Here is a 144179-nt window from a genome sequence, read left to right as displayed (position 1 = left end):
GTAATTTTATCGCTGAGAAAAATGATATAATTTAAAATTATCGGTATATTATGTTTAAGGACGATATTAAGAAAAAACTTCGTTTCTATGCCTTTTAAGTTTACCTTTATAAGTTAGTCTCTAAATAAAACCAACTTCATTTAAAATTATTTCGTCGAAGTAAGCCATGCGACCTGAAAACGGTATAGAAGTGGGAAAATGTGATTTCAAAGGAAAACGGAAACCGGAAACGTGGTAAGGGTTAGACCGGAGACGACGCCCGTTTCCGGCGGAAGTGCGGCGCCAGGAAGGTGGGTAACAGATAAATATACAGACGCCATATTGCCATTCGCGAATCGATAAATCTGATCAGTTTTGCATGTTTGTTACATACCTCTTCCGTCTCCTGTTTACTGGAGTTGAAAAAATAAAATTGGGCACAATATTTTTTTATGAAAACATTTAACTTAAAATCACGAAAGCATTGGAAACGATTCAAAAATAAAATAATTGTTTTAAATCGTCACGTATTTATTTTTAATCTTGTAACCGATTGTTTGATATACTTGGATACTCCTTTAATTATATATTACATAATGGTTTATTTAACTATATTACATACATAGATCTATTTAAAACGTCAAATGATTTAATACAGAAGAAATTTCTTTAAATTTAAATTGTGGTAATAATATACAAATAGCGATACTAAATTGGAGCGTAGAATTAGCACGACAAGGTGGAAGTGGGCTGGTCATGTCTCCAGGCGCATTGATGGCCGATGGAGCCGACACGTGTTAGAGTGGAGACCACGCTTAGGCAAACCTAATGTAGGACGCCCTGCGGCATGGTGGACCGACGATTTGAAAAAGGTGACAGGTACTGGATGCGGGTTGCCCAAGATTGAGATGTATGGCGGTCTATGGGGGAGGAAGGCTTTCGTTCAGCAGTGGACGGCACTATAAGCTAAAAGAAAAAATCTATATTTATAATATGGATTCATTTCAGGAACGAAAAATTATAAGTACGATAATTATATGTTAATGGTTATAAGTCCTGAATGTGTTATTTATAAAAACTTTAGTACAAAATAGTTATTAATTTCTGTGTCTGAATCAATCAGTACATAAACAAGAAAACACATTGAGATTTCTTACAAATTATAAATTATGTCTTATAAAATACAGCTTTAAATCGTTTTGTTACCGCAAAAAATATGTACTTAGTTTGAACAGGATTTGGAAAGGCGGAAAAGGAAACGAAGCCGTTGCAAAGTCTGTTAAATTTTGTTACTAAAAAAATTATATAATTTTAGGAATTTACATAAATTGAACACAATGTATAGATATATATTATAACCTATTTAAGATGTAGACATGAGAGCGTATAATCTGTACAGTACGAGGAAGGAAACGTGTTTATATTTGGTCATGTCCAGTGCGACCGGTTATACAAGTGTTATTCCGAAAACGAGATGGCTCTGGACTTTCCGGACATGTTATTTTTACTCATTCGTCGTCTCGCTTGTGCTCATTATTCGGAGGACGACAACAGCTTTTTATTGACGGACGTTGGTGAAGGTCACACGGAACATTGGTCTAGGCTTGTTTGACAAGTATGTAGGTATGTTTTTGGTATAACGAACACCTTGTCTAAAGAAAAAAGGCATAACGATCCTTTATATCAGTCGTAATTTTTATTTTAATTATAAAGGTATGCTGTTTCGATAATAAGCCTGTAATTTGTGTTAAAGTAGCTTATATATCCTTAACTTTTTAATTAATAGCCATTAGTCCAATAAAAAAAAAGTGGTTAATGGTATTTCGGTTGCTAGGAATAAAATCATACGTCTCGAATGAAGTTAAAAATGCAGGTCCATAAGAGTTTTAAGATAAACACTAATTCACCTTAATAGCTACGAAATAGGTTTTTGAATATTATCACTTTCGAAAGATTGAATAGTCACTAGTAGACAGATAGAGAAAATATTTTTAACCATATTTTTTGGCTACAAAAATAACCATTTTTAGTTAAAAAAATGCTAAATGTTTTTGCTACATTTATAGTAAGTTGATTTAAAAGAATCCACCCTAATCATAATTATAAGACATATTCAAGATAATTTACATTATATATATATCCTAATCTACTTCTCGTATATTTATTATACATAATATGCAGATGAGTTTCTGAATAAGTATGAAGGTTACAAGAAGTCTCAGTGACCGCTCCAGAGGTCAATGTCGCATGAATAAGAGATATTTCAAGTTATTTTAAGAAAGTGTTTCGAATATTAAAATGATTTAAGTATAAATAATAAAATTATTTAAAAATATATTAAGTTTTAAAAAAGAATAACGAAAAAGGTAGTTAGTGAATAATTTTATTTTTTATTTGTGCCGGAATTTTGCCAGTTTTTATTATGTTTTTTTTTTTTGCGGAAAAACAAATTAGTTTTGTAATAAAAATACAAAAAAATGCAATTTCCTTGTTTTGTATAATTGTAGTTTAAAATAACAACATAATAATTATGACGGCAAACATAATCAGAGATAAAGTAGATAAGATAATAGAAGTTATAGTAGTGGCAACAATACGGAAATGTCCTACGACAAACGCGTTCTCTCCTATTATGCAAAAGGATTCAGAAGTTAATCCATTGCTCTTTACTATCATATTTAAGTCAAAATACTTTTAGGACACGCAAGTTCATGACGTTTTTTTAACTACAGCAACGAAATAAAGTAATATAAGAAGTTACTGATATAACAGTTTACAAAGTTAACAAAATCTTGATCTTGACCGTAAAGCAATGTGATTCATTCCAATTCTCAAACATTTATCTTGTTGTTTCTTTTGCTCTTTTTGTCAAGTTAGGTATACAATCGATTCAGTAGTTACTATTATATAGAACCTCTTTCAAGCTTCCTCCTTTCAAATACGAGTTTACTTTCGAGGCGTAAAGTAAAATTAATTAGTAAGTTTGAGTTTAAAATATTTATAAGCAGTGTATAATATTTAGCAGTGTTTATACTTTGATTTTATTACAAATAGATTCAATAAACAAGACTTTAATATTTCTAATATTAACTTTCATAACATAACATCAGAAATACTTCTTGTAATCTCAGAAGTACTTTTTTTGTAAGAAATAAAGCAATTGTTATAAAATAAATTATATTAGACCTTGTAATATATGTATAATATAATATATGTATCACCTTAATTAATTCTTATACATCCTTAGGCTGCATTTTCACCGGTGTTGCATCATTTTTCATCTTTAAACTTATGTTCTGGACATTTGGTCTTCCCGTTTTCTACTTTTGTTTTACTATTTTTAATCGGTAAAGATAGTTGTTCTCACTCGGTCATTACGAAAATTTATCGTACAAAAGTGACTTTGTCGTTAGTTTAATGTTGCACGACATCATCTTTATATGATCTCAAATACTGTTTGTTCGTTCTCGTGTATAAAAGACTAATATGAAAAATTTATATCGCATTTTTCCAGTTTTATTTGTCGTTAGACGACTATCGGCTATATGCTCACTTTGTTTGGCAGTCTGTCGTCAAACAGCAAAAACTTCAGTGACGATAGTTGACTATGCCGTATTGTATGTTCATTTGAATAAACAAGCCACGACACTTTTAGTCAGAACGACAGTTGTCACGACACAATCGAAAATTATCTTTATAAATATTTTTTTCGCGTCTCTATGTCTTTTTACTTTAATGTGTGTGATATGTTATACAAAATAAATACTCTTTAAAGCTATGCATAATTTAATCTACGAACAGAGTGTTATTACCAGACGCTAAAGGTGAAATTTGAATAAGTTATAAGGGTAAATTGAGAATAGTAGCTGTATATGTAAGTGTTAGGAAAGCTTGGTCTCGGCATGCGCGCGCGGCGTGACTGGTCGATCCAATTGGTCGAGATTGCGCATTTCCGTCGACTCGCTTCCGGCCGATAACAGCAAGTCCGTGGATCGGACTTGGCTACGGTCAACGGACTCTCAGCTACTTAAAACGCTATTAAGAGTTAGCTCTCGACTAGATTCTTTCAACCTGACAAGTGACTTGGCTTCTATTAAGTTAGGCGTCTGATATCTCATTAGTATAGTTCATTTTATGATAAGATTTGTTTTACATATATTTTACATAATATCATAATTTTTTGCATTGATGTAATATATGACTTGTTAACTATTATTAAGTGCCTTGTAGTTTTATAATTATGAAGGTATTTATAACATACATATATACGAAATAGATGGTTACATTTTATTAGATTTCACTCCTATTTGTTTTTTAAACATGGCGTCTCCATTATGTTAAAGATTTATTCAAACGATTGTTGAAGATATATACGGATAAGCATGTATGATTAATAATTATATACAACTTAATTTAGTACTTATAACATCATCATTAAACTAAAATACATGTATAAATATTTAATTAATTTAGTTGAAACAGATTTGTATGGAATCTTTGAAATGTTATACATAAATTATAACGTATTTTCTATAGTTATGTTATATCTATAAAACTATATAAAGAGTTGATAATAATGACACTACATAACAACACACATAGGTATCAACATGAAGTAAAGCGAAGACATTGCAAAATGACTCCACTGCGCAACATTGAGACGGTCCGTTAATAAGCGTAGAGGGACCAAAATGTTTGATAATTACAGAAACGGAGTAGTCAACTGTATTTTTAGCTCATGATTCATTCATGAATTCACTTAAGACTAAAATTCCATTGCATATTTTAATATAATAAAGTTATTGTTTGTCTTTATTATTATTCGTTATATAATAATCTTCTGTACGTGTGTATATACTGAACTCCTAATAAACGGCTGGACCGTATTTAATAATTTTTTGTGTGTTTGATCGGGTGGTTCGTTTAGATTGAACCCGGTAGGTGGCGCTGTGATCGAATACAAGTATTTTTTTTTAACAAAAAACTATTTTATTTACCCGTACGTACTGGTTGCTACTGGAAAATGTTCAAATTATACAGGTAGGATTACGTAATAATATGTTTTATAATATATTAATATACTTTTAAAGGAGTTGCTATTATAAATATAACATATACGAAGCACGAGCTTTAAAGCTTAGAACAAAAAAACTCTTGATGATAAAAAAAGGCAACTTATTTTGCTATTAATGTTGTCCTTGTCCTTTTCAAGGAAGATCCGGGGCCAGGTGATTCAATACAAAAGGTCAGACAATTCCGACTTATCATTGGAACGTGACATTCTTTATAACCTTTTATCATATACTATTTAATATCATAAAAATATACTATATAGGAAGTGCGTTTGTTTGTTTTGTCTCGTTCGTCACATCTTCATGAATATTATAAATACTAAAACAGTGGCTATAAAAATTAAATAAGATATCATCCTACACTAATTGTTTATCGGTTTAGCAAATATATATATCATGTTGTGAAACATTAAAATGAGAAAAAACTTAATATATCTAAGCGAAAATGAAATACTTCGAAGAAAATAACAAACTACGAAATATTTTGTAGACAAACAGGAAAATGAGTAATTTCTCACTTAGGTGTTATTTCTGGTGAGCAACACTAATGATAACTTGATAGTTAAATAATGATTCTTTTGTCATGTACATAATATATAAGTAATATTACCTACCACTATTTAAAAACTGAAGATATTACTAGCATGTTATATATTGAATATATTCAATATCTTTGACTTCGAATATATGCACTGACACTTCTAACTTATTTTAAAGGAATAAGTATTTTTATATGACATAAGCTCTTTTTTGGTAAAATCATTACATTGTACACGAACAAAATTGCACTATCACTCACTATTGAGGTCAATTTAATTGTATATAGGAAATAAATCTAGGGATAGCACCTTTAATTTTTCAATGAAGTCTACTTACGTCTTCCAGTGCCTTGAACTTATTTAGGTAAAACTTTTCTGGAGTACACAGCTTTCACAAATTTGATTTATTATAAAATATTTTAAATAGTCATAAAAAAGATATTATGAAAGTGTGAGACTTGCATTATAAGTATAATTAATTGCCACAAACTGGTCACCCTACATAAAGGAAATAGCTGAGAGTGTCGAGGCGCGATCGCAAGCGGAGCGGAAGTGGCGGCCGTTCCCACGGACACTCATCCGTTACTTCACCTCGTCTCCTGCGAGCCTGGTACTTCTTGTTCGCTTTCTTAAACAATTCGCGGATACTCAAACGGACACACTATCGTTGGAGTTTCAATCGTTAATGTTTATGTAAGCAATATATTCAATTTCGATTTTAACTTGTTAAGATTCAATTTCTTTTTTTACTTTCCATAAATAAGAGGCAATTACTTTTTATGGAGTGACCTTGTAAATCAGATGCTTAAAGAAGAACTATAATTATAATAAATAAGCATAGTATTTTACAAAATTATAAACATAGGTTTATCATTCGCTACGAATAACAATAGACGTATTTATGTGCGCCGTAGTAACATCAACACAGTTACATTAAATACAGTGTCCTCGAATGTTAAATAACAAAACAGTGGCTAGTTGTTTACACGTAACACTATTTTAAATGTGTTCCAGAATCAATGTCGTTCAAAAACCCCATGGTTCGTGCCTACTGTAGGCTCAGCTGATCTCATTGTTTAGTCTACATCTCAACGTCGACCAAATAGTACATTGAAATTTGATTTGTATATGTAGTACCATTTAATTTTATAAAGTCGATCTTGGTAACGAATATTATAGAACAACACCTCGTATAATTGTTAATACGTATAAAAATATTCTTAAATATATTACTTTGAAGTGACTCCAGAAATTATCGGTTTAAATAAAAATCTTAGGTATGGTGAGGTCATAATACTCTCTCTTATTATTCTTATGTCTCTTTATAATTATTTTTCGTGTTGGCTCGCCGTATCTTATATTTTGCAAATGTTTTTAAAGATTATATTTATTGGTAGAATATGTTAGGTAATATATACATGCAAAACAAATCATGTAATGATAGCTTATATTGTAGTTTTAAGATAAACATAGATTATATAAACATGTGTAGCTATTTATGGCAACAACGTTTACGTCATAATATTTTTTAAATAATGAGACAAATATATATTATTATACAATCAGTGTTGAGCCAATCGTTCTCTCCGCATATTTTAAATTTATTGTAATATATCCGAAAGTATTAATATTTATTTACAAAAAGTGTTAAGTAAACTTAAAAGTACGTATTTAATTTATTAATGACGAGAAGAGAATTAATATTTTTTTAACAAATAAATGTTTTAAATTGAGTGAAGATTATCATTTGATGATTTTTTATCTAAAAAACATATATGCTGTCGCTTACCGTTCTGCATATAATTTAGGAATCTGTAATACTTTCATCCAATTTTTCGTGTATCCACTGTAGTTATGACAGCGTTTCCTTTGGAATTGCTAGGACTGACAATTTCTGTCCGGCATTAATCAAAGATATTACAAAAACTACGTAATATATTAATATACAACGCAGCATACGTCCATTTTAAAACTATCATACACTGAAACTTGATATCAACTACACTAACATGAATGGCTATAGTTAACTATGTTTACAATTTCAGAAAATAATTTAAACATATATTATTAACGAGAATAGTAATATTTATTACAATTCTGTAACATGGCTTAATATTCAGACTATACCACATTATTCATTTATTATTATTAGTATTTTCCAATAAAAATTCTATTTGCGCTAAACGTATAACATATATAATACGAGTACGTAGTGCGGCTTAAATCTATAACTTTATAAAAAATATATATTTAAATACCAATTAAAATTAAAATATATTGTGAATAACCGGGCTATATTCGCTTAATATATCGCTTGAGCAATCGGTCATCGTGCTGTGCTTGGGCTGCTTGAAGCGTGACGGTAACTCCCGAGGGAGCGGAAGTCTTGCGCGCTTCCGGACGCACGACCCGGAGATCCGTTGCCGCCCGCCGCCCGCGCTGCTGCTAACCAAGTCGGTGACTTCTAATATAAGATATACGTTAAGCAATTATTACAATGGACGTTTTTATTGTTACTAATATAATTTTATAACAAAAGTTTATCATTAGTTAACTTTAACAACTTTATTGCATTTATTAAGTGGTGTATTCATTTTTAACTCACTGGATCGGTGGAAAACTTGTATTTAAAATATTTTTTGATAACTGGCAACAATCTGAGAATTAATTTACCAGATATTTATTTAAATGTACCAGAATTTTGTGCCAGTTTAATATATTAGGTAGTACGTTACGAAAGAATCGAGAGTAGGTATTCTATTTATCTACGAACAATAATTAGAATCGTCTTTAAATGTAGTAAGATTTTCTCTTAATATGATCTGAACTTTCCTCTACAGAATATATGTTTACTTTATTGTAAATCTAAAATTTATATTTCGGACTTAAATAAATATACACAAATCAAAATTAAAAATAGCTCCTGTACAAATCATGACCGCGTGGAAAAGCGGCAAAAATGCTAGTAGCATTCCTCTTTGAATTGAAAATGAATGGAATTTATAACAATATATCTGAATAATGACAGCATACAATATCTAAAACTAAGACTATCATAGGTTTTATCTAAGCTGTCTATTACGTCAATGTCAAATTTTATGTTAAATTTTATTATTATTGAGTTATCTAGTTACTATAATTCATAAATTATGCTCAAGTTCGAAGTTGTGATATGTATATTATTAAAGTAAAGTAATGACAACATTACCATTTATAAAACGATGTCCTGTTAAAAATGCAATATCAATCAGAACCTACAGACAATGAAGTACAAAATACGTTGCCACCAATGATAACAAACAATGTCAGAGAAAAAATACTACCTGAACAGGTAACTTATACTATTAAGAAAATAGCACTATTTCATTGAATTTATCATTGGATTTTCCTAGATGATATAATTTTAAAAATATTATTAAGTACAAACATTTTCATTTGTATTTAACAAAGTAGATTCTGTTTCCTCTTAGTATAACAAGCTAAGTGAAAAATTATGTACCGATACACTCTCGACCATATTTTCCTTTAGGTTTCAATAGGATTCTTAAAATCACCTAAGGAAAAACACGAAAAAAAGAAGCTTGAATACACGCAGCCGCCAACAAGCCATTTACAATCGAATTATTCCTTAAATGTTGTTTGTTATCCAAAAGTATTAAACTATGAAGTAGGAGATATAACTACAGTTCATAGTTTAAGGTTAGATTTAATACCATAATAGTTATTATGTAAATTACTTATATCATAAATCATATACGGTGCTATTAACTTACTACTAATATAACAGAGCAGCCAACGTTTCATTATATGTGTATTACGGATATCTGACAATCGAACAGGTATTATTTTCCACAATTCCCAAAACGTAGTAAAAAGTCAACCTTTCTAGGAACATCTCAGAAGTAAGGCTCTGTTCGTGTTACCAGAATAATTAGGTATAATTAAACATCAAAAATTAATGTCAAGGCAGTTATCAATAGTCGAAACTCGTATAACTCGCGGTTTGAAAATCAATTCACAACAAAATAATAATAAAGCCTAAAATAATATAATAATAATAATAAACATTCCACTAACCCGCATTGGAGCAGCGAGGTGGAATAAGCTCCAAACCTTCTTTTAAAAATGAGGAGAAGAGGCCTTTAGCCCAGCAGTGGGACATTCACAGGCTGTTACGGTTACGGTAATATAATAAATTCTAATTCACACATATTTAATTACATATAATTAATCGTCATTGACATTAGTGTTGTCTTCTTTGATAATTCAAGTTCTTTGTTTTCTTTTAGAGTATGGAATGCTTCTATGCGGTCTCTCTACGTCACATGTAACGGTATTTTGAATAATTCCGAAGATAATGGCGCATTTTGGTTTTGGCATCCGCGTACCAGATCTCTTCTAGCCCCTGGGCTTGCGACTACATTTTTTATTAAAGCGACACCTAAAAATGTTGCACCTATAAGTTCTTTGCGTTTAGCACTTCAATTAGCAGGAGCCTATAAAAGAGATAATTTGGTAAAATATATTTCAGTACCAATAGTGATTACGTTTTTGAAATACGCTCCAACTTGCATACCTGAAGAGGGTGAAAGCATGTCTTTCGATCCATCATTATAAGTACATAGTGATTGTATACATAATTGTTATATTATAACGTACCGACGAGATACGATTTGAGGTCATGAATTGAAAACCTTTGCATTTAAGTCTACTTTTTTATTTCTTCTCACTATAAAATATGTAGTAAGTTGATTTGCATATATTTTTAATGTGTCTGAGAAAAAACAACGTCAACCAACCTGAATTGCTTTTATTATATAAGTTGTTTTATTTTCTGAATGTTTTTTGAAAATATGCTGATATGACATTGAGATGTTCAATTGTCTCTTGTAAAGAGTAGGTAAACTATTTGAGCTAATACGTTTCTTTTATTGTAAACACACAATATATTTTATACAAACTTTAATAGCTTGAGATCATCAAATGGAAAGTTTATTCAGTATTTTTTGTATCATTCTAAACTTTATACACTCTCGTATTCCATATATTATAAATAAGTTACGTCATGTTTCAAGAATAAATACACAAATATAAGGATAGTGGTATGGGCGCTCGGAATAGCAATCAAGATGGATCACAATTCTCTTTCGCTTTGTGTCCGCGTGTGTATAATATTAGGCTTAATAATCTCGTCGATGAGTCAGTCGAGGCCTGCCTTTGTCCTCGAGTCGGTAGAAAACCGTGCAATTGATGATACAGAACGAAAGGACTGCTCCCTTATTTCACGCGCCATGTACTTCGTTAAATTAACAAAAAATCTTTTCTATTGCGTAAAGAAATGACACAATCGATGATGTACGACTTGTAAAGTACAAAAATTGTTTTCTAAAATCACTTAGCTCGAATTTTATTGGAACCTACGTTCAGTTTTTGTCTTTATTTATTAAATATTAATATAATTGTACAACATCAAACATCATCCGAAGATCAAGTTATTTAATATATTGCACAGAGAATTCACTGAGTAAATTATGAGATTACTGCGTGTTAAATACAATGAGATTGAGAAAAGTGGTAATGAAGTCCTTTTCTTTCTTATTATTTCGAAGTATGTGATGACGAAATGTGTTGATGATTTTTATATAATAAAAAAAAAAATTAATAGTACGTGCCGCAATGGCGCGAGAAATAGATTTTACGAGTGCGTGCGGTGCGATATTTACGCTTGTTTACACTTCAGACGATTTTATAGGCACAACGACACCGTCTCTGCACCATATTAGCATATTGAGCTAGAATGTAAGGAACACTTACCATATTTTAATGATGGTTCTTAAAAAACATATTTCAGACTTTATCAGCTATCGATTTTAACGTGTGAGGTACTAAGGAAACATCACTATATAATATGTACAACTGTAATTGAATCGAACATAATTTAATATTTCATATTCATCAAGGTAACTAAAGATCCTATTATGTTATTAATAATATACATATTATTTTTTTATTGTTCTTAATCTTTTTCTTGCATAATTTAGTACTTATTTATTATAAGACATGTGAAAATCAATCCAAAATAGTAGCGGTAATAATTTAAACTAGAAAGAGAGGTAATGATTCTGTCCACCGATAAGGCTTCCTGCTGCAGATTCATGCCGGTTGATATCGATTTTTGTTAACAGTGATCTTGCTACTTCGAACACAATCTGTACTCTTGTATAGCTATAAATATTATAATAGAATTCAGTTTACTAGTATTTATATTTTTAAATAAAAATAGATTGCATTCAAGATATAAATATATTATCAACAGACTGTAATAACGTGAATGATATTATTTTTGTTTTGCAACGATACAATTTATTAGGGCACCTTCGTCTTCTTAACACGAAAAGGAATTTCTTTAACAATTTAACTTCAAAGTCGCCTGTGATGTTCTATACGGAACACAAATTATCGACTCGTTTTGATCCCACGGCCAAAATAAAATATCATATTTCCTGTCAGACGAGCGAGCTTCAGCGTTGAAGTGTCTTTTTTCTACATTTTTTCAGGACACCGTTTTTTAAAGGAACTGCGTCGCACATGTTTGTTCAACATAGGCGACGTCTTTCAATTATGTATTTTTTGTCGTCTCATGTTCAACTTGTTGAATGTTTTTGGACTTAAATTTTATGAAAGTAAATTGGGGATATATATTTTCAATATGTATGTCACATTATGAAAATTCCTAATTTTATTTGTTAAGATAAAGTATATTGTATTTTTTTCTTTTTATATATAAATTATGAACTTGAATAAAGTTAACTGTGCTTAGTGAACCAGAGTAATAAGAATTGTTTATTGCCGTTAGAATAAGCAAGCTTGGTGTTAGCGGGTCTCAGTGTTGCGAATGTTGCGCCGCTTCTCACGCGCTGCATGCGCTTGCGCCGGTTCCGCGCGCCTTGCATAACGGCCGTGCACGTAATACGCCGTAACATCAAACATTATGCATGTAGGGCGCGTGTCGACAACTACACGAGCCCCGCTATATGAAGGTAATCTATCCAACCACAAGCCTAATGGACGACAAGCATTTATATATCTATTAAATATATATTTTTACGGTTAACTTTTTTAGGGTTGAAATAGTTTAAGAAGAAATATGTTGTTATCTGAATTATATAGAATCAACATTAATAGAAGTTTTCGATGACACTTCGTTTATCTATTTATCGGGACACTTAACGCACGTTGCTTTTATTGTCTTGCTACCACAAAAGGCTGCCTCATATCAAATTTCAAACGGAGTTGATGAGCGCACGAGACATCGCAAATCTGATAAATGTATATCGCCTCCGACAACAAAAGATCGGATTGCAGAAGTGCAATCGAATCCGCATGCAGTCCTCGGAAGCTCCAGGCGCCAGCTGCCGATCCTGTATCAAATACCACACAGATAATAAAGGATTCTTTAATACGAAAAACGTTAAGCGATTCGGAGGCATGTTCGAAATGTTTTTACGCTAAATCAAATTCAAACAGAGAGATTCTGTTGTAAGTTATACCGACCTCGCTTTAAGTAATCACATTGAAATTCTCCTTAGCATTTCATACAGCCGAGTATTATGGGTGATGTAACGCAAGTATACCTACCGTTTTCGGTTTATTACGTAGGAAGTTGAGAACGTAACAGACTCAACCAGTAAGTATTGTTACATTCATAAATATGAATTAAATATTTTATACTGACATTTAAACAAATATTAATAATTTAGTACGCAATTATTTTTGAATAATACGTCCCTCCGTCCTATTCCACGACATGATAGACAAATTATTTTATCAACGGCCGTCAAACGGATCGAGCGTGATTGTATATTTATTTATAGGAAGATCATGACAAATTTTACTTAATCACTTAAATGTCACACTGCTGGGCAAAAATGTCTTATCCAGGAAAGATTAGATCTATTTTACCAAGATTTAGAACTTATTCCACTAAGGTACTCCAATTTGGGATGGTGGATACACATGTGGCATGTAGCACCTGGTCCGCGAAATATTTTGCCTTCATCACCGAGCACGAGATTAATCATAAATTTAACGGTGCTTGCCTGAGTGTGAACTCGCAATCATCGTTTGAGATTCAGTTGTTCTAAACAACTGGGTCATCTCGGCTTTATTCGACTCTTAATTAAATTATAAAAACCTTAAAAGCAATTAGTTAATGTGCTTATTGTTCCTATACATACCTAACTTCATCATCTAGGTAGGTAACATGATCTCGTACTTACTCTTTTATTTAACTTGCTCTAATATATATGTAACAAATTATTGAAGTTATTTTTATTATAATCTAATTGACTGACAATAGTAGGAGACGAGGTGATCAGCCATTTTAACCTTCCACCACAAACCGGAAACTTGCGTCTATAATTATAATATCATGAAACAAAGTACAACAAAATGTCTACCTACTACTAGTTGACATAGTCGATAAATTAATACTAGATACCTAGTTATATTTACGTGTACGGTAAAGGTAAAGGGTAATTAATTGGTTTATTGGCGCAAAGGTTGTATCGTCGCCGCTGTATTAATGTAATATTGTAGCCTACATTATGTAAAGAGAGTTAAGAAAACTTTGATTAATAAACTACTCGATAAAATATTATATAGAAGATAAAAAGGGTGGAATTAGTAGTCGTTAATTATTTAAGAAGGATAAAAACTAATAATTCAATTGTGCTTAATTACCTGCATTACTGGATTGTAGGATAAGAGTAACTGGTAAATTTCTTGCCGGTTGTTCTCGGTAGAATCTAAATTCCTTCAATTTAATTTAATCATGTACAATGATGACCCAAAAGTGCTCGCCAGAGCCTACTTAAATGAAGTATATTTTAATATTGGTGCGTAAACTAATAATAATCTAAATAGAAAATATTTTTCTATTAATTTTCAGGATACAATACAAGCCTATATCGTGGAAAGGTTACTGACCATTGTGTTTAATGTACTTAAACTTCATAAACCATTTTGGAAATGTACTCCTTTAGTTTTAACGAGACCGCGGGAGAGCTTGTGTTAATAATATTATTACTTTAGTATAGTTCGATCGAACTGAAGTGCTTCTTCTGGCAGACATTTGATGGTTTAAACAAAAGTATAAATATAGGTAGAAATAAAGCGTATATAAAAAGGTCATGAAAATTCATTTTATTTTTAATGGCGCGTTAATTACGTCTAGAAAAATGAGTTTTTGATGCTCCCTTATTTAAGTGTATAGCGATCATTCAACTTGTGTAATTGTAAACACGAATATTAACGTTTATTATAAGTAATAATTATTTCCTTTATCTGTTATACATTTTCATAAAGGTGAACGTTAAAGTTTAAGCCAAGATAAATAGTACCATGAGCATTAAATTTATCTATTAATGATATAATTTCAAAAAAATGTTATTAATTTGATAAAACACGCACACAAAGTTGGTAAGTTCGTGTGCCCGCGCAATCTGTTAGAACAAGTGCACTGACACAACGTTTTCGTTTATTTCTCGGAACTGAGTTTATTCTCAGCGTGACGTCAGCTTCTCCAAGCCACTTCCTTATCCTACTATGCTTATATCTGAACATTATTCGTTTTAGATATAAATTATTGTGTTAAAGCTCTTTATTACTATTACAAATCCGAAAGTTACTTGTTCTGTCTTTTACATCATCACGATTAAACCGCTCAACCGATAAGCACCTAGGTATACTTATAATTTACATAGATGGTGAGAAGTCACAGAGAACAATTAGTATTTAGCAATGGCATGAATAGTTTTATATTACATACATTAGGGATACAAAAAAAAATAGTCTATGTAGCTAAACACGACAGATGCAGGAACAATAGGGCGCTGCGGGATGTCCACGGTTATGACGCCTCATTGACTTCGCAATTGACGTACATTCACACTGCATTATTATTTCTACCCTTCGAGGGTCCGAAACAAATAAAAACCACTTCATTCAAGGTATTGCATGGTAATATTGAATGAAACTAATCAATGTTGGCCCTATCTATATTTTGTATCCAACTTAATCTATTTAGTACATACCAGCCTGCTCACGCCTCGTCATCGTGTCGTCCCGCCCACTGTCCGATCATACCATGAAATAGACACAAAAATAATAAACTAGTAAATATTGACTGAAAAAGTTAAAAGCCTCGTCGAGCCCTGATTGGAACCATATGACATCGATGAGCGATGAAATAAATTAAAAAACAATCACTAGATCATTTAAGTAAACACAAAAAAAGTTAAAGCCTTGATGCCACGAAACATTTGCTCCCGAAAGCGTCGCGTTGTCGATAAAAAAGTTAGAGTAACGTGTTCTAGCTAAACTTTTACTGTTTGTCGTTAAGGAAGCGAACATAAACGTTCACGTTTTTGTTTCAAGGGCTCAGATATTCTCAGCGTGGGAAAGCTCAGTGAGGTCAGGTGGTAGCACATGTGGTTCTCTTCTGTTTATGGAGTTTAAAAATAATATTTAATAAAATGTAGGTGCCGTACAGACATCTGAGTACGTCTTTGCGGGGGATAATACGTTTTACACCTATCGCACGCCCGGTGGTCCGTAAACAATAACAACGCATTATTTTATCTTCTGCATTCTAACCATTGTGTAAAATTGAATCACAAAATGATATTTGTGGATTTATCGTTGTAATGTTAAGTAATTATATTTCCTCGATAGAAATTCGTGTTATACTTATTAAATTTTTAGACAGACATGTATATGACAGGATCTGTCGAAAATTAAAAGGCGCTTTTAAAATGTATAAGCCGCAACTTTTTTTTTTGCTGCAACGATGCACTCGTGGAAGCCATATAACGTTGCTTACATAATTTTACGAAACTTTTATGGAAAAATCAATTCATGTGATGAGCTGAGAAAAAACTTGCTAAACAAAAACTAAGTCCCTGCTCTGAGGCACCGCCCAGTGCTAGCTCCTGTTCGATACACGAGCCCGTGGGATGAAATGATAATGGGCAAGAATTGGCAACGTGGGTGTCCGGCTTGCTTACGTATTATCCAGAACTTTTTTATACTTTCATGATGCGTGCGCTTCTTAAATTCATCGATGCATTATAATACTTGTTTTGTGAATGAAAGACAGGACAAGCACACCATAGCCGCGGGTATGTTATTGCTATTGATAAGTAGAGACGCGTGTTACAGATGTCAATGTAAATCCACGCTGTTTAAAGTAACAGTTGTGAAGTTTACTTAGAAAAGTTGTTTTATAACAAAATTGCGAAGAGCTTGAAGCATTATTAAGCCAAAAAAACCGTTGGTTCTTTAATTTGCTATTATAAGTAGTCGTAGCACAAGTAATGTGCCGTGAAATCTATCACAACAGCGACACGGAAGTTAATTATTCATGTATAGCTACATAGGTACTTGTGTTTACTACTGCAGTAGCTTACGTCATATAATAACATCAAGTATATACTATAAATATTTTATATAGTTATATATCAGAAATGTAGCCTACTTAGTGTGTGTATGTGTGTATATCGATTTATGTAGTTAATTACCTTTTGCTAGATTTTCAACCAATTAACCAAACATTTTCATACGATTTATTTTATTCAAGTTATACGTGTTGAGTAATGGATTTAGTTGTAATACGATTATTTCAAAAATCCCTTATAAATAAATTGGTTTTAAGTTAAGAAAATATGCGTTTTGTGTATACATATGTAATACATACATTTCATAAAGATACTGAAATTACATAAATAATTTCGTTTTATCAATGTAATTATGTAACAGTTATGTCGAGTGAGTCATTGCTTCAGTATCAGGGTCATGATAGGGAAATACTGGTCTTAGGAAATCCTATCTTGCAAGTTATGCTAGGAAATATAAATAATTATTCTACACGTACTGGTTATTTTTTTTTGTATTCATTTTATAATCAATTTAACAATCAACTCACAAATAAAGTAAACAGGTGTTAGATTATTATATAACAATAACTATAGGACTTACAGGATCTGTGTATCGCCATGCTGTTCCTTATTTGTTTTTACCCTATTTATTATATTATCTGTGATTTATTTTGTAAAAAAAAACTTATACATAAACCGAACACTGAAATCTTTGTACACAAATAACAACGTTACTTTAATACCAATAATTTAAAACTACAACGGGTACACGTTTATACTTGAAAAATAATTTATTTTCGTATTTTATCATGTGATATATTTTTCTTGAATAAATGCCGAATATTTTTTTAACATGAAATAAACTATAGGTAGTAATAATATTCGTATTTAATATACAAATGTTAATTTTTAAGGCAGTTTTAATAGCATGATTAATTTGAATTTTGAATTTCGGTTTATTTACAAGAGATGCGGAAGCACGCAGTTGACATCAAAGGGCCTATTTGAAGTTTAGGTCAAGAACAACAAGCGAACATCCTTCACACTATTACGGAAACCCTCGTAAAGGTTTCATAAAATACTAAAAGTAACGTATTGTACGAATTCATATTCAAATGCGCGATAGCTACAGTCCATTTTATAAAATCAAGTTTGTAAGGTTAACGTCTAATTGTAAAATGTATTAGCCCTTAAATATGTCATAAAAAATGAATTCTGCGAAATATACAAAATAACTCAATCATTGTAATAATTAGTACATAAGAAAAACTCCATTTAAAGGCTGAATATCCGACTTTTTTATTGATTACTTTATCAATAAAAAACTCGTATTCAGTAAGTTTTAGGTACATACTACGGTCTGTTTTCCTCCTTTGTGATTTTTTGTAATTAATTTGAAAAATAATGTTTTTTTATTGCAACTTTTATATCGTGCTAGAAAAAGCAAATAATATTTTATATTAACACATGAAGTATTTTTCTTCTGTAATATAATCTACTATGCAAGATTGGTATATATTTTTCTATATAATCAATACCGTTGTTATAAAGTGGCATTTTATAGATAAAACAAAACTAAATACTCGTATTTCAATTGACAAATAGTTATCTTAGTTACATCAGATCTATAATGGTTTTATAAGTAGCACGTAACATTGTATCGTGGAGAAAGCACGGCCTTGGCAGTGAAGCGTGCTCAGCCGGGCGCGTCGTGCCGTCGCGCAACGACCGCGCCCGCGCAGCAAGCTTAGTATTTGATACACTAAACTGTTTAACAGAACTGTAGAAATTGTTGTTTTAGTAACTTAGTGATTAATGTAAATAGCTATATAAGGTAAGCTTGGTGTTATTTAAACTAGCAACTCTGAATAACGTGTACATGTTAATATGATAACTACCTACTCTATACTCTACTCTAACTACTATAGTCAGTAGCTATGGCTAATATGGCTAGCATATTCCAAATTGTGATGTTCCGCATGCCATTTATTTATCTAGGTTATTAATACAAATTCTACTTTATTTTTTTATTCGTTACAAATAATGCTTGTCTTTTTCAAAGTACGCGTTAACCAAATCAAAATATGTAAGTCGAAGTCATCAATCAATTTATTTTCAGTGGATAGAAAAAAATTCATGGTTCAAATCTTTGTCATTTTTTTTTAAATTTCCACGTGCTTAATTTGCATAATTAATTCATTTCGTTCTCGGCGGTGAAGGAACAATCGGAAGTAAACTGCGTATTTTGGATAAAACTCTACCACATGTGCATCCAACACGTACTGGAGCGTGGTGGAATTTCGCCTTAGGAGGAGGGGTTTTTAACTGGCATGGACTTTTACAGACTTTTATTTTCATTAAGATCTAACATCACCAAACACAGCGTCGCAGTAAAAATATCTAAGAGTAATGATTTAATAGATCTCGCTGTGTAATTGTGTTCTTGTAACGCGCGAGTTTTCACGCATACAACACTTTCATTGTCATTGAACTTGGAAAGCGGGGATGCGCTCATTGTTATTAGATAGCTGAGAATGCACTCTCGCTGCGTAACCTGCTATGATCATAAGCTATTTACACGCAATATAAAATGAAACAGATGCCATTGTATGCGTTATAAATAGAAAATAAGCTACTGCTTCAATATGGTAATATATACCGTTATATTCTCGGTATTTTATCGAAGTTATCTAACACTTTCAGGGACAGCACACTTTGCTGGCCAAGAAAGTGATAAAGAATATGAAATTAAATGGTACGCTAACCCGATCTTTCTTTATTCTTATGTTTTACATTTTTCAATTTGTCAATAACGGACCTTTATATACGACAATAAAGTTTAATATGAAACCTTAATAAATATTGTGGATAATAATACACACTTTGATTTGCTTAATTAATGTAGGTACGTTGTAAGGCTTCGGGTGACAGAGTACGGGTCGCCCTCTCGGTGGGAACGTGTAGGCGTTTGGGCGCACTTGACGCTTCAGCGACCACGAAAACTGTTATCCTGAGGTTTAAAAATACCTCGAGACGCACATTTTTAATATAAAATCAAAGTACGATAACATGAAAATCGTGTCAATAATATATTTGCCAATAATTGCCGCACAATATCTATGAAAATTTAACATTTATATGAAATGCAATAATTGATGTTTAAGATGTAGATTCGTATTGAATAACTAATATGGTTTTTGTACTAATGATTTTGATAACTGTATTAAGATGTGTTATTAAAATAAAGCTATTTTTACTCTTTAAAAATTTTAATTAAGTATATAACTATTTCAATTTTATGCAGACGTATCTGAGTAAGTACTATTTAGTGAACGGACAAATAATTGTAACTGCCAAGAAGTAATTATATCATTGTAAAAATGTCATCTCGTAGTTGTAAATATTGTCAGTGTAACTAAGAGCCATAACAATATATGATTCTTGTTTGGCAACGTAAACGTTTCTTGATGGCTGAGTGAGATAAAATAAACGAATTCAATATAGTTATCTATAAATAATTATAATATACATAATTCTCTAAAGATATTCTTAACCTTAAATCAGTGCTTATTGAAGAAAGGCTCGGGAACCACGCTCCATTGGTCGCAGTTAGGTACGCCATCCTTTCCACGGAACCAGAACACCATCTGACGTTTATGAACAATATAGTTATTTATATTTTAGTTCTTTACCTAATTTTATATTTTAGTTCTTTACCTAATTTTATATTTTAAAAAAAATTACACTTTTACATTATTTACATACATTTTTTACAATTTTTTTAACATCGTTTTATTTCTTTTTTGTGAAAACACTGTTAAGTATTTTAAATACATGCCGAGTCACAAATATGTTTTATGATATGAAATATGTTTTTATTATGTAACAAATAATGTATTTACATATAAAAAAATCTTTATCTTTATGTTGTATTTTATAATAGGCACTTGTGTTCACCTTTGTTCAATTGATTCGTAAAAAGTTATAAAATACTAGTTATATTCGTTCATGCCGAAGTGATTTAAAATAAAAAATAGGTTACATAATATCACTTTCAATCAAATGAAATGAGTATTTTAAAAAAAAACTTATAAAAGTGGTTTCCGCACAGCTCAAGATTAACGCGGCGCTGAGGTAATTAATCATCAACCTTGACAATCTCTTATCGCTCAGGAAAATACTCAGGAAATTACTCAATAACTACGTACTTATACTAGAAATTTTGTACGAATAACAACAATCTGTAAAAACTTACATTTCCTTTGCGGTTTAATACACTCTTTACTATAAAAAATATTTATTGTATGTAAATCAGTAAACTTTTCAAGAGGGTTAAAAATAATTGCAGTTCTTAGATAATATCAATAAGCATACAGATGCTTACAAAGGTAAGCTAACATTGTACATGGTAAATTCCATTAAATTTTTCCGCAACAGTTAAATTTATTGCTTATATTTATTATCTATGAGACGGTAATCACAATCGTTGGCAGTAGGAGGCAAAGGAAGTGAGCGGACGAGGCCTTGACATTTCCCGCCAAGCAACGTAGACATAGCTGATACGAGGAAGTGGGAGGCAGCTCCTTTACTCCTAGCCTAGCCTTCCATCCTTTGTCACTAAAATGTAAGCAACTGACACCAAGCTTTTAAAACAAGATTTAATGAAATTAAAAGTAAAAGTAGTGAATGTAGCAGTGCACATATTATATTATAGTATTATGTGTGTTTAATGTTCCCTTATATAATTGTCAGGTAATTTGAAACAATATATTTATACAGAAACATATACATTGCATTTTTAATGTTACATAAGTTAGAATAAAAAACTACCAATATACCTAGAATACGAACCAGTATATAAGAGCAAGTGATTGCGGTATCGTAAGGAAGGGTAATTTCATACGTCCAATGACGTCTCAATAACAAAATAAAAAGTCAATACGGCATACATACAGATGAGTGCACTTATGCACACAATATGCCCGCAGACCACAACTACTTAAATCGGAACGGATATGTGATGAAGAGATGACAAAACCCCTTTTGAGACCTTTATTACTTGGCTTTGGCACACAAACACGGCAATAAAAAACTGACCGAGATCCGGCTTCCTAATGTTTAAATTACTTTAATTTAGGAAGAAGGTAAAATATAACCTTCAACTTTTTTGTTATTTTGTATATAACGCTTTATTTTGTTTATAAGTTTACAATTCAATTTAATCTTTTAATTTAATTACTACGTTATTGAAATGATAATGGAAAGTCTAACCATCACCGTTTTTTTTAAATATATTGGGTATGATGTCTTACCAGTAGCGCCATCTCGTGTCGAATAGGATATATTTATACAAGTTATTCACGTGTAGATGTCACTCGATATTGTCCACAAATCTGCTTGAGTAATGGTAATGAATAATAATATTAATGTATGCAAGCAGATATTTTGATAAAAAAATTAACCTTAGATTTCATAGGATAGTTAAGTAATATTTAGATTAGTTAAATTTATGTAGATCTAAGATATACTTCATATTTCAATTATTATATTACATTAAACAGTGTAAGTATAAGTAGATTAAGCTTTTATTCGTTAACTTTTTTCTTATATTAATTATAAGGGCGTGAAAAATATTTATTAATCTTCTATCCATCAGTATAAGGTCGATGAATAAACTCCGAAAACCTCAAACGGAGAGGAGACCTTATTTGATTAGTGGCACATTTAAAGACTGACCACTCGCTTTTACTTTATTATTAAAAAAAAATAAATGAATTACGATTCATTTCATATAAAATCATAAATAAATGTATCCTAAAATAATTAAATCTCAAAAAATAATTATCAATAAACATTCGTTATGATTTTCAATAAAAAAAATATTCGTCTGCCTTGAAGGTAGTATCAATAAAAAAAAACTTTGATGGTACCATAGTTTTTCCTTGAAACTATGTGACCGGAAGCAATTATGATAGCATTCCAAGTATAAATTCCCATAAACCGATTTTCTCATACTACATACGTGATACTTCGTGTAACGTCACCGTATACTTAGGTAATAAATTAACTTCAGTACTCCGGTTGCTTTGACCGCCAAATACAATAATTTGTATTCAATGTACATTGACGCGCAACAAGTCCGCATTGTAAGTTGCTACTTATATTTGCTTTTGAGTCTTAGATGTTTTATTTTTAACCAAATGTAATGTCCTGAAATGTATCGATGGAGCCACTTAAATTTTTCAGTATATGAAGTTTTTTTTCTGACCGATCTGATTGTCGGAAGTGACTAGCCAACTGAGCGGGACATATTATAATGCACAAGTGTGTGCACAAACACAAGTGCACACTCCATTATCTCTTATAATTAGTTAGGATGGACGGACACGACTGGAAATTATTTTTAACGGTACAACCCGGGGCTTGAACCCAGGAACTCTGGACTGTTGGCTTAAAGACTAACCACTAGACCATCAGGCAGTCGTCCACTAGAGATCAGTATATAGATTAAGAGGACAGCAGCATTCAAAATCAATAATCAGTATTAAAATAGGCTATTATTTACATAACACATAGGTTCATTAATTTTTAATATTAACTTTTAACTTTATTAAGTAAAATATATTATAGAATGATACTTCTGTACTCTTACTTATTATTTGTTTATAATTAAGGTGATTGTTTGCAATATTCATTATCAAATGATAAAATTTTGTAGAACTTTTAATAGCATTATATATTAGAAATTATGTTAAATATAAATAATATATTTAGTGCGGTTTGAACGCAATTAGGACAAAGGTTCTCGAACTTTTATGGCCTATTGTTTTACAATTAGAATATAACACTTAATAAGTACTGATTATTTTTTTTAATCATAGAACGCTTAAACAATGAGTTGATTTAAATAGAAAATTAGATTCGTAATACAAACTCATAAAAGGATTTAAAATAAGGTTACTGAACTTACGCTAATTTTATTGATAAAATAATTCTCAACACGTACGGCTCTTAACATTGACAACTAGCAGGTCTATTATGTATGTTAACCATACAATGGGATAATAAATAATACAACGAAATTACGTGTGAAATAATAAACTAGAGTAAGAGGTGACTAATCCAGACACTTAAAAAATAATTTGAGTAAATCGCAAATTGCTAAAGTAATAATAATACTTTAAAAGTTATATAGAAATTATTCCTTGTCACAAGTAAATATTTTGTATACTCAGTTCTTGATAAATCCGTAATCATCATTTACATTCCATAGACAAACAAGGATCTGAACGCACTTGATAGTGCCACGTGTGGTTCGTCCTGTACATAGTTATTATTCACATTTGGCACATCACACGGTGTCATCGCCCCTAAACCGTAGGGCTCACATAATGCTGGGGAAATCCAGCTAAACATGACTAGTATCGCGTCGATACAAATTATATTGTCTTTCACGGGAACCTACGAAATTTATTATAACTTATGGATCTTGTAATTAATATTTTTCCTATCATTTACCACCAGTAAATATATATTCATATAATGTATATATCTTTACTGGTGGTAGGGCTTTGTGCAAGCTCGCCTGGGTAGGTACCACCCACTCATCAGATATTTTACCGCAAAACAGCAATACTTGATATTGTTGTGTTCCGGTTTGAAGGGTGAGTGAGCCAGTGTAATTACAGGCGCAAGGGACATAAAATATTAGTTTCCAAGGTTGGTGGCGCTTTGGCTATGTAAGAGAAGGTTGACATTTCTTACAATGCCAATGTCTAAGGGCGTTTGGTGACCACTTACCATCAGGTGGCCTATATGCTCGTCCGCCTTCCTATTCTATACAAACTTCTTTTTTTAATGTAAAAAAAGAAGGAAGTATATAGGTTATAAAACAAAGCTGTGATGTGCTAAAAGAAGTACGTCCCAAAATTATGTGAGTGGGAAAAAGAAGAAAAGACTGTGAGTTCTACTTGCAAATCGTTTTGCTTACACCTCTTTCTTGAAGCCTACTTACATTTTAATTGAAGCTGTTTCAATTAGTTGTAGCTTTAGATTTAGATATTGTCGATAGCTAGCTAATTTGAAATACAAATATTATTTCCAAATGATTGTGTTCCAAGTGTGTGTGTGTGAATGATTTATAGTTATAAAGACAAAATCCTTTTTTTTTGTGAATTGTGAAATTGTGCTAAATAGTTATCTATTTTTTTTAATTTTAGAGCTAACTACGAGACGATTCATACATACATATTAAATAACTCACAGAAATTCTGCAATGGTTGCCACTGACTGAGGCGAGGACCTCTGACCTACGAAGATAGTAGTAATTGGACTGGTCATACGGTTTTTCCCGGTTTTATTCTGATTCGTGTCTGATAGCAGTTGGCAACATCTAGTCAAATTATACAATTAAATTACCATAACGGACGGGAACGCGGCCAGCAGGAAGCGTACTCCGATCATATTCAGATTCTGTAACTTTGTGGCTGTAATAGTTGCAAATGCAGACATATCTTTTCTCAGACTATTTGTCATAATTAATATCTTACAGCGTTTGCATAAATTACTTTTCCTCTTCATAATCTATTGTATCTCTATCAAAACGTTACAATTGTGAAAGATAAGTATTGTCACGCCTATTTCGTCAATAACTGGAAATTGTATTTTGTTATTTAAGCGGAATGCTAAGTTGCATAATAATATTACCAGTAAGACTATATTTTCTATCTTGTTTAAAATTTTTATTTACAGCTATGTAATTGATGAAATGCTTAAATACGCTAAACTCCAATTATTATTATTGAGAACCTAGTTAACCAAGTGGTTAGAACACGTGAATTTGAACCGAAATGAAACCGATTGGGTGTTCAAATCCGGGCTAGCAACATTGAATTTTCGTGTGTTTATTTGTGTTTATAATATATTTGGTGCTCGGTGAGGAAAACGTCGTGAGGAATCCTGCATGTGTATCTATCTGCTATAAGCTTTAAACCACTTCTACTGGTGGTAGAGCTTTGTGCAAGCTCGTCTGGGTAGGTACCACCCACTCATCAGATATTCTACCGCAAAACAGCAATACTTGATATTGTTGTGTTCCGGTTTGAAGGGTGAGTGAGCCAGTGTAATTACAGGCACAAGGGACATAAAATCTTAGTTCCCAAGGTTGGTGGCGCATTGGATATGTAAGCGATGGTTGACATTTCTTACAATGCCAATGTCTAAGAGCGTTGGTGACCACTTACCATCAGGTGGCCCATATGCTCGTCCGCCTTCCTATTCTATAAAAAAAAAAACCTTCTCAGGACAAAGCAGCCCAACTGTGGGACACTTACATGCTGCTGCTACTACTACTACTACTAATATTAATTTTTACTTTTCAAATTATTATTTAGTTTCATATCCCTTTGATTTCCTAGTGGTATATCGCAAGACTGACTTATGATGGACATAAATATAATATATATGTGTCTATATATAACTTCGTTTTGTTCTTAGATATGTTTTACTACATTTTTATTAAAATTTAAACAAATTGTGCATTCGCTTATGATACTTATTAAAGATACCAGAAAATTAACGATTTTAATGACAGAAAACACATTTACCAGTGAAATAATAACAAACAGGTTTTAAGAAGCATTTCTTATCTACTGAAAAATTATTGTCAATTTCTGTGTTTGCAACGTCACTAATAACTATTTTTTTTCGCATCCTCCGCATGCATTATTGTTTTTAAATTTATGATATACGTCGCTTAAGTTCCACTGTATGATATTAATAGATTTATTATTACCCTTTAATTATTATATTAGGTCCTTACATATGAAGTTAGCGTTTTGTCGTACTGACCACTTTGATCTGAAATATCTCATCTTTGGTTAAGAATTTCAAATTCAGATTTATAAATTCATTTAGCTGGAACATTTGAGTTTTGAAAAAAGTCATTCATTTGTTTTTTCCTCATTATTTTTTACTTTGGCGTCGCTTATTACCGCTCAATGGAAAATATGAAATATCGGTATATTTACGAGTACGAGTTCTACCGTGGCACCAGTGCTGCAAAAACAGCTCAAAGGATTAATGATGTATACGGCGCTGGTGTCGCAAAAGAAAGCACGGTAAGTTTTTGGTTTCAACGTTTTCGTTCTGGAAATTTCGACCCTAAGAACACTTTAAACTAAGAACAAAGTGGAAACACTTTAATCTCCGGCCGTCCACGGGGTTGGTTGACGAAGAATTAAAAGCTATTGTGGAATGCGGATTCATCACAAAGCACTTCAGAGATATCTGCAGGCTTTGGGGTAAGTGTTAAAACTGTATTAATCCATTTGAAGCAAATCGGGAAAGTAAACAAACTTGAACGATGGGTAGCTCATGAATTGAGTGAATCGAACGTGTTTTGTGCTGCTGTGTTACTTTGCTCAACCGACAGAATAATGAAGGGATTTTAAATCGACTCATTACTTGTGATGAAAAGTGGATACTGAACGATACTGACTGATTGATAGATACTGACTGATGGATACTGTACGATAATCGGAAGTCCTCGTCGCAATAGCTGAACCCTGGAGATCTAACCAAATCCTACCCTTATTGATTCTCGCCCCCATGGTTTTTTAGTAAAGTGATCAATGAACTACCTCTGAGATGACAAAAGTGCATAGATAACAACGGTGCATACTTTGATTAATTAAATATATTTTACAAAAAAAAGTGACTTTATATTCCTCCCGTACAAAACGCCAATTTCATATGTAAGGATCTAATATTTATATATCGATTAATTTGTTCGTTCATATGACAGACATGCTTTTGTATTAGTAACCGGGCATGTACTGCAATTAAATATTATTACTCACACCTTTTATAGCTTTGGCATTGTGCAGACCTTCTGGGTGGGATCATTGGAATAAAAAACACTCACATTCCTATAATAGCAAATTAAAAAATTAAATATTAACAGTACGTAGGATTCTCGAAATTTGTTAGCAATTTTTGTCGTCTTAAATTCAAAAGAATTAAACAAAAGTTTACTACCGACACGTGTTGACTAAAAAGTTGCCAAAGTTTGTTTTGTTTCGCACATTAAAGATTAAAATATTACTTATAAATTTATACTCACAAATGTTGTACTCAAAAAAGTAATAAGCTGCCGGTAGAGATGTTTAAGTCATTTTCATAACTTTATTGTAGATGCAATAAAATAATAATTATTGAATATTTTAAATCAAAAAGAGAAACGACTGTTCATAAAACAGCGAGGCTAAATATATCTTTTGTAACCAATAACTGAGTTCCGCAGTGGCTAAGGGAATAAAATCTCTACCAAATACTATTTACAGCATTAAGATTTACTAATTGCTAAAAATAGAGCTTGGTCTTAAAAAACAAATGAAATATTTTCACATTATTTTACAATTATCTACAAATTGTCTGTCAGAAATTCCTGGAGATATTTGTATTTCTTTAATAATGTAAAAAGTGTATTTTTATGATAAAACATGTTGGTTTTAGCGGCTTTAAGTTACTATGAATGTCTTCATAGTAACTTAGTAAATAAGTATTTTTAATATCGAACCCATTATAATAATTTAAAAACGTGCAGTATTTGTCAACATACCAATTGTAATAGGTAAGTATAAATAGAGTCGAGGTACCATGATGGCTCAATGGATGTAGGTTGATTAAAAAAGATACTGATTTTTTATTATTTGACGTGCTTATAAAGTAAATAAATTTATCACGCCCTGCAGAGCGCGAATATTATAAAATTATAAGGAAATGCATATGTTGTATAAAATAACCCAATATAAAAAACAATCAACAGCATTGATGACTAAGTTTCAAATGTTAGGTACTTCTGAAATATGAATGCCCAGCTCCTTTGCTCAGCAGTGAGAAGGCCTCTTACAACATTTAATTCCTATGAAGAGAACGGGTTTTATTTAACAACGAAATTTTTAATTATTGCGTAAGTATGCTTATTTGCATTTTATTATAATATATTCTATATAATAATAAACACGCAAGCCACACGTAACACCTATACATTGAGTGGCCGCATTCATAACCAGTGACAACAACAATTGATTAAAATGACAAATGTTAACAGGTACCTGAAGAGTGTCAACGTCAATAATTCTGTGCCATTCTCGCTAGTTGGGCGACCGCGACCTTACTAGAATACAAAGCCTGGCTGACAGCGGCTCCTGGGTCCTTATGCAAGTCAACACGCGCGGTCACCGACTCTAACCCCTCCTCCCGCTGACACGCGCACCTCTATACCGGTCACAGCATAATATTTACCGCGAAAATGACCATTTCCACGAAACCACCGGAAATCGTAGCGCCCATGGAAATACTATTAAACTGATATTCAACTTTTTTTTAAATTAATTAAGTATGTGCACATGAAGTTTGACGTTATGAATAATTTAATAAAGTCTAATATATATTCTTGAAAGCACTTTTTCTAGGATTCGCTTATCAGTATTTTATTCAAGGCATTATTAGTTTCACATAAAAATAGCCCAAACAGCGTTCTATACTAAGTTGTTGTTGGCATGCAGCTTTGTCTACGTTCAAAGGCAACATACCTGTTTTATAAAATAAAAAGATCCGACTAGCCATTACTTGAATGTCTGACTTAATTCAATTTGTATTTTCCAAAACATTTTTTAAGTAGGGTAACATTAGACAGTTTCGAATAAATGCTTAAAATAATGAGGTCACAAACTTTCTAATGACGGAAGCATAAGGCGCTTCCACGACTTCCTGAATCAGAGTACGGGAACTTAGGATTGCCACAAGCTTATCTCCATCCGTATTGGGTAACTGAAGGAGGCGTAAGCAACACTTGATGTAACCACAAGTGCCGCAACCTTTCCGCTGACGCAATCCCCAGCTGGTCCTACAGACGTCGTATTAAATAGTGTCAGCCGTACCGATGCGGAAATAATTAGACTATTGCGTCATCGCTCTGAACAAGTTTCGTAAAGCTCCATTGAGTTCATAATTCCAATATATTTTTAATTTAAAAAAAAAAGTGTCTTCATCTTAATGTTAATTTGCTTATATGACATGCAATGTTTACTTAGAGCTTGTTTTTAGGTACATATATAGGTACATTTTTATATAAGTGCCGCCCATATAGTTAATATAACATAAGCAGCGCCCACTCTGATACTTAACAAAAACTATCTACATAATATAACTACTTAATATGCAGAAAACACACCGATACCCTCTTAGATTCTCGATACACAGCATTTGTCATTATTTAAAAACAGAACACACCTTGTTGACATAATCGCACTTCCATATTGGGCAAAAATACATTGTTTAGTGTATGTTCCCGAACAATAGAGTTAACAGTAAGGCTGTTTCTTATTCCGCTCGGATACGGACACAGAGGGACCGGTTGAAGTCTGTAAATTCCGTACATTGTAATTCAGATTGGATGTCGAAACGCACGAGTCGGCATGCGGCTATGCGGATGCCTCGGTTGGGACTAAGGGTTTAACGCACTTTGAAGTATCATATAAAACTATAAACTTTCCGTAAAACCTTTTTAAAATAGTAGACTTTATAAATGTCCTCAGATATGCCATTTCAAATAATAATGAACTGCTAGTGGCATTCTAGGAAGCCGTATCGTTAGCCTCTTCCGCATCACCATCCACTTTAATAATCAGTAAATGTCTCGCGGCCAATAAAAGAGCGGCATTTATAGACCTGCCATATAATTCACATAAATCTCGAACTAAAGAATGGTCTGATCCCGTGAACCGAATCCAACATCATAGAAACTGATTTCAAAGCCACGTCGTTTTTCATTGGGTCTTTAAAGTCAGGTGTTTAAAGACGTTTGTCATTTTTAATACATATTTAAAAACTTTGGTTAAATTGGAACATTTTTATACGTTAGATATATTTCAATATGTGTATTTAAATAGTTTTACAAAGTATGTAATTAATGATTATTGAAGTTATGATGAAAATGATAATATAATTTATTAATTACCGGCTTCGCGGATTTCTGTTTAGCCTAAAGAAGCTTTGAAGTCCGCATTTTGCTCCAACTGCATTTTGTGGTGGTCAATAAAGTATTTAATTAAAATAAAAATAAAATCCTGCTGCTTTTAATAATTAAAAAATCAAAAGTAACTTTTTAAATACCTAAGAAATATATATATATATATATATATATATATATATATATATATATATATATATATATATATATCATTAGTTTAGTTTATTGTTTTAAAAACTTGTTAAGACTTATAAGATAGGAAATAACATATTACATAAATACCTATTTAGGTCTTTAGATCTATAAAAATAACTATGTTATTTTTTTCAATTTCTGAAACACAAAAAGAAGGTATAATATTGATGTCAATCAAAATAAAAAATGTGTAATTGGAACTCTAAAAAAATCGAAAAAACTACCAACTCACAGCCAATGCTTAAATTCAGAACACGCATTGTTTGTCAACATATCATATTAAAGCGTTGTACTCAAGTACTACACAATAAATCGACAATTTCATACAAGTGCCATTTCTTTAGTTTTCATATCAAACAATCAAAACAGAACCTTTTAGTTCCATTGCAAATGTCTGTCGAAGTTTTGACAAAGAGCCGCCGCGCTTGCCGCCAAAGATAAAAAAACGGGACGCGGCGATTGTTATAAGTTGACACAACATTTATTGAGAGAAACCGCCTTTTATTCTATTTTATATATATTTTATGTCACTTTTGTTATCCAATAAAATCTCACGTTCTTTTTAGTAAGAATATATCATAATATAAAATGACAATGTTTTTTATAAGTACTTAGGTATTTTTTGCTTTTATTACATTACTTATAATATTATATACCTAAATAAATCACATATCAAAAGAATGCTTAAACTTTTCAGAATTAAATAATTATGTACAATGTTAAACTACTACAACTCGCTTAATTGCAATGAAATAAGTACCGATACTTTTATTTAATTCAGTTACACTAAATAAGGTGTTGTTACAATTAATAAAAAAATACGAAAAATTGTCGTCACATCTTCGTCAGTTATAAAAATGTTCGTCCACAATTATATAGTCCTATATTTAAAGAACCATCACGTAAAAATATTGATGTGATATTATCAAAATAATACAAGTAAAACATTTAAGTAAAATTATTAAATCATTATTAATTCATTGGAAAATACAAAATTATGTAAGTTATTCATAATTGAAATCTCAGACCAAATACTAAGACAGACGGAAGAAGCCAAATTAACGTGCTTATTTGTGTTAGTGGCGTAAAGACATCTACCACTCCCGCTAAAACAAAAAATCAAAAAAAAGTTAAAAAAATCTTGAAAGTAATAAATAAACCTTATTTATATGTATATCTCGCATAACCCAACGTAATACTTTATTATTCACTTACAAGTACTACAGAACAAATCTCGATCGTCACTCCTTATTTCTTATATCTTATACCAACGTTATTTTTTATTTTTATATTCCGTAACAGCCTGTGAATGTCCCACTGCTGGGCTAAAGGCCTTCTCTCCTCTTTTTGAGGAGAAGGTTTAGAGCTTATTCCACCACGCTGCTCCAATGCGGGTTGGTAGAATTCACATGTGGCGGAATTTCAGTGAAATTAGACACATGCAGGTTTCCTCACGATGTTTTCCTTCACCGTAAAGCACGAGATGAATTATAATCACAAATTAAGCACATGAAAATTCAGTGGTGCTTGCCCGGGTTTGAACCCACGATCATCGGTTAAGATTCACGCGTTCTTACCACTAGGCCATCTCGGCTTTTTTATTTTTTTTGACCAAGTCATTTTTATATTCCTTTGTATATAATTCAAAATTATTTTTATACAAAGTGTTTATACGTACTCTAAATGTGCAAGCTGTGACTACCTGTAAGTGTAGAAATGTAAGATATTTGTAGGTTTCTTAAACAACAAAGGAAAATAAAATTTGAAACCGCAATCATATGACCAATTCATATTTTTGATTTTTTAATCTTTTTTTTTTTTATTAGTTATACTGTTAAGTGTTTGGTTTAAATTATACATGAAGGAAGAAAAAATAAAAAAAGGAAAAAATAAGGATTATACTAAGATACATTTTATAAACTTGATTCAGGAGGCCTGACATTTATGAACTGACGGATACTCCGGCAACAAATTTGTATTTCACTTTGATTATAATTTTAAACAGAATGGATTATGAGAGTGAGAGTCTCTCTGGAAGATGGCCATCGCGGCCGATATCGATCAGGTCATCATATATTGTTATGAAATATTTTATAACTATTAGAAAAAATTATGTCACCATGACTGTATCGCCTAGTGGTTAGAACGCGTGAATGTTAACCGACGATCGTGGACTCAAACCCGGGCAAGCACCACTGAATTTTCATGTGCTCAATCTGTGATTATAATTCATCTCGTGCTTGACGGAAGGAAAACATCGTGAGGAAACCTGAATGTGTCTAATTTCATTGACATGTTTATTCTACCAACCCGCATTGGAACAGCGTGGTGGAATAAGCTCCAAACCTTCTTCTTAAAAAGGGAGAGGAGGCCTTAGCCCAGCAGTGGGACATTAACAGGCTGTTACTGTACTGTTACTGTGACTGTATTTCAGCTACGTTGACTTGGCTAACTTCAAAGACTAGCCATCTAAAAATTATATTATTTTCAATTAGTGCTGAAATATGGGCTTAAATAGCGGTGCTCTTTCTATTCCCTATTTACTGTGATTGTCCGATGGAACGTATATAACGACAGGACCTAATGCTGTACATGTTTTCGAGAGTCCATCTTTTTGACTTGGAGAGATAACATTACTTGAAAGAAAAACCCAGTAACGTATGTAACCCAGCAACGCCCCGATTCGGGACTTGAACCCAGGACCTAGAGAACAGCACCTTCATACGCCAGCCACCAAACCAAGGGGGAAGTTAAAAACATGGAAATATAATGTAATTTGAATAATATATAAATTCATTGCCATGATTAAAAATAATAATATACTTATAATTTAAAACTAAATTGTCTATGTTGAAAATAATATACATGCAGGTAATATATTATAACCTGTAATAAGTCCGAACCTACTTTCACGCTTTATGTACTTTTTTTATACGTTCAGTAGTTTTATGTACATATTGATTTTGATCATCATTGTAATTCATGATATGTTATAGCAAAAAATACTCATACAAAATTGTATGAATTGGCTTTTTCCGTTCCCGATAAAACTGTTTTTCAATTTTATCAAAGTAAAAGAAACTATCAGACTTCCTTGTAATTGGTTTTACCTTTTTTTCAGTATTCGTTAATGACAAATTATTTTTAACAATTAATAACGTCACTTAACGAAATAAAATGTAAAAAAATAATGAAACAATTATATATGTATTAAATAATTTATTAAAAATGATTTATTAAAAAAACGACTTCTTTTTTCATTTCATCTTTATGTGAGCTCTACATGTTTACTTTTATTCTGTAATTTGACTAAATTACCTAGTGTTTTATGAAGTAAGTGTAGGCACATTATTATACATGTATGCAAATCCACCTAATTTAAATCGATGTACATTCGAAATTATATTAATAAAACTAAATTTGTATAATATTGCGTACACACATGAAATACACTAGCACTAAAATAGTGTCATGACTCAATCATCTAAAAATCAGTAAATATAAAACTATATTTTATTCATTTTACAATGGCTCTTACGAACACTCTTGAATCACATTTTCAAGATAAAATTGAATTTAAACGATCTACTACTGATTCGGAATGATTTAGAATTTTACAGAAGTAAATTTGCAAAATGTAATTATATAATGATTTAAACAATTTAATATCCTGTATGGAAATAAATAAATATTAACATTACGTATTTTTATTATGTCGTATTTAATCTTGTATTGAGATATAATATCGTGCCTTGTCTAAATTATCTAAAGACCAACTCCAAGTATATATTGTAGAATCTAGATATCTGAAAACGTAATGGTTAAATTATTCTCTTTATGTGCAACATAATGAGAATAATTTCGATTCAAATTTTAAACGTTGAACGAATAGGTTACTATTTAAGCCTCTTAACGCCATCTATTGTTAAAGATGAAAACTAATTTATCGATGATTTTTTTATTATTATCATAACATATTTATTTTATTTCATCATTTTAAATCTATTTTAAAAACTCAATATGTCACAAAGTTAGTAAAATAACTTAAGCCGAAGCAATTTGTTACGAAGGTACTAAAATGCGTATATTGAACTGCAATCTTTGAATTTGTTATGATAACTGTCCATAATGCCATCTGAACTGTCAAAAAAAATATAAATGAAGCTTTTAGATATTAGTGATCAGTTTTAAAAATAAATGTTTCAAAATTGTATATTACCTAAAGATAAGATGCAAAGCACCATAAAGGAGCTTCTTGACGCTTTGGGGTAATTTTTAAAAAGCATAAACGAAGATACTTGACTGTAATTACGCTTGTTTATCACGCTCAATTAATTCAATTCCAGATGTAATTTAGAAGCAGATACAGTATTAGACTATATTCAAAACGATCCTAATTATGGGAACAGTAATCTTTCTTCGAAACAAGTGAATGAATACGCACAAAGATTGGCGCTTAAGGCATGTAACGCAAAAGCATTTTTAAAAAAATATGAAGATTTAAAAAATCGCAAGTATGTTCTATTATTACGTTGAAATATATGAAAGAAAAAAACTTAATTATGTTGAATTAATAATTTTTATATTTTTCTCAGCACTGATAACTTGTCGGATCTTGTACTACTATTTTATAAATTGGTTTGTGATGAGAAGAAATCTCGAATATCTAAGCCAAAAGTAGCTCCTAAACCTATCTTAGGTGATAATAAACATCAGATCACCAAAGAAGATGTGCCACAGGTAATGTTTTAAAAATGATTGTGTGAGTATTAATGAACCAAAGTTTTGTTAAAAGCAAGCTACATAATTTATTTTTTAAATAAATAGTATAACTAAGCAACCAATAAAAATTTTTTTTTGTAATTGGTAAATTTATATGTAGTGTTTGTAAGTAAATTTAAATTTACTCTTTTGACTCATATACAATATATGTTATAGATAAAGGATAAACTGCTTAAAGCTGTAGATGAAAGTAAGAAATTAGTCATGAAGTCATTTGAAGAAAAAGAGTCTAAGTTGCGTCCCAATTGGTACAATAGCCTTGACTTGCCAAATTGGCAAAAAGATCATCCTGCTATGTCTTGGGATTTTCCCAAGGAATCACTACCAATAATGTTATCTTTATGTGAGTACAATTTCATTTACTATAACTATTAACAATAATTTATTCTATGAAAGAAATCAAATTCTAAGATATATAGGTTATAAAAAATAATTATAAAAGGTTCCTACACTTTAACTTCAATAAAATTTTATTGTGGTATAAATTATTGTATTATAATATTAACATAATTTATTTCTATAATGTCATATTTTTTATAAATGTATCAATATAACATTCATTGCACTGATTTACAAAACAACTAGTAACAATGGTCATATTATTTATAACAATCTTTTACAAACAACTATGAATTTAATGCAAACCTCGTAGAAAAGAATAGTGTAAAAGTATATGATAATTAATTGTTGATTGTTATTGTAGCCGGTATTCCTGTCGCATCTCAAGAAAATATAATAATTGATGAGCTTTTATATGTCTTCTCTGGAATTTCTGGTAATTTAATCGTTCCAAAACCAGCAAAAGACACATATGATCCCCGAACATTCATAATATCAGATGACTTAGATGACGCTCTTAAACAAATAGTGCAGCAGATGTTGCCACTGGCATCAAACTATTCTATAGTTCGGAGATTTATAGAAAACTGTAATATGTGGTCTGGGCAAGTTTTACATGCTTTAGTGGCTGCTATTGAAGTATTATTAAAGGATTATTATGTAAGTTTTATTTATTTATTTATATCATAATCAACAGATATGCTATTTAAAAATCTTATATAAAAGTAAAGTCATTCATCTCATTAAAGTGTGGTCCATGCATAGAAAATATTAATTTCATATACAGCTAAGAGGCATGTTTTGATAATTATATATATATATATATATATATATATATAGTAATGTGTACAAATTTATTTATTACTTCCTAATTTTGTATGGCAGTTAAATAGAAATTAAAAAATATATTTGAAAATTATAAAGTTATCAGTACAATATGTTATATTTTAATATTATACATATAGCTTTGAGTACTTTAAAAACATAAATTGTTAAATTAATATTTCAGACAATGATAGCCCAACTGGAGACAGAACATATGTCGAGTAACTTGACATTACAGAAACTGTGGTATTTTGTGTTACCTACCATGCACACTATGCAGATTTTAGCAGCTATTGTTACTAGCATTGGAAAGGTAATCAATGAGCAATCTCATTCAATTACATAAATTACACAGCATGTACATTTATTTAAACTTTGTACCAGTAATTATAACCAATACCAAATTAGTACAAATTAAGCACATGAAAATTCAGTGGTGCTTGCCCGGGTTTGAACCCACGATCATCGGTTAAGATTCACGCGTTCTTACCACTGGGCCATCTCGGCTCTCTTGAACGGCAACTTTGAACTACTTTTTAATTAAATGAAAATCTTAATGTATGTAATTGCAGTATCAATTTATTATCTAAGTATTTCATGATTTGTAGTATGTAATTAGTTAACTTATGACTGATCTGCAGCAACATTAATTTAAAATATACTCTATTTTTAATATTTCTAGGACAAAGTCTATATCTTTGTTTGTAACTTTTTAAATATTATTTTAATTATCAATTAGAATACTTTCCACTGTTGCTATTCCTGTTGATCAGACCAGAAATTCTAAACAGAAACATAGAGGAATAGATATTAAGCAATATCAAGTCTGAAGTACTACTAAAAAGAGTATCTGTGTACATAGTAAGAAATTTCAGAGTGAACTAAGAGGGGGGGCGGTGTTAACAGTGCTTCATGAAAAAACAAATACATTGATGGGAGATGCACGTGCACAAGAAATATCTTTATTTCTTACCGAGCGCTCCTGTCGGCCTTATCTTAGCATCTTAGATCAATGGATACATAAGGGAACTATTGTGGATCCTTTCCAGGTATTATTGTTAAATGTTTTAAATAATAGAAATACATTTATCAAAGTATTTTATAAATCAAATCTCAAGAAAAATATGTTTTATCTAGGCATTATAACCTGTGTGTAAGACACCAATATGTTAATCCGTTATATAAAAATGCCTGCATATATATTGTTTTCTAGGAGTTTATGATAGAAGATAATGAGCTGATAAACAAAGAAGAGTTACCTGTTGACTATTCTGCTGATTACTGGGAGAAACGATACAGTGTTCAAAGGGACAGGGTTCCAAAATTTCTGGATAAATTTGCTGACATAATACTAAGGACTGGGAAATACTTGAATGTCATTAGTCAATGTGGTATGGTTTATCATATTTGTTCATTACAATATTTGTTATACCAATCTATTAATATTAAATTTCATTGTAAATAATTAAAATCTTTACTACTTATTTAAATTTCAGGAAAATCAATATCAAAATCAAACACTGAGGAAATAAAATATTCCCTAAGAGAACAAAACTATGGTGCCATAATTCAAAAAGCGTATGCGTTTGCGAGCAAGTCTTTATTGGAATTATTATTAAAGGAATATGATTTGATGGGTAGATTGAAATCCGTTAAGAATTATTTCTTAATGAGTCAAGGAGATTTTATTGTGCAATTCTTGGACGCTACAGAACAAGAGCTATCGAAGAAAATTGATGATATTATACCATCAAAACTGGAGTCTCTTTTAGGATTATGTTTGAGGTAACTCCACTTTATATTTCAGTTCTTTTTAAAATTTAACTTAATCTTCTATAATATATAAGACAGCTACATATATTTACACAGTTATTATTTCATCTTCACAATTATTCTCATGTTTTAATATCATAGGTAGTTAATCGTACGTACAAGATGTACAAATGAAAGGTCTCGGTCATTCATAACATTTATATTATTATTATTTTTTATTTGTCTATTTTATTGAAATATTTCATAAATAAAAAAGATTTTAATCATGTAAGTACTGTTAGTGAATTTCTTTTTTATCTTTTGTTGAATAAACTTATCTTTTTTTATCACCCATCACATAATTTTTTTAAATCATTTAATCCAGGCTGTCCGCAGCAAGTCATGATCCTTATAATGAAGACATGAGAGTGGAATTACTTCCTTATGATTTACAGTTCCAAATGTTTAAAATATTATCAATTGAAACGGAAGAGGAGAAAGGTTAGTCATTTAATAATTATTCAATATTATTTTTATTGAAGGAATTCAAAAAATGTTTGTTTCATTCTTAATAATACCGAAGTTTTGAGTTGTGATTAAACACCAACAATAATTATTATTAAAGAATTAAAACTGTTTTTCAAATCTAGGGGTGAATTTTTACCACTAAATAAACTGTATGTTCTCATACTTCATAATATTATTCGACTATTAATCGACATTCCAATTATGTTTATTATCAAGAAATATTAGATATTTAATTTGGGTGACTTTGGTTACAAAACAGTTTTAATTTTATTTCATATTTGAAAATGTATATTTTGTTAATGAATTAAACTAAAAAAAAACAGTTAAATTTAATAATTTATTATATTCCAGAGTACAAACAAAATAAGGACTGTCTACCATTGACTGGAATTGAAACATTTTCATTTGGCATGGAAGTAAAGTGGCCAGTTTCACTGATATTGAACCATAAGGCCATAGCATGCTATCAGATGATATTCAGACACCTCTTCTATTGTAAGCATGTGGAAAGATTGCTTTGCAGGTCAGTTATATATGATATAATATGAGCAAATGTTATCTTACTATGTCCATGCCTTTTTGAATAGTTACTATACATTGTTGCTGTTCTATTGGTCCCAGGTTCAATCCCTTTTCATGACAAATATTTGAATCAATTTTGATAAGTTTATATAAAGTAAAATATAAATATTTAGGTAATATAAAGTAATCGTAAATATTTCCCACATCTATCAATGCACATATAATGTGAGTACCTCTGTTCATAAAATATTTGTAAAAGACCTTTAATATTGATAATTATTATAGCCAAAATCAAATTTATTTGAAAATACTATATATGTCACCATGTAAGCGTACAATTGTAGTTGTTACTACAGAAATATTGGTAAAATAATGTATCATTTTAAATCATTTTTGGCTCAAGAAATAAATCATTTTCTATGATTTTTATACAGTCAAGGTTTTACAATAACTGGTAAGTGGGTGGTACTACTCAAACAAGCTTACATGTTATGTGTTATTGTACAATCAAAGAGCAATATTTTGTATAACTGAGCCAGTTTAACAGGTCGAAAGAACATCTCGTTCACACCATCAATAAAAATTAACCATATATATTTTTCATTCATATATATATACATTTTTTATCACTTGGACAAGTTTCTCGTCTACTTTCTTATTATGCATACATTTTTTTTTAAATCAAAGCACGAATCCGAATTTGGTCCGAGGAATGTGGTTTACTAAGTAGAATAGACTCCCATCTTAACACGGATGTCGTCAGCTATTAATATCATCAAGTATTTAGTCGCTTCAAACAATAACACTATCACAGTGCGCCGTCCAAAGGCAAGCGACTGATATCGGAGTGAGTGAGTAAAGCGCCATGCGTGTCCAGGGTGTGGCTGTACAACAAGGTGGTGAAGCGCTTCTCGGAGGCGCGGCTGTACGCGGACGCGTTCGCCCTGCGGCAGCGCATGCTGAGCTGCGTGCAGCACCTGCAGTACTACATGTGCGTCGAGGTCATCGAGCCGTCCTGGTGCCAGCTCATACAGAGCCTCGACAAGGTCAGTCGGATGTTACGTTTATTTACTGAACTTGAACCAGAATACTGTAATATACTGTGAAATACTATGAAACAAGTTGGTATTGTATATCTATCTCGGAATAGGGATTGTACCTGACGTTACTCACATACTTATGCACTATAACCTCCAGCTGGTTAGTCAGATTGGCCCACATGATAGACTTCGGTCCAACGATAGGATGACGTCACCATCAAATCCCAAATAAAATATTGAGTGATAATTTTGTACATATATATTAGTGTTTAATATTTCAATAAACGCAGAACTACTCCGATTTATATGAAGCTTTCATATTATTTTATTTTATAGTTTTAAAACAGGCATATGTAATGTATAAATTTTTTATGTTGTATATATCTTTTGAGATATAATAGCAACTATGTCTATCTAAGTTAGCGACTATTATTATTATTAAAATATATATTTTTCATTTTCACTGTAGTGTCTTACTATGTTTTTAATAATGGGAAAAAATTAATACCGGTAGTTCAATTTATTGTTATAAAATATTCGTTCTTATTAAATATACTAAGGTAAATATTTATTTCAAGCTATTTAAAAAGAATCCATTTACACTTTCCGATTTTCGACTTTTAGATATATATATCTGCTCGTCTCTACTTTAATCGGGTGTTTTTTTTTTTGGTCTAAACAAAGTTTTAGCCAATCGTAGCCTATCGGGTTCAATCTAAAACAACCCATGTCCAAAAAAATTATGAAATACGATGAAGCCATTTAGAAGAAGTTTAGTGACATACATACGTGTAAAAGATTATATAAACACAAGATAATTGTATAAACAACATGCGGGCAGAGAGAGAATAAAATATACTTATAAATGCCTGTAGCACTACTAGCCTATAGGGCTTAGCCTATTAGCATGTCTAGATATAATGATATTAGTATGTATTGATGAAAACTAACATTACGAACACAATATTCTACTACTACTATAATGAATTCAACTTTACTGGTGGTAGGGCTTTGTGCAAGCTCGTCTGGGTAGGTACCACCCACTCATCAGATATTCTACCGCAAAACAGCAATACTTGATATTGTTGTGTTCCGGTTTGAAGGGTGAGTGAGCCAGTGTAATTACAGGCACAAGGGACATAAAATCTTAGTTCCCAAGGTTGGTGGCGCATTGGATATGTAAGCGATGGTTGACATTTCTTACAATGCTAATGTCTAAGAGCGTTGGTGACCACTTACCATCAGGTGGCCCATATGCCCTCAAGGTTAAAAATTACTATTAAAACTATTACTCTTATAGCTAAATGCCCTACACCCTTAACTGAATTAATTAATTAGACACGTTGTTTTAAAAAGTATGTTATAGCAGTTAATATGTCAAATACCAAAATAAAACGAATATTTTTGAAATGGTTTATTTTTAATCGTTACTTTATTACAAAACATAATTTATGCATATATATGTATATAAAAAAACATAGGCATCATCTTAAACGAAGCAAAAAGTAAAAATAACTAAGATTTACATAAATAATAATCTTCGAGTAAAGAGCGAACTTAAATTATTAAAAAAATGGAATACATGAAGTAGTAACCCAAATCAATTTTATTCTAACTTCAGTAAAATCTTTTTTAACGTATTTTCAAGGCTTACTATTTTCGTTTCATAGTGGGAAAGTCTGTTTTTTATTTCGTCGAATTCAGACACATAGGTTTTCTTATTAACAACAACCTTTGCGTTTTTAACAATTTTCCTGTTCAATCTATATGCCTGGCATTTTTCAAAACAACATTTGCCGCTTTCGATATCTTCATAATCATCTCCGTATTTACCAAGTGGTTCTGCGTGAGGAATTTCTATTCTATTATCTTGATTAGGTTTTACAATTATACGATATTTCGGCAAAAAGAAAGGAAATAAGCTTATTCTTCTCGCAAAAGGTTTTATACAAAGCATTTGTGGTTTAATAATATTCAGATCTTGTAAATACGACGGTAACCATGACCAGCATTTTAAAGGCTTTGTGTAAATTTTACCAATAAGTACACTTTCGAAATATGATATAAGTCTGACTCGAGATACATGCCCGACCAACTCAGCGTTCGCCCTTATCTCTTGAGTATCGCTAACGGCTAAACCATTTAGCAAATTAAATAGCACTATGGGTATCATAAAAACGAATACAATGAAAATGATGTGACTTGTCACTGGGAATGTACTGAACTTAATAGATCCAGCGTCGAATTCTCCTGTCAACATAACGATAGTTTTGAACAATGACCTTCCTGGATCTTCAAAAAAGTCCTCCTCTTCTTCTTCTTCTTGGCCATTTTTGTTAGGATTTGGTGGTATGTGTTCGTCGTCTTCTTGATCTTTTCGAAACAACGTGTAGAAACTCAGAGCGAATGCTATAATTAAAATGCAATACCAAAGCAAAAACTTGAAGAAATTCCACGAAACAGTCCGTAACATAACAATATTCGTTGATAATGTGGGGAACTGGCCAATAAGCAAAACGAGCTCGGCTGACGATAATAGAATAGCAACTGCAGACAACTGTTGCTTTGTAGATTCTTGCGCTGAATCATAACAAACAATCCAAGCTGTTACGAAAATTAAAGCAATTTCCATCCAATTTTCAATACTCTGTAAATATCTCGTAGGTGAAACCAAAAATTGAAATAATTCTCTTATAATCAAAAGAATTAAGCCAATAATAGCTCCGATATGGGTCAATATGTTTAATGCTTCAAACGAATTATAGTTTTGTTTTTCGGCTCGATAACCTAGTATAATGTACAGAACTAAACATAACCACAAAAGTGAGTAAAATGTTATGTTTGCATAAAAAAGACTGCTTATTCGTTGCCATTTTAAATATAGAAAACTAGTAATTACTGGATGTTTAAGAAGTGGACGTAAATCCTCATTTCTGGTCATGTATAAAAGTGCTTCTGTTTCAGGGGCTAATATCGCGTCATATTCTTTCGGTGTGCTATTGTTATTGTTCGCGTTGTCCATTAAAGGTACTTTGCATAATTCGTTTTCTAAAGAGTTATTCGGATATACGAGGAAGCTGTATTTTATATGAATCTCGTAATCATCGTCGCTGGGTCGTTGGCTGTTTGTCGTAATACATTCGTCTAAGTATGTCTCAAAGGTTTTAGCATTTATATCTGCCAAAGGTGGCTCATTGAACTTGTTGTGTAATCCGACACAAGCTCCCTTTCTAAGTAACTCTAACACAGTATCGCTGTCCCCATTCCTTGCAGCATAGTGTAAAGCTGTATTATCTTTTACATCTTGGTGATTAATATTTATGTTGATTTTAGGATGCGTTAATAATAAATGTAGACAAGCATTAAAATCCACTTTTGGGCTGTTTAAAGCAGATCGCATACCTTTTACTGTTATTTGTACAAGAGACTCGCTATTAACAGTATCAAACAAAGTAGATTCATTATCGACAAACATTTTGAGTATTTTAGAATATCCATTGCGACAAGCTAAAGCTACAGGTCGATTAGTATTGCTTGCGCATGTAGCATTTGGATCTGCTCCAGAATTAAGTAATAATAAAACAACTTTTTCAAAGCCTTTATCGACTGCTAATTGTAACATTGTATTCGAACCGTTATTAGCAGCTAACATTGGTCGATGTTCATTCCTTTTAACAAGTTTTGAATAATCTCTTATGAAGCTATCTTCTTCATGTCTGCTTAAATAATAGAATAATTTATCCACGTCGATAACGTCTTCACTTTCGGACATGGAATCGAATTTCGGTAGAAGATGAGGAAAAGCTTCATGCAAATAATACCTGGCCGTTCTGCCTCTAATGTCTTTATATGAATCCAAATCAATTGTATCCTTAGAATAATCCAATATATATGTAACAACTCTTTCAAGGCCTTGTTTTGCGGCAGAATAAACAGGTGTAACGCCTCTTAAATCCGGAGCATTAGCATTACAACCAGCTTTAAGTAACTTTTCAACCATTTCTTCGTACAAATCTAACTCACGTTCACGGTCGTCATCTAGATCTTGTATTTTTTTAATCGCCATAAGCAATGCAGTATTTCCCTTAGATTTGATGTTTACATCTATTCTATCATCTTCTAAAAGGGCTACCAATGCTTCAACATTACCATTTTCCACTGCAAAATGTATTGGAGCAGCTCCGTGTGTCTCATTTATTTTGTTAACTTGAACTTCATGTTGTAATAGCAGTTTCACAAATTCAACTCTATCAGGTTCTGAGATGGCCAATTCAAGGCAGTTTTTGTAATCAGGATATTGATAAACATGTTCAAGATCTACTGCTCCATAGCTAACGAGCTTCTTAAATGTTGCGAAGTCATTATTTCGCAGCGCTGTCCTGAGTTGCACTTGAGGATCACTTCCAAATAGGGAACTACCTCGTGTTAGGCGGTTGGCGTTCATCTCGTAGCTGTCCTGTGTCATGTCTTATAACACACTGGCATCTGTAATGTGAAAAAAAATTGTCCCTTATTCAGGTCAACCAATTTTCTTATAAAGGAAAACATTTAGGTACTGTTATTATTAAATTGAAACCACTAATTACTGCAATTGAACAATTAGATTCAATTAACAATTGGTCACAATCATGTTTATTTACTCTTCGTAAATAGTGTTTATATGGTTCCCGAAGCTACTAGCATTATTCGTATACTGTACTTGTCAATTTCATTAAAAATGTTAAATGGCAGCTTAAACATTCGTGTGAATGTAAAATGATCGGTGTAAATGAGCCGTTAGCTACGTGTTAATCTTTGAAATAACACGATACCGGTTTAAACCCAAAGTTTACTCACTAAAGAAAGAGATAACTAAATAGAAAAATATTCAGGAATTCCTTCTAAACAATGTCTTCAAATTATTTATATTCCAATATTGGTTTGCTTGTTGTGTGTACAGTACAGTAACAGCCTGTTAATGTCCCACTGCTGGGCTAAGGCCTCCTCTCCCTTTTGAGGAGAAGGTTTGGAGCTTATTCCACCACGCTGCTCCAATGCGGGTTGGTAGAATACACATGTGGCAGAATTGCAATGAAATTAGACACATGCAGGTTTCCTCACGATGTTTTCCTTCACCGTTAAGCACGAGATGAATTATAAACACAAATTAAGCACATGAAAATTCAGTGGTGCTTGCCCGGGTTTGAACCCACGATCATCGGTTAAGATTCACGCGTTCTTACCACTAGGCCATCTCGGCTTGTTGTGTGTACTTTATATAAAAAAATAGCAATGTAGAACTTAAAACAAAAATGAAAGCCTGCTTAGTGAGCCGTTAACGAACTAAAAAAGATGAATAAGGTCAATTTCATCATGTTCTTTAATGAGCTCCTATAATATGGGCCGACGAGAATAATGAAGGTGCAATTATTCAGAATTTCTCCCAATGCCATAAAATTAATGCTATTCTCGTATAGCACGCGCCGTTCGCTTACTAGTATCAAGTAATTGCTCCCATTTGCACTCACCATTATGGTACTTGTGACTTAAATTTGAAAATATACTGTTTTATTTTCAAGACAAAAATGAACCTCATGTTTAATGGTTTTTTTTTAAATCCATATTATACAATTTGAATATTGTTTTGAATAACATAAACCACGTCGGCCTAATTTAATAAAAAATAAATGTATTTTATAAATTATTTTCCGTTATATCAAACTTGTTAATAATAACTTTATGAATTATGTTTTTTTTGTATATTTTAGTGACCGATTCGAACCGGGTTGATTATAACCCAAATAAATTTATGTAACAAATTCTACCACTAAGGGTGAAAAACCAGAGACTTCATCCCTTGTTTTAACAACTATCTCTTATTTGAACAGCGCGTTTAGAATGGTCTACCCATAACATAACACTTACATATTTACTACCATTTTCAAATAAATTAAAGTTGTTAGCTTAAGTGTAGCATTATGCTAAAAAACTTTAAATTAATATGAAAATGTTTGCAATACGTTATTATGAAATGATACGACAATATCCAAATAATTTAAGCTTAAAGTTGTATCGCGTGATAGTGTTTTAGTAAGCGGCAGTTCTATTTGCTAAGTCTGGGTTTAGCAAGTGAAATATTTGTCTTATGCTCTTTCGTTAATACACCATGACTAAACCTCGCCTTGAATTCTGTTACTATGACATAATTATGTAAAATATTTTAACACGAAATTAAGCCTAAGGTATTATTTTAGTTTCTGTAAAGAATAACAGATTTCTTTATTTCTGAATAATAATTAAAGTCAATAGTAAACCACTTTTGTAAGTGTCGGTTAGAATATTAATATTAATTGTCTACATAGGAGCATATTACAATGACCATATAAATTATACAAAATAAATAATTTAGTAGACGCCTTCCTTACATCGCTGACCGAAGAGAATTCACGACCCGCGGATGCATATATGCATAAGTATCGTTTAAAGCGTAGGAAATAACGTTTAACATAGCATAAGCTAGAACTGGTATCGGATTCCATAGAAATTAAATCTTTAATAATAAATTAATCCGTGTTGATCTGAAACTGAAATAATTCAATTTAATTTATACTATGATGTAATCTTATAAATAATAGACAAAGGATTTAATGAATATTGCTTCTGAAACCACTGCCTGTTCTAACCACAAGAGGTGTAAAAACGTACATATAAACAAATTGGACTTTGAATCAAAGCCATATCATTTGTCAATGTTTAATAAACTAAGGTATTCGTTATGGATTCGCGAAAAAATGCCGTATTGAATATCGCGATGTTATTATCGGAATTTTGGATTTAAAATTAAAGTGGTTATAAGTAGTTAAGTGGAATAGTTTTGTATTGTAAATAAATAGATATTAATCAAAAACTGTTTAGTTTTAGTTTATTATATGGAAGAGCTCTTAGCAAATTGCATTACATATTTAAATAAATATCTATATAGCTCTACTAAGATGAAAAACCTATCAAAACCTGAACTTTGTCTTAATTATTCAAAGGGTCGATTTATTTACGTAATTTGCTGATCGGTCATTGGAACGGTGAAGCATGAGATACTACACATGTTTACGAGAACAACAATGTACTTGTGTCCGCTTTCAGATTTCCGATGATCCATTGTCCGACACTGTCGAACAGAATTTAGTAACATTAACAATTTTTAAACGTAGGAAATCTTTATATTTAAAATTATTCTTAATTTTATTCAATTCGTTACTAAAATCTTGCGATGGATTACAATGTGTTGTTGTTTTTCTGTTACTATAATAATTTTGTTCATATTATTAATTATTATTATTATTTTATCACGATGTATAAATTGCGTTTAAATATATATATTTTTATCACATAGCGTGGGTCCTGATCGTAAACTTTTTTTAATGATAATACGTTAATTACCTAAATCATCATCAATTTATAACATAAAAAATCGTCTGAATAAAAAAAATAGTAAGGTAGGATTTAGTCTGACCATATTCTCTATTTCAAATTTGAAGCCATTAATAATAATAAATTAACTAATTATTTAAAATCAACTGCTAAAGCTGCTACAATTGTACTAGAATGGTTTGATATCAAAATTAGTATTTCTATTCAAAATATGCGACATGAAAGAAAAGCTTATGAAGATATATACATACGTATACATACAAACACATGGTGATGCACACTTATACACAAGAAACAACTACAAACACACAATTACATACCCAGTACACACACAGGCAGACTACAAAATGTTGTCATACAAAATCGGATCACATACAATTATGACTTCCTAATAAAAATCAAAGAGCAGGAGAGCTACATGCATATGTAGAGTGCAAAGAATTGACTAAAATGTTTCATAGTTCACTATAATTTTAAATTACAACATAAGTACAATTACCTTCAGCGGCTCTTGACATTTTGACCAAAAATAATAATGGCTATTACATGCTGTTCAAAGGCGTGTCTTACGGCGTCTAACCTTATACTTATTTACATTTTTCTTTAAAAACAGAGTTAAGTTCGATAGTAAAGCTTTCTTAAAAAAAAAACACAGTTTAGTATATATCTAAAGGTTTGGTTTTAATTTTTTTTACTTAATTTTATACAGTATCTTCTTAATAATATTAAAGTATTTTCGAAGACCAAAAGCTCATGGCAATATTACACAATACATATTCAGGCTCCACAGACAAAGGGCTTATTTTCATATGAATCTATATTTATTCATGTCAAGGTCTCAACTCCAAGGAAGCTGTGTATTGATGTCTTATCTCTCTCTCTTTAAAAGTCATGCCGATCGTGGATAAAATATGGTACATACATAAATATTAATTCATCCCATAAATTACTAATGTATGAACTATTGAACAAATTACTGATATCATCAATGCTCAATTTAAGTGCTAGCAATTTACTTTATAATATGTAAGTGATTTTGTAACAGTTTATTTTGGTTTTATAAATAATAAACGCTTAAAATTACAAATATTTTATATATTAATTTTAAATTATATAATTATACCTTATTTTGGATCTCTAATAAAAAATGCATCTGTGATTGATCATTGATAATAACTATTATTTGGTCCTACGAAGTGTTTTTAGCGATTTTGTATTCTTAGATTTCTTAGTAAAATCTTATATCACAAAAAAATCTTACCGTTCTACCGTTTATCTGTCAGCAAATCCTATCGCCTTTGTTTGCGGCTTGTTTATTTAAAACATAAACATATTTGATTCATGGGAGCATTACGGATTCCTATATTAGCGGTGGTTATCTATTTTGTTTCCAACTGTTGTTTATTTTCAATGTGTGAGCGTTTTTCGTTTTCAAATAATGACGACTAATATATCGTATACTTGAGTTTAAGTTGGCATATTAGCAATCATATCTTTTGCACTTTATGTATTCTGAAATGTTATTACGTTATTTTTAATCGTTGATAGTAATTTATTCGTAATTAATTAAAAAGTTTTATGATATATATTCATGAAATATATTGTGTGGGATACTCCTAATCATTTATATAGGAAACTTGAAGCTTATGTATGACTATAATTGCCATTTAGCGCTATTGGCGTGCTTATAAATTTGCAGATCCTATATCCTGTCCTGGATTGAAATCTCATACAATTTAAATTGAATAAAATTAAATAGATAATAGAATTCTCATTAACTTCAGACTTCAGAACTCGGACTTCAGAGCTTTAAAGTTATACATTCGAAAAGCGCGTAAAGCCGTTTGTCCTGCTCCTGATCTCTGTCCAGTCATGTCGGATTACCATCGTGTTGAATTGTGAGAGTGAGACTTATGGATCTTCTGCGCTGGTCTTTGAGATTGGCCGCCACGGCCAATATTCGGTTGGGAGAACATTACTACTATAATGTATGTCTGTGGAACGACCGGACAATTATCATTACCGACTTCCGTTGCTGTTACATATTATTAAGTTTTAGCTTGTTTTGTCTACACGCTTCTTTAGCGACCCGCATATGATAATTACTACGCTCTTTTATTTCTATAAAAATATACCGAAAATTGTAATTATGTAATGTGAAATTATTTAATGCTTTCTATTTTTTAACTTTTACTTTAAAAACGTGCGTATTATAATATATAAGTTATATTTCGCTTTTAGTTATTTGTTTAGTTTTTATGAATGAGATAGAGAAAGTCGAATATTAAAAATAATTACAAGTCACAGTCACCACATTCGATTTAAAAACGTGATCTAATTTTATCTTAACAACGTGAATACATAATCTGACTTAAAGAAATATGTACATTACGTATCAATATTCTGCTCTATATTGTATGTTTTATGATGAATTTATAAACTGTATGAAAAATATTTATTTTTACCTATTTTACATACACCAAATCAAAATCATTACAATTCCTAATACAAACTGCACACAACAGTACTATATATTGTAAATAATTGACAGTAGCAAATATATTATATTTACCAGTTGAAATGCCAATGCGCCACAAGCCTTGGGAATTAAGATGTTATAACCCTTCTGCTTGTAATTACTTGCACATTCACCATTCAAACCATAATACAACTATACTATGTGTTGCTGCTTGGTGATAGAATATGCCCTTAGTGGGTGGCACCTACCTAGACGGGCTTGTACGTAACCCTACCACTAAGTTATGATGACATCTTGTTATTGCTGTATAGTTAACAGATTCCATATATATTACGTTACTTAGAATTATTTTAAGCTGATTGCATAATTATAAAAATAAATTATCTTTATATCGTAAATAAAAATAATCATAAAAACAGAACAGGTTTATAATTAATGGAAATCGTACCGGTTTTAAGGTAATTTAGGTGAAATATCGTTATAACTGTGGTGTATTCTATGTTGCTATCCTACTACCACTAACTACCATCCGACTACCATTAATTATATCGTAACGCCGTTTGTAATTGAAATAATTTTGTATAGTACATTGAGTATGAACTTATAGGAATTAATCGCTGACACTGAACCAGATCTACCTATTTACCAATGTTATTGATCTTAGTATCTGTCTCTCTCTCTCTCTGTACAGAGACCTATTGAATATAATCATAACGTAATATGTACCTACAAGTAATTTATGAAAAATGCTAGTGTAACTAGAATGTATAATGAATTACAGTTTTAAACCTGAGAACTATTAAAAAAGATAGATATTATTATTTAACTTTGTAGTGATTGGCTCAGTATACTACTGGTACTATTAGTTCTTCTTACTAGAAGTCCGAATAAGTATACTTTGACAAGCGTACTTACTATATTGGATCGGATATCTAAAGTCAACTTTGACAGGTCTCAAATGAATTGCTAAGATGTTAAGTCACTAAAGTGAGAGTTAAGTAGTAGATTCGGATACTTAGATACTGAGTAGATACATCAGTATTATACCACCGCTAACCTGTTTAAACCGAACAGCATGCGGGCTTCGGTGTATTTACTCCAATAAGATTACGAGTATTATAAATACTATTGTTTGCAATCGAAGTTAAATGTATATATGTAAGTCAAGTAGCGATTTTTGCATACTCTACCATATATATATACATATACTATAACTAATTCTCTAGAGATTTTTAACTATATATATAATATAACTATATATATATATATATATATATAGTTAAAAATCTCTAGAGAATTAGTTATGGTTGCCACACATCCGGCACTTGACCAACTAAACAGTAAAAGCCTTCCGTTCCGCACACGATATTTCAATTTAGACCCGCGTTCCGACGAGTGAGTGAGACCTTTTTGGTCAACATTGTACTTAATTTCATCGGCCCTAAAAATATAATCGAATTTTTAACACTTTCGTAGGGAATTTGGCTTAAGTACGTTGTAATATGTTCCGCTATACTTATTACCCGACTAATATAATAAGACTGTAATAAAACTAATGTTTTTTTTCTTTTAATATTGCCCAAAAAGTGATAACTTTATAACCATATCATTATAAGAAAGTTTTATCAAGTTTGCTAGGAAATTTCAATATTTTAGCAAACGATTTACTTCGTGTTACACGTAAATGTGAATGGTACCTTTTTGATTCAATGCAACTAATTACAGATACAGTAAATTTGTATCGATCGAATGCCCGCATTAAAGTGCCAAATAACTCATAAAAATTCGTGTAAATGACGGATCATTTACGATATCCTGAAGTGCGGGTGAAACGGTGCTGCTTTGAGTTTCTATTTCGAGTCGCTGGACCGGCGCAGACGCGGATTCACCCGTTTTCTGATTAACAGTTTTTTTACAGAGATCACTGGTTCGTTTATACCAGCGCCACTAAACACTTTCCATCTGTCGTTACGCACGACGGGTCCCCGACGAATTTGCTCGCTTCGTATGTTTTAGTTTTATATTGTTTCTGTACTTGCTCGAAATATCGCTTTCCGGACCAGTAATAATGAGTATTTTTTTTCTTTTTACTCTAACCAGAATGGAAGTCTTAATTGCTCATATTTGTTTGAAATTGTTTTTTATAAAACTTACATTTTTGAAACTTTGTTTGAAAGATAATACGTTCAAAATTGACACAACCAAATACAACGGTGGCATTTGGAATATTTTGACCTTCTATTTGAATTGTCGACCTGTGAGGTGATAACAGCTCTGTCGACAAATTCGGTCGTAAAGGTAACAGTTTATTGGTTTCTGCTACGGAAGTTAATATTGTATTCATGCTGCGAATTGAGAGCGTATTATGCGTTATTCTCTGTTCCCTATTTGGCCTGGTGGCCGATGTGGGCGAAATGTTGTCATCGTTCCATCAATGTTATTAATGCGACAGGTATTCTGTGGTCACGCACACTTATTAATAACAATAAAATACCTAACAATGTTTATTTACAAAACTTAGTAAAATAATTTATTATATATTGAAATATTAAATTTTTAAGTTTACAAATTCAAATGTCTTATATTAAAAAAAATTGGAGTTGTAAAATAGGTTTTAAAAACATTTTTTGAAACAATTAGCAATAAAATGGTGTATAGAACTAGCAATAGTATTCAAATAATAACTATTTGTTTTTTAACTAAGCTTTAAACTTGTTTATTTGTGGTAGTGGGTAGATAAAAGCTCAAGGGCTGAAAATCGTACTACTTTCATATCACTAAGTGTGTATACCGTGGATCGATTAAAATTCATACAAATACGAATGTTTCATATTGTTTCTAATACAATATAAAAACACGGAAGCTAAAATTGCGTTTGTAAATCAATCTCTACAAAGTAAAACCATTCATTCGTCACACTGAATACTTAATCGCGTTACACACATAATTTACAAATTAAACTGCACAAACATGGTTTGATGATCACGTAAGAAAGCCGTGGGAAACAAGTGACCTATTTCATAAATCCATGTCCGAATATGATCGTTCGAATCGATTGATGACTTTCAAAAGCAATCGCTCCTGTCAGAAACGCTATTGCTGTACCTTTATGCCTAAGGTCACATAAGTGATTTATTTTCACCAAGTTAATTAAAATACCTCCGTATTGTAACCTGTCCAATAAGACATTTAAGATAATAATAGATTCAAGCCTATGTCGTTATTGTCAAGAAAATTATAAGAATAACAAATATATTTCGCAATTTTGTGACGACGTAAATAATTTAAGGAATATTGTAAAAAAAAAAAACAAATATAGCGCATAATTTAAAAAAAAATACATACAAATAAGCTTGTAGGGAGAAGGCAAACCCATTTATCTACTCTTTCAAATAGTGCTTCTATAATCTTATTAATATCTTATCAAAGTAGACCTGTATCAATGAAATTGTTGTAGCAAATAATAATACTAATTTAGATTGTATTCTAAACATATATCATTAGTTGTTTTAAAGCCAACCATATTGAATACATATAGTTAATTGGTAAACAAAATCTATCATTGATACGGTTTTCTTGATGAAAACGTGTCTAAAATATCGATTCGATTAAAAGTGAAAATGTATTTTATTATTCTGGAAAAAGTAAACTCTTCTTAACTCTTAAAAAAATATTGTTTGTTCACACTATCACAAAGCCACAAGTACAGTTATTTAATACTACAGGTATTAAATGAACCTAACCCAACAGCATTACATTCCTACTTTGTAAGTCAATCGTCTAGTGTACCTAGGCTAAGGCTAACCAGTTTAATAACTGAGCTTCCATAATGTCAACTTTGTGTTGTTTTTTTTTTTTGTTTAACTGACGCCGGATATGTCGTTGAACGTTTAATATAGCACTCGTGTGCACAAGTAAGCCCACTTTATCAATTACCATAACACTTCCCGCGAGATCTATTCGTCGACCCGTATGTCCTGCATCATCATAAATATGATGACGTCACTCTCGTCTCGTCGACCTTGTTCGAGGGCTTCAGTCATCGTATGTTAATATCCCAGTTCAATGTTTACACCCACATATGTTTGTTATATTGCCCAATTTAGTAAACTTTGTCTTAAACCGTATATTTCTTGCGAAATCGTGAAACTTTTACGATTTAAATTATTGAAGTTAATTTCCGAACATATTCACGCAACGCAAACAATGTGCTAACGCGTATATTTAGGGTCCATACAATGTGCAAATATAAAATAATTTCGTAATTTATTAAATAGTAATCATTAAGACTATATATTATTTTCAAATGCTATCTAATTTTATAACGAAGATATTTTTGTTGTTTTTGGTCGTGTATTTGGACGTGTTTCTATTGTTATACATGTACCTAGGCAATTATAAATTTATTTATTTAATAAGTAGTACAACATTTTCGATGTAAACTATCGTGTTATGAAATAGTTATAAATACCGACTTCGATTTAAAAAACAAACATGTCCACGATAACAATTGTGAATAACTTGAATCACAACATAAATAACAAACATCCCTTATGGATGTTTAACGAAGCGAAGTAGGTAAAGAATGTTAAACCAACCTGAATTAGAAAAGTATTATTGATATCACTGAATTATTTTCACCGTCACAAGCACTTATTCACTGGCTTTGTCTGCTGTTGGTTTACATAGCTTCTGCGCAACCGTGCAACTCGAGCTCGATGTCAGAATGAGGCGGTGCGCGCGCGCAGGCGAGTGGGAGGCGAGACTTGCTGATCCTGCGCTACTGGCAAACTCAATTACCGCTCATATTGCTCTACCATATCGTACTGCATTCGAAGCCGATTGAATCACCTAACTATTGACCACGCCGCGTTATAGAATATTTTTATTCAATTGTCAAGTTTAAAAAGGAGTATGTCACTAGTGCACTGTTGTTTAAGTCGGGCTCTATGAACAGACGTACTTAATTTTTTATTCCTCTTTCTGACAAAAGTCTTTTTGTAATTCAAGCTCTGATAATTTAATTATTTGTATTTCTCAATGGAAGTTTTTTTAACCTTTCCGTCGCCTTAAGTTTTTGCAGTGGGCGGAGCGCCTTGTAGACCGATGTAGGCGTTTCTTTTCATCTGATTGTACGTCACAAGGTTACATTACTCATAGTTTTTAATGTAGATAATACCGATTGTTATAGAAAGATTGCTTTGGGGTTGGACAATGTTTTATTTTTTAAATATATACTTAAAACTGAGCGGTGAAACGATAAAAGCTCAAACAAATCTAAGTCAGTCGTACGCCGAACAAAAGACCATTAGTTATCTACAAAGATTACCTTTCTACCTACCATTCTTTAAAGATTTATAAATGTTAATACAAAATTTCAAAATGGTTTTATTTGTTTGTAAACATTATTTATGGATTGATATTCAATTCAAGATTGATTTCATATCAAGTATTTTCATTAATAGTAAATCTACCACTACTGGGCTAAGTCCATCATCAATCTTTTTCCGTCCATCAAGTCTGCAATCATGCAAATATTTGCAATGAGGGGAATTACAGCGTTTATTAAATATATATATTCTTTGCTGTTTTGTAGCAATATCATTACCAAAAAAAGGTTCAAAGCATTTTTAATGATTTTTGATTGACGAAAATAAACATTTATTTTCGTTTATATTTTAAAATAATAAATCTCATATCCGCAATCACAAAATTAATTTGGCAGGACCAATGTGAAATTAATAAAATATTTTTTTGTTCAATAAAACCGGCTTTAAAATTTGTTTGTATATATATTGTAAATTAAATAGAGATATTAATTTAAAAATTAATAACAAATTAGGTTCAAGAAAAGTTTATAAGGCCAATGTTTTAGGGTAAGCATGTAGACTGTACATTACATTGGGATTAAATATTATTATTTAGATTTATCGATTTTGATGTTACAGGTAAACAATGTAGATGAGGTTTTGGAGCGGCATAACGACTTCCTCGAGTCATGTCTCGGTGACTGTATGCTGACAAGTCCGCAGCTGCTGAAAGCTGTGACAACGCTTTGTCTTGTGTGCGTGCAGTTTTGCACTTTCATCCAGGTACGAAATATTCAGTTTTGCTCGTGATAATCCGGCTTTATATATATATATATATATATATATATATTTAAATAAACTAACTAATCAAGTTCTATGTAAATTGTTAATATATATATTTTTTAATTCAAATAGAATTTTCAATAAGAAGTAGTATTGCCGCGAAAATTTATTTAATAAGCGCATAGATAGACATACTTGATTTATCGTATACGTTGTATTGCAATGCGATAAACCTAATATAAATGCACAAAATAGAGGTATATTATTGCGTATAAAAATAATTTAAATATTTGTTAGACATGTATAAATAATGCTGATTTTGTCTTAAAAAATCTCTGAACTATATGTTTATAGCTGCGTGATTGTCATTTACAAGGGATAAATCACTTGCTATCCTTTGTTAACCCCACACATGAGAAAAAGATAGCAATGTCTTTAGTACACTTGAAATATTGCGTACAACAAAATTAGCACTATTGGCTTTATCCACGAAGAGTCTTAGTAAGTTAACCTTAGCGTGAAAAATAGCGTGAAATATAACCGTTCACTTATTTAAAAGAGTTAAACCAAGCTTTTATATAAAAGCATATATACAAAATACTAAAAAATCTATATTTAAGTACTTAGTAATATTTTATTTATAATTTTATCTCTTGCTTATGTATGATTTATATGATTTAGTAATTAATTTTATTATGTATTGTTTAACGCAAACAAAACACGTTAATTGGCAAAAGGAGATGCACAAGTACTTCGTGGACGCAGAGCTTAACAGTATGCTTGGATCAACGTATGACAATATTGACTATGGCGAGGTATACCACAAATATTAGTCATCACATGCGCATTTATCATGTACTTAGATCACGGTTGTATATAACATAATGATAGTGAACATGAGCCTATGTCAAATAGATAAATTAGTGTCGTTTGTGTATATTTTAACAAAATTATTGTACCTTTACATGTACATGTTATTTAAACCGAATAACACATTTATTTGACATCTTTAATGGTTTTTTTTTATTGTACGAAGGAATCGTCGTGAAACTATCGTTTCCAATACACGAAATTTGACACTTTCCGTACAAATCCCCTTTATTTTATTCTAACTTTCTATGTTCTCGATTGAATAAAAATATTAAGAGGCTCGGTTTTTTTTATAAACCAATCTTAATCTTTCCTTAGATACATAGATAGATAGAGAGTAAATACGTAATATTAAACCCTTAGCAAGAGGCCATGTTCACGTATAAGTTATAATCACTCAGTAATGACAACATTCAAATAATATTATTGTATATAATGCTTCCATGTAGTATTTGTGTTATATCGAAATCATGACGAATTTTACTTTATTTTTCATGACTTTTCTGTTTTAGACTTTTACGGTGAGTGAATTTTATTTTATCTGACTTTGCTTCTTAGCTCTTGACAATAAGCGCTGTAATTTTATTTTTGAATAATTTCGAAATGTTTTATGTTTAATTTAATATTAATTTTCGTATTTAACAACGAAAATGTTATATATAAACCACAATTATTAATTCAAGGAATTGTTAATGGGACAAATGTTTTTAACATGTGTTTATATATGACGAGTTTTACCTGATTGTCCTTATAGCTTAATTACGAAATCCTTTGTAAAATATGTACAGGTTTTGCTGCTAATACATTAAATATAAATAAAAAAAACAGAGAAATAAAAAATAAATTAATAATTTTATTCTAATATTAATACATTTATTATAAAGTGATGCCAAATTAATTAATGATAATTTTCGTGTGAATAACAAATGACATCATATAAAATAACGTTAATTTGTTTTATTTACTAGTTTCGCTAAACATATACATATACATATAACGAATTGGTAAATAAGGATAACATACGTATATTTAGTAACACATAAAATACTTCCCATTAATAGTATTTCTGAAAACAGTTATATACGAACATGATACTTTATTTATTTCATCATATTTATAAAATAAACAAAGTATTTAAACGTTCAGTAATGTGATAGATGACTATATGATATTTATTTAATTAATTCGAATTTGAAATAATTATACAAAATCTTTGAATTTTAAAGAAAGCTTTTCTTATGTCTAAATTGTAAGGTAATGTGTCGTAATTATATCCATATGTATAATGTTATTAACCATAAAAATCATCCCACCTCATATGTTTGAATGTAAAAGCACAATATAATTTTGTCACGTTTGTTTTTGTAATATTTTTTAATAATATACTTTTAAGCGTCCTTATTAATTAAGCGGGGGCCCTAAAATTGTCATAATATCATATAATTAATTTATCAACGATCGTTACGTTAAAAGTAAAGTTTATTATTAGCGATTAAATTGTTATATTGTATTTGATTGTAACAGAAAAATCCTTTTTAATATAATTACCAATCATTTGAATAATATATGTTGCAACTCCAGGGTGCGAACTGCGGTACTACCACTGGCGGCTCAGCGGATTCTTTTTCTCGTTCAGTATCTCGCTACGGGTTGAGATTCACCGCTGCATTGCTTTCTGTGCTCGCCTACATCGAAAGGATGGCTCGCGACAACAACACCAATAAACTACTGAATATATCCGCAAGGTATGTTTCGAAAATATGTTACGGTACCAAAATATTATTAATATAGTTCTCGTTTATTGTTTTTGTTTGCTTCTACGTACAGCGCCATCTGTCGTCGTTAGTTAACGTTACTTAAAATATATATATTCTAGAAGGATAGCCGCTGGGTCACAACGACCCTGGCCCTATGGGCCTAAATGAATCGACACGACGGATGAACCGTCGGGGAGGACCATCCCGGGTAGGGGGGGCAACCCCGAGGCCCGTACCCAGACTGGCCTAGGCCAGCCAGGAGGACCATTGATTGATCGTGATATACTATGATCTGTCAAATAAAATACCGTCTAGTACAAACTGGTTTACTGGTGGTAGGGCTTTGTGCAAGCTCGTCTGGGTGGGTACCACCCACTCATCAGATATTCTACCGCAAAACAGCAATACTTGATATTGTTGTGTTCCGGTTTGAAAGGTGAGTGAGCCAGTGTAATTACAAGCACAAGGGACATAAAATCTTAGTTCCCAAGGTTGGTGGCGCATTGGCTATAAGCGATAGTTGACATTTCTTACAATGCCAATGTCTAAGGGCGTTTGGTGACCACTCTCCATCAGGTGGCCCATATGCTCGTCCACCTTCCTATTCTATAAAAAAAAAAAAAACTTAACCAAAGTTTGTACCAAAGTAATTTAGAACACGTGGATAGTATTATTATTTATTGAAAAACATACGTGAAATTAAAAAAAAATTGAATATTGAATATGAAATATGAAAAAATACTCAAATATATATATATTGAATTGTGTGTCTAAGATAATAAGTAATTACTTTAGTAATATATATATATATACTCGAAACGTCAGAAAAGTAAAGTGGAAACTTAAATGAAAGCAATAGGTGCCAATGAAGTGTAATATAATTCATCACACACAGGGCCATCTGGGCTTTTTTGTAGAGCCGAGATGGCCCAGTGGTAAGAACGCGTGAATCTTAACCGATGATCGTGGGTTCAAACCCGGGCAAGCACCACTGAATTTTCATGTGCTTAATTTGTGATTATAATTCATCTCGTGCTTTACGGTGAAGGAAAACATCGTGAGGAAACCTGCATGTGTCTAATTTCACTGAAATTCTGCCACATGTGTATTCCACCAACCCGCATTGGAGCAGCGTGGTGGAATAAGCTCCAAACCTTCTCCTCAAAAAGAGGAGAGGAGGCCTTTAGCCCAGCAGTGAGACATTCACAGGCTGTAATATAATGGTATTTTACAATTTAAGCAATCTAAAGGTCCCGGTAAACCCATCCTCTCCACGCGAGGGAAAGGTTTGGAACGTATTCAATAAAGCTGAGCCACTGCCGATTAGTTGCTAGGTACTGGTTATTTGCGAAAACTCTGATTCATGCATAGCAAAATGTTTGTAAAATAAACTTCCTTAAATTAGATTCATTAATTTACAGTCTCGACGCCCGGGGCTTAAAAGTTAGGGCGTAACCGTGGGCCGTGGATGCGTGAGGTGGGGGCCTCGCGTATCCTATTTCAAACGGCCCTGAGGAGGACGGCAGCCGGGGTGGCCTCGCGCTGCCGTCTTATTATATAAAATTTATTATTATATAAAATTATTAATTATTATATAAAATTACCCACGAGCGGCTCACAGCACGGGAGGGAATGCGTTATATTAAAACGATCCGCGTCGAGGACGGCCATCGCAATGTTTTTTGTGGGTAAAATTCCCACATAACCCGGTTCCACCCCCAAGGGAGCCGGATAAATGTTTCCACTGCGGGAATAAAATCATCCTTATTTCTATCTAACGCCGTGGATCGATCCACAGACGGCATCTGTATTATCTATATGGAAAATTTGGAACTGGTTATAAATTATTTTATAAATATGAATGCATAAAAATAAGACAAACAAAATTCATCATTAGTTTTACCATTTTGCAGATATTTCCCAACCTTTATTCCAACTTTAAATGTATTTTAAAACAATTTCTATAATGAAAAATATGTTTCAGATTAAACTTCAATACATACTACGTGAAACAATTAGAGAAGTTCTGCTCTGATGACAAGTTACTGGAGGCAGACAAAAAGTCCTAGCGGTCAGCTCCGCGTGTCACCGCGGTCTAACTCTTCTATATACGATTTTAACGATTTTTTACCACGACATTTACGACAAGAAACACCAATAAAAATTTATGGTAGAAGAAATTTTAGCCATTGCATATAACAAAATTAGTTTCGTTATATTATTTTAACATATGATTATAAACGTAATTCGAACGTTCCTTTTATAAATATCTACCAGTGTGGATCCACATAATAAAATAATAAATTTGTTAATTATTAACAAAATAAAAAAATTAAGCAGTGACTACAATTTTAAGCTATTAAAATGAACGGCTTGCTTTATAAGTTACCAGTATTAGAATTGTTAATCTCACTTACGATTAAATACACGATATTAATATTTACATATTTATATTGGCACAATAGCAACACTCGAATATTATTAATAGAAATCCATCCGTATGATTGTGATCAAAAAGTACTCTTGATACAAGTACAAATTAATCTTAAAATACTCAATGCATTATTTTTTTAAGCCAAATTCCGATTGAAGTGCAGTGTACATTTTAAAATTAAATATCTAACTAGAAAAGTTGCTAATTTTTAAGTTTAAAAAAAACTCGGCTACAAATATTTTTATAGGTAAATTTGTCGTGCATGTATAAAATATTTTAGACTGTCAACACATATCTTTCGGTGACAAAATTAGCATAGTTCTGATACTGAAGATGCATAATTCTTTGACTAAAGTGTATTTTATTAAATATCTACATTTAGCTAGATGTTATCTATCGATAGCAAATATCAGTTCGTAAAGTAGAATCTCGGTACAAACATTAAGAAATATCTCAGTTTTTGCTCTCTATGCAATATTCTAGGTTTTTTGGATATACTTGCCATAATACAATGAAGCCATGATAGATATTAAGTAATTGTTGTGAATGTGATGCGTGTTGTGAAGTGTTTGAAATTCTTCCATAGTTAAACAATTTTTAAATTGGCTGTGCATCGAATTAACATTTTATCGCCACTGTTGGTATAATTTCGTTATAAAAATGACCGACAATAACTCCTCATATTGTTATTTAATTATTTATCTATTTTTATCAATCACTTTAATTCACTTTAGTATGTTCTTTAACAAGTTTTAATCTAATTGTTTTAGCTTTTTATTTAAAAAGAAATATTTCAAACAATAACTAGATTTTTCATATGTAAATCTTATGTCGTAGAATATTTTAGCAAATAAATAACTAACTAAAAATAATGTATTTTTAATTATCATTCCTAACTTATTATTTCAATTCTTCTTCTTTTTAGTCGATACGCTCTTGGCAGAAGAGTCGTGAACGTCATGAACTAGTGGCTGACGTTATTCTTTTTAGGATATAACGTCATCTCTCTCCGGCAGCTGTCATCCTAGTACACTTATGCGTTGATCCGCCCACTGCAGATCTATAGTGGTCAGTCCATCGCATAGGTTAACCAGAGTCCACCAACCAGGTCCAACCAGCTCAAGATTTGAAGCCATCAGAACTCGCAAGCGCGAGGTCTTATGGCTTCAACTCTGCCTTGAACGACAAGGCGTTCTATGGAGTTACCAATAAATTATACTTTTTTCAAATCAAGGAAATCCAGCCTTATGACTAGGGTAATAGATGTTACAAAAATCTAATGAAGCAAGTTTTTGATTTGGCCATTTACACAGACTTGAAAAAAATCACCTATACAGCATTTCTGTTATGTTAACTAGGTACATAAAATGTAAATAAATATATACTATATGAACGTCACATCTTAAATATTTTGTGCGGCAGGAGGAAAGAAACGTTAGCGAACGTATTTGTTTGTTGCGTCGTGTTTGTATCGCACGCGTTGGTGGAATGAAATTGTCTCATTTGTTGCTTTTATTTGAAGTTTATTGTTGTAGTAGTTTTTTGTTGTTCTTCCATTTCTATCAAATATTCAATTATTACATTTACATTTTTTTTCAGATTAATCAATATTGGAAAATAAAACAAAATGTACATCACAATATTCTATAATTTTTAACAGACTTAAATACATGTTAACATTCAATTGTTTATGATCGGTACATAAAGCACATCACACTTCGGACTATAACAATAAATACATTTTCTAACATTGGAATATTCACTACTCTACATTGGCGATAATAAAAAATAATAATAAATACGATTAAGACGATGAGTCAGTGCGAATCGAATGCATGCGAAATCATAATATCAATGAATGCACGAGGAACTCTGGATCCGTTTAGAACGTTACAAAATATATAACTAGTAAGTTTAAAACTACCACCAGCCCTGTATACTAAAACAGTATGAACGAGGTATTAATTTACATAATCGAACATACATAACACATTACAGACCCGCCAAACAGTAAAAAAAAAATGACGGTCAGTCAATGCCATGAATATTGCAGGAGTTACAATTAATATCACTGCGCTTTAATTACTAGGTAAGTATAATGAAATTTAAGACTATCCTACTCAATTAGCAAATACGTGATTAATAATGAAATGGTAACTAAAAGAAGCGAATAATTTTGTGAAATTTAGAATAACTACCGACAGTGCAAGCTAGCGTGGTCGTGTAGGTCCGCCCACTATCCGACTCGACCTTTAGGGCGTTAAAGTTAATTTTCGTGACAATATGAGAAATTTTAAAGTGCCAACATCAATCGAATACCTAAGCGACTCGACCACCAAATTTAACAACAAAATCATTCCCGAAGAAGCCGTCAGACTGGGGGTTGGCAGTAAAAAATTACCAAAATCCTTGTTCGAGCAGTTAATCATCTACGTCAAGCGAGCAATGCCGAGTGCTTAATAGAGCGAGTTAGATTTATCTTCCATCTTACAAATATATGTAAATGACACGTGAAAACTTTGCATACATATTGTCAATAAATGAATTATTGGTGGAAAAAAAAACTAAAGCGTTCGTAACTTCTGCATTTTTAAGCATGAAGCTTAATTCAAGTGTTTTAATTACAGCTAACACAAATTCACTTTCATATTTTCTGTTTTCGCTCTGATATTTGGTTTTCTTATATAAATTCGCTTTTAAATAATAATATGCCAGATTGTCATGAAATGGATATTTTGAGAGAGCTGCAGATTATAAATATGAAAGCAAAGGTGTGCGAACATTTAAATAAGTAAAATGCCTACACAATTCATCTAGGTTACAGGAGTATGTACAGAGCTCTGAGCTCAAATTCACTATTTCACAGACTAGAGTCATCATCTTCGGCCAAGCATCACCACATGTGAGTTTCGCGGATCTCGCTTATAATCTGACTGGCGCGTTGCAATGCCTGTAACAATAAACAAAAATATAAATAACACGTAAAGATATTAAATAACCAATGTTCCACTTACTTAAAGATCCTCCAATACACTTGCATCTCAATAGTTGTTTAAACCATAGGAGCTTAAACAAACTTGTTGTTTTTTTGCAATTTGCAAATGTTACAAACATTAAATATAATGTAATTAACTAGATGTCAAACTTCATTAAAAAGAAAAACTGATCGAACACACCAACGCAATGAAATTAATATGAACCATTAAAGTTTACACACGTGTGTAGCCATTGCTTTAAAAGAGATTCCAATGGTCTTACTTTAAGCATGTCAGCAGCTTCCTTCCTGCGCTGCGCGATGTGTTCTGACTCATTGAGCATGTTCTCCGCCTGGTCGGACTTGTACAGGTGGGTGACCAGCTCCGACTGCAGATTGTCCTTCACGAAGTTTACGAGGAAGTGCATCACAGCCTTCGGTACGGAATCTTTGATAGATTTGCGGACTATATAAAAGTACGACTTGATCAGCCGTTCTGAAATATAGAGCATTATTACTATATTTGCTGTAATCGCATTTTCATTTGCTTTTATTTATCTAAGATTCCCATTTGCACAAACAGAGATTGACATATTTTTAACAATAGAACTAAAAAAAAAAACATATAACTAGTATCATCTATTGATATATTTATAAATGTTTTAATATAGTACCACCATTTAAGAAATGTGGTATTTAAACAATACACAGCTATGAACATATAACAGGCAACATTCAGTTATTTGTGTGTGAATTATAATGTTAATAAAGTGTATAATAAATAAGAGAAATTTTGATGAGACTCAAAGAAATAGAATAACAAGAATAGATTAGTAAACATATATAGTAAAGATCACCACTCTTATTTACATAATATTTATTAATAAAATTATTTGTACATCATATTTATAAAATAAGAGATAATTGATAAATAAGTTGTATTAAAACCCGAACAGTCAGTAGGGTAAATAGAAGTGGTCCAATCTGTACAAAGCAGAAAGCGGCAAGCATAACAGCAATTTCGATGAAAGGTGGTCGGAAACCCTATCAGTGAAGATATGAAGTAAGCATTATTTGCATTGCCACTATTATATCAGTCCTCACCGACTAAGTCACCCATTTGACTCAAATGCATCATGCTGATGCCTTCTACAGTCATTGTATTACATTTTTGGTATGTCGTGTGGTCGCTCCGTCCACCTAGCATCACAGGAATATAACCAATCAATGTATATATTGTTTGACTCATATTATATTTAAATACATAAATAAGCATTAACATATATGTCTGTTAATGATTAATGATTATCGAATGTTATTTAAATGTAATAGTAAATAAAATTATCAGCAAACATAACGAAACAATTGCTTACTAGATTAACCTTGCTAATTTTATTAGCTATTGAATTCAAATGTTTTAATTGTTAAATTGATGACAAACACAACGCATTGTCTGCGAGATTGGTAGAGAAAGTTGTGTACACATCGCACATTAGTTAAGCATTAAATAACAAAAAAATCCACAAAAAATCAACATCACAAAGTGGAGATATTATGAAAACAATCTTGTTTGGCTGGTCGTTATTCGGTACTTAATATTTATTTATCATACTTTGTAGTCTTTTTTATTTTTATTTACTGCAAAGCACTTACGAAATACGTTCCATTCGTTACGACAAGAACATGAGTATAAATTATGCATGATAGAAATACTTTCATTAGACTCTTAACAGAGAACAATCACTGTTCCAATTGAAGATGTAAAGCTTTGTTTAGCTTAGATTTACTTATTATGCACTACAAACAGTTGTTGATTGATATATCTTTATTTATTCAACACTCTTCCATTTAACTACATATATCCTTATACTTTAATCAAATTCCAAAGTTCCGATATCAACTTCGCCGACATACAAAACGCCATTTTTTCATGAATCTAAAATATATGAATACCATAGATAATTCTAGATCTCGACCAATATAACGTTGATTACGTCAAAATTATTTATTTGTCTTTACTGCTCCAGTGGTTAGAATAAGATGTAGCTATAACTCTTAATTTTAATGTGACCCTTTTTATAAAGTAGTGTAATTCTAGACGATAACAATTTTCAGCTGAATTTATTTGGTAGTGATAAATTAATTTTAGTCGCTTACAGTCAGAATTATTTTTGAACATTACCATTGGAGTAGCTTTAATAAAAAATAAATGGTTAAAAGAGACACGAAATCACTAAGATCATCATTCATATTAAGTATTTTGAGATAACGCAAACAAAAAATTTATGTTCTTACAAAATCAAAGTGAAATTATCACCTAGAACAATTGTTATTATTAACGAAAGCTTTGATATGGCAATTATTTTTATTTATTAACTGTCAAATATCCTTACCGATTACATCACAGTCATGTTGTTCCCGATCAGAGAGCTTCCTAGAAGTCTGGCTTGGGACCTCAGGCAGCAAATTGACTGGTTTCTGCGGAGTCATCGCCTTGTTTTCTGGACTGCCATTCACCTATTTAAAATGTTTTAATATATTTATTTACTTTATGATGTATAAATTTAAATTCAATTCTGACTTTTGTTATTAATAACTAAAAGTACAAAACTAAAAGTTTTGTTTATAGGTCCATAATTAAACGTAAATCAAACTATCAACCAAACTAATGCTGTACAAAGATTAATATAATGTTTGTGTTACCTGTGGAGTGGCAGGAGATTCGTTACTGGGCGGGGACCTGTCATGGCCGTCGGTGATAGCCGGGACATGCTGAAATATTTTAAAATTAACTATCTATAGTATCATGAGAATACGCCCTATATTTTTTAAGAATATCCCATGCATTGGAACCATATATATGTCATGACATGTATTATATAACATTCAACATAGGCATTTAAAAAAGTGCCACGCCTTTACTTGTCAATGCAGTCCTTGTTATTTTATTTAAAAAAAAAAATAATTATAAGCATACATCGATATGTATATACTCTTTATATATTACATTCATATATATTTCGTAATTATATTTTCATATTGGAACTAGAGTTTGGAAAGAGAGCCCATTTTGTGTAAAGCTATGAAAATAATCAAATATAATTTAGTATGTAGAGATGAATTATGGAGGTTTAACATGAAGCACTCGCAGTCAATACACAATTACCTGGTATGTATCCATAACTTTTGCCAACAATACCAAGACGGACCCTCTTTCACCCATTTGGCGAAGAAATTGCTACGAAAAATACGCATAATTATTTAGGCTCATATCTTTTTGACAATGATTCTATTATAAAATAATAACACATTTTGTATACTAATGACCAAATCTATAGGGCTAGATTTATTGAATGAGAACTATAATCAAAATATAATCTCACATTTACTTACCTTTTTTAACAAAGAGCATGAATGTTAATCTACTTTTATATAAAAAATGTTGAGTTTTTGTGTTAGAATAATGGGTTAATTATGAAAGTCTATTTCGCAGAAGCGATTTATTAATAACTCTGCTTTATTATGCTCTACAAATACTTCTTGATTCATTTATAATACAACGTACGTCATTTCAAGGTCTAAATTGTTTTTTTATCTTTACTCTTTCTGCCATAAGAACATGGTATAGAGACTATGTTAATATAGAACGAAACAGATAAAACTTTAATTCTACATAAGGACGAGGCAGAATCAAAAATATTGTTTTACTAGAAACTTCATATTGACATAATGTTAATAAATATTTTAAATAATATCTATCATGGATATTTGCCATAATTCATTAGATTTTATTTTACTATTAGTCATTATTTTGGGTAGAGCCATTTAAAACAAAAAATTGACTGAAAATAACCAACAAGATTTTTTTTTAAACAGTCATTACCGTAACAGCCTGTGAATGTCCCACTGCTGGGCAAAAAGCCTCCTCTCCCTTTTATGAGGATAAGATGTGGAACTTCATTCTACCAAGCTGCTTGTTGTGATGAATTATAATCACAAATTAAGCACATGAAAATTCAGTGGTGCTTGCCCGGGTTTGAAGCCACGATCATTGGTTAAGATACACGCGTTCTTACCACTGGGCCATCCCTGGGCTTATAGTCATGTCATAGTCATGGCCAATGGTTTACGTATGGATATTGATAGTAAAGGAGTACCTATTACACGAATTAAATTGTTATAACTAAATTTTCAATCCAACCCGATTAGTTATTACAATATAGTATAGTACAATTATTGAAGTTTGTTTAAAAAGTAGTATGGAAAAAGATTTATTTTATATTGACATATATTGTGTCAAAAGGGCATCAGAGCATTTCTATAACTCATATAAATAAAGGAACGATTTTGTTTTTTAAATCACTGATTAAATCATATCTTCATCCATTTTTTAAATAATAAACATGTTATTTAAAAAAGTGATGTATAATTAGATAATTTTGAAATGTAATAAAAATAAATTTAGCAAAAAGTTAAAATGGACTACATTTTTAATTAATCATTCTAGAAGTTCAATAAGAAAAATCCTATAGAAGGAAGAAACATACTCAGGAAAAGTAGAGGGCAGTTAATCATTAACCAGGAATATCCATAGGAATTAGTTAGATTACATTGTTCTGTAATTCAAACTAAATTTAAATAATCTCCCTTGGTATACAAATAAGTTGTAATAAACTGATAGTGGTTTTCGAGTAGGTGGTAAGGTAAAGCAATATTGACCAGTGAAAAGTCAATGTGTCAGTATAATTAAAGACAAAAAATATAACAGAACATTGCATTATGATTAAATCAATGGCTATCACCACATTGGTTAGTATGGTATACTCATGACATGGTCAATGTTTACTTGTGATCATGTTTGATGAAGTAGTTTTCTTGAATATTAGGTCATTAAATTTTTCACTCATTTTCATTAGTACAGTTAGTGGATTCCTCACCACGAGCGAGAAAAAAAGATATATATACTTTGAAAATTGTGGATACCGGTGTAGAAGTCGGCCGAGGTGTCTTCTGCCTGTACATCGGGCTGTGTTCCTCCACCAGCCCATCTGTACTCTTGAGTAGACCAGAGACTAGCGCGGCTTCGCGGTGGAAATCGGGGTGCTTAGTATTGATGTATGCAAGCTCGATGGCCACTAGATTTTCGACCTGTATACATTAAAATATAATAAAACATATTAAATATTATATATATAAATATATAATAGTAAATACAATAAATCAAATATAATTAATAAAAAAACTTCATACTTGGTTTTGAAGCAATGGCTAACATGTGTAGATAACGTTAAGCTAATTTAAAGTCACCGGTTCGATCATGATTACATGGGTTATTGTCACACTATGTTTAAATTTTTTTTAGTTTTTTTTCATTATTAGTAAGGCTGATGAGTAAATTGGTCACCTGATAATGCACAGACACCCTAGATTCCCTTTCATAGATTCATGCACTGCAAGGATTGTAGTATTATAGTCTACTGTATCCAACTATGGTATCCTACAGTATACTATACAATATACAATGGTATAAGATGTTATGTCCCTCGTGGCTTCATATCTTCTAAAATACAGAATAACAGCAGCTTTGCTGCTAGGACGGACGCTCGTCTCACCATGGAATTGGTGGCCGGCAGTCTCGTGCGCAACAGCTGCGTGACAACATCCACAATGCGCTGGTGCAGCCGGGGAAAGCGCTGCATCTCCTGCTGCACTTCCGTGCCGCAGTGCTGCACGATGCGCTGCATCTCCTCGTGCACCTGCAAAACTCACTGATTTACATTCTCGCTCAGAATTTTAGTACAACCTAATGGTTTAAGGGCGAAGAGGAAGCTGTTTGTAGTGAAGGTATATATGTCAAGTTATTAAACATAGAAATGGTATGTAAGAGTGAAACCTTCTGACACAACTTAAGAATCTTCAGTAAAACTGTCATTTCATTTTCATGACAATGATCAGCAAATGAGTTACTATGAGTCATCACTTAACAATATTAAAATATATGAGGTTAATTTCATACCAGTTCTACACAACGTAATGATGGATCCTCCAGTCTTCTGATCTGTCTTTTCACGAGTAACTCGAACGAGACTTCAGGAACGAACAGCGCCGGCCTAGGGCCCGTTGCGTTTCGTATCGCAGTTAATATGTCCATACGAGATAAACCTGAAAGATTTTTAAATTTCAAGAAAAATGGTTAATTCATATTGGCCCCTCTCGAGTTTTATATCAAGTTTGCTGTTTTTTACAGAATCATGAATTGTTTATTTTTATACATAAGAGTAGCGAAATATTTTGGTGTATGCAATTTATAACCCACAGCAAAGAAATAAAATTCTGATATTATTTGATCATTATTTCTCTGACAAAATATACAATGTCAGTGAAATAGGAAAATATTAGTATAATAATTAGAATTATTGTTTCATATTTACCAATAATATTATTTGAAATTCTTACCTACTAAAGGATGTATAGAGTCCAGTGTACGTCCAAATGTCTCATGGAATATATAGCATATTCGAGCACCACCACACAGCTCTGTTGTCTCAATGTTTCTTGCAGTGCCCTCTATGGTGGAGCAGTAGGCGCTGGCAAACTTTGTGATAATTTGTAAGAGGGTTTGGGATTTATCCGAAACATCTTCTCCATATGAGTTGAGTAATGATTGAAATTGTGAAATCATAACATTGACCCGCACCTAATAATACAAGCAGTGTAAATTTTGTGTCATAAAAACATTTAATATTAAAAACTACTATTATTTTTTATTTCACTTTAAACCACAGAGATAACACATATACGTAACCAGTCTTGCATCATCAATGCTTCAAAAATAATAGGATCTAAGATGTTCACTCACTCAGCCTTTGTTGGCCAATACAAAGCATTGATTAGTGATAGAAAAATGATAACAGTAGAATAGTGAGTAAATTTCAATCTGGGCTGAGAATATAATTGCAAATAATATAGAATGGAAAATAAACAAGTGTTTATGTACCTTCAGTTCAGGCAAACAATCCCTAATATGGTGCATCAAAAGCCTATTTAGGGTTTTGGCTAAGTAAGGAGTTCCATTGCGAGTCGCAATTGTCGGGTACTTCCTTTGAAGATATGTAGCTTCATCCTTGAGGGCATCCTATGCAGGAAGATGATATATTCAATAGTTGGTATATAAATATATTTAATAATTACTCACTATATTTCTCTTAAGTAAACAGCACTAAAAATATTTTTATATAATAAAAAAAATATATTTACATATCATGTATGTATTTGTGTATAATACATAAGTAAACTTTTCTTATAAACTTGTCATTTAAATTCTACACAATTGACTGACAGTAAGTAATCAATACTGGTTCATGCTAGATTTCATTTCATCATTGTAAGCAATCTTAGTTTCCTTTGTGTAAGAAATTAAATCATTTTACAAAGATTCTTTAAACAACTTATAATGTTGTATAGCTACGCACATACAATTAAAAATATATATATTGTGTTAATATCTTTATAATCAATATTTGACATGTTTACACTAATTTCTAGACCTAAATAAATGACTCTGCAGTTTCATTATACCTCAATAGTTTTTTTATCTATTATATCTTGTTGAGATCTATTTACAACACCAATAATTCCCAGTTTCACAGGAATCACACGTCCACATAGAATATCAATGGCATCAGTTCCTGAAGAATAAAAAAAATAATTAAGCACCTATTATTTTAAAGTAGTAAGTACACATAAAGAATCATAATATTTACTATGTCAAAAAAATTACCTGCATCCATGAGATCTAATTTTGTTACCACAGCCAAAGTTCTCCTACCATCAGGATCCACCTCTTTGGCCATTTTTATGGCTTCGCTTGTAGCCATGTCAGTGTTGGCAGCTGTCACGGCCAAAATTATTGAGTTAGGGTTGGAAATATACTTAATAATAAGATTTCTTATTTGGCTTTCTATGTCTTCAGGTTGATCTCCAATAGGTACCTAATGAATAGACAATAAAAACAATTATAAATAATTTCCCTTTTACAACATGAATATAAAATAATTGGTTCACCTATCAATGAAGATAAAAAATTTAAGAATAAAACATGCCATTGTACATTTTTAATGAATAAAATAAATAATGTATAAACAATATTTTTAACAAATCCATATAGAAGAAAAACACTCATTTATTGATTCTCAAATTAAAAACTGCCACTGGTTCAGAAAAGAAAATATCCTGACCTGAGAAGAACCAGCGAAAGAAATTCAACAAGTTTTTTTGTTACATATTGTGGATTATTGTTTCATTTCCCGATGTGCTATCATCCATGAACTCACTAATTGTATAAAAAACCTTTTCACACAAGCAATCTTTTACAATTGTTTTAAATTTAGAAATGGAGCTTTGTTGAATATACTACCTTGGTAACTCCAGGCAAATCTACAAGTGTCAAATTCACGACACGAGTAGAATAAATCTTCAAATTGATTGGTTCTGGACATATTCCCTTATTACTACCGGCCATACGATCGGTTTCTCTTTCTATCTCCTGCCTTATTTCGTCGAAATTTGCATGGATTCTTTCTTTTGTGTGGAGAAATTTTCCCCATTCTTCCAAGTTTATTGTACCTGTAACAATATACATATTGTAATTACAATATTATTATATAGAGACAATAATTGCTGCAAAACTATAATGATACAATATACTACTATTAAGCAATAAAAACCATTCCTGAAATGTTATTTTTTAACTGTAATAATTTCTTGACTGAATCTGTGTATGAGAATGCTATTTTGAAAATGAAATGTTTCAAATAGCAATAAACACTACCCTATTAATTCATGGACAGACATTACAAATAAAATATGTCCATTTAAAATACAAACCTTTTGAAAACACTGTTTGAGACAGTTGAATTAATGGATTCCATGATAAATTTCCTGTCTCCTGGTTTCTATATACTAAAGTATTATATTTATCCTGTTTATTATAGTTATATAAAAAGTTGTAAACGAATTATATTATAATAATCATCAAAATACATAGATTATAAATAAAATCAGTTCAATTTTCATAAAAAATGAAGTAATAAATAAATTATAGTATTTTAAACATAGAAACATAAAAAACATTCAATAATGTGTTTCATTAATTATTCAAAAAAACAATGGCATGGCATTCAGTTAATGTTATTGCAAGTGAGGCTATGTGAATTGTATCATTGAGAATCCGACATAACAAAGACTTGCATTTAATGAAAAAATGTAAACATTGTTAATGAGTGTGAATCATGTATCTTAGAAATGAGGACTAGGTTATCTGGGTTTAATAGCATTGCATGCTTCAATAGTTATTGTTGTAATAAATTTTATTGATGTTTTACTTGTTAGGAGAAATAAAGATTTTTATTATTATTTCACTTACATACTCATACATTATTTATAATTTTTATGATTCAGAATTTGATTTACACACTATGTATTAATAATTATATACATAATTATATATGTTGTACTTTAATAGAAAAAAATGGAGCAAACTATTTTTGACATGTTTAGTATGGTAAGTGATATAAAGAGATAGTGCTAAGTGCCATGTCATTCACAATTATCTATCTAAAGTATATTTTATCAATTTTTAGATTAAATGTCCTAATTGTAAAAAAATACTAAACTATATTAAGATATGAATCAGTCAGTGTACCTTCTTCAGCTGAGCGATGTTCCTTGCTATCTTTAGGGCTGTATACCAGCTGAAGAACAAGAGGACGACGTGTGACGATGCCTGGTCCTCGAGGCAGAAAGGAACGTCCAACGAGGCTCTCTATAACGGAACTCTTTCCAGAACTCTGCAGAATATTAAATATCAAATTAATTATTAGGATTAACACTACAAAGTCAGGGTAAAAAAAATATACCTAACTGTTAAATATAACGTTACTTTTATTAGATTAATGTATGCATTCCGATGTGTACTTAGAAAATATAGACGAGAATTATTCATAGGCAAGTCCGATATAACGGAATGGGGACAAAGAATTTCAGTGACATCTTTACATAACCATTGTCTCAACTAAGAGGAAAATACTGATACACGTGTTTATTTATTTATTAGATATATGAATGAATATGATTAAAATTATTATAACCTGAGTTCCCAATACAATAATTTGAGGTAATTGGATGGCATCAGCTCCGACGGTGTTAAAAACGTCTTGTAACTTATTAATAACTGGTATGAGTGCTTCCATAATTATTTAAGCACTAAGATTTGACTAAAAATTATCTCAGGATAAAAGCACAACTTTACTGCAAAATAATTATTTCATTCAAATTAATAATTATCAAAACACTAAACTGACCGGTAAAAGTCGGCCATATTGATTCAACGAGAAAGATAGTGAGGTACTGATAACTGCTACTTTCATTTATTAAATATCGATAAAAGTAAAAATCATATTTTTAAACTAAACTAATAATTTAGGCTGACAACCAACTATAAATGTCTTTCTAATTAACACATTGGCTAATTTGATAGAGAGGTAATATAGTACATAAGTGGCTAAATAATAACAGTTGCACTTTTATACTAGGTACGTATCACTGCCAACTTTGTAACTCCGGACTTTCGCTAAGTATTTGTCTTCCATAAAAGAATAATGTTGTAGATTTACTTACAAACTAATAATAATTCATTTTCTTATTAAAATAGGACTTATTATGATATACATAAAATATACTACAACTTATGCTAAACTGTTTTTCTATTCAATTAATGTATTTGATATTCAAACCTTACAATAAATAAAAGTATAAAAAGCATTGTTTTAGTACTTCTTCAAAAATTTTTGATAAAATTGTATCAGTTTATAAATTATTTTGAATTAAAAAATGACACTTACTTTAATAACACAAAGTATCGATAATAAGTACAACAACTTCACTATAAACATGCTTGCAGTGCTGCCAGAAAAGTAAAATTAATAAGACTGATGTGTGAATTGGTTACCATATACAAAATCTATTATTTTTTTCGCCAACAACGTTCAGATTGTGACGATTTAGTTCGAGTATTATTAGTTCACATCAAGCAGGGCGACGAGCGTGTCAGCTGAAAATAAATAATAAAAAGCCGACTATGCATACAGAAACTGTGCCAATTATGTCACCAAAAAAAATAAGACACATGGGATCTCGTACCACAACTAAATTCCGATTTTATGTTTTTATATATTTAGAGACGAATATTTTTTATTACGAATGACATATCCAAACATAGATTATACAGTGCAGGTACGGCATTTATAGCCCGTAGCTAAAAAGAGGACAAAATTACAAAATATATTTACACCTAAAAAAAATAATATCATTGACAAACATAAAATTTAATAGTTGAAGGACTTTAAGAGAACATCCCAATTCGAGAACTATTTAAGTACATAAAAAGAATTCTCGAGATTTGGCAATTTTAACAATAACGAAAAAATATCCCATTATTACTACGTCGTAGTACTATGTTTGTATATAAAAGACTTAAGAGTGTGGTACTACAGTAATATTTTATTCAAAGATACAAGAGCTTTGTACCTACTGCGTAATATAATTGTACCTTTCAGTCTATTTCTTTTTAGAAGTATTTACCAATAGTGAACGGATTGATTGATTTGCCTAAAATTTTCGTTCACTACGTGTAAGTAACAAACATCTATCTCCTTTTTTGTACTAGTTTGAATACGCACTAGTTACATATCTTTCACAAAACAGCAATATAGTGCACCTGTAAGTAATGTAAAACAATGCGTATGTGTGCTGTCACAGAATTTTTTTTTTCGTTTGTGTGATGATTACAGTATAACGAAACTAAACAAAAAGTAAAATGAGTGTGTGTCAAGTAAGTGCCATAGCATTCCCATGCAGTTTCTTTAGAATCAATAAAAGTTAATTGTTATTGATTACATATTGTAAGCGTAATCGTTAATTATTAATCTGATAATATTTTACCCAATAGCAACTGATCACTGTTGTGCAAATTGCTCATTCTGTGCACGGGTAAAAGGCACGCATCTAAGCTAAATTATGCACAACCATAATTATTTTAGACTAAGTGAATTTGTTGCAACTCGCCTTGTATTTCATGTTTGATTCACTAGTCTATACACGACATAGCACTGTAAATGATGAGATAAGTACATTAAATGTGTTGTACAACTTAATTAAACCTTCCGTCATTTATTGTATAAAAAAAGATAGTGTCATATGAATATATAAGAATAAATAAAATTAAAGTTAGTGTTTTTGTGCTGGTACATATAACAAATGTTATGTTACAAAGCGAATAATTGATGTTACCATTCAAATGTAAAAATACATTTTTAGCCTGTGGTTATATGTCAATTGTCAAATTCAAAAAGTACCATTTTATTCAGCTTGAGTTTACTATTTGTAATTTGTATTTGATAATTTATAATTCTGTTATCATATTGTTATTATTAGAACAAATTCTTTTTATTAAGTTATTTCTTCTTAATAAGAATTGATAGAACACTTTTTTGAATTTGAGTGGCTTCGATTACATCTAATTTATTTGTATTAAAACAAACTGTCAAGACAATAATGTTTGTAGCGGAGGTAAGTAATTAAATGTAATTTTTAAATGTATTCTAAGATTCTTAAAGTTTTTGTTTCTGTATTTTGAAGGCAACAATTGATTCTGGACGTTTTACAACAAATTTACAATCCATACAATTTGGTCCATGGCATATATCGTACGACATTAGTTGTATACTGCCCAGCATGTGTTCTACTAAAGTTGTTTGTGAACGGAATGATAATCAGTTTTGTCAATTTTGTATGTAAGTATAATAATTTCTATGTTCTCATTTAAATAATATTGTAGTTCATAGTTTTTTATACAAATGATCATTAATTATTTTCTTATATGAAAGTTTATATGTCATGAAAATTCTTAACAAAATAAAAAGATAATAAAAAAATCTTTAATCATATCATTTAAGTAAACTCCTAAATAAATTTCAGATACTGTAAAGAACTAAGTCTGCCACATTTTCCTGACATGGTATTTCCAAAAAATATCTTAAAGTTGGAACATAAGAGTGGTTCTAAGATACATTTCAGTCCATTAGATGCTCTACGCAAAGTTTCAAGTAAAGTACAAGCTATTGAAGTAGCCTGTGCTGAAGCTTGGCTGGAATCACGGTATTAATACTCATATTATTTATAAAATGATATTAAAATTGTTTTATACTATAAGTGTAGTAATTATAATTAAAATCCTGGCATTACTCTGATAACAGTGAGATATGCTCAGAGTAAAATCACTGATAAATTTCTGTTGTTAGAGAACTTTTATAGATTGATTTGACAATTCTTTGTGTTAAACTTTAAAATAATTTTAGAATCCTAAGCATTTTCAAATATGGTAAATGAATAATAGGTGTTGCATAGTTTCTCCAATAAATAACAAGCTTATGATCACCCATTCATGTTTATAAAGCTGTTTAAAAACTATGACTTTTATAATATAAGTGTATTTGGTTGCAGATAGTATATATTAAATAAACATTTCGAAATATATTTTATTTTTTTATAAAGACCAGATGCAGAAAAACCAAAGAAGACATTTGATTGGACCTTCTCAACAGATTATAAAGGTACTTTATCCGACAACATCACCATAGAGCCCACGGACGAGACCATAAATTTTGATCTGTTGAAACGCAAAGACCAAATTCTTTTCTATCATGATCTCACACTGTTCGAAGATGAGCTTCATGATCATGGCATTTCAAAGTTGTCAGTGAAAATTGTGAGTGGTATTTATACATAAAATTTCCTTTAACAATGATACCTTTTTTACATGTTTCTATAAGAATATTCATCAAATTAGATATTTCCTCATTAATTAATACATGGGTATTTAGTGAGAGTCATATCAGCTGTAAAAATGTAGTTATGACAAAAACTATTTAATAAAATATTTGACAGTTGATATCATATTGCAGTGACAAAATTGTCATTGTTTTGTGCCATTTTTAAATGTCTTATTTAACACAATTGATGTAATAGTTTTTCTAATGCTATTGCTATAAAGTACATACTGGGTACCAATTTTACTCTGTTAATACTTAAAAAATAATCTTTTTTTTATGATTTTGTTAAATATGGTCATTTTTTAATTCCAGAGAGTAATGCCATCATACTGGTATGTGTTATTGAGATATTTTTTAAGAGTTGATGATGTCTTAGTGCGGTCTCATGAAACCAGGATGTTTCATATGCTTAATTCCGACTATGTTCTACGAGAATATACTATTAAAGAAGCAAGAGCACAGGATATAAATGTATGTATTTGTTTTATTATATCTTAACTATTTAATTTCTCACACTTTGTATTGAAGAAAGATTTATTATATCGCACATTGTTTTTTACAGATTCCTACATCTCAAATGAAAGAAGCAGACGATGTTATACCTATTCTCCCAGTTAAAGAGAAAATAATGGAAAAATTGATTGTAAACTTAGAAAAAGATTGATGGTGTTTTTTTAATGATCTCAACTTATATGTCTAAGCAATATAGTTTTATTTATAAAGTGCTAAATACGAACCGCATTGTTTTTTATTTATTCATACTTTATATAAGCTTCACGTGTATGGATCTAATGAAGTTATTTTTATGGAAACAAATCTTCCACTTAACACATTGCCAACTTCTATTTATTATTGTATGAAGTTTGTAAGTGTAATACAAATTCGGATGAAATACAACATCTTCGGTACTACCGAGCCAATGGCTGAATAGTTGAACTACATAATGCCTACTAGTAAACCAATTACGAACCAACAAGCTCATTATTTTTTTGTTTGGAGTAACTTATTTATTTTTAAATAAACAAAAGTGATTAATTGTTTCTGAAGCAGTTGTTGAAACATCGGGGGCTTGATGTTGCAATGATTAAAATTAAAATTAGGATTTGATCTGGTGATAAAAGATAGTATATTTATAAAATATACCCTACGCTATGTTTTTATCTATTTCAAATAGAATAATTAATAATATTATTACTTTTAATTATAACTGATTAGGTATATCAGTGTTTTAGTCGGTGATAACAATATTTTACCAGACGCACTTCGCATGTAGGCTTATAAAGTTCCATTTCACATATAACTATTATTGTAAGGATTTCAATTTCATTTGTGTGTATTTTTTTTTATACTGCAACTTTGTGGTGACCCAATTGTTGTGACATTTCTGGTCTTTCTTGAAGGGATATTATTGGTTTTGCAACAGTATTGTACCTTGTAAGACGAAAATTTTTTTACGAATTGAATCGAATATTTTTTCTCTTTCTTTAATAGTTATTCATCTCAAACAAAATCTATTTAATGAATACAAACAAATGTTGTTGCTATCGAAAAAAAAGCAAACTGTATTAGGTATTTGATAAACCAACTATTAAATCTATAGAAGCAATCACTTTCATAATAATTGTAATTAAACTTTACTTACAGAAAGGTCATTGACTTATCGAACAACCCTCGTATCAGTTAGCTTATTTGAATTGATAAAAGAAATAATCGCAAACAAGTGTATCATTGCGGTAGCAGTCACATTGCCTAGTGCAGGTCATTGCAGTAGCCGTCATTTAAAAGTGAAATGGCTCCAAAATATTTATTGTGTTATCTTTTCTTCGGTAAGATTACCGGATGACTGATTAAAATTAGTTTACCTACATAGTATTTAATTTAATAACGTTGCTAACAGGATTATTACAAAATGTGAAGTGTGTGAAGATTTCTGTTTTCCCAATAACCCTGGAGAATGAACTCGCCGCTCAAAATGGTCTAGGATGGCCGTCAGCTATTAATGTTGCACAAGGAAATGAAGTTCTCATGAAGTTGCTACTATCTTTGGAGAATCAAAACTCTTGTACTGTAACTGATCCGCGAGGATTTAAGTTTGATATAAGCTCACCGCCTAGTAGTAAGTGAGTAAGCACTTCAATGATTAGCTTTCAAATGCTTAGAAATAACTTATATTATATAAAAGTTTGATACTTATTGCATCACTGCTGCTTCATTGCGGGTTTGGTGGATATAACTGTGGCAGAATATCTTCTGATACATTATGCAGGCTTACACGATATTGTTACCTTTACTTCGTAAAGGCACGATAAATTACATCTGAAATCGGGCACTTTCAATTTTGTGGCGCTTGCGCTTGAAGATCTACGGTTAAGATCCAAGTGGTTCATTGCAGATAACGATATATAATGTACAACGATATTTATTATTTTATGATATAATTCGATATTCGAAATATTATTGAGAACTATTTGAATGGCGCTGAGTTTTGATCAAAAGTTTAATAACTTAATATTTATTAATAAAAATATAAAAATGAGAGCCAAAATAAAATTAAAGTCAACTTAATTTTATTTTAAGCTGTCTCAATTTAAAAACAAACACCTACCTATGTAAAACTTTCTTATTAAATAAATCCGCAAAACATTTTGTATATTAAATTCAGAGTTTTTTATAAAAAAATATTTATACATTATTTTAAAGGTATCAAAGATGGAATGATGGCTGTAGTGTTAGAGTACGAAACATTACATTTGACGATGAAGGTCGCTGGCGCCTGACAGCATCTGAAGGCAGGAAATCAATTACAGGATGGATCGAAGTTACTGTGCTAGGTGAGTGGTATTAAAATCTACTTATTATATTTTGTTTTTCTTCTATTATTTACAAATTTTGCTTTGTTTATAGAAAAAACAAACACGTACACAGCAGCGCCTATATCGCTCCAAGATGGAGAAACGCAAACTAAAGTGGATTTGTCATCATTAGACAATGCATATTGTGTTGTAGCGAAGCCCTTTTCGGAAAGTTCACTAGTATCTGGTAAATGCAGTGTGACTTTAGATCGAACGACGAGAGCTGTTCAGGGAAATTGGGAAATCTATTTAGGTTTGCCCGGAACTGTGTCTGAAGTCCAAGCTAAAAGACATGTAACTGTGCAAAGTAAGCTTAGAATTTATAATTCACATTATATAAACTTTGCTCATGAAATATAATGTGTTAGACGATTTACTTCTATTCTTTTGTGATTATTCGAAATGTGTGACGTAACGTAACTTGCACATTTAGTTATTTTATAAAATCTTTATCAAATACTTTTGTAATGACTTGCAGCTGAACACTTGGATGTTGGATATGTTCGCGATACGGCTCATCGTTTACATCTTTACTGCAATATTTTGCATACGACAAAAAATATAACTTTTTGTCGTTTTCAAAGAACATCTAATCCTTATGGATACAATGTGATTGACGGACTTAGTGATGGTAGTCATAGGTAATAAATAGTCATCAATACATATTTAAGTCCTACGTTTTTAATTATTATTGGTAATAAATGAATAAAAAATCTTAAGCAGTAAATATTTATTATGATTAATAAGGTAAAGTATAAAATTTATCATGGTATTTTGTGCAATTAAATATTTACGTTCGTAGTTACTACGGCAAAGGCTTTGCTCTGAAGCAATGTGGAATGACAATAGAGAAGCCAACCTCCGAAGATTACGGAACATGGCGTTGTTCCGTGGGAGTGCAAATGTTTGTAGGAACTCAGATCCAGCAGCAGACCCCTATGCAAGCCTTAATAAGTGTCACGCGTACTTTTAGTTGTAAGTTAATTGTGACAGTTTATAGATACATTAAATATTAATTACATTTTCAAACATTTATTTTTACAGAGACATCTTAAAATCTAAATAGGTTCTTTAAATACTTTATTTTCATCTTTCACAGCCACGTTAATTAGAAAAGAAAAAAATGAAGACAAGCCAAGAACGATATTTGTTCAAGAAGATTCTTCATTTACAATAACATGTAATTCCGCTATTTCTTTGTCTTATTGTTGGTTCCAACACCCCAATGGAACTCAATTTACTCCTGTGAAACTTGTTAGCGAGGAACAGCTGTTTTGGTAATTATCTTGTCATTAAAGCTTAGTTTTCTTCACGTTGTAATATAAACGTAGTGTTCAAAGTATGTAAAAACAACTATAAATAATGTAAATTTTAGGTATACCGGCGAAAGCCTCGTTGTTGGTCATTGTGGTATAACTTTCGCACATGCCTCGAGTGAAGACGACGGTAGATGGTTATGTTCCATGGGCCCACGGTCAAGTTTAGGTTTGGAAATGACTGACACGGTTCAAGTAAGAGTCACAGGACCATTAGCTGCCAATCAGAAAAAGGTGCCGGTGAAGATAGGAGGGAATGCAACATTGTATTGCCATACGGCGAATGGTAGAAGACCATTAAAATACTGTCGATTTTTGTCACCAAAATTTGTCGGCATGAGCATCGATTCGTCTATTACACCTGAAAAGTAAGTTTTCTAAACAATTAATACGAAAAAAGATATTTTATAGTATTCCATTACATAGATTCCAAAAAATCACTATATTCGAGCCGTAACTTAAATTATTAAAAGTTTCATAAGAAGATAAAGATTTGGTAATTAAATATTGATTTTAATTGTCAATTTTATTTTAGCGCAGTACTAAATCGATATTACTTTACTCCTGAGAGAGAGCTTAATTTTGGGGATTGTTCGTTAAGTATTTTGACAATTGAAGAGGATGATGTCGGAGCTTGGACATGTGCAGCCGTAGTTGACAACGAGGTTTTTGAGTCTAGAGATACTATACTGGTGTATATTAATGGTGAGATAATATGTTAAGCTTGGATTCATAAAACTGTGTGTTCTATTATTTGATTCATTGAAAATATATTGGTTTGATTGAAATGTTATAACATTTATAATATTAAAAATGAAGCTAAATAACCTCATACCCAATATCCCATAGCTATATAAATTGTATTTTTGCAGATCAACACCGCAATTATCAATTCCAAGCTAGTGTTATCGGATTATCTGTAGGTCTATCAGGTCTTGTTATAGTTATAATTGGTGTTATCGCGTACAGACGAGCTTGGTTACATCATTTCTATTGTACAAAGAAGTCAACAGTTCCAGATGAATATGCCCTACAAAGACGCGCTGCCACTTCAGGTAGTATTCAAAGTAGTAGCAGCAACGAATAAACTAAAAAAGGTTTAAATCATCATCGGAAAATGTAAATTAAAAAGGCCTTGACGTCATCGATTTTACGGTCAATTATTTCCTGTAAAAAACCTTGTCTGCTTTTGAATGAATTAAAATCTAATGTAAATGTATATAAAGATGTTGATGGATCAAAAGTTGTTTGTTTAATATTGTTACTCTTAGACAGAAATTTTTCGTAATTATGTGACATGTTTGATGAAGATTTCTACATCGAGCCGACAAAAAGTTTATTATAATAAACTGAACTGAATATTTTACGAGTCTTTCGAACACATTGGGGATCCACAACAACATCCAGTATGAAAAAAATATTTGTCTCGGTAATCCCTCGATGCTAGTCTGGTTAATTATAACTGCTCTGGGTCGTTAGAATTAAGACGTATTATTGATCTGCTAATGATAATTATAATTATTGCTTAACTTATTGTATTAGTTTTAATAAAAGTGTTTTATTACATTACTAATCCTTTTATTATATGTTTACAATAGTAAACTGTGAATGAAAATAATACCTTATAACCAGTATACTAGCTACCCTTTCGGGCTTCTCACGGGTAGAATAAGGATCTACATAGATATTTTCAACAATCATTATCATATTTCAGCCCTGTTATGTCCACTGTGCCTCTAGTTTAACCTGCTTACTCACCCTTCATACCGGAAGCTAATGATACTAAGTATTGTTAAATTTTATTTCAAGTCAATCACCTTTAATTAACGACGATAAGGAATTTATTTATTCTTATTGCTAATTCGATTATGCCCTTATTATTCGATCAAGGTCATTGATAAATTTGATACGGATTCTTGACCTTCGCCGCTGTTAATGAAACTTTAAGTAACTTATAGGTACTTAATTAATTAATTTGACACAGTCTTTTGTACTAAGTTGTATAAATTTGTTTGGAAAACTTTTTCCTGATAGATATTCATTTTTTGATACGCTACCTTTGTAGCGTATCAAAAAATGAATATCTATATTATTCTTTAATAATATCCATTACAACGGATAAAAGATTATCTTAAGCATCGTACGGTTGTGACGACATTATGATTAATTAATTACATAGGTATGCATCCACCTTCGATACATAATGTTATGGAAAATTTTACGCAAGTTATATAAATTACTTAGTTATTTTTGAATGATATTTATTTCAATTAAATCATAAACTCATAGTCATTGATTTTGACGATAACATGAAGAGTTAAGTAAAAATACTATATAATAAAATAACAATATTCCTCAAGATCACTTTAATTATTTATTAAATAACAAAAATTTTGTTACAGTTTTAAGATGTTTGTGTGTACCCATTAATTATGCGAGAGATAGTGACTTTTGAGAAGAATTTGTTAATAGTTTTGATAATAGTCTTAACAATCTGTTTCACAACTGGAGGAGCCAAATCATCCATAAGTTGTCGCCAATTTTCATTTGCAAATTTCAAAGTTGCATCCGCTGAAAAAAGATGACCAAATGTTAATATCATGATATAAACATAAAAATTATCTCTAGATCTTTTAGACTATTCTTCATAAATAAATTTAAAAAAAAGTAGAATATAAATGTTTTTACCAAGTTGTTTGTTGCCGTTGAACAAATTATCCAACTTAAATGTCGTAGATTGAATATCATATTTGTAGTTCGGTGTCACCAGCTTGAAGTGAATTCCTTTACTGCTTTTAATGTGATTAAATTTACTGTTAATTTCAACTTCAATGTTTTCTGTGTAAAAAAAATGTATGCATTAATGTACATGTGAAATAGTCTATAATTCTGTAGGGGTCAATCAGCCATCTAACGATTCGGTCGATTTTGAATGGAACGGAATGTAACGGGGCTTCCATTCCATTCCATCATTAGGTATTAAGTAATTTTGAATAATTGATTGGAGCATTTACATATATATTACAGTTAACTTATACACATGAAAATAAAAGAATATTACAAAGTATTATCTTACATCACATTTTATATTGATTCTGATAAAATTAATTTATATAATGTAAATTGATGAGGGCGGAGAATGAATGTTGAGAATGAATTAATAGACAAAGCGTGATGTAAAACCAATCATTGTTTGATATTTATTATATTACATCTTGTATTATACTTATGTATTATATTCCATTTATAGTTGTAGAACTCAATAGAAAAAAGAGCTTAGTGGTGTCTAACCTTTCTCAGTGTTTACCGACTACGTAGAGTGAGTGCTAGTCTAGTGAGTTCTTTATCAAGGAAATAACGTACTTCATCCATAAGAAGTAAGTTATTTCCGTGAAGTTATTTTCGTGCTGAATTTTAAATATCAGTATATTTTTATATTATTGTAGGTGAAAAATAAAAAGTTAAGACATTGCTCGTATTGTTTCTCGTGCTTCAGCAATTAATTTTAGTTAAAGAAATGTCAAATTACTAATTTAGGTTATTAGACAGGATGTAGCGACATATTTTTAGACAAAAGCGTAGGTACTAATTGCATACCAAGCAGTGATGTGAAATAATACATTTTTCATTGTAATATATTAGGATTTAGGATCTCAAATTATTTAAATGCGAATTTCCAAATAAGTTAAAATATTGTTTAATTTTAGTAAATATATACGATTTTTACAAACACAATCATTTATATTTACACATTTTGCATATGATTTCATATTACTATATTCTACAGTGTATGTAGCTTAGTTTATTTTCAACTTGATTTTATCTGATAGTATATTTTTTTTGTAAATATGGAAAAAAATATAAATAATACAAAAAAAAAAAAAAAATGAAATATGTAATAATAAATAAATATTATTGTAATGTAAGTATAGTATTGAAACTTACTGCACGTTATAACAGCGTCTCCGTCACCTTTGATAGGAAGTATTAAAATTTTACCATCAGCGTTGTATTTGGCTGTTAAGCTCAGATTTGCTATTATTCCAAGATTAAATTTCTCTTCGTCTTGTCCAAGCTCCACTCTAGTAGGTTTTTTTAATATTTCAATCATATATGTATAGATACAAACAGTTATACATAATTAGCATACAATACAATATACTTTGTTTTTTCACAATGCAAATCTTGATTCATTCGAGTAACAATTATAATTATTTCATTGTTATATTTATAAATTGATTAGCGTCAATAAATTGGCTCACGATCATATTAATTGTTACTAAATTGTTGCATCTTCTTTTATCAATTAATATACAATTTTGTGTTTTGTAAGAGATGTATAATCTCAAGTAAATAATAAAAACAGTATATAAGTATATGTAATATTTGTGTTTTTAGTTTATCTCGTGCTAGGCGGTTATTTTTTTTTTTATAGAATAGGAAGGCGGACGAGCATATGGGCCACCTGATGCTAAGTGGTCACCAAACGCCCTTAGACATTGGCATTGTAAGAAATGTTAACCATCGCTTACATCACCTATGCGCCACCAACCTTGGGAACTAAGATGTTATGTCCCTTGTGCCTGTAATTACACTGGCTCACTCACCATTCAAACCGGAACACAACAATACCAAGTACTGCTGCTTTGCGGTAGAATATCTGATGAGTGGGTGGTACCTACCCAGACGAGCTTGCACAAAGCTCTACCACCAGTAGGTTAAATAAAGCATCGTGAGCAAACCTGCATGTGTATCGACCAACCCTCATTGAAGTCCCAAGCCTTCTCCTCCAAAGGAAAGTAGGCTTTGGCCCAGCGTAGCAGATCTTTCGAGGCTATTGCTTTATTAAAACTTTTGAAATGAGTACAACATTATCACTTACTTTAGTTTCGTCAGTTTCGTATGACTTAGTCCGTGCATTTGCGCTTTATTGAATTTTAATTTAAGACCATTTCCGTCAATTGATATATCGTCCAAATTTACTGGATCCACCGAAGTAACTCCAAGCTCCGGAATGCCCTTTGAGAAGTACGGAAGACTTTCTTCTATCTGTTGTTTTACACATTTTTCAAATTCTTTCTCCTTCAAATTGCACGGGTGGATATATTCAGCTACAAAATAATATATTCTACAAATATGTGTATAAATCACCTATAACCAATGTAGAAGATACGATCTTTTATTTCTTGTCACAAAAGTCATATGAATAAAGTCACAAGATACGAGGCAATTCATTTGATCTGTAAAAAATACTTAATCATTTTTATCGTCGGGATATTGGATTATTTTAATACATTGTTGCAGACATATAAAAATATTAAACCGATTATGATAAATGATATAAAATGTCGATTATAGATCGATAACATGTCTATATCTAAAATCAAATCTGTTAAATGTAAAGTCACGAGGAACAGTCAGTGACGACTAAAAGTTTATTTACGACAAGGATTACAAAAAAAAATCGTAAAAAATAATTAATTTTTTTAATTTAGTTTTTCATCTACTGCGTTGGTAAAATTCGCTATCTATACTAATATTATAAAGAGGTAAAGTTTGTGAGGTTTTAGGGGGTTTTGAAAATTAATTTACCAATAGAAAGCCACATCATTTGTCATAGGATGTATATTAAAAAAATTATTACCCGAAAAATTAAAAGACTTTTTCGTTGTAGTGGGATTTGCCAAGTCGGAGAAAAAACGGTCGAACGTTTCTTACGAATGCTGCATTAGCGATGAAATATATGATTGAGCTCTAGAAAAAAGTTGTAGAGCTTGATAATGCCCACAAAAAAGTTTTACTAAGGAAAATTTATTTAGATAAGTATCTTTTTTTCGGTTTATTCTAAATTTTAACTTAAATTTTAACGGTTGCATTGTTTAAGAGATAATTTAAATATCAAATATGCGAGACAATTTTCACATCACAAGTAAAAATGCTTACCGCCCCACGAAGTGGGCACGGGTCAGCTAGTATCTTATAAACTATAACGGAAAAAGACCAAATGTATAACCCTTCTTTGGCTAAAAAGTATAGGACATCGTAAGCTATAAGATTACAGTTTTGGTAGAAACCTAAAAAAACAATTGCCATATGATATGAGTATTTCAGAACAGACAGAATTTTAACTGTCTGGGTCGACAACCAAACTGGACCGAATATATCATAAAAAACTAATGAATCTAAGGTATGTAAATAGGTACTTAATATTCAGAAAGATAAGTTGCCAAATGTAAAAAATTAGAAATACTTATGAATAGGTACGTACGTCTGTTAAATTCAAATGATTAAGGTGATAAATAGTCAATGATGATTATTAAATTCAACTTCTTATAGATGAATACTTGGCTATCGATTTTATTTCAGATTTTATTATTATTTCGTAATTGTGTTCATTATAATAGGAAAAAATGAACATAATATAGTTGATGTATTTATTACGTTTACTTATAATATATTTATTATACGCATTAATATTGCACTAACGATTACAGCAATTATCAAAAGATATAGATATTACATTTCGTCCCCAATGACCTCATTGCAATAGTTATATTATAAAAAGGTTCTTTATATAATATAATTTATCTGGATCTGCAAAATATATTGTACAAAAGTGTGGCGTGCTGAGAAGAATATATATATATATATATATATATATATTATGTATCTCGGAAACGGCTCTTACGATTTGGCTCTAAATATGAATTAGATCAGTAGTAGGTAATGTATGCATCATCATTATCCAAATCAAACAGAATTTGCTGTTCACAAAAATATATTTTATAACTATTATATTAGCTTAAACTTCATTTCAAACCCAATTATATAATTTCTAGATTTATAAATTTGACCGAAATAAACGGTCACGGATTATTGGTAATTTAAGTAATATTTGCGACAATTATATTATAGAATGATATATACTAGTAAATACATACAATTTTCAACATAATTACAACTTAATGATAGATAGTTATCATTGACTTTTTTTTTTTAAATTGATATACAAAAAGATAAATTAAGTCACCATTGTTTGTAGTTAATAAGTACGTAGGTACTAAAAAACGTAGGTAAAACGTAGGTTTTCCACAACGTTCATTAGCTGCATTTATACTTCTTGGAATATTTATTCTAAGAAAAATACGTGACACGAAATGTTTTGTGGTTAGCTCGATATTTTCTATTTACTGTTTATCTAGATAATTGATTGTATCTATTTAAATTCACTGTATTGTGGACATTTGTTGTACATATATAGTCGTGTATATAAGGTACATAAACTACGTAAGTGTAAGGATGTACGCATGCGCATAGATAATACACAAATAGAAAAACTATTAGAAACAGTGTTTGGCATTAATTGCCATTTTAATCTGGAAAATGTGGATGAGACATATAACAAAACTAATTATGTAGCCCGTAAAATTATATACAATACTTAAAGCCTATTATAATTCACTATTAAATTCAAACTTTATATATATTAAAGTTAATTACTAACTGAGTTCCTTTCTATTCTTGTTTTGCCTTACTGCATTGAAAAACTAACTTTACTGACTTTTAACTACAGATCAGTTTTATGAGTGACTATGTAATAAATTAAAATTTTTATATATTTTACTTAGTCGATATTAAAAAAATATTGAATCTTCGTATTATTATTAGGCTGTGGGAATGCAGCATTATCCTATTGGATCGCAATTCCAATTCCCTGGACGAATAACGAAACTGCCAACGGAGGTAATAAGAGGGGTTGTAAAATATTTGAGTTATTATTATCACAATAACGGACTACAAGATCCAATTGTTTTAAGAGAAAATGGAATATAGTTGTAACGATTATATAACGTGAATGGAATTTAACATGAGTTAAAGTATAACATTTTCGATTGAGAAAAGTATTCGATTGCTTCCAATTAATTAATAAAGAATATGTTGGCAACAACAAATTAGCTGATTTTTATAAAGAGATCTAATAAAAACCTTGGAAACTCCACGTAAATCTGTATCTGAGAGTTTATTTTTATTTAATTGAATTTGAGGGATAAATAAAAATAAAGGCATATTAAAAAAATGCTCGAACTGGTGTTGGATAGTCCATAATAAGAATATGAATAAATTAATACTTGTCCCAAATTGGACTAAGGGTAGCAAAGTAAATATAATACTTAATATTCCGAGGGTTTTTCAGACTGGTTCACATTCTAGCCATCATAATATATAATATAAGGACAGATAATAAACCGACAGATTTAAAATATAGGCCTAATAAAAAGACCTGTATTTTGTCAAAAATAAGTGCCGTAATTCTTTTGACCTTTTACTATTTCTTATGGGTAGCCACAGTGTGTAAACTGCATGTTCACTTTGCAACTTCTTATGGCCTCTGCGAGACTCTAACCCTCTATGGAAATCCTTTTTTCCCACCACCATATAGGTAACTTAAGCGCTTTATAAAAAAATCCTTTGTCTGCTTTTAAGACACTAACGGGATGACTTGTTCTATTCTACTCTATGGGACCAACATGGTCCCAAACAAATATGATAATAAATATACTAAAAAGATTTAAATAAAATTAATGAAAATATTCTCGATAGAGAAAATCCAATCCGATGCAGCTTTCATCTTAATGCATGCCTATTTAGAGCCTTATTCTTGTATGTATTGTTTCAAGCATAGTTTATTAGAAAACATTGGTTCAAATTGCAAAGGTTAAGTAAAACAACAATTGTGTTTCATTTGTTTTTTTTTTTCAATTTTTTCTTCTTTTTTTAAATTAGTGAATATTTCTGTAAAATTTCTTCAGTATTTATTTTTTTATTTATTTTTTTATGTTCGCGGCCTCAAATCTTGACAATCATCAATGAGTTAACATGTGTTTAATTTGTGATACAAATACAAAATTATAGAATACCGAATATTTTAAAATGTTTTCTTAATATATTACTGTACAATTTTTTGCAAATTTAACACACAATGATTTTATATGTCGCCTTTTTTAGCTTAAAAATATGTAATATATAAACTATTCATTAGGTTACATTTATCTCACCAATAAAATATATATATTTTTTAAAGAATAGGTAGGCAGATGAGTATATGATGCTGGGCCCACCTGGTGGTAAGTGATCACCAACGCCCATAGACATTGGCATTGTAAGAAATGATAATCATCGCTTACATCGCCAATGCGCCACCAACCTTGGGAACTAGGATGTTATGTCTCATGTGCCTGTAATTACGCTCACTCACCCTTCCGGAACACAACGATACCAAGTACTGCTGTTTTGCGGTAGAGTAGTAGGCGAGCTTGCACAAAGCCCTACCACCAGTAAAGTGAAAGATTATGTGAAAGGTTCTTCTCAATCGATATCGTAGTTTCTCTGTGGGACCGAATAAAACATTAACAAACAAACGAAACTTTTCTGTACATAATGATAATTTTCGCTATAAATCACTAATTATTTCTTTAAAGACAATTATAAAAAAAAAACCTTTTAATACAAGCAACGACTGTTTTTATTACTAATATTCCTTCAGTTTAGCGTAAAACTTGTGTTGTACGTACGACACTAATTATTGCCGTCCTCGTCCATCCCCCAAGGGTCAGGATCGAATTTGTGCCATTATATCACTATGTTGCATGCATGCTTATGGCTTTAAAACGATTTAAAATTTTAGCTACGGAAACAAGTTCAACTGGCACACTTGAACTTGATTGAAAAATTTAAAAGTTATTTACAATTAACAACAAATCTTTAGTATTACTGATTACAGCTTATATTTTTAATTTATTATGTTTGTAATTATACATATGTGTTATCAACAGGATCAGATTTAATTCGTGTAATATATAATGACATTGTGTATGTTAATCGTAATTTTCACCAGAAGACCATCAGTTACAGGCAATATATTAATTATTTTTGTACTTCAAAGTTAATAAATATAATTCATTTGATTTTTAAAAGAAAAATCTCACCACATTTTACTTATCTTTGTTGTACGTGTGTTACGTAATAAAACTATTTATAGTTTTAGTATTGTAATTACATACTTTATTAATAAATTCATACCGAAGGTTGACTCGATCCAGTCGTTTATGAAAAATAATATTTCGATGCAGCGCTAATAGAATTGCTTCAAATTTAAATATGCATATATATATGTCCTATTACTAAGGGATTTTTTATTGAACGTGATAATGTCATCTATCTGCCGGTTATTTTTATATCATTTTATTTTATTAGATTAGCCCATTTATTGAGAAAAATTGTTAAAGTTTAACGAGGGTATCCTTACTTAATGCAGAAGTAAGTTTATTTGTTTGTTACGCTATAAAGTTTTAACTACTCAAACGATGGGTACAGAAATGGATAAAGGGTACCTAACACCTCCTCCGTCCCCCTCAGTCGTGCGAAGCCGCTTGCGGAACACATAAGCAGAATATTAATCACGCAGTGTCAATTTTATTGAAAGGATATTGTATTAGAATTAAAATATTGAAGATTATTCATTAGAAAAATATTTAATTTTAATAATGCCTTTTTAGATGGTACTTTTTATGCATTTGTATAATATCTTTATTTCTGATAAATAATCCTCTTTATGCATAAATAACAAAATAAACTTAATTTGTTTAACAGAAATGTAGGGGCACTAAAAATAGAACTATGTTAGAAATCTCATTGAACAATAGTAATAATAATTGTTGCTTCCAACTGCCCCTGGGCTCCTGTTATGAAATATATAGCTTGTCTTTTATTTTTTGATATAAAAGAGATATTAAATCTTTCTATTAAATAATATTTATACTTAATGCGCGTATAGTCACATGTTACAAATGTTAGCTTACCGCTATTATAGTCGTCGCCTAGAATTAAATTTAGAATTGAAATCAAAACATAGTAAATGTTTTAAAGCAACTAACATTTAATTATGTATCGAATATATATAACTGAATTTACTATTTATAAAATATTTAAAAAAATAAATTTAATAATAATAATAGAAACTTACGTAAAAAGTCATCTTCAGTTCTTACATGACAGAACCCAACAAGAACGGCGAATGCTATTAAATAGTTCATAGTAGTAATGGGCTTTTGTACAGGAAGTGAAGTACTGATCTGGTTTTTACAAGAGCTCAGTAGCTACTGCGTCGAAACGAGTGTTGTGCTTCATATTTATTGTCTTGACGTTCGAAGCCGTGTACCTTGACAGGATTGACGAGCTATTTCTACATATTTTCCTGTAGTTTTTTTATATTTACCAATATTACACTAGGGTTAGACCAGATATTATTCTTAAGGCCCTAATACGCAAGAAAAAAAAACAATAGTGAGAATCTGTGTACACGCGAGGTAAAAATGTTCAAGTTTAAAAGAAATTTCAATCAATAACTATTTGAGGACATTTTTATGTCGTTATTATGCGAGAATCGTACTTGATCGTATACCGATTGGCTAAGTCGTTTGTAGAACCGAAAAGTTGTGAAATACCTTTATTATTACTACTACTATTACGGTATTCGATACGTCACATTGTCAACTGTGGACTGCAAAATGACGTAAATAAAAGTTAATTTTTTGTAAGCAATATGTTTGACATTATTCCTAAAGGATTTTCTTAGGACTTCCATACGAAGTTTTGGATAAATGCTTCGAAAAGTGGTTTTGATAATATTGTATTATAAACTTCTAATTCTTGACTTTTAGATGTGCCAGCATAGAAAAAATTATTATATATCGTAAGAAAAAAAAAGACACGAGGGCAATCGGCCGAGGCTACAAATTAATTTAAATTTTGAAGACAAGCATAATAGTAAGACTTTCTTTGTTGCACCATATACTAAAATAGCACAAACACGTAGCGATCAGATAAAATATAATACAGCTTAATTATAACAGATTGCATATATTTGCATAAAAAAAGCAGAATCGACTGAAAATAAACATTACAAAATATTTTATATATATTTATAGGACGTGTAATTTTAGCAAAAAGAACATTGTACAAGGGTCGAAGAAGTTTTCGAAGCAGCAAAACAAAATTTTGTATATGATCTTTCAACCAAATTTTAGAAAAAAAAGTGGCAGTACAATGACTATAGGAAAATTTCTAAAACATATTTTATTTGTTTATAAAATATGTATTATTACTGCCTGTCCTTTTTCACATTACACCAATTTATATACTAACATATTGACAAAGCGAAAACTGTTCCATTTGAATAAAATAAAAATAAATAACAATAATATAATAATCCGTAACAGCCTGTGAATGTCCCACTGCTGGGCTAAAGGCCTCCTCTCCTCTTTTTGAGGAGATGGTTTGGAGCTTATTCCACCACGCTGCTCCAATGCGGGTTGGTAGAATGCACATGTGGTGGAATTTCAGTGAAATTAGACACATGCAGGTTTCCTCACGATGTTTTCCTTCACCGTAAGCACGAGATGAATTATAATCACAAATTAAGCACATGAAAATTCAGTGGTGCTTGCCCGGGTTTGAACCCACGATCATCGGTTAAGATTCCCGCGTTCTTACCACTGGGCCATCTCGGCACTACCACTGGGCTATCTCGGCACTTAATATAATACTACTTATTGTATTAATATAATATAATATTTATAAATTATAAACAATAATGTTTATAAATACGCACTTCGAGATTTATGAGACAATTTAAAAATAGAATAAAGTCATCAAAATTATATTTTTATTTGTTCATAAAATGCATGGGTGAAGTTGAAAATTCATTTAGAAAGCAATTTTATTTGTATGTTTTTTATTTTTTGTATAAACTAATAATTATTGTTTAATACGTTGTTTACACAATTATAATTTAGAATAAAGATCTAAACGTTAGTCACTTAGCTTTAGCAGTTTATTCTTATTTAGTCTGTCTTATGTAAAAATAAAAGTTAGCAATATTAATGTTAAAACCGAGAAAAATTTATATTAACAAAACTTCCGTTCGCATCATATTTAATTGTGCATTTAACCATATATTTATATATTTAAAACTTAAATAGGTAACCCCTTAACACAAGTCACATGGTTTGGTTTATTGTATGGTTTTGGGGCAAGCTTGTATTGTAGGTATCTCATCCACTCGTCAATTAATTTAGCACTAAATAACAATACATAACTGGCAGTTGTGTTTTGGTATAAAGACTGAATAAGCTTTATACAAAGGCACTTCTTCATTCCCATAATGCATGAAATGTGGTTATGTATTAAAGTGTCAGCATCTATGGCGATAGTAACCATTTAGCATCAGTTGGCTCATTTTCCAGCCTATATTTCTATAGCTAAAATAAAATGAAAATATGTGTATTAGAAACTTCTACCGCCTTATTTATAAAAGTAGATTAGCGGCTGTTTAGTTAAACATTGATTTTGCTCTTTCTTTCATTACTAATGTGGCATTCGAAAGGAGAAGACATAATTGTTTAAATAATCACTCGTTAAGCAAAGTAACAAAGGTATAAATAAAAAAATGCTATATATAGAAAAAGTTTTCTGTTCTTGTATGTTTTCTTTTCTTTTGTTCTTAATTAACAACGAACTATATAAAAATGAATGACTGTTAAATAATGCTACTTAACCTCAATACGGAGTTTTTATTATAGTACTGAACTATGAATATTAAGTCAGGTCATTCAAGAAACCGCGCGGAAACGAAGAGACATTGACATTTGACATAAAGTATTGTATCAATTATACTTATACTATAGTACTTTTGGTTTCGTATTCTTTACCCTTAATTTACGTTCCTTAAGTCAGTAGAATTTTTAATGCCGTAATTAAATCTTAGTTTAATTACACTTCCATATGTTATGTGTTTTAATTCGGAGACTTTTTTTGTGTGTATTTTCTTTGTGTATTTATAATGCAATGCAAGAAAAAAATTTTGGTGTCTAATTTTAGCAGTCTTGTTAAATTATCTTGTTTTAATAATCTATATTTAGTATAGTATACTGAAGGTCAAAACTGTATAATTTTTTTTATAAAACGTTTCCTTCTATAAAAATATATTATATTGGTATTACAAGAAATAAAAATAAGCAGAAGTTCACTATAAGAACCTACCTACTTGTTATATTATTTATTTTTAAAGCTGTCAAACTTTTAGGTATTTGCATCATAAATAATTTAAAAATTAGTTTAAGGTAGACATTTTTATGTTTTGCTTTTGTATACTAGCAATTATATCATTATTGGATGTAACTATATAATTATGTAAGTCTTTTGTTCCAATAAATTATTAGATATTATTATATTATTTTATTATTACATTATTAATACATTAAATTTCCGGTTCGGACAGAAGATCCGCTATTATCGATATATCCGAACATTTATTATTATTTTAATAAATAAAATAATGTGATACAGTTTATGGCTTAAATAATATATAAAGATGTTAACATTTAATGATTTTTGACGATGTGCTCCTGACTTATTTCGATCACAGCGGCTTTTCTCAATAGAGAATTGTCAATTATGTAGGAAATATTATACTGCTCAAGTGTGTGCACAACATGGATGGGAAGTAGATAAATGATTATTAATTCTTACAGAGTCTATGGAAAGAGGTAACTCCTATCTATTAGGTTTCATAATAGTATCTTTATTTTAAAGCTTCCAATTAAAAAAAAACGTAAAATAACGGCTTGTAAATGTTGAGACATTGCTCAGATATGTACAGACATATTTATTTAATTGAGGTGGAAACTAAAGGTATCCTTATTGTTATTAATTTATTGGTGGAATAAGCTCCAAACCCAAGCACCGTGAAAGCCCAGCACGGGGACATTCACAGGCTGATACTAAGAAATGAAATAGTTATCTTTGTATTTATTAGCACAAACATATAAAAATTAATAAATTACGATTATATTATTCTAATTTTTTTAAGGTTTCTTAGGTATAATCTTACCTTGATGTTCTGCTCTTTGTATTTCGTGACAAGCGTTTTTTAAGGATTCAAATGATTCAAGAACTAATGCATGATAAAAAAATAAACATTAAAATTATTTATACCTGAAGCTAGGGTGCCTAAAAATACAAACATTCTTATAACAACAATTCTTGTCAAAAATAGACAATATGAATATTATCCTCATTTATAGTCACCGACGGTTTTGAAAACTTATCGGTGTCTTGGGGATCCATTAGTTTTAACACTAATCTTTATACACACAAATTATTATATATAGTGTCACCATGTATTATAATTTGTGTGTAGCAAAGTTTAGTGAGTACTTACATAACATTACTTAAAAAATTTACATTTTGAAATATTTATCTACACAAGAGTGATTTGAGTACGTCACGTCACGTATCACTAGTATAGGCTATTATATATTTTAGAAATGTTTTTGCACTATTATTTTAAGCATCTTTACTGCTAATGGCACATATATTAATTGCGGAATCAGGTGATTGGCTGAATGCTGTCTTCAATATTGTTATGTAACAGAGAACACCGCTGTGCTGTTGAAGACAAATGCCTGCTTAAAGGAGAATTCGTTTGGCTTACATGGTCCTTCTTGTATATGGACTTGAGGTGTTTCTGCCACGATTTTCTAAATGATATAATAAAAACTGATCTTGCCATCATCGACGTTCTTACGTGAGCTACAAATTGGTCTTGATGATGGTTATGGCCCTATTGTGGGACGCTACATTTGATAACAAATTGGCTCCGTCTCAAATAAAAAACAGTGTTAAGGGTCGCAGCGTCAGCGTCAGCGTCGTTAGAAAATACTAAAGCAAACAAATTTAAAAAAAAAAACAAAATATTCTTCTCTAATTTCGAAGTAACATTTAATTAAAATTTTAAAGCTGTAGTCACGTCTATTAAAAGTCCTAATTTCCTATGTCTGTTAATTTCGGGTTAATTTTTTTTTTTTTCATTATATACCGAGAGCTGTCTGCCGCTTATAACCAAAGTTTTAAAATAAATATTACATATGAATCCCATTTACGCGAATACTGGCTGTTAATTAAAATGAGCTTATATTAAAATGCGAACCGGTTTGTTTGAACATTAAAAATAATGACGATGCCTTTCTTGGGAATTTATTTCTTAAAAAAAAAATTACAATATTTTTCTGTCCGTATTTAACATAAAATTGTGTTTTAAGAGGAATATGATAATGTTTAATGTAGGTACTTTATAAACAAATAGTTTCTGCCCGTGGCTTCGACTGCATCTAAGATGTTAGGCACCCTATGTGTTTTACTGTACCCCCAACAATAACGTTTATGCTAATTTTCATGATAATCGGTTAACTAGTTAAGACGTAAAAGTGTAACAAGCAAACGAACTCATTTTCGCATTTACATTATAATATCAGTTATGACTTTATAATGTGAAATATACTATTTCATATTATACTATAATAGTTATTTCTGGATCATGTTATCAGTAGTAAGAAAGTATATACGACTATGTTTATTGTTTGTATATTTTATGAGCCAAAAAATAGCTGTGATTATTTTTTGATAATTTACCGTAACTATTAAAATTAAAACAAGTTAAGTGTAAGACCGGCAAAAGCTCATTTAATTTTTTTATTATGTTTATCTCAATAAATTAGATGACATATTTATACATATTATTTCCGTAAATATAAATTTACATATATCCTTTGTAAGTACAGTTAGTTTAACATACATAATATATAAGCGTATTTTTGATAATAATAATCGTACAATTGTTATTTTAAAGAGACAAAAAAATTTAAAGAATATTGTTCATTTATTGCAAAGGATTGTAACATTAATTTCAGTTCCATCATATTCTGGTATATATCACATTTCATAGTTAGAAATGGAAACGTTGGAAACTGTTTTGTTTCATCCAACGTTCAAGTTTGAACGCGTTTATGTGAGACTACCAATTCGATTTGAAAATATATTTTAGACGTAGAGAGATTGGTTATTATTAAACTCTACGCTACGTCCCCGAGGGGCAGCGCAGTAACCATTGGGTAAATCAACAAATTTGACAAAATGTGGAATAGGTAGTCCTCATAATACTGGATTGCATTTTAACGGGTAAACCGCGGGCAAAGCTAGGATTATTTTTATAATGACAGCATGAAAGAAAACACTGTTAACAGTCATACATGATTTGAAACTTGTTTGAAACTTGTTCGTCGCGTAAGTATAAAATTGGTAACTTGTTTTATGGTATCATCGTTAAAAATATCTCATTATTTTATAGTATCTAAAACAAAAAGAGTTATAATCTATTGACGTATCGGAATGCAAATATTGATTTGTTAATTAAATGATGTTATTATTACTTTAATGGGATAAAAAATATTATAAATTGATATAAAATAATAATGATCATCGTTATTATTTTTATAGAATAAAAATGACATTATCATATTTTTATAGACCAAAAATGACAGCATAATTTAAGATTTATTATTGTATAAACAAGTAAATAATTTACCTCGATACACAAATTGAATGTCGATTGATTCCTCCGGATAAAAATACAAAAACTATTCATTTCACAGGTAAAATTATTATCGGAGCGTTCTTGGAGCTTATTATATTACAAGTAAACCTACGTATTTTATTTAAAGTTTGCATCTTGGTCTCATATCATAGTGGTCAATTTGGAAGCAACAGTAATTTTAATCCAGTTCCTTGAAAAGCCTGAACTTTCTAATCGTGTCGGATTGCTGTCCCATTTCATAATTTTACAAACGTAAAATTTTATATCACCTGACCAAAATAAATCGCTTGCAAATAAATCACGTTCTGCATTGTCTGTTGGGACGATCACTATGATTAAAAAATAAATAAGGTATGAGATGTTGTCCTAAACATGTCATTATCTTTCAGACAATGAAAATTTAATAAATAATAAACTAGATAGTACATTCGAGTTACAAGATATGATTCTGTTTCTTTTTTAAATATTTGTTGAGAATTGTTTGTTCATTCGTTCTTATGCTATATAAGATGTTTTCATTCGTTTTATCTTTAGATCAATAATTTATCAACTAGTTTAGATTTGTCTTAAAAGTGTTATACTATAATACTTATTGTATAATGTTTTTAATAATAACCTGAACATTAATTTATATACTATTAAAACAGAGTATTTTTTTATCCACACTTTGTTTTTCTGCACTTAAACTAAACTACAGAAAAACACGGCGTTAAAATTCCAGTGTTTATCTAATGCTACTGCTGTTTTTGTAGCACTATTTTGCATGAATCTAAGGTATAGTACAAATAACCATAAATAATTGTGCTACAATATTATGAATAAATATATGTATATTTTTATGTTTTTGCTAAGATAACCCTTTGAAATGTTTTTGTTAAGTTAAACTAATCAACGAAAAACATTTCAGAGGTTATATTGCTAGATATGTCAGTTCTAGAACATTTGCATCTAATTTGATTTTACATCAAAATACAATGGTGAAAATGCAACAAGCTTTTAAGCGTAAATATGGCCGTTACCAATATTAGAGCGATTACAAAAGCGCCTGAGCAAAACAGTGAGTGAAGTTAATGAGTTGCGTTTATTATCAGCCTTCAATATCGGCCGGTCGCGTGTACAGAACGAATTTACCGCAAGGCGCAAGCCCGCAAACCTGTTTTATAAATTACTGCGATAAAACGCCAAATTTTTAATTAAATCGATGTTCAATTTAGTAATAAAAGATGCTAAAAAAGGTTATTAATCATTTTACAAAAGTCTTCCTTTCTCAAAAAATGCTTTTAAAACATTATATTAAGTAAATGAGTTGATGTTTACGGATTCTTCATATTATTAGACTAGATAAATCATGTTTATTTTTATTAATCATTTCTAATATGTACTATTAATAAATATGACAGAAGTATTATTATTATTATTTTTATATTGCTTTATTTTATAAATCCAAATAAGGAATTGTTAGTTATATAAATATTATTTCGCCCTAAAGCATATTTGTGTAGTGGTAAGAATTATTTATCGTTCACATTTCCTGAAAGCTGAAAGCTTATCATAATCTCGACTACAGCGAAGTCATTTCAGTATATTCAGTTGTTTGCGAAGCGTAGTCGGGAATGGATGTTCCCGAATCTTGTTTTATTTTAGTCTTTCTACGAACGTAACTTCGTGACTTGAGATTACGTTATTGTGAACTATATTATAAATACCCCTTGTTCCATCGAGTGACCAAAATATATTGTGACTGCAGCGATAATTTGACCTCAGTGCTTAACAGATTTATTTCAATTGGTTGACTAAATCAAAAAAAGAGTGGTAGGTTCTCTTTACATATTATTTTTTAATATAAGCTTGACGATGTTAATATATTTATGTTGTTAAACTCTACATTCACGTTTTTCCTTTAAGAAGTTTTCAAGTTTAAAGTGTTTGAACTTATGTAACTTTACGCATTGCAGACTTTATTTTGTATTAAATTTAAAGCTTAAGATACAAAATTGTGTGCCGAAATAAACATTTTATTAAAAGTATTGGGAGGTATTTATATGATAACTCGTATTATACCTTTTTTTACGTGCCATTGAAAAATAACGACTTAAAACCTTTACGTCGTATTCAAAGACAGCTTAATCAAAATCTAGTTTGTCATTGTAATAAATTTATTATTATAATATTTGAATTATGAAAATAGCTTTAAACGTCTATTTCATTTTATTTGTTTGATATTAACGTTAAAAATTAGAAAATAAAAATATTTCCTTATTAATAAAATAAATTATTTTAATACTAATGAATGAATTATTCTGTTGTCTTATCATTATTCCGTATGCAATCTCGTATACATAGATCCCTAAGTACACAAGGTTTGGCAACTTTCGATAGGCGCCAGTTGTATCTAATGTCCTATAACATACATCAATGATGTATAGTTTTTAGAGATTACGTTTACGATACAAAAACAAATTTACAATAATAAAACAAAGTTAAATACATATGTGCGATAATACGAAACACGGACAGTTGATGAGAAATCAAACTGCTGTTTTGTACATCACTTTATTTTAATATTTAAAAAAATCAAACAGTAAAAAATTACATATACTTTTAAATGAGAAACAGTATATTTATCGGATGGTGTATTATTTAGCTGGATTGTAACATCATTTTTGAAAACTAACATTTACTATAGATTCAGTCATTTTAGGTAAATAATTCTAAGTGCATGCCACTTTCGCGTGAAACATAATATCGCAGTGCTTTTTAAACGGTAGTAGCTTTTAGTTTCACTAACGTATATTGAAAAATATAAGCATTTTGTTCGGATGAAATATAAATAGCATGATATTACTTTGTAAATTTTTAAACGAATAATTTATAATATTGACTTATTTTTCAGATACATATAATGATTTTTAATTTAATAATGAAGTGTGAAATTCAATAGAAAAATCTTTGTTAAACGGTATTACTTCAATTGAGAGAGAGTGAAGAGTTAAGGCAAAATGTGTAAGGCTGTAAAGAATGTGAACTGGGAAACTGAGACTCTTATGGGTTCTACGACGCCTGTATCTAATTGGGAGCGTTTTATTCCAAGAGCAGCTCTATCTCATATTGGGTTATTCGTTGCTCTTATGTTATATACAGCTGGAGGTGGATTGGTAAGTGTCTCTAAACTTTTTATATTTTGTTTTTGGTGACAAATAGTGTTATTTTAATTGATAATACCACTAAAAGCTTTGTGATTGAAGATAAATTTAAATATACTATTTTTAATATCTTACTTAATATTTAAGAACTAAAATATAAAATATATGCCGTATGTATTTTACTTAAATAGCAACAATAAAAGATGTATCATATAATGTAAGTCAAAACCTAAATTGAAATTAACCCGACATTCCAGCTTAAACTTAATGTGATGTTCTTATTCACGGTACATTAAAAAACAAGGAAAAAACGTATTTCGTTAACAGTTAGAAGTCAGCAAATTCTTCTTCATATAAACAAATTGGACTCTCTTTAATTTTTTCTTCATCGTAGCTTTCAAAATAGGATGAGTCACCCGGAGATCGAATTTTTGGTATGAAAGGTGCTGGAAAGCGACTGTTTAAAAGACCATCCCAGTCGATTTCGCGAAACCATTTGTGGTTTTTAAAATCTAATGCACCGCTCTTAAGATTCCCTAAACGTCTTGTAATATCAATCTGGAGTATACGCGATATCAAATCCTTTAAATCCAATGAAAAGTGATTTGGACACCTGTATTTCCCGGCAACAATTTTTTCATAAATTCTCATAGGATCGGATGCATAAAATGGTGGATGACCAGCGCTCATTTCAAACAAAAGAATTCCAAGAGACCACCAATCAACTGACATGCCGTAACCCTTACTTAATATAATTTCTGGGGCTAAGTATTCTGGAGTTCCACAAAGTGTCCAGGTTCTGCCACGGATCAATTTACAAAAACCGAAATCAGTTATTTTTATGTACCCACTTCGTTCGATTAAAATATTTTCCGGCTTTAAATCTCGATAAACCAGTTCACAGGCATGCAAATATTCGAGCGCCAGGATCACTTGAGCGCCATAAAATTTTGAGGACGTTTCTTCAAACTTTCCGAGTTTACGCAAGTGCGTAAACATTTCTCCTCCAGCTATGTACGGGAGAACAAAATAAAGGTATACATTATCTTTGAAAAAGTATTTCATATAAACACAAAACGTGAAATTGAGACCGCATAGAATTTTCTTTTCATAGTAACTGTGTTCAATTTGCTTTAACTTTACAATTTTTTCTTTTTCCAACATTTTCATGGCATAATATTTTCCAGTAATTAAATGTTTAGTAAGATAAACCACTCCAAATGCACCAGTGCCTAATATTTTTTGTTGTTCAAAATCTCCCAATTTTGCTTGCTTCTCTGGCTTGTCATTCCAAGATTCTATAAAATCTCGGTGTAGTTTCTTGAGGTATTGGTTATACTGTTCTTGTCTTGCATCAGAATACCCCCCAATGACAGTTGAGCTAGCATATCTTTTGGCATCATCAGCCATAGCGTCGATTTCTTTTTGTGAAATCAGTTTGAGAGATTTTTTATACTATTTTAAAATAAAATATTTCGCCTATTTTGACGTTATAAAAAGACGTTTCTGAGACATGAATATAGAAAAAAGTTTACATCAAATCACATAAATTTATTTAAGAAAATATGTACTAATAATTTACGTTTATTTATAATTCCTTAAATTTATTATTTTAATTAATTCACAACATAAAATAGCTTCCTTTTTTTAAATATTTCTTTAATTTTAATAAAATTGTAATTGACAGGTGTTGTGATAAGCATTGTTGTCATAATAAAACAGAATAAAATTAATTTTATGGTCATGTTTATATTTACAAACGATTTTAGATTTGTTTTCGGGATCATGTAACGGTAATAAAAAGTTTTGTAACATATGGCTAGATCTTCGTTCACGCGTCAGAATCATCAGGATCACCGTCGTTACTTGGAAATGTTGAAATCAGAATTTATAAAAAGATACGAAGATCCTACTCCGTCAGAAAAAACTCCAACCGATTATGATAGTATAAAGGCGATTGGCAACGGAGCTTACGGAGAAGTATTTTTAGTCAGAGATAAAAGTACATTTACATATCATGCCATGAAAGTCGTTGCAAAAGAAATTGTCGTTGAACGTAGACATGTAAAACATTTAATATTGGAAAAGAAAATTCTTCAGTGTGTTCAGTTTCCTTTTGTTGTTTCGTTAGATGACGCATTTAAAGATAATATATACCTTTACTTTATATTGCCGTATATGGCTGGAGGAGAATTATTTACGTACATACAAAAATATGGTAATTTTTCAGACGAGTTAACGAAATTCTATGCTAGTCAAGTAGCGTTAGCATTAGAGTATTTGCATTATTGTGATGTGATCCACAGAGATATAAAACCTGAGAATATATTGATCGATACAAATGGATATATTAAACTATGTGATTTTGGATTTTGTAAAATACTTAAGAAGAAAACATGGACTTTGTGTGGTACACCTGAATATTTAGCACCTGAAGTCATAATGTCAAAAGGTTATTCGTTTTCGGTAGATTGGTGGGCACTCGGCGTTTTAATTTTCGAGATGTGTTCAGGATTCCCTCCCTTCTTTGCCTCTGACCCAAGCAAATTGTATGAGAAAATTCTAGAAGGTCACTACAAATGTCCAGATAATTTGAATTCTGATTGTAAGAATTTGATAAAGAGTTTGTTACAAGTAGACCCCACGAAACGTCTCGGATCTTTAAAAAATGGTGCCTATGATATCAAAGCTCATCCCTGGTTTAATGATATTTGTTGGCAATCTATATTGCATCAACGGGTTCAAGCAGCATTTGTTCCTATTTGTCCTTCGCCAGGTGACACAAGCAATTTTCCAGAAATACAACAAATAAAACTTAAAAAGAGTTCGAAGTACTATTACGCAAAAGAGTTTGAAGAATTTTAAAGTAATAAATCTATTACTTAATTTTTTTCGTAAACTTATTTATACAAATTTTGTTTATACTTAAAATGAACCCATTACGTCTGGACGAAGATTGATCAATTTCGTTTGTGCACTTTTGACACAATTTTCGATGATAAGTTTATTATCCCTATTTTTATAAAAATAATTAAACTTATGACAATTTTCGACATTTATTAATATACAAATGTATGAGGATGTTGTAGTAAAAAATAGTATTTTTATAAAGTTTACCAATTATAAAACTAAAATAAATTTTTAAACGTTGTACATATTTACATTCTGCTCATGCAGGGTACTGAGCTCAATGACACACGATCATATAATAATTATTATTTCATTTATTTATCTCGTTGGTCTAGTTGCTAGATAATATGGCCGCAGGTCTTGACGTTCTTGGTTCAAACTGGAGTTTGTGAGCCGAAATGTGCTACACGCCATCTTCGATGGTGTCTTGTCTTGACTTGACAAAACCAAATATAAGTGCAAAGTACCAGATATAAGTGTTCAAAGATTCAAGTCAATCAAATGAATGAACGGTTTCGTTCTATGCGTTGATTATAAACGTTAATTGCAAGGACGATTAGTGGATCCGAAGAATACAAACAAATATAATGTTTTTTTTTAAATTATAATTGGTTTAATAAGAAGTAATAAACTACTTTATTTAAGCCTTTCATTCGAGTTCAGCCTTTACAATCGTAAGGGCTAATTTTATGCACTACATTTAAATTTGTGTTCAAATCGTGTTAATCGTAATTTTTAAATACATATCTATGATGGTTGTCACATTCTTATATTTGACAGTTTTTAAGCTGTCACCAATTTTAATAATATAATAATAAGGAAATTTCGAAAAAAAAATCAACTTTCTCATGCATAAATCTGTTTGGGAATGGATGGGTTCATGAGATATTATAATTAAGAACTTTTGATTGTAAACATGATTTTTGATAGAAAAGAAGAGAAACCTGAACATTATAGTTATGATTCACAAGTCAGCCATAAACGTTATTTAGATGTATTAAAACAGGATTATTTAAAAACCTACGCTGCTACTATAAAGTACGATAAATCATCAGAAGATTTCGATCTTGTCAGGATTATTGGTGTTGGTTCCTACGGGACAGTTTTTCTCGTTCGTGATAAAACTACTTTTGAGTACCACGCTATGAAGGCTATTGAGAAAGCTCAAGTAATAAAGAAGAAAAATATCAAACAACTATATCAAGAAAAGAAAATTTTGCAAAGTATCACATTTCCATTCTTGATAACATTAGATTTTTGTTGCAAGGATAACTCGTATATATATTTTATATTGCCATTCGAGGCTGGCGGTGAACTTTTTACATTAATACGAAGAATGAAAAATCTTTCTGAGCCATTGGCACAATTTTATACGGCGCAAATCGTATTAGCTTTAGAATATCTGCACCATTGTAGTATAGTTCATAGGGATATTAAACCAGAGAATATAATGATTAATGAGTCTGGTTACATTAAGCTTGGTGATTTCGGTTTTGGCAAGACGATAAAAAGTCGGACGTGGACTATATGCGGTACACCCGAATATATAGCTCCAGAGATTATCTTGTCCAAGGGATACACTTATACCGTAGATTGGTGGTCCCTTGGGATTCTTATTTATGAGATGATAGCTGGCTATCCGCCTTTTTACCACTCAGATACAATGAAACTTTATGAGAAAATCCTTAATGGTATTTACAAGACCCCAGATTATATGACACCTACATGTAAGTCCTTAGTTAAACATCTATTAGATGTGGACCCAACTAAGCGCTACGGTTCGTTGAAGGCGGGTGTATATGATATTAAAAGTCATGTGTGGTTCAGTGAATATAACTGGTCTATGATATTACATCAAAAAGTATACCCACCATTCGTGCCTATATGTAGAAATCCTGGCGATGCTATTAATTTTCCTGAAATTGGAGAAATGAAATTAAAAAAATCACCAGCATGCCTATTTGAAAAGGATTTCGAAAACTTTTAGTTTGTCATAATACTAATGTTAAAAAGAGAACATTAATAAAGTTATAATTTGTGTGTTTTCATTTAATCAAGATTAATTACACGTAAGAATGTATTTCGCTTACATTATGATTATGAACGAATTATCATTATCATTTTAAATTCCATAATGAAAATAAACTTTTAATATCTACAACGTATTAACTCATTATGTTAAGATAAACTTACCATACAATTTTATGACTTCGCAAAGGCCTCCTGGAGCAAGTTATACAAGGTACTTAAAAATGCATGTAGCTATATAATGTAACTATATTGAATATAATGGTAATTTTTATTTCACTTGATTTAATTTACATGTAAAAAGTAACATAGAAATAACGAAATAGCGACAATATTATTATTATATAAACGATATATTATATTACATAAACGATTAATGCAGTAATTATTTCAAGAGCACTTCGAACTTTATAGGTGTTATTATAAACTAGTTTAACAAAAATTACGGTTATAAAATATTAAACACCTATGTGTATACTGTTTATTTTGTATTAAACATTAGGTAGCTCATAGTGTATTTAAAACATCCGTATACTTTGTAACGGCTTTTTTTATCGCAAAGCGTATTTAATATAAATTACCCACTTAATCATTTTGATTTAGGTTTTTCGAGCGCTTGAATATCCAGCCGAACTGGCGAAGCAAGAAATTCTTAGGGATCGTCTCTTAACGGAAAGATGGAATCTCATTAGAGTAGTAGCCGATTACAATATGAATGGGACTGAAGTTGTAAGCTTAGAAAAAGTTTTAAGTGACCAACTCGCCGTGTACGAGAAAGTAAGTTGAAGATTAAGCAAAAATATCAGAGTATACTCGTATTAACCGATGCGACAAACCTTTTTAACTTAGCTCGTGGTAAATATTAGTAACAGCCTTATGAACTTTTACCCTATTATTGTTCGCAGAAGACAAAGAATAATAATATTGGGTACCTAAATTATGACAAATAACAACGTACCTTAATTGAAGTAATTGTTATGATTAAATTATAAATGTAGTGTTGAACCATATAAAGAAAAATAGTTGTGGTAAAGATATTCATTAATAAAATCAGCACTATGTGTTTCAAAACCAAACCACTAGCAAAATTCTTAAGGGTAGGCGACGACTGGCGGCCGGACGTAATAGTTTGCCAATTCATGCAATACTATAGAACACACTCACCCCAGTATGAGTTTAATAATGATGAATAATTTATAAATTCTCAAAGAAAATCAATGTAGGATGGCTATATAAAATTTGTAAATTCAATTTATTCAACTCATAAATCTGGTTTTACTGTTAGTATAACACTTTAATTGTACGGCGTCATGCCATGTAGGTATTTGCAGCTTTCACCACAAAAAATATAAACTAGCACAGGTAAGATCGTTAATATTGATATTTGAAATTAAAAATAAATGTTTTGCCTGCGTAAAGCAAATATTAATTCGCACGCAGTATTCGCAGCCACGTGGTTCTATTTCACCCTCTGTTGAGCCAACCTTTTCATGTGGTGTAACGTGATTTAGAGCTTGACTCTCCCAACCTCTACTATGCGTTCCCCGCCCTTAGGTTATGCACAACAGTCTGAATATTTATATTTAACGATATAATTATTGTACTGTACACTTTTAATACCAAATTTGCTTTTTATAATTCATTATGAGGTAAGTAAATTATTATATTTTATAACGTAGAATAAAAAAAATTATGAGTTGTTTTAATAGTAGGTAGGTACATAATGCATCGACGAATTTTAATTTATGCAATCGCAATTTTTTATAATGTAACAAACAATGACGAATAACCACAAGCAACAATGTCATATTCATCAATAGCTTTGAAAAACTTAAGTTCTACTAAATTTATTATTCAAATAAATGTTGATGTTATATATTTGACAATATTTTTCGAACAGCTTAAAATATTTACTAGAAAAGACAAATGTTGAATATATTTTTATGTTAAATAATTTAAATCTTTAAAAGGTACTAGAGGAAGCGTCTGGCAGTGGTATCGCTTTGGAAATAGAAAGAAATTTTCCTCCCCTAGAAGAAAAATGGAGTATATTACAGGCCGTGTTCTTTTCTTCGACTGTACTCACCACAATAGGTGTGTACGACCATGTAAGCATACACAGTATAAAAGTGTTATATTCAAAAGAATGTTTCTTATTTAGAAATATTAGTCGACACAGATGTCGACCGAGATGAATATTTATCTTAGTCGAAACTTCATACGAAAATAGTATAAAATTAATTTATATATTTATCTATAAGATACAAATATAGATACGATATTTAAAGATATATAAATATAAACGTAAAACGTCTTAGTAAAAAAGCAAAAATGCGATTTTTATTTACATTATTCAACTTTTATTACAGGATATGGCAACATTGTACCAGAAACATTCTGGGGAAGACTGTTTTGTATTGCATACGCACTCATTGGAATTCCGCTAACACTCACAGTGATCGCTGATCTCGGAAGAGTATTTGCAACAGTTGTATCTGTTGTAGCTAAACACTTACCTACGATGCCGAGTAAGTTTATTCAGGCAACGATTTATGTGCGGCTTGCGGCCACGCGTGTTGCACATAAATTTTCCGATAATGATACAAAGGAAATGTTTTTATATTTATTTCCAGTAATTGTTTGTTGTATCTAGAATGGTGTAATCGACTATCTGAAGCAAATCCGGCCGGTCAAAGATCTTTGTACGCGTTTTGGGCCGTTTGCTTCCTTTTCGTATATTTATCAGCTGGAGCAGGACTCTTTAAAATGTGGGAAGACGACTGGACCTTCTATGACGGATTTTATTTTTGTTTTATTACTATGACAACCATTGGGTTTGGTGATCTAGTTCCGAGTATGTATCTTCGACGAACATTTAAATCACATAAATTGAAAATAATTGTGAAAAATCACTAACAGTTGTCTTATTTTTCAGAAAGACCGAAGTACATGTTGTTATGTACGCTTTACATTTTGATAGGCTTGGCACTTACGTCTACAATTATCGAGTTAGTTAGAAGGCAATACGCTAGGTCTTGGCAACAACTACGAGCTCTCTCAGGTCCCTTGGCAGACACATTAAGAAGACTTGGCGACGCCGGGCGAGGAGTCGACGTGTCTGCGTTCCATAACGATCTCAGAAAGGTCTTAACTGTCGTAAGTAAATTTTATGCTTTGTACGAAATTAGTGCCTAAGCCTTGACCCAATAAACTTACAGTACTTTAAAGAGCCTATGTCTGCCAAAAATATATTTTTCACATAAACTTGTTATTACTACGACTTATTGGGATGTTCTAGTTTTTGTAAAAATGAACGCTATTCAATTTGGTTAGTAAAAATATGTCGCAATGTTATTATAAACTTAGTACTACTTACTACTTATTATTATTTGTTACCTACTACTTGAAAGGAAAATAGGTTATTTTTTTAATTTATAAATTCATATTATATGGAGTGATAAATACAAAAGATTTTCTAATGATAAATTGTGAGATTATTTACTTATCTAAATTTAATAATCAAACGCTGTTATTTCTAAAGACTGAGAGGGTCTGACACATTTTAAGATTTATTGAGTGTTCAATAAGTGTTTTGTTATTATTTGTCGAGTTCAAAGCTTAGCTCGATTGATCAGACTGCACAGCCGACAGACATCCGTCTTCTTTGTAAACAAGTAAACGGTCTCCTCTCTTTGATTACGGAGCTCAGATCAATACTGGAGATGCGTACGTACGTGACAGCTACAAGTAAAAGCCTGCGATGATAGACTATTTCATATTACGCTTATATGTAGTTAGATGCGATAGTATACAAATCAGTTAGTTCCACATACTCAATATTATATTTATATTACTTATAAGATAAAAATTTGTATTAGCCAGCTTCATCTATTTTTACAGCATTGATTGTATTGTGTTGCTTGCATAAGTTAAGATCGAGGTCGACGAGTGCTTCAATGTCGCAATAGCCACCCTTTTAGTTTTACTACACCATAAAATACGTCAAACGGTTCTATAATAGCCGAAATAAAACGAACAATGTTTTTTTTTATCCTAAGGAATAAACTTGATTGTATATTAGATTGAAATCGATTATCAGCGTACCGATTTGAGCAACGAGAACAACTCTAAAAGTATTATGAACTAAAAGATGAATGTTATGGAATATTTTTATAAGTTTCCGATCTCGTGGTTATAAAAATTCTGTTTTAAAAGTGCGTCAGTGTTTCTATGACCTTCGATGAGTTCTGCCTGATTATTACGTGTCAATGTTGAAAGAACATTGCTGCAAGCTTTAGCTATAATTTTTCCGTATTAAAATAACTTTGATAAATACCTCGAACTCAATCGCATCGTACATAGTTTTCAAAAATGTATAGTTAGGGATGTAATCAAATATTCTCAAAAATTTAACCCAATGTAACTAATTCTTTTGGATCCCTGATAAACTATTTATTATTATAGTATTTTGTTAAAATTTAATTATCAGTCTTTAATCTACGAGTGTGTATAAGTTAAAAATATGTAATTATTATTATAGGAGATTAGTTTTATGACTACAAAAATCGACGTTACTAAAGCAACAAATTAACAGTGCATTGCTTGGTAACAGTTGATAGGAAAGGGCATCTCAGACAGTTTTTGTTAAATCGAATAGCATATTTGACAATGGCTTTTTTTAATTTTCTCTTGAATAAAGGATTTCTTTGTGAGAATAATTAAAACGATTACATTTTAGTATTAATAGACAGTGTAGTTTTATGTTATTGTTTCAATAAAGAATTAACTGATGTGCTATAGATGACAACAACTGATTGTAAAGGTAAGAGTCGAAGTACATCACTGATATGGAAGGAAAAACGTAGGTATTTCATGATCAATTTTGCGTTTTAACAAAAATAGGCTTATTTTTAAGCTTCTTTTTGGTTGTAAACATACATATTTTACCTTTATTATCCGAAATAGTTTTGTTTATTATTTACCTAAATGAGTTATTTAAATATTATCGTGACTGAATCTCATTTTAAACAATTGTTACCTATATAAAAAAATGTAACGTTTGACATGACAATATGGTACATATTTTTCTTGGCACGGATTATTGCAATTGTATACTTTATTCTTTAATCTGTTTTAGGTCACCATGCCCAGATTTAGCGGACGTGACGCCCTCGGTGAGAAACGTCAACTGGAGTGGGAAGCGGCCGTCGAGGCAGTAATTAGAGATATCACAAGCCCCGTGACCAGCCAGCCGAAACCACCAATAGTTCAAATCGTTATATACGAATCATCAGTGTAATGTTTAGACATACTATAGAAAAAAAATCTATGCAATTTAACTTTCCATCGTAAAATATTTCTCTTAAAAATAAAAAATATATATTCGATAATGTTCAATCGCTTCAAATTTTGCGGTGATGCATCGCCATCTCTGATGTAATAGTTATAAATTAACTACTTACAACACACGGAAACTGCGCCGTAAAGATGTTTGATAGCTTTTTTACAATGAAGCACACACATGAATACAAACATTTGTTACTAACAGTCAAAACTCTTAAACAAAATAAACCGTTTATCTATTTCTACTAGCAGATATTTTAATAATTTTTAATTATTAGAGCAAACCCGCTTAAAAATAATCTACGTAATTTTTAAATTGACCAAATTTGAATTCAAATATTATAAATAAAATATTTAGGTCAGCTTAGAAATATAACATTTTAATTCATTATTATTATTAAACTAATTAACAATATCGTGACAAGCTGCTACAAATTAAATGATACAAGATTGCGAGAACAACATAATTCCATAAGCTGTGACAGCTTCAATTTGAGTAAAACATTGTACAATGGTTCTACATGATTTGTTTTGTTGTAATATACATATTTTGTGGTGATATTAAACGCAACAATGTCACAGTGACATTTTATTTTTGAGATTAACTTCAAATAATTATAATTATTTTTCCTTTTATTTATCAATTTCTAAATTTATAATTTTACAATTGTTTTCTTTTAAATATAGCATTCTTAGATCATGCGTATTCCACAATATATTTAAGACAAAATAAGTAAGACGGCGTATGTGATTTTGTTTTGTCATCAAAATTTTCTATCTTTAACGGAGCTTAGCAAACCGCGTGTCAAATCGACATTAATAAAGCTTTATCAGAAAATGTCAGATAACTAGAATTAACGTGTATATCGAGTTTCTATTTAATTTCTTTGATTATGTAATTTGTTACAATATTTTTGTTTCACGGGTTACCTTTACTTTGTAAGTCTGTGCGGAGAAAATAATGCCGTATACATTATTTTCATAATTCAAAAATTCAATGTAGCATGAATTCATAAAAAAATAGACTTATGCAACAGCATAGGAAATAATCATGTCATAAACTTGCGAAGAAAGAAAGAAAGAATGCGAGTTACATTTTACACATATAAATTATGGTCAGTGCGCAACGCGGTTTACCTTAGATGACTCACTTTTATTATAAAAAATAACACAGAAAAAGTCCGTTTTGCATTGTGAATACTGCAGCAAAATAAAAAAGCAGCTATCTTTAGACATTACACATAAAAAAAAGATTTCCACATTTTATCCCTGTAAATTAGTAATTTCGTATCACAGTATCGGTACAATTAGCTAATTATATAAAATAAATTCTATTCAATATACTTGAAAAGACATCATGTTTGTTGACTATTGATATTAATGGTAATTAATTTGTGATTACGACAAAATGTTTGTCAAAATGTTTGTGATGTAAAACTGCTATATGTGCTGATTAAATGATTTGCGTTTGGTTGTCTGTTTTTGTTTAATCATATTTTTCGGAAAATCCTTTTTAATTAATATTAAATTATTTTTTTGTGATGCTTATATTTTCACCTTCATGTGAAGTTTAGTATGGAGATATATGGTATAATATCATATATATCATAGTAACGATTTATTGTGAATATTTCATTTTCACAATAAGTCGATACTAGGCATATATTATTTTATAATTGTAAAATAGTTACTCAGCAACCAGTTTAAGGCATTACAAAATTCTAAACAATATAAATACGCTTCTCAATGTTCCGGTTATAGAATTGTATCTAGAAAACTATACATTTTTAGAATAACTTTTAAATAGAATATGTTTTATTGTCGATTTATTTTTTCATACTTATAATATTTAATAGGAATTACGATCGTCTAGCCTGATTGTCAACGTCAGACAATATCCCAGGTCTCTACTAACTCTTTAAATACTAATACTCAGCCGTCTTAAGGTAGAAGACATAATTCTCTCCCTACGAGTCATCGTGTCGGCGATGCTTCGTAGGGAGTCCGATAGAGGGCCGTAGCTTCCTTCTGTGAGACCGTCATGGTCCAGAAGATCCGACCTAACTCGGCGAATAAGATGCAGGCATCGTTTCGGCCCCACCACGGTCCAGACGCTCGGAGCTTAAAAAATAACCCTGGGCCTGTGGATGCGTGAAGTGGGAGTCTCGCGTGTCTTCGATCCATGCCGACGACAACCATCGCAGTAAACCGTATTGGGTGGTTACCTCAATTTCTGTGCTTTAGTTACATTAACCCAATTACTATTTTCGTTCTATTAACACTTCATATAGAAATACAGTAATACAAAGCTTTGCTACCGTATGCTAATATAGCAATGAACAAAATAAAATAGAAGAAAATGGATCTTTTCTGAATTTTATAATTTTTATACACTTTTTGTACTAAGTTGTCTAATGTATATGTTATATTACTCTGAAAAGCTTAATAACTGCTTTTTGTTACGGGTAGTTAATGCCATTTGACCTCCATGACCCTTTTAGGGTAACCCAAAAGGATTAACGATTGCTATCAGCTGTTATTTGATATTAGCCTGAAACAAGGGTTTAATGTGTGCCCTGAGGCAAAGTAGAGCCTTTAAAAGTTACGACTGTAATTAAGTCAACGACGTGCGTCGCAAACCACACTAAACCTAACAAAACGCAAGACAGGATCAAATAAAATACATATAATGTATATAATATGGGTTTTGTTAGCTCTCTAGTTTCTAATATTATTATCTTATATATAAATACGTTGTCAGGGGTACAGAAGAGGACATAGGGTACCTAACACTACTCCCTCACAGGGGGTAGCGGGGGAAGCCGCAAGCGGAACTAGTATAAATATAATCAAAGCAGTTAACATTATTGTTGAAACTATTGTAAACAGAAACAAAGAAATGGGTTTTAATAAAAGTCACCATGCTCATAGGTAACAATTGTATTTGTAGTAGATTATAGCGTTTTTTAGAAGTGGCACCGTATATGTATTGAATCAACGCACAAGTTAATAATATATATTTTTTAAAACAGTTGCTGGATAATCATTGACTGGATTACTCTAATAAATCTATGTTGACCCTGCGTACCCGTACAAAATGAGTCATGTATTTATCATTCGTACGCACTAACAGACTATTTTTTTAATAAGTTTGTTTTGGCTGCTGTATTATATTAATAATGTTTATTACGATAAATTTTATTTCAAAATATTTTATGTTTGTAAAAGATAACATGTCTCCAGTTCTACTAAGTCCACTGCGCTGTTCCACTGCTGTTTGGTAGATATGTGGTAGAATTTTATTCATATATGCCGGTTTTTCAAGATTCGTTGTTCCATTACAGGGCGCAAATAATTTAAATTGATAACGTGACAAATCTGTTTGTGCCCATATTGGAACATTGGAACGCAGAGGGTCATATCGGCTGTTATTTGATTTAAAAAAATATTTTTATAGTGTAATATATTACTACAAATATGTACTGAAAACTCAAACGTCTCAATCAATCAATAAATAATAGCATTCATGACTATTTCGTGGTATGATGCGGATACCACATTCGTACTTCGTCTTTCGATTTTATAGTGTAATAAAATATATCCCAATGTTTGTGTAATATCTATAATTTATTGTGTAAACAGTGTGCCGGTCAGTCCGATGGGTTTAAGTGGCGAATATAACAAAATGTAATGTAGTGTTTTGTATGGCTGAAATAAAATGACCTTGTTCATAACTACGTATGTAGTTACATTATTACAGAGACATGATTTTGAATTTAAACTTTTGCATATATATATTTAAATACAGCTCATTTTAACTTTTGATTTAGGTTTAAAGATCTTTTATTTTTCCATAAATAAGATTTGTTAACTGTTAGAATTGAAAACTATTACAAAATATTTTGTTGAAACTGTCACAACGTATGTGTTTTATTATAATTATATTGACGTTGTTTGTGACCGCAGCTTTTTTGTAAGAAGCCGAAGTTTGTCTAGTTAATCCATTCTCAACCTAGGACCGAAGTTCAATTGGAGGTTCATGTATTTTAACAATATATTTAAAAACAAACTAAACTCTGTTCCAAGCATATATTAAATACATGAACCAATTCTGCACTACTTTTACTAATACACGTAAAGTCAGTAAAAGTATCGAGCCAATATACACGTATATCTCCTCCCGTACGCAGCCAGCATATCAATTGGCATTACATCTTAAACAGCACGTGTTGAGTTATTTCTTAAGAGTTCTTTTAAGGATCGTTTTATTATTTTATAATATGCTTGGCTAAATAACATATAAAAAACACATATCAGAATTAGTAGGTGTTGCAGAAAAAAACGTGCCGTTGATAATCAAGAAAGTGCTAATGCCTAAGCCCAAGCTAAAGCGTCAGTCAGGCTCTATATTCAAGTGGGTAAGAAGAAATAACTATTTCTTTACATTTAAGAACGGGAAACCAACCAATCTGATTCGGCTGGAGAGAGTTCTGGCGCACTACAGACACATTTCTTATATTACTGTTATAGAATCAGATGCTAATTATTATTTATTAAATATTACAGAATAAAAAAAACGGAGACAAACTTTTTAAGAAGTAAACTTGTATTGATAAAGGAAACATTTTTTTAGTTTGCAACTTATTACAAGTCTTTGTCTAAAAAATAATGGTTTGTTCTTTAAACAAATTAAGTAATATACAATCTTAAATACTATGAATACTAGGTGTAAAGTATATATTTATTTATAAAATATATCCTTCAGTAGATATATCTGGAGGATTTGTAATAAATTCCTAATATTTACGAATAGGCATCGTCAATGCCCTGATTCATTTATTCAATCTGAGCCAAGTTGTGGTCAGAGAAATAATTAACTTGCTTGAATTTATGTATTTATTCTTTATCATCTGATACTAGATTCATTACAAAAGTAATTAAAAAAATAGTGTATAATTTTTATTTGGTAACAGCCTGTGAATGTCCCACTGTTGAGCTAAGGCCTCCTCTCCCTTTTTGAGGAGAAGGTTTGGCTTCTTTCACCAATTCAATTTCTATTTACAAATTGATAATATTTTTTATAAGATTCTTTAAGAGCGAAAAAGAAATTTATTAAAACTATTTTTTGTCAATAATCAAGGAAAGTAAAATCATCATACATCAGTTCACTTGATTCTAAACACGAGTTATTGTTTATAAAACCCAACAAAGATAAAGTGTAAGGGAAGTGCTTTACCACACAGTTCTATAATTGTTTCTTGTTTAATTTTATAACTATGTAAATATTGGAGAAAACAGGTAGACCGAAGTACAGAGTTGCGAATCAGAGAGAAGCGTTTGTGTTGTTTGAAAACATAAAATAGTATTGCACCATTCTTTTTTTGAAACGTTTACGAAGTTCGTATTTATTTTCTTATAAAGTAATGATAGGATGTGGGTGTTTTATGTAAACTGAAACATATGTTTAGTTTTGACTGTCACACCAGTAATCATTTACATGAAATATTTGTTTTTAATGGTTTTTAAAATAAACACAACTATGTCATGATTAAAATGTAACCATTTAAATGTCGTTTTTTAATTTTTCTATTACAGCTAGAAACAGATTCAACGTGAAGCCACTTCGCTTTCTTCAATAATAAAGTTAACTTTAATTTTTTTACTGAAAATGACGATAGGTCATCTACAAAAAATAAATATTTCTATACATACTTTTATGTAAATAAGAAATAAAGATGATTTCATATCAAATCATATTTCTTGAGTTTATTGTTTCAGCGGTCGGACATCGATAGTAAATTGTTGAAACTTAATTGATAAATTAAGTTTCAACAAAAAAAAAAAGTTTCAAAAACAATTTTCGCTGTAGCAATAACATTTAACAAGATAATTTATAGGATTACCGTGAGTTACTTTGTTTTGAATTTTATTTTGAATATTTTTATATGCGTTTTATTTTTAAGATGACTCAATTTATATGTTTTCACTTTAATTTTAGGTCACGTTTAAAAATAATTACTGTCTCATAAAGTATTTATTGCGTGTTGCATTTTTACAAACGAAAATATTTTTTCTCTTGATTAATCCCGTTTGTTTCAATCGTTTTAACTGTATCAATTAAAAATATGTAGTGTTTAATTAAAAGTATTTTTAAAAAGACTTATAAAATATTCTGTGTACCTATACATTACCTAATTTTTAAAGTAATAATTACATGATATATGTCAAACATCTAATTGGAATACTAAATCACGCTTATTACAAATAATTGGAATGAAGTTAATTGTATAATAACTTAATTATAAAAATGGTATATAAATGTATCAGACAACGTCAAATTTAAACTAATTAAAAAAAAACATCTGAAGCGGTTGACGCATTATGTCGAGAGAACGAAATGGGGAAATAGATTTATTCGATGAAGCGATACGGAAGGTGCAAGCATATTTAAAACCAATTGGTTTAAAAATTGATAGTCGCAGAACAATCTTGAAACGCTTACGAATGATGTGGTGGTTCTTCATGAATACATTGTGGATAAATACCAGCATATGTTGTCAGGTAGCATGGCTAGTACACGGTATATTCACAGGGAAGAGTTTTATACAACTTACCTACTCAGCGCCATGTCTCGCTCTATGTCTCCAAAGTAATATACAATCATTTTACTTCGTGAAACATGATCGTCAGGTTTGCGAATTAGTAGAAGTAATACGTACACTGCAATCAATTTCCGCCAAAAAAAAACTGGAAGGAGTACATATTAAATTTTTAAAAAGTCAAATGAAAATGTTCTATTTTGCTTTAAATAGTCTAACGATTTTATGTGTTCTTGCGGTAACATCATTTGGAATAAGCCCTTTAATTACTATCGCTATGAATTACTATAGTAAAGGTGACATTGAACTAATACTACCATTTTTACTTCTATATCCTTTCGATACAACTGATATGCGATTTTGGTTAATTGCTTACATTCACCAAATGTGGACATGTGAGTAACTGTTTAAATAATATACATTTGTATTTTAAATACTATTTTTTTAATTAATATTAATTTTAGCGGTGTTAGCAGTTCTGACAGTTCTGGCTCCATACTTTTTGTGCTACGCTTGCTCTGCGTTTATAATTTTCCAACTTCATGTCCTACAAAATGATTTGGAAAATGTGATACCTATTAAAAACAGTTTAGACGTACAACTAATGGATGAGGAATTTAAGAAGAATTTGTTCAAAATTATTGATCGTCACAGAAAATTGATTAAGTATAAAAAAATTATTTCATCATTTATTAGATTATTATATTTGATGAGAATATGAGTTAATGTAAAAATAATAGCTCTATAAGTACTAATTTAAATAAGAATTCTGGCGTTTTCGTTTCTTTATTCACGAGGAGAAAATGAATTTTGACTTGTGATCAATTGAAGTAACTGTTTCCTGTGTTTCAGGTGTGTAGATCTTATGGAATTTATTTATACAGAGTCTATTCTGCTTAATGTTTTTACGAGTACATTACTAATATGCCTCACTGGATTTAATGTCATGGTATTAAACAGCTTAATATTTATTTAAAACTTATTTGTTATAAAAAGATTTTATCGTACACGTATTAGTTCTATTTATCAACTTTTATACTCATATGATCCTAAAGCTATTATTTTTGTAATTGAAAAGATTATTAATAATAATAAAATATTTAAACTATAAAATACCATAATATTAATAATAAGTTTAATAAATAAACCGTTTACCTAGAAAAAGTCAATATAATAATAATATTTAAAAGTTTTACGTAAAAAAAATATTCTTAATTTCTTACTTATATAATTGTGTTATATTTTTTTTGCAGACTATAAAAGATTGGACTATAGTGGTGCCCTTCTTGCAATTTCTTATGTTCGGCTTTGTACAGATATATTTTCTATGTTATTATGGTGATATGATTATGATTTATGTAAGAAAAACTTTACTTAATATATCTAATGATAAAATTTATAAAAATATTTATTTATTTTGTGAATATTTCTTGGTTCAGAGTGCGAAAGTAACTGATGCGTCCTACAATTGTCAGTGGTATAGAGCAGATAAATCGATTGTAAAATATCTCATGATAATATCTGCGAGGTATGAGAAACAGTTATTGTTATAGCACTAAATTTTATATTATGGTATAAATTGCAGGGATTTTTTAAATATATTATTGATATCTATATTTCAGAGCTCAGAAACCGTGTAAAATGACTGCGCTCAGATATTCTGATGTCAACTTCCAAACGTTTACTAAAGTAAATATCCTCTTTTGTTTTTTCCTATTTAGGCATTAATATAGCTGTATAATCTGTGCTAATTTTTTATACCATAAATTTAATATTATTCTTAGGGCTCTGGTATTTCTTTTCGAACTAGTTGTAGATTATTTTGTGACAATTATTAAGCACGTGTAAATCTTCTATAATAAATTAAGAAATTTTATGAAAAATAAATTGCATTAAAAATTTGACAGTTCAATTTTAGAAGCTTAAAGATATTTTTTTACCTGTTAACACAAGTATAAGATCGCAATACATATTCTACATAGGTACCGAGCGCGTGTAATGACGCAGCAAAATCACACAATACACGAATTATTTTTGCTATAGCTGGTGCTAAGAATGGACAGTTGTCAAACATATAAGTATACAACACATCTGTTTACAGAAATTGCACCGCCTGCATCTTATCTTTTTATCCAATTTAATTTAGATTCAATGCAATCTTGCTTATATCTCTTCGGGACTTGCTTACTGCTCAATGTATATATAAATTCTAAAACTTGGTTTTAATTTGAAAGTTTGTTTAACAATATTAATTATTTCTTTATATACTTACACACACACACTTAACAATACAACTGCAATGCACTCGATACATTTCTTCATAATATATGAGAATAATAGCTGAAATAAAGCCAAATAACAATTAACGTTTCATATTACATATTGCATTGACTATTGCTAAGTACCTATAGTTGTAATATCGCTTTGAAGAAACGGCTACAAAATTATATATTTTTATTTTTTCAGATACTAAGCTCTTCTTGGTCATACTTCGCTTTGCTAACATCACTTTATCGGGAGTAATTGTTTATTTATTTTTGTAATTTAGCTTATTATATGATTTTATTAAACTTTTATTAAGCATGTCCTTTGTATTTTTTTCCACTGTATTTTTAGCCAGTTTCATTAGCGATATAGCAGAAAGTTTGCTTATACTATACTACAATACAGATTATATGTCGTAGTGCAGTGTATAGAATTTTGTTATTAGTTTTTAATGGTCGCTAATAGAAGCTTAACTTTTTTAAAATAAAATATTATATAATATGAATAGTTGTTTTTGTTGTTAACGATTTATTTAGAATTTTAAGGTTAAATTCTTAAAAATAGATATTAATACAATTCTTTAATAAAGACATTTGTTGTATGGCTTACAATTAACATAGTTTACAATAAATTTGCTTATTTGTTTTCAAATTTTAAAACATAAACAATTTACTAATTTCAGTAAAAATATATATTGAAATAAAGATTTAATATCAGTTTAAGGGTTTGCTCTATTTCGAAGACAATAATTATACCTATTAATAGCTTTAGTTAATTAGTCAGTATGAAGCCATGCGGCTGTTTGTTTCTCCGCGTGCCAAATACTCAGAATTCTTGACGAAACACTCCACTCAACGGCTAGAGTCACAGACAATAATAAAATAAACATTCCCAATGATCATTGTACGAGGTAGTAAATTTCATGATTTACAGCGCACTCAACTCTTCTTGAAAGACGAGTACTGTAAATAGTTCGGAAAATGAGTTCTCGACGTAAACGTAGCGAGGCAGTTTTGTATCATTAATTCTTGCTTATGGACGTACGTACTAATAATATACATTGGTACTTAAAGAATATTGATAGTTAAACCGTTCGTTGTATCAAACGAATATTTATATCGGTTTGTTTTGAAATGCCTTTAGAATGATATGTAGTGTTATTGTACGCAATATTAATTTGATTTACTTGTTGAAATCTAGAGTAGATTCAATTATTATTTTTACAATAATCAAATTCTTGTGAGTAATATAGTAAATTTAATATAATGTAATATTAGTTAAATTTTTATTAGAAATATTCGTCTGTCAAAAATTTTGAAAGATTGAATGAAATGTTTACGTTATACAAATGAAATTAAACCAAAAATAATTACGTGGATTTGTAACAGTAATACTGTATTTTCTCGTTTCATTCCCAAATAACTGTCTCGAAAATGTGTCAACTACTCTGTCACTTTCTGTCTTAATAAAAACCGGAACATGATTCATTGTGTTAGTATGTTTTATCGATTTAAAAAAATATATTGATTATAATATGTGCAGATTGTAGCAATAATCGCTAAATGTTAAGTTTCACGTATGTTGCTATTATTTTGTAAAATAAAAATTGTAATTAATAATGACAACTTTCTTTTTAACTTTTAACAAAAGATAAAATCAAAGTAAAAATTCAATCAGTGGTAATATGATAGGTGTGTTATCTGTAATTAGTGAGGGTGTGACCGAATTGCTGTAATCGTATATCATGTGTACACATCATATCATTAGTGTAATTGAAAGCATTGAAAGCATTTCGCGTGACTTTAGTAAAGCCATCGTCTTATTTCTTTTATTATTTATTAATTTCGAGACGAAGTTAGACGAGAATAATAAAATATAGGAAATTTTGCGATAATCCTAATGGACTGTGTGTATATTTTTAATGTTTCTATTTTTTGTTTAACTGTCATTCATACAAATGTTTTTCTACATTTGTGTACTATATGAAAGTATTATTTGTGATAAACAAACTACAACCGTTAGTCCTACTCTCTATATATAAAACGGTCAAATTAAGAAAGTTTTCGAACAATAAACAGATGTGCTATATTTTGGTTTAGTTTTGTGAAACTGTTTTATTAAATTCCTTTGTATAGTAATAATCAATGGTTACGAAAAACAGGAACATTTCTCTATGATATATTTAAGTTGCCTGATAATATTGCGTTAGCATAGTCACCGGTAAATATATTTGATATAAAAATATTTTATGAAATTGATTATGTCTATTATACAGAAATAATAACGACAATGAAATTTGTAATGGAGTTTTCAATAAGTTTAGCCGATTTACAGTCTTTGTTATATTTACTCCTTACAAAACTAAAAATAAGAAGTAAGGACTTCGATATCGAAGCAAAGGTTTATTATAATAAGACACACATTGTAAAAAATACTTTTGAAGTTATATATATGTCGTGGAAAAACAATAATTTTAATTAAAAGTCGCTGACCTGATTATAGTAGTAGCGGGTAAACGCGGTGACGTCATTTGTTGTTGAAGTCACGTGGACAGAGTCGTGTTGGAGAGTGTCGGGACTGTGTAGCGAACACTTGCGTTTGAGAAACCGACCAGTCCACACCTACTGTCGGCTTACCTACTTAGTACCTATACCTAATTAAAGTGGATTGTTATTTGCAATAATAAATCTTTGGTTATACCTACATCGAGTTTCTTATTGATACAATATCGTGATGGACCTCGTACTACCGAACGTAGACAAAGACCCCTTTATCGCTGCCACCGTCATATAGTTTTCATAAAAAAAAACAGTACGTGCTTACATTTTGTTACTATGTGAAGACGCTTTATCGCTTAGCCATCCCTGCCATCGTCATATAGTTTTTACAAAAAAAAACAAACTACGTGTTTACATTTTGTTACTATCTGAAGAATATTATTATCTTATTTTATTTTTCAAAATAAATGTATCTCATAGCTTAAATGGTAGCCGTCGTCCCTCCAGTTATTGGTAAAATGTTTCTTTATGATATAACGACTAAGAGTTTTTTTAGTAATGTTAGTGCAGTTTAATATAGAACTATATACTTTAATATAGAATATACACAATGAGTACGAATTATTAACGGTTTATTAATTTAATTATCACAGAATTATTTCTTTAAGCTGTTAAATATTCTTATTTAATAGAATAATTAATAAAAAGAGGATTTAAAAACGATATTTTCTTTCAAAATAGGTTCAATTAATTTTACGAATGAGAACATTAGTGTTTTGGAAAGAAATACTGCGATCTACAACCTTGTTCTATCGCTGTTCAATATCTCGGATAATTCAATAACATAAATAAAGTGGAGTATAGCGGAAATATTCTAAAATGTAACCCTTATTAAATTATGCTAATATGTACGTTCAAGCTCAAGATATATTTCGGTCTTGATAACTCAATGTAGTTTTTTTATAAAATAGATCTAACTTATGTTATGATTACTATTTACATCAAATCAACGCCATAAATTTACGTCATAGAAAAGAGATTGACAAGGTATTACCAGTAAATCTGTCAAATATTATTCGATTTTTTGTCTTAATTTATAATGATTTAAATTTAGAATTATATATTATTGTTATTTTGTTTTGAATTCAATGTGAACTAGTGAATATCGAGGTGAAAACTGTTTCACTTCTTTATTCTGAGCAAATTTTGAATATTGTGGCCGCTAAGGCTTTTTGTTTTAATTTTTAGAACTATATCGTCTTAGTGAAAATTAAAAAAGGATTAAGTTTTTTGGTATGGAAAACCAAAATAAAAATTTACTAGAAAGTACGGCTTTGTGCAAGCCCGTCTGGACACGTACCACCCACAGATATTCTACCACTAAAAATGAATACTTAGTATTCTTGCATTCCGGCTGCAAGTCTGGTGAACCTTTGTAACTACAGGTACAAGCGACGCAACATCTTGATTCTCAAGGTTAGTATATTATGTATAATAGTATGTACGCATACGGCATTATCTACGTTAAAATGGCAGATTTAGATGGATTTTTTGTCACAAGCTTTTTGCACGCTGGCGAAGCCGCGGATTATGCTAATTACTTGATATGTTACATGGCAGGGTTATCTATAAAACGTCGATAACTATCTTATCTATAAAACGTCGATATATTATTCTATCGAGATTTTTTCTCTAGAGATAAATGTTTTCAACAAAATAAATATTAACGCAAGTACTTACCGGACACGGCTGCTTCGGTAAGTACCTGCACAAGATAGCACGGCGGGAAATGACACCTTTCTGCCACGAGTGTGGTGCGCCAACCGACACGGCGCAACACACCCTGACGGAGTGTGCCGCGTGGTGGCCCCAGAGGCTTTTTCTGGCGGAGACCTCTCCTTGCCGAGCATCATCAACGCGATGCTCGGAAGCGATGAGTGTTGGTCGGAAATGGTCTCCTTCTGTGAAAATGTAATGTCGCAGAAGGAGGCCGCGGAGCGGGAGTGGGAAGAGGACGCCGCTGCAAACCTGCTCCGCCGAAGAAGACTGGGGAGTAGAATGAGGCGCTATGCGCACCTTCTCCCTCCGCCGCAATAGGCGTCGGTGGGACTAGGGGGTTTTCAGTACCCTGGTAATCCCCATAGAGAATGGAGGCCTGCATATGCAGGCCACCCGTCAGAGCGTCGCGGTAGCATGCGCAAGCGATCCCGTGGCGCTCCTCGTTATGACGGAAAGGGTACCGCTGGTTTTTTAGTGGGTATTCCGTTGTTCGGGGCGCACTCGGCGCCTCGGACATCGGCGAGCCCCACATACCCACCCACTGTTCCCGTGGGGGAAACGCGTAATGCGTATTTCCAGCGTAAAAAAAAAATGACAGTCGTTGTCACAAGTAAAAAAAAAACTTACACTTTCATAATATTTATATTAATTAGCTTTTCTCATTTGATTCTCCTCTAGAAATATTCGTAGCTTAGGTAATATTGCCTGGCCAACAAGTATATGCAAGCACGCATGGGTAGGCAACACTCAATCGTCAGTTTTACATTGTAATTTCAAGGATGAGCAAGCCAGTATAATTATAGAAAAAGGATTATTGTGACGATTGTGGATTGCGTCTTAGATCTCAGAGTCCCAAGTATTGACGGCTTAACAAATGATTTATATATTTTATAGTGTCTTATTGCTGAGTTTAACCTTAAGGAGGTCTCTAAAAAAGTTATGCATCGAGTAACGAATGGTAAAATAAAAATAATAATTACAGCAGTAGCTAAGACGTTTTATGACGACGGCAGTTTTACATTTAACTAGCTAAAACCTTTATTAACATATTAACTATTTTGTGGGGTAATTTTTATGTTTAAAAAAAAGAAATATTTTTTCTATGAAAGCCGATGAATAAATTTTATCATAGTTCAAAATTCATCTCGTGCTTGACGGTGAAGGAAAACATCATGAGGAAACCTGCATGTGTTTAATTTCACTGAAATTTTACCATTGTGTATTCCACCAACGCATTGGAGCAGCTTATTGGAATAAACTCCAAACCTTCTCCTCAAAAAGGGAGAGGAGGCCTTAGCCCAGCAGTGGGACATTCACAGGCTATTACTGTAGTTAAAAAAGGGGATACAATAATAATAGTTATTAAAAAATACAACATATAAGTTTTCATTTATTGTCAGTCATAGGCTTGAAATCATTATTAAAATAATTCTATTACGTTGAGCATGGAATCTAGAAAGTTCACTAGGGCCTAATTTTATAATTGCTAGTTTTAGCGGTGGTAGAGCTTTGTGCAGGCCAGTTTGGGTGGGTTTTCATTAATTAGTCTACAACTAAATTTAATACCAACATTTAACAACTTGTCAGTTGTATTATTCCGGTTCAAAAGTTGAATGACCTAGTACAATTACAGACATAGGTAAGATCTTAGATCCTGTGGTTAGCGTGCTACGTTTCCTGTGGCTAAGGGACAAGGTTTTATGTGTTGTTGTTCGTTTACCATCATATTCATACATTTAATATGTGTTCGTGTACCTTCTTAATTTAAATATGTAATATTTGTTATGGATACGACAAATTCTAATAATATTAGCTCTGTATGTCAGTAATCGAGCATTTTGATATCTGTTAATTTTGCTTTATAAAATCGGACGGCGTTATCAGATTAATCAGATAAATTTTTGATATATGTCAAGCTAGACGAATCATTTGGTTACCAAACTAGTTCAAATTTATTAATTCAATATTGAACTTGCCTAATGATAATAAAACTGTGAAGAATCAGCGGAAGAAAGTAGGCGGTATTGTTTTTGGCACTTTTGGTATTTGTTATTATTTCCTATAATAAAGGTAGAACGGGAAAATGGTAATAGTCACTACAGCCTATGAATACTTGTCCCTTGTACCTGTAGTTACACCACACACTCACGATTCAAACCGGAAACAACAATACTTATTGCTGTTTGGTCGGTAGTCTGATTGAGTGCGTGGAGTGCATGCAAGTGAATTTTCAATACAAGAAAGACGAAGCCAGCAAATAGTTTCATAGGTGCACTATCATTTTAAAAGTCATTAATAGTAGGTACTGGTGGTAGGGCTTTGTGCAAGCTCGTCTGGGTAGGTACCACCCACTCATCAGATATTCTACCGCAAAACAGCAATACTTGATATTGTTGTGTTCCGGTTTGAAGGGTGAGTGAGCCAGTGTAATTACAGGCACAAGGGACATAAAATCTTAGTTCCCAAGGTTGGTGGCGCATTGGATATGTAAGCGATGGTTGACATTTCTTACAATGCTAATGTCTAAGAGCGTTGGTGACCACTTACCATCAGGTGGCCCATATGCTCGTCCGCCTTCCTATTCTATAAAAAAAAAAAGGTACAATAAACTTGAGCTCACAAACGTCCCTTTAGCTTTTTTAAATTTAGTAGTAGGTATTGGCTCTGTTGGGTCGTTATCTCAACAGTTAATATTTTTAGTATTAAAACAGTTAAATTAATAAAATTTCGATGCTTCAAAAGTAAGCAAAATCACTTTTCGCTATCTTTATTATCAACGTGTAATAAAGATATCGAAAGTATGAACGGCAATTTATCGATTACTAGTCATATTTTGTCGACTTGATTACACGATACTTTTCGACGGTACCTTAGACACGTAGACAGACTTATTTTACAAACTACTAGTGTAATGTTAGTTAGAGAATTTACGATACTAATGTAATATACCTTACGAATACAGACAAAGAATCGAGGAGCACTAACTTTTATAGTCAATAAAATTGAAGCTACTATATCCTTTTTAATCATTTCCTGACAATTAGATTTCTTGCCATTATTTATGGTATAATGGTCACTTTGTCAGATCAACAATTATTCATTCGCACGATCTTGCACCCAAAGGTGTAAGATGCCTATTCTGTACCCCTGACAACACGTATGCAAAATTTCAACGTAACAAAGAAACTCACTTGCGCATTTATAATATTAGTAAGGATTTCTTTGCTTATTACTACTAGTGTACATTTTACAGCTCAACTTGTATGAAAGTAAAAATATAAAATTTAAAATGAATATGAATAAAAAACAAATGAATAATTTGGTCTAACAAATATATAAAAATATGTCTTTATATAATAAAATAATATTACAATATTAATTCGCTTATTTGAACAATATCCTTTCATTGTTATATGCCTAATTAATTTATGTATTTCTTTATAATATTCATCAAGCATGACCAAACAATAATTCTAAAAGCAATTTACATAGGCTAATAGAAATTTAAATTTGATTGTAATCTAATGTATCCATTTAAAAAAATCGTAGCCATTTTCTATAAACTCTTATTGGCGTGAAATATTAAAAAATCCGTTCGTGTTTTCACCGTTATTGATTGTGTTTATCTCACGAACTAATCACAAACTAAGAAGGGTGTAATGTCAAATGATTACGTAAATTTAAAATTGTCCATATTATCCATTGTTTTTATTGTATAAACAGGTTAAAGCGTCGTCTAAATAAACAATAAACCCTACTATACAATTATACGAAAGTTTTCACGATTTAGATTGCTATTTAGTCTTCATTAAATTAAAGTTTTTTATTATATTTCACAATGCAATTTAGAAAAAAAAACATTTGGTTTATTTTTTTTAAATAAGAAGCAAAGTTTTTTTTAAAAGTACACATGAAGAAACGAACGTATCTATGTTTCAAAGGGCACATTTTTATTTAAGCAAACTAACTTATATTATGAGTACAAATATCTAATGATAAATAGCTAACAAAAATCTTATTTTTTAAGTATTAGGATTTATATTCATAATACAAAGTAAGAATTCACGATGAGACCCGATATGCAATTCACAAATAACTCGCTTTATAGCGTAAGCTCTTATTTCTATTTATAATTTTATTATTATATGTACAATGATTGCACGAGTATATTATATTTCAGTGGTTTATTATCATAATATGTTAATTTACAGTAACAGCCTGTTAATGTCCCACTGCGGGACTAAAAGCCTCCTCTCCCTTTTGAGGAGAAGGTTTGGAGCTTATTCCATCACGCTGCTCCAATGCGGGTTCGTAGAATACACATGTGGCAGAATTTCAATGAAATTAGACACATACAGGTTTCTACACAATGTTTTCCTTCACCATCAAGCACGAGATGAATTATAAACACAAATTAAGCACATGAAAATTCAGTGGTGCTCACCCGGGCTTAAACCCACGATCATCGGTTAAGGTTCACGCGTTCTAACCACTAGCCCATCCCATGTTAATTTAAATTTTAATATTAATGTCATGACGTATTGTGTAGTTTGAATAAAATTTAAAATATAATTTAAAATAAATATACATATATAATTAAAAATTTATAACAATAGAAGTCAAATTAATCATGAAAACAATTTTGTATTCAATAATTTTTGATAGCAATTGTATGTATGTAAATGTATTTATTTATGGGTTAAAGTTTCAGCTTAGTAATAACCGAATATAATGACTGCCTTTTGTTAACTGTTGATGTAGTGGCAGTAAGGCCAAGTAAGGCCCCAAGGTCCTGGGTTTAAATCCCATTTCGGGCCAATACAAAAGTTATTCGGTTTTTTGGAAGTGTATACACTCCCGTACCTCGGAAAGCACGTAAAGCCGTTGGTCCTGCACCTGAACTCTTTCCGGACGTGTTGGATTAGCATCTAATCGGATTATGAGAGTTAGGGAATAGAGGGTGCACCTGCGCAGTTGGCTAATCTCACTTGAAATTGGTCGCCGTAGCCGAAATCGGTCCCGAGGACATTATATAGATTTTGGTATTAAATCATTAATATAATTTATAACTGCAAATCATATATTTTTTTGTATGATAACTGGTTGCTGATGACTGGATGATGATTGGTAGAGAGCTCAGTGGTTTCACATGAAGCTTAAATAGTTATACAAGTTTGTGCTTAATTTGTATTTACAATTCATCTCCCTGATCCACTCACCCTTCAAACCGGAACACAACATTACCAAGTATTGCTGTATGGTAGTAGAATAAGTGTTGATTAGGTCGTAAGTACCTAAATAAATACATTGCACAACGCGCTATTAAATGTTATGTAATCAATATAAAAACTTAATACTAACTTGTTAGCTTAAACATTATTCCAACTCTACAGTGTAACTTTATTTATCAAACTTGCTTTTTTAATGATTAAGATGATAAGGTGTTATATACAAAGAGCGATGAAGGTGTTGTTCGCTTAAATACATTTTTAAGCTTCCTTTTTGTTTTGAAGATAACTTGAAATTACTTTAATAAAAAAGTATTACATTCTCAAAGGAAATGGGTAAATTCCAACTCATTTAAATGCGTTCCCGGGTCATCGGGGTCCTCTTTATATTTGCAATGCCTTATTTCCCAGGAGATACTAGAAAAAGGCTTAGAAACTCTTTAAGTGTAATCTAACTATAAGAAAGTAATTGTTTTTTATCTTAATATTTTTACTCGTAGGAAAAGTACTCGTAATATTTGTCGTATTTAAATAATTTCCACTGCAAATAAAACTTGCTATACATACGCTTGAAAAAATGGAGGCTGTATTTTTTATTATTAGATTAAGTCACATCATTCATTTTATATGATGAACAGGCGCATATAAGATAATTTTTTTAAGTTACATTCTTCAGTATATTCTGTTTCACTAGAGTTGTTTTAGTAAAATAGATCGTAATGTATTTTGTCAACAAAAGACGTAATATTCATAAAAAATTAATTATGTAGAAATTTAATACGATTATTTAATCTATAAAAATATTATGATATCAAGAAATTTCCAGTTACTATCCCAGAATTAGGAAAGATTAAGGGCTAGAAAAAATTTAGGACTCTGGTTTTTTAATGTCTTTCATTAAAAAACTTCTTTTGGATTTTACACATTTAACTGCTGGGAATGTTTGCCTTTTTGAAATTGTTTTTTCTACGAAATATAAAATTTTCTTTACAACGGTTAACATAAAATTAATAAAAATGTTAAATAAATATTACTTTATCAATTTAAAAACCCGTTATTTCGGCGCTACAAGAATATGATAAGAATAACTTTGTTACTTTTTCAGGAAAGTTAAGCAGTCTATATGTAGTCTGTTACCAGTTCGCTACTTAAATGCCGTATATTAAAATTCTTAGGGGTCCTTATTTATATAAGAATAATTGTTTTTTCAAAATGTCTATCAGCTATTAATATACTGATCGTTAAATGATGTTGTAAAAACAATTCTAGGAACAGTTTAATACTCTATAAATTTCTAGGTAACTATAAGATTATTTATGATATATTTAGTAGTATTGCGACAACGTTCGTCATTTTATTCTAGAATAATCTGTTTCGACTTATAGTAATCTATGCTATAAACGATATTCATTGCACGAAAAAAATCAGACAAAAATTTGTTTGTTTAATATAGTTCATGTTTAATCTTTCGGAAACATAGTACAAAACGTATGTACACAATACATGCAAAGTCCGTTGCGGCTTATGCCCGCGACAATTTATGAATATCAAGCGCTTCTTTTGTTTACTATATATATTTTATTAAATTAACCTCAGAAAGTGTTATTGTTAAAAAAAAATGTATTAAAAGTAGTTGCACTATCGGTCAAATAGACGATGTGGCTAAACCAATCGTACTTAGATTAATATTAATCTAATAATGTTAAAGTTGAATATATATTTTGGCAGGTAAGTATCTGGTGTGAGCGAAAAATTAAATAGTTTTTATCACATTATGGTAAAGTAGTTCTTGATTAGGACTCTTTTTATTTTGAGAAGGTTTGAAGCTCATTTCACTTTGCTGCTATAATGCGGGTTGGTGGATACACATTTGAAAGATTTACATTCGACACAAGCAGGTTTCCTCACGATGTCTTTTTCACCGCTGAAAACGAGAATTATTAATACAAATTAAACACAAGAAAATCGACGGTGTTTGCCTAGGTTTGAAGCCACAATTATCTGTTAAGATTGTTTCTAAAACTAGGCCATCTTGGCTTTTATTATGATCTTACTTGGTGAAGTATATATTTTGAGGAGTATATATTATAGTAGTATCTCATAATCAATACATTTGACCATATAGATACAATTATTATTTATATAATATTTGTATTCAGATATAATTGGAATCGTCTTATAATATTATTGTTGAAATAAATTCTATTTTTGATAACATTCAAAGTGTAGTAATTCATAATTTATGATGAAATGTATAAATAATGATTATATTATTTTAAGTTGATTTTCGATTCGATTTGAGTTTCTTAATAATAGCTTGTTCTATTAACCATCAAAAGATACAAAGAAGATTTGTATTTTTCCTAACGTTGAGTTAATGTTTGTTATAGACGACATGTCTTGCAACAGTGATTTCGTGATAAATAACTATTAATCTTTAGACAACACAAGAATTTTTGGTCGATAGAGTAACATGTGAACTAACAAGGTGTGACCTATTTTTGTTAATCCAATTTGAAGATGTGCCAAGGCTTTTTGTATGTAGAGTTTTATAAGGCAGGGCATGTTAGTATTTATGGAGCATTAAGCATCGCCCTGACCTTCTCTCACACGTAATGGTGAGTAATAGCTTAAGGAAAACATTTTTCGATTCAAATTTCAGTATAAGGACCACCCATTATAATAAATGATGTCATTGATATCGTCGAATAATAACACGACTGTCTTGTTGGTCTAGTGGCTAGAAGTAATGCCGCAATACCCGAGGTCCTGGTTTCAAACCCCAGGTTAGGCAGATTAGAGCAGGTTTACTGATGGTAGAGCTTTGTGCAAGCTCGTCTAGATAGCTCGTCTTTTGCTATCTCATAGGTAGTTCATTGATCTCTTTACTAAAAAAAAACCATGTGAGAATCAATAAACTCTTTGAAGGTGGTTTGGACTGCCACATCGGAGTTGAATTTTTTTCTTTGTAAGAAGTTGTCCAAATTCCGGATAAAATGGTAATCTGTTGGAGAAAGGTCCGGGGAGCACGGTGGATGTCGCAGACATTCCAATTGTAGCTTATCTAACTTAGTGGTTGTTTGTTGTGCAGTATGTGGTCTTGCGTTGTCGTGAAGCAGCAGTTGCCTAGAGAGATTGACCAATCTCGGCAGCTAGTTCTTCCTTCATGGTTTGCAGTTGTTGACAATAGATATCTGCCGTAATCGTTTGGCCAGATTTTAGAAAGCTGTAGTGAACGACACCGGCGCTAGTCCACCAAACACTCACAAGTAACTTTTTCTGAGTCAATTTTCGTTTAGGGCAGGATTTGGCTGGGTCTCCAGGGTTCAGCCAATGCGACGAGCGCTTCCAATTACCTTACAGTATCCACTTTTTATCACAAGTAATGATTCGATTTAAAATCCTTCATTATTGTGTTGGTTGAGCAAAGTAACACAGCAGTCGACGCGTGTTTGCAAGTTCGATTCATTCAATTCATGAGGTACACATCGTTCAAGTTTTTTTACTTTCCCGATTTGCTTCAAGTGGATTAATACAGTTTTATCACTTACCCCGAAGCCTGCCGCTATCTCTGAAATGCTTTGTGATGGACCTGCTTCCACAAAGCCTTTAATTCTTCATTTTCCACTTTGGTGGAGACCTGACCTGAAAATGAAGAATTAAAGGCCGTCCACGGGGTTGGTTCTGAAGGTCGAAATTTGCAGAACGAATACGTTGAAACCAAAAACGTGCCGTGCTTTCTTTTGCGACACCAGCGCCGTACACATCATTAATCTTTCGAGCTATTTTTGCAGCACTGGTGCCACGGTACTAGTACACGGTAGAACTCGTACTCGTAAATATACCGATATTTCATGTTTTCCATTGTAATAAGCGACGCCAAAGATAAAAATAATGAGTAAAAAACAAATGAACGACTGTTTTCAAAACTAAAATGTACCAGTTAAATGAATTTATAAATTTGAATCTGGAATTACTAATCAAAGAGGAGAAATTTCAGATCAAAGTGGTCAGTACGACAAAACGCTAATTTCATATATAAGGACCTAATATATTCAAAGTTTTAAATGCATAAGTCGGAATCTATTCGCGCTTAATAAAAAATTATGTAAGATTTATTTATTTTCAGAATTTAGTTCAGTATTCAATTTTTTTAACAATTTTTATGAAAATATTTAACAGAAAGCTCTCATAGATTCGTGCAAACGGTTTCTTGTTTTTCATTTGCATGTTTCAAACAGGCCTAAAGAAGTAAGTAAGAATTTCAGTTAATTGTCACGCAAGGTGATTAATAATTCTTTGTTCTATATTTATACTCAACTGGAATATTATATTGAAATTAATGATAAACTTATTATCCTACAATATCTATAATAGCTGTTATTCATACTGTTTATTTTAAGCAATTACATCATTTGCCTAGTTTGTTTATGAACAGTTATTTTGTTTCTTAACTAACAGTTTTTTTATCGAATAGGAAGGCGGACGAGCATACGGGCCACCGGCTGATAAGTGGTCACCAACGCCCATAGATATTGGCATTGTAAGAAATGTTAACCATCGCTTACATCACCAATGCGCCACTAACCTTGGAAACTGAGATGTTACGTCCCCTTGTGCCTGTAATTAAACTGGCTCACTCACCCTTCAAACCGGAACACAACAATGCTTATATGGTGTGTTACTTATTAATATCAAAAAGAGTTTATTTTTATTACAATAAATGTCATCAGCAGTGGTGTTTGTAAGAACTCACCCGTAAAATGTTAATAACTGACTTATGGTGACATACTATTTTGAAACATATTTTTTTGTCCCGTTATGATTATTATCATTATATAAGCCAGGATAGCCTAGTGGTTAGAACGCGTGAATCTTAACAAGCAAGCACCACTGAATTTGCATGTGCTTAATTTGTGTTTATAATTCATCTCGTTTCACAAAAACATCGGTTTTCCATCACTGTCAAGTGATGGAAAACATCGGTTTCCTTAGGTAATTAGATACATGCAGGTTTCCTCAATCCTCACGATTGAGGAAACCTGCATGTGTCTAATTTCATTAAAATTAAGCCTCATGTGTATTCTACCAACCCTCATTGGAGCAGCGTGGTGGAATAACCTCCTTCTCCTCAAAAGGGAGAGGAGGCCTTATCCCAGCAGTGGGACATTAACAGGCTGTTACTGTATAAGTATTACGGTCATTATCGCATACCATTGTCTGACATTTCACGACAGTTTTCTGCGGTGAGCTAAGAGTTTGTTCTTAAAGAATAGCTCAACAGGCTGTAAACCTATTTTGTAAGAATAAAGCCGATAGTCACTGCAGAACATGATCGTGAAATGTCAAATAGTGATATCGATATCGTGCATATCGATTTTCATCGTTTCACGTGTGAAATACGAAGTGAGTTTTTATATAATAGTACTGTTTATCTGACTAATCGTATTTAAATATATTATTATTAATAATAAGTATTATGTACTCAAATTTATTTTTTTACCATTTGTTATGCATACTGTATGGAATGTTCCTTGCGATCAAGAAAATATACAGTTATGGTTCATTGGCTCACTTGACAGCGTCGTCGGAGGCAGCTGACGTATTATAGGATGAAGTAGATAATATATGATTGATGTCTGTCTAATGAAAAGAGAAACCCATTTATTTTATTCAATCATCAGTATTTGAGTAATGTATCGCACGTTACTTTAATTACTATAATAAGATCGAAAACTTAATTTTCCTAATTGTGTAAATATATTAATAATACATGTATGGAAACAAGTTGGTTATTTTTTGGCTTCGCTCGCGTAGATTTTAATTTGTTACGCAATTTTCTTCTCATATTCATCAGAAACATATACAGTACTTAAATGAAATGATATAAAAGATTTTTTTAACCTGTACATATATTATTTTGAAAATAAATTGTATTGTTAAACCTATTCTGTTTAGTGCGAAGAAACAATAGTAAAAAAAAATCGTCTAAATCTATATAAACATATTTTTAGTACCATTTTAGAATTAGTAGAATGTTTTTATTACTTTACTTTACTCTAGGTCGAACATACACGCTGTCTTTCTTTTCGATAATACTTAAAAATGAATAAATCGTAAACCTTTAGGTCAGAAGATATACATATATCTGCTATAGAAAGATAAGCTTTCTTAGAAAAAGTGCTCTACAAAAAATTTTGCCGTTATTTTAGATTTATACATTAAACTAAGCCTCATTGTTCTTTGTATATATAAAATTATTAGTTCAAAGCAGGCCAAATTATGTTATAATATATTTTAATTAAATTTTCTCAATATTTTAGTAAAATTTCTACATCTCTTTTACCGTAAGCTTACTTAAGAATACTGATTATCTCGACTAAAATTCTCCTATTGAGGCATATTTTAAACTTCTGTTTAAAAACCCTAATTATAAGAGAAAAAGTGAAATATCAGAAAAAAACATTTTTTTCATGATAACAAACCAAACGAGTTTAGTCATACGGGTTTTTTGTATTCTAGTAAATTTTGAATTGTAGTAACTGAGATGGTCCAGAAGATTAAAACACATGAATCTGAATCAAAGATTTCTGATTCAAACCCGGCAAATTCAAATACAAGAACTACTGAATTTTCATGTCCTTATTTTTGTGGCTATCGCTCTGGCGATGTAGGACAACATTGTAAGGAAACATGCATGTGCCGAATAAAATTTGCCACCAGAGTAATGTGTATCCATATACTCTTTAAATAGAAAGAGGAGGCCTATTTCTACTTTACTTTTTATTTTACTTAAATATTGTGAATGCTATGTGATATTTACATCAAGAAAGTAAAGCAAGCATGTAATTAATCACCGTCAACCACTCTTCATAATACATGTACGCGGGGAATGAATATTTTGCGGTAGAATAACTTTCTATATTTTGGTACCTATTGTGCACGTCATGTTACGTTGCGTCTAATAATAACACTATTATCTATTATTATTCTTAACTAATTAGTATTATAAGCTTTTAAGGTCACAAAGATTACCTTTGAATAAAATATTTTCCTTGTAAATTACATTACGAAAATGATTAAACTTGCGGTAAATAATATTTGAATTAAAAGCTTAGGGGCCGACGTACCGGCGCCGTTATATAGGTTTTGGTGTAATAAAGTTGCTTTCTTACTGAGCTCGAATGTCGACGATAATATTGATTGTTTTTTTGTCTTTTATACTATTAAAAGCAATAAAAATTGTTTCATGCTCTTAGCAACTAATAGCATTGTATAGAATATAATATTAATTTGCATAAATCTGTGAGATAATTTGCGAGTAAATTTTTTCCTTGTATGTTACATAATTAAAATAATTATATTTATGATTAAAATAATTATACAACTTTATTTTAAAGGTTGAGTGTGACATACTAAAATTGTCAAAGGTCCGGAAACAGCACAAATGATGATGTCTAGGTGAGACATCGACAAACAATGTAAGGGCAATCAAACCGATGCAGTAGAGCAATAGCCGATTACCACCAAAGCATTAACCTCATAATATTGATGAAAAAAATAATAAATTAACTCGGTGTATTCTCCCTGCTTATCAAAGGGCAAAAAGGAATAACGATAATTTGTTTTCCTTTGTCGTTGTGTTGTTTTATGTTTTTAGCACTGCCTTACCGCAAACAACCGTCTGAAGGGCGAGACGAGAAAATTAAGTAAATGATCATAAATATATATATATATAATTAATTAAATAATGGTATAAATATGATGGTATATTTCATAAATAAATAATCTATTAATAAAATAAAATATATAGGATATTAAAATTTTATACCTTTACAGGTATAAAATATCCTATATATTTTATTTTATAGGAATAAAATTATCTGCAATTTAAATAAAAGCAATATATTAGGTAAATATGTTATGATACGAAATGTGGTTTATCAGAAATAACAATTTTTTTCACCCGATTGCTTTATGCAGGCTTCTCTGAGTACCAGTTATTTATCAATCATTGAACAACCAAATATAAATAATCGGTATTACTGTGTGTATTAATAAGGTTTCAAAGGTGATTCACCCAGTGTGATCGCAGGTATCAATTTTATAACATTTTAAATTATGTTGTTGAATTGATTTTGTAAGGTGTGGCTTATACTTCTCGTGGTGCCAGTATCCATGGTTGATGGTGACCAGTGACCACTTACTTTTAATAAATATTTTAAATATATAATAACAACGGCTGGAATTACTAATATGCTATTTACCCCTCCAATTATGTACGTATGTAACGTACCTACCTATCCTACCTATCTTGTGTTAGGCGTGGGGACAAAATAGCTATAGTTAAATAGTGGACTGAATTGAACCTGCGATAACATATTATATTTTCTTTGCATAATTTAAATGTAAATAATGAAGTAGTGATTAAAAAAAAGAAACAGTTACTAACCAAAAGGAGGAAATGATGAATGATAAATGATTTAAAATTTTAAATAAAATGTTATGTAAACTTAACACGCTTATTTACCTATGCATTAAGACGTAAGAACTATCATAATTTAAAAAAAAATGCACATTGTTATGTAGATTATCCTGTAGAGGTCCTTTTAAATTATCTTTTACGGCATACACATTATAACAATTATTAATACGTGTTGATTTACTCACCATGAGAGTAAGCTTTTGTTATTTTTCTTAATAATATAAAAAAAAGTTTGTGTTTATAATATTTTATTAAAATGTAACAATGGCTCAAATATCAATCTACGTTTTATAACATGTAAATGAAATATAATACATCTGTATCGTACGTAATTTTTATTTCATATGAATAAAATATGTTGTAATAATTGCTTTTGAGATTACAACCCAAAAAAAAAATGAAAACTTGTTCTAGTAAAACAAATACAACTTTTTGCGGCACCTCTTTAAATTTATCGTATTTTTGTAACAAAAAAACTAATAAGTTTTGTTTAATAGAAAATATGGCGTATTTATAAATCTACTTAATATGTATTTTTTATATAAAATACAGTTGTATGTATAGAGGGGCAGGAGCCCAAACAAGGTTGCCCTGTACTAGGTCTCCTGGCTCCCTCCTTGGGTTGGGAATTATTTATTTATTAAGTTTTATAGTAAATAGGAGAAAGACTAAAGCTTATACAATATGTTATCCAATAATAAGCACTTATGCTAATGCTTATGTATAAACTATTATTGCCCAAAAAGAAAGAATAATGGTAAAGCAATAATTCTGAATACAAAATATACAATATTTTAGTGCTAAATGTGAATTAGGCGTCAGATATATATATATATATCTTGTCAAATCTTGTTTGGGCCAACCAGTCATATTGGCATAGCAAACAATATTTGTTCTTTTAGTGAACTAACAGAATAGTAAAAGAGCTGGTAAACATGATTAATTTATATTTTGTTCAACATTATGATCACGTCTTCCAACATCATAACAATGTATTATATCGATAGATACAGCTAGATAGCGCTTTAAAAATATTAAAGAACTATTCGAGTTGCCAATGTCTGTCTCAGTCTAAGCACTGAGAGCTAAGTTTAAAGCACCGAGTGTTCAATTTAAATAAGCATAAGCGAAGAGTGCGGGTGCACGATCACTCATTGCCCTTTTAAGAGATCCCCGCCGAGCTACTCTTAAGAGCGGAGCAAGGTGCGGGAGGGATAGCAGAAACATATGTGGTAACGATCCCGCAGTTTCGGCAATCCCTATCAAGGACGGCCATTCCAGGGCCTTTGGTGAGTAGGAATAATAACCATAACTCGGTTTGACAAAAATAAAGTTTGACAGACCGAACGAACAATAAAGGTCCAATCCATATTCGATCAAGCTATATTGGGTTAAAATATAAAGAACATTGTATAACATACTATACATGTGTGAAATATTACTTATTTTTAAGTTTATAACGATAAACGACGTATTTACATTTTAATTAATTTTTGCGATCAAATATTGATACATTGACCTTAGGAGCAATGATGTAGTTGTTTGAAGGTAAACTACGTTAGCGTTTTTTTTTTAATTTAAAGAACATTTAGTTCGTGAGAGACTCATCTTCATAGCGCCTACAAAAACGATTAATCTTTTACTCGATTATCTGGATAAATGATTACGATTTAAAAACATTTAAGTGGTTAGTCAAAATCTTTTTTATTCACTTAATTTAAAAATATATTTTACTTTTTACAATAACGATATTACTTATTAGTATTTATGTAATTATTGTTTATTGCAATGTAGATTATTGCTTTGTTAAACTGACCAAACAGCAAAATTTTTTTATGAAAAAATTTATTCAATAATTTTGAAGATGATATTTCCTTTTAAAGTATTTTTGTAAAAAATAGTAAATTAAACCCGTTATTATTACTGTCATATTTATATTAAGCAATTTAAATAGCTAATCGTGTGTTTGAAAAAAATAAAGTAACGTCACGCTTATTTCCCTACACGACGTGAGCTAAAACATTTGGCAAGAATAACTTGTTCAAAATAAAATAAAACATACAAAACAAAGAATTCCAAGAATCATTCACACGTACCCTTCGTTGTCGTCGTTACCAATGATTTTTAATTAAGACAATCCGTCAGTCACTGCCATATTTAAAAGACTGGCAGTGTGCCAACGTTGTATGCCTAAGTTCTTGTTTTTTTTTTTTGTTTTTATGAAATATTTTTTTATTTCTACGGATAGATTTGCGGTTTTTGTAATTGTATTTGTTTGTTCCGTAAATTAATTTATATGTGAATAATACATCAATAAAATACTTATAACATTCACCTTACATCGAATATTTAGAGCTTGTGTAATAACCAAATTAGTATAATAAATTACTTATAAAAAAGTTTGTTTAATGTGTGTAATTTATATAATTAATTTCTTTATCAATTCATATATCTATTTGAAACAGTAATCGATTATTATGGCTTTCCTTACATAAATAACATCAAAGAAGCTATAAAATTGTATTTGATTCTATATAAAATAAAAGATCTGTTTATTAATTTAATTTATAAATACTTTTCTTTTTGCGCCTGATAAATATTTATAGCAATTTTAAGCGTCTTTTTTGGTGGCCTCGAATAGAGGCTGGACAATACCTACTTGCTGTGAACAGTAGCTATTAACCCTTGGCTCATCCGTTAAGGAGCTAAGTATACTTTGTAATATATATATCTCTTATGAAGAAATTTATGTATACTTCTTAAGGTCATATACCTTAAGAAGTATACAATATGAACTATCTTATATTATAACATAAAACATGATGTAATAAGAATGAACTTTTATTTTATGAACAAACCATTAAATTTATAAAAACACGCAAAAAATATTTCACTGTAGTTATGTTGAGTAGTCATACGATAGTGTAAGGCTATGGCCGCAAAGTGAAATCACATGACGCGATTTATATTTTCAAGAGGGTGGTGGTCCGATTTAAGCTATTTTTTTACTGCGCCAATTTATAATCGCAAGTAATTTGATATACGTAAATCATAGAAATAAATAAAACTATATTATAACAAATTTTCTATTACTAATATAGGTTTGTACATACACAGTTCCGCTCTTGTTAGTAATCTGAGTAGAGAACTTTTAACATATTTTGAATATGTTTTTATAGTTAGCATTCCGGCTTTTTAATACTTTATTATCGATCGACGTCGATGAAGACAACATAAACGCTAAATATGAGCATCTGTAAAGAAATGACAGCTTAAGTGAATGACTGAAATTGATGA

The 144179-nt window shown here is 30.8% G+C and overlaps 10 protein-coding genes and 1 long non-coding RNA gene across 20 annotated transcripts; 6 read left to right on the top strand and 5 right to left on the bottom strand.

Annotated features, from left to right (window-relative positions):
• Positions 1–20524: 20524 nt before the first annotated feature.
• Positions 20525–20941, bottom strand: LOC126768273 (uncharacterized). Its single transcript, XR_007669228.1, has 2 exons — positions 20791–20941; positions 20525–20672 (listed from the first exon to the last, which is right to left on the bottom strand). It is a non-coding gene; the product is annotated as an uncharacterized LOC126768273 (long non-coding RNA).
• A 14459-nt stretch (positions 20942–35400) lies between these two features.
• LOC126781787 (gamma-tubulin complex component 2-like) lies at positions 35401–61786 on the top strand. 2 transcript variants are annotated; one of them, XM_050506818.1, is made up of 16 exons: positions 35401–35523; positions 35602–35769; positions 35851–35995; positions 36194–36380; positions 36741–37036; positions 37386–37514; positions 38077–38250; positions 38415–38592; positions 38698–38986; positions 39339–39454; positions 39833–40004; positions 40881–41049; positions 56878–57021; positions 57759–57836; positions 59473–59636; positions 61633–61786. In XM_050506818.1, exons 1-16 carry the CDS (start codon positions 35453–35455, stop codon positions 61715–61717), a joined length of 2565 nt encoding a protein of 854 aa, XP_050362775.1. In that variant the 5' UTR covers positions 35401–35452; the 3' UTR covers positions 61718–61786. The 2 variants fall into 2 exon arrangements, with proteins under 2 accessions (XP_050362775.1, XP_050362776.1); XM_050506819.1 differs by lacking the exon at positions 57759–57836.
• Positions 42471–55746, bottom strand: LOC126781786 (transient receptor potential cation channel protein painless). Its single transcript, XM_050506817.1, has 2 exons — positions 55528–55746; positions 42471–45528 (listed from the first exon to the last, which is right to left on the bottom strand). Exon 2 carries the CDS (start codon positions 45506–45508, stop codon positions 42650–42652), a length of 2859 nt encoding a protein of 952 aa, XP_050362774.1. The 5' UTR covers positions 45509–45528; positions 55528–55746; the 3' UTR covers positions 42471–42649.
• Positions 61787–63712: 1926 nt separating the features above from the next.
• On the bottom strand, positions 63713–75441 carry LOC126781807 (dynamin-1-like protein). Of its 8 annotated transcripts, none has more exons than XM_050506850.1 (17): positions 75205–75441; positions 74760–74904; positions 73943–74017; positions 73473–73681; positions 72837–73047; positions 72635–72744; positions 72054–72191; positions 71513–71753; positions 71073–71218; positions 70669–70812; positions 70022–70204; positions 68223–68294; positions 67760–67828; positions 67450–67573; positions 66161–66256; positions 65341–65552; positions 63713–65032 (listed from the first exon to the last, which is right to left on the bottom strand). In XM_050506850.1, the coding sequence occupies exons 1-17, from the start codon at positions 75304–75306 to the stop codon at positions 64976–64978; spliced, it is 2334 nt and encodes a 777-aa protein (XP_050362807.1). In that variant the 5' UTR covers positions 75307–75441; the 3' UTR covers positions 63713–64975. The 8 variants fall into 8 exon arrangements, with proteins under 8 accessions (XP_050362807.1, XP_050362808.1, XP_050362814.1 ...); XM_050506851.1 differs by having other exon boundaries at positions 70040–70204; XM_050506857.1 differs by lacking the exon at positions 66161–66256.
• A 2037-nt stretch (positions 75442–77478) lies between these two features.
• LOC126781794 (TIP41-like protein) lies at positions 77479–79682 on the top strand. Its single transcript, XM_050506831.1, has 6 exons — positions 77479–77683; positions 77753–77907; positions 78092–78271; positions 78668–78881; positions 79258–79416; positions 79508–79682. The coding sequence occupies exons 1-6, from the start codon at positions 77669–77671 to the stop codon at positions 79607–79609; spliced, it is 825 nt and encodes a 274-aa protein (XP_050362788.1). The 5' UTR covers positions 77479–77668; the 3' UTR covers positions 79610–79682.
• Positions 79683–80734: 1052 nt separating this feature from the next.
• Positions 80735–84293, top strand: LOC126781904 (uncharacterized). Its single transcript, XM_050507027.1, has 10 exons — positions 80735–80771; positions 80843–81065; positions 81646–81776; positions 81850–82104; positions 82276–82438; positions 82600–82760; positions 82897–83074; positions 83173–83481; positions 83649–83818; positions 83986–84293. The coding sequence occupies exons 1-10, from the start codon at positions 80735–80737 to the stop codon at positions 84198–84200; spliced, it is 1842 nt and encodes a 613-aa protein (XP_050362984.1). The 3' UTR covers positions 84201–84293.
• A 1171-nt stretch (positions 84294–85464) lies between these two features.
• Positions 85465–94355, bottom strand: LOC126768111 (circadian clock-controlled protein daywake-like). The gene is made up of 5 exons (XM_050486005.1): positions 94137–94355; positions 87996–88224; positions 87059–87195; positions 85802–85951; positions 85465–85684 (listed from the first exon to the last, which is right to left on the bottom strand). Exons 1-5 carry the CDS (start codon positions 94204–94206, stop codon positions 85518–85520), a joined length of 753 nt encoding a protein of 250 aa, XP_050341962.1. The 5' UTR covers positions 94207–94355; the 3' UTR covers positions 85465–85517.
• A 7856-nt stretch (positions 94356–102211) lies between these two features.
• On the top strand, positions 102212–115324 carry LOC126768171 (TWiK family of potassium channels protein 7). 2 transcript variants are annotated; one of them, XM_050486113.1, is made up of 8 exons: positions 102212–102416; positions 103498–103759; positions 109289–109462; positions 110656–110779; positions 111055–111213; positions 111339–111539; positions 111621–111829; positions 113823–115324. In XM_050486113.1, exons 2-8 carry the CDS (start codon positions 103604–103606, stop codon positions 113982–113984), a joined length of 1185 nt encoding a protein of 394 aa, XP_050342070.1. In that variant the 5' UTR covers positions 102212–102416; positions 103498–103603; the 3' UTR covers positions 113985–115324. The 2 variants fall into 2 exon arrangements, with proteins under 2 accessions (XP_050342070.1, XP_050342069.1); XM_050486112.1 differs by having other exon boundaries at positions 111621–111841.
• On the bottom strand, positions 103922–104932 carry LOC126768174 (cAMP-dependent protein kinase catalytic subunit alpha-like). The gene has a single exon (XM_050486115.1). The coding sequence runs from the start codon at positions 104915–104917 to the stop codon at positions 104075–104077; it is 843 nt and encodes a 280-aa protein (XP_050342072.1). The 5' UTR covers positions 104918–104932; the 3' UTR covers positions 103922–104074.
• Positions 105563–106612, top strand: LOC126768172 (cAMP-dependent protein kinase catalytic subunit 1-like). Its single transcript, XM_050486114.1, has one exon. It carries the CDS (start codon positions 105563–105565, stop codon positions 106610–106612), a length of 1050 nt encoding a protein of 349 aa, XP_050342071.1.
• Positions 115325–120409: 5085 nt separating the features above from the next.
• LOC126781903 (putative odorant receptor 92a) lies at positions 120410–123185 on the top strand. The gene is made up of 7 exons (XM_050507026.1): positions 120410–121022; positions 121092–121293; positions 121480–121576; positions 121881–121985; positions 122067–122155; positions 122250–122316; positions 123094–123185. Exons 1-7 carry the CDS (start codon positions 120410–120412, stop codon positions 123148–123150), a joined length of 1230 nt encoding a protein of 409 aa, XP_050362983.1. The 3' UTR covers positions 123151–123185.
• Positions 123186–144179: the final 20994 nt, after the last annotated feature.

Source organism: Nymphalis io, chromosome 4 (assembly GCF_905147045.1).
Source record: "Nymphalis io chromosome 4, ilAglIoxx1.1, whole genome shotgun sequence".
Classification (NCBI taxonomy): Eukaryota; Metazoa; Arthropoda; class Insecta; order Lepidoptera; family Nymphalidae; genus Nymphalis; species Nymphalis io.
This window is presented reverse-complemented; position numbering and strand designations above follow the sequence as displayed.

Excerpts from the sequence above, each read along its gene's own strand:
- LOC126781787 (XM_050506818.1), top strand. The coding sequence starts at position 35,453 with ATGTTTCAAAATTGTATATTACCTAAAGATAAGATGCAAAGCACCATA. Across the intron at positions 35,770-35,850 it reads GAAGATTTAAAAAATCGCAA|CACTGATAACTTGTCGGATC; the intron begins GTATGTTCTATT and ends TATTTTTCTCAG. Across the intron at positions 39,455-39,832 it reads TGAAACGGAAGAGGAGAAAG|AGTACAAACAAAATAAGGAC; the intron begins GTTAGTCATTTA and ends ATTATATTCCAG.
- LOC126781786 (XM_050506817.1), bottom strand. The coding sequence starts at position 45,508 with ATGACACAGGACAGCTACGAGATGAACGCCAACCGCCTAACACGAGGT.
- LOC126781807 (XM_050506850.1), bottom strand. The coding sequence starts at position 75,306 with ATGGAAGCACTCATACCAGTTATTAATAAGTTACAAGACGTTTTTAAC. Across the intron at positions 73,682-73,942 it reads TCAAACAGTGTTTTCAAAAG|GTACAATAAACTTGGAAGAA; the intron begins GTTTGTATTTTA and ends ATATTGTTACAG. Across the intron at positions 73,048-73,472 it reads ATTTGCCTGGAGTTACCAAG|GTACCTATTGGAGATCAACC; the intron begins GTAGTATATTCA and ends TCTATTCATTAG.
- LOC126781794 (XM_050506831.1), top strand. Across the intron at positions 77,908-78,091 it reads CAGTTTTGTCAATTTTGTAT|ATACTGTAAAGAACTAAGTC; the intron begins GTAAGTATAATA and ends AATAAATTTCAG. Across the intron at positions 78,272-78,667 it reads GAAGCTTGGCTGGAATCACG|ACCAGATGCAGAAAAACCAA; the intron begins GTATTAATACTC and ends TTTTTTATAAAG.
- LOC126781904 (XM_050507027.1), top strand. The coding sequence starts at position 80,735 with ATGGCTCCAAAATATTTATTGTGTTATCTTTTCTTCG. Across the intron at positions 82,761-82,896 it reads AGCCTTAATAAGTGTCACGC|CCACGTTAATTAGAAAAGAA; the intron begins GTACTTTTAGTT and ends CATCTTTCACAG. Across the intron at positions 83,075-83,172 it reads AGCGAGGAACAGCTGTTTTG|GTATACCGGCGAAAGCCTCG; the intron begins GTAATTATCTTG and ends TGTAAATTTTAG.
- LOC126768111 (XM_050486005.1), bottom strand. The coding sequence starts at position 94,206 with ATGAACTATTTAATAGCATTCGCCGTTCTTGTTGGGTTCTGTCATGTA. Across the intron at positions 88,225-94,136 it reads AACTGAAGATGACTTTTTAC|CTGAATATATCCACCCGTGC; the intron begins GTAAGTTTCTAT and ends ATTATTTTGTAG. Across the intron at positions 85,685-85,801 it reads CAACGGCAACAAACAACTTG|CGGATGCAACTTTGAAATTT; the intron begins GTAAAAACATTT and ends ATCTTTTTTCAG.
- LOC126768171 (XM_050486112.1), top strand. The coding sequence starts at position 103,604 with ATGTGTAAGGCTGTAAAGAATGTGAACTGGGAAACTGAGACTCTTATG. Across the intron at positions 111,214-111,338 it reads ACACTTACCTACGATGCCGA|AATGGTGTAATCGACTATCT; the intron begins GTAAGTTTATTC and ends TGTTGTATCTAG. Across the intron at positions 111,842-113,822 it reads TCAGAAAGGTCTTAACTGTC|GTCACCATGCCCAGATTTAG; the intron begins GTAAGTAAATTT and ends AATCTGTTTTAG.
- LOC126768174 (XM_050486115.1), bottom strand. The coding sequence starts at position 104,917 with ATGAAAATGTTGGAAAAAGAAAAAATTGTAAAGTTAAAGCAAATTGAA.
- LOC126768172 (XM_050486114.1), top strand. The coding sequence starts at position 105,563 with ATGGCTAGATCTTCGTTCACGCGTCAGAATCATCAGGATCACCGTCGT.
- LOC126781903 (XM_050507026.1), top strand. The coding sequence starts at position 120,410 with ATGTCGAGAGAACGAAATGGGGAAATAGATTTATTCGATGAAGCGATA. Across the intron at positions 121,577-121,880 it reads TCACTGGATTTAATGTCATG|ACTATAAAAGATTGGACTAT; the intron begins GTATTAAACAGC and ends TTTTTTTTGCAG. Across the intron at positions 122,317-123,093 it reads ACTTCCAAACGTTTACTAAA|ATACTAAGCTCTTCTTGGTC; the intron begins GTAAATATCCTC and ends TTATTTTTTCAG.